This window comes from Pollicipes pollicipes, unplaced genomic scaffold (genome assembly GCF_011947565.3).
Source record: "Pollicipes pollicipes isolate AB1234 unplaced genomic scaffold, Ppol_2.1 Scaffold_7261;HRSCAF=8764_pilon_pilon_pilon, whole genome shotgun sequence".
Lineage (NCBI taxonomy): Eukaryota > Metazoa > Arthropoda > Thecostraca > Pollicipedomorpha > Pollicipedidae > Pollicipes > Pollicipes pollicipes.
In genome coordinates this window covers 42041577-42166091 of record NW_023597054.1, presented here as the reverse complement: position 1 = coordinate 42166091, position 124515 = coordinate 42041577, and the positions used below count along the sequence as shown (strand labels likewise).

The following is a 124515-nucleotide window of genomic DNA, read 5'->3' as shown; positions in this document are numbered from 1 at the left end:
AAGGCAGGTGGTATAAGCTTTGGTATATTGCAGTGCAGTTTCCAGTTGGTAATGTCTCACGTTGGAGAAGTGCTGGAAATCGACTGCAATTAAATGCCACCCCAAACATATTCAGAAGGTTAAAGCACCATGGTGCCTGTGGCACGCGTTACAGTGACAAGGACCGAACAGTTTTAGCCACTATTGCCGTTCATCCAGGCTAAGGCGACCAGCAATAGCCCTTTCATCGCACTTGTCACGCACTGTAACTGACATTATATTTGGTATCAATCCAACCGCGTGAGCTAGAAGACAACATCGGCTGCAAGGCGCGCCATGGAGGATACCTTTCATCATCGAAGCCAGATCGAAGCCACTGGCCTAAACATCAGCTGGCGGGAAGGCCTCAAAGCGCTCGCACGGATGTCGGACACGCTGCTTTCAGTCTCTTTATCATTCAAAGGTCTGGCGCTGGAATTTGCTTTTTGTCCCCTATCATCCAAGGGTCTGGAACTGGGATCTGCTCTCTGTCTCCCTGTCATTCGAGGGTCAGGCGCCGGGATGCTTTCTGTCCCCTATTATCCAAGGGTCTGGAACCAGGAAATGCTCTCTGTCTCCCTTTCATCCAAGGGTCTGGCGCTGGAATCTGCTTTCTGTCCCCGTATATCCAAGGGTCTGGCGCCGGGATCTGGTCTCTGTCTCCCTATCTTCCAAGGGTCTGGCGCCGGGATCTGCTCTCTGTCTCCTATCATCCAAGGGTCAGGCGCCGGGTTCTGCTCTCTGTCTCCCTATCATCCCAGGGTCTGGCGCCGGGATCCATTATCGCCGCTGGATCAGAGTGCCTGGCTCAAAGGGATTCAGTAACTGCAAGACTGCTTAGTGTCTGTCGGTGTTTGTACCCCTATTCATTCAGTAATGCAAGACTGCTCAGTCTGTCTGTCGGTGTTTGTACCCCTATTCATTCAGTAAATGCAAGACTGCTCAGTCTGTCTGTCGGTGTTTGTACTCCTATTCATTCAGTAAATGCAAGACTGCTCAGTCTGTCTGTCGGTGTCTGTGCCCCTATTCATTCATCCTGGCATCGGGCCGCATGCCTCCATATACCCATTGGTTTTCTTTCGTTTGTCCTTATCCGGCCGTCCGGCAGTGTCGACTCCTGCTGGTCCGCCCGTCAATCAGCCCAGCCGCACCCATCTATCGCTCTATTTACCCAAGAGTCATCTATTCACCACGTACCGCTCTATTCATCCACGTGTGCGCCAGCCTGGCCACGAGTCAGCGCAGCGCTGGTAGGCCCATCTCGCCTTCTTTGGAGGACGGGCAGTGCTCGTGGTGAGCTCCAACATGAAGGGGCCTGCTGAGGCGAAAGGGGCGTTCATTTCATTGCGGTCTCGCTTGCGCATACAACTGCTTTGTGGTGGCGTGCATAGTTACGCATATATATGCCTGGTAATGCCGACAATTCATGATTTGTTGTGCTGAGAGTCATCTGTCACTCGCCGCAAGCCAAGGTGACCCGACCATTGAAGATGGTTGTGGGAGCTAAAGAAAACACTCGTCATATCCCACAATATCAGAACAAGGCTTGCGCCCAATGCTTGCAGTCATCCATTACGTCCGCGGTACTGTCCTTGACTTACTGGGACTTCCTCTCGAGCGGTGTGGGCGCCCGCTCATCCGCGACAGAGGCTTCTAAATATGGAAGGTCTCCTACTCGTCTGAAAGGGACCTCCCACCATGACAATACCCGTCATGACCTAACTTAGGTCTTAGGTCTTAGGTCCTAACTTAGGTCTTAGGAGGTCGCCGGGCGTACCACATATCTCAATCATCCAGCATGTGCACAGCGCAGTCGGCGGGGGCCCTCTCTCGACCATGACAGAGTGTCCTGCCGCCCCTCGGGGCTCCGTCATTCGAGATGCTCACCTCACTGGGGTCTCCAGAGTCCAATAATGAAATAGACAATGCTTATGTAAATAGGCTTTGTTCATGACAGAGTCTCCCTGAAAATTAGAGGGCCTCCCGTTAGTCGGAGCGGGCCTCCTATCAAAGAGCGGTCCGAAACCACCAGTTCACCCATACGACTAACAGTCTGCTGCACGGGCCTCGAGCAGCTGTTAGTGATTCCATGGACCTCCTGCCGTACCCTGGCCGTCGATCATTTGAGGTCCTTTACATTATTGGGGCCTCTCCTCATTCATGATGCGGTTTACCTGCATCAGGTCCACTCCCGACCACACCGCTGCTTTCATAACCGGGCCTCCTCTCGATCGTTACTTCATCACGTGTTTGCATGGTACGTCTCCGCGCCAACAGCGTGGTATTTTTAATGTACAGTGACAGCCATATCATTTTTGTATGGCTTAAGTTACATTCGTAACCTAGTTCGCGTTTTAAGAAATTTCGTAATCCTTCAGTGTAGTCAAAACACGCAACACAATACTTGCTTATTGTTGTTTTACGGAATAAGACCAGTTATTAATGTTGCTGACGGGAAAATTGTCGGGGCCTTTTGGCCACGTCTGTTGTGACAATGTATGTATTACGTTTCGCAACCCCTACTTGGCTTTCTCACAGGCTGAAAGCTGGTCTGTAATCAGAAGACCCCCAGCTCAAACTCCAGCACTTCGAAGGAGACAAATCTTGGTTGTGACGCTTAATGGCTAAAATTCGACTGCTGTCGGCCCTTCTCAGCACTCAGCAGCACTTGAAGATACCAGAGAATTGACGAGCCAAAACGTTGTGAACATACTAACACACCAAACGAAAACGATAGCCTGGACAATTATGCCTATCGGTACTTGCTAACCGCCATGGAAACGACACATGCCCCAAACATTTTTCTTGTATTCCAGAGATTTGTTTTTAGGCTTCATTGCCAGGAAGATAAAGGACATGTTGTTACCAAACTGGTAATTGACATCAGATTGATGTCGGATCAGATCATAATGACATCAGATCGGTTGATTGATGAGTGCTGATTCAAGCCTCAAATTTATTTAACCGCCTTCGCCACTTTCATAGGCGGATCCTGGGCAAGTGGGGGGGGGGCACGGGGCCTGGCCGCCAAAAAAACTCAGAGTATGTTTTGGCCCCCTAAAACCATTACCAGAAACTTCATAAAAGTTTCTGTCTACTATACCGTATGTTTTAACTGTTTTGTTTGAAGTTCCGTTTAGGATTCAAAAGCATTTGGTGCTTGAATGGTGTCCCTACTAGGTGCCTCACGAGAGTGCACCATTCCGCCTGGACCTCGAGATCCCACACCAGCCAGCTGGACGACGAACGGTTTGCCCCCCCCCCCCCCAAAAAAAAACATACAAACCCCCAGGCTAGATCCTGCCCTGGTCCCATTTTCAACTACCTCTGCAAACATATCAAATATTCGCGTCACTCGATGTCACTTGGGTGGTCACGATTTGTAATTTGTGTGGTAGTCATCGCCTTTATTTTGAGCGATTTATTATAGATAAGCACTCATGTAACGTAGACACATTTATTGCGGTTTTTTGCCGCACAAAACTTTTCCGTTGCGTGCGGCAATTTTGTCCCGGAGTTTGGCGGTATTAGTTAGGGACTAATTTAACTTATTTCACCACATACCCCTAGCTGATAGACAAGATTGAGCGCGTTTCAGGTATCTACATGCCGTGAATAGCCGTCGAGTGCTGTACCCGCTAAGAACTTCACCGTATAAAATATTAGGGACCAAAAACGTAGAATACTATGACCTAAATCCAGAACTTTTTGGGGGGAGGACCAAATGCGAGGTTTATCTTACCACTTCTAATGCGTTCATCAAGTTGCCCAAAACACCCAGACTCATATTCAGATCGATATTGTACGGCAACGAACATTCAGTGTACCTGAAAACCTGTACACGATGTGACGTGGTTTCCTGACCGCATCGAGCACAAAAACTAGGACCGGTGCGCAATTTCCCTTCGGTCCTATGCTTCTATCACTGATGAACCGATCAGCGGAGTTGTACCTGCAGCTGTAAGGTCGTGGCATTCAGAAACGACCCTTTCGATTTTCGCAAAAAAACTCGTGTGAGAGATAGATATTGATCTTCTCAGTACGACTGAGCACAAAACACTGGCCCGCCAAGACCTGCTACGAGACCCGTAGCCTGTCAAAGGCGCCAATATCTGTATGGATATGAATCTGGATCTGCCGCCGGCTTGACGAACCCATGTCGAGTGGTCACCTACTTGACAAAATTCTGGATCAGCCCTTGTGTCAGTGGCAGTGCAGATACATGCACCTGTACTCGTCCCGCTAATGTGGTGGATTGTGCTGTGCATGACGATGAAGAATAATAAACAAATACGCGAAGTTTGTTCATCGACGGCAATGTGTCATTTTGACGGGTGCGCGCAAAGCAGCGAACTTCCACCAACTTGAAAATGTTCTTCTTCTCACCGAAAAGCGGTTCTTAGGTAAGCGAAGGGAACAAAAACTTCTGAAAGTTATCCTCAGTTTGATGAAACGGAACTCCAACCAGCCTCCATGTTCTGAACATTCTTGTCAGAAATTGATATCGATTTTTGAATGTGGAAAATGTTAGATGATTTACATCAAATTTGGGGTGAGTGGCGCCACCTTTCCGTCTAAAAGGGTGTGTGTGGGGGAGGGGGGGGGGAACAAGCACCCCTCCTGCTCCCTCCTCCAGTGTGCCATATTCCCGTGCGTATGGTTGTTACGAAACACTCCCCCGACCTCTTCCTGTACAGTGTGTAACGAAGGGAGGTAAGTCGTTCTGGCTGTAGATTGTTCATCAGCGCATGAAAAGAGGAAACTCAACATCTAGGAAGAATTAATTATTCCTGACCACACACCAGCACTAAAATGCAAATGAATTAAACCTTTGAATTATCTACATGAAACAATGTTGCAAATACCACACAGGCAATAATCATGACGCTGACAAAACCAAGCGATGGACGGGTCAGAGAAACTGACATGAGGTAGTGTGATTTACTTTTTTGAATGCATAGGTCTCGTTGTTTGATGTCCATGGTGTATTCTGAGTGGCTGCAGTACCATCTGTTTTCGCCAAGCCAAAGCGGTAGCGTACGCTTTCAAATGAAAAACACATATTGTTGTTTGCATGGCCGTGTTTTACGGTCTGATTTTAAGTGTGTCAGTTGCCGACATGATCTGAGGAACCATGCATTACTTTGAGAATGAGTAGACGAGAGCAGTGGTGGCTTTTACAAGGGACGGCAGAGCAAAGTGTCCCTCCCCCATCTTTTCACGGCGGAAGCAAACCTAGCTTTTGCCTCCTCCCTGTCCGACGATTTCTGGAAGTCCAGAAGGGCCCTCAAATATCGCATCACCCGAAACAAATGCAGAGGACCCGTCTCGGTTCCTCTGCATTTGGTTTGAAAATCTTGAGCTCAGAATTAAATCTTGTAGTGTTTGGAAGTGGCCTGTTGGCCTGTCTTGGGCTGGAAAAGGCCCATTTCAAAACAAGAAATCATCCATATTTGTTTCAGACACGGGAAAGGCCCATTTCCCTTTTTGCGGTCCGGAAAGGGCCGTCCCTGATCAGGAAAGGCCCATCATAAACTAAGAAAGAACCAGTCTCATGGCTGGAAAGGGCCCATGTCAAGCTCAGAGATGGCCCTCGTAGGTCTGGGAAGAGTCTATCACATGTTCAGAAACAACACGTATCATTTCAAGTCAGGTGGTGACCAATTTTAAACTGCTTAAGTTAGCATCTCAGGTGTGGAAAGGCCCATTTCACCTTCCAGGCCTGTGAAGGGTTTACCTCTAATCTGGAAAGAGACCATCGTAGGCCCAGAAAAAGACCGTCTCAGGCCCGGAAGGGGCCATGGAAGGCTCAGCAAGGCCCCTATGTTTGGGAAGTGTCCATTATAGACTAAGAGAGGGCTTCTCAATTCCGTTCAGGTCCCATACTAAACTGGGGCAGTAATCACCTTAGGCCCGGGAAGGCCTGTCTCAGGTTTGTTAAGTCCTGTCATGGCTTGAAAAGGGCCGTATCTGAATCTACGATGGGCCCTTTCTAGATCGAGGGCTCCTTCCTGAGCCTATGATGGCCTCTTCTCGCACATTAGAGTAAAGAAGGGCCGTCACAGCTCTAGAAAGGGACCATTGCACGACGGGAAACGACGACGCAAGTCTTGGCTTGAAAATGACCAATCCCTGATCAGTAGAGGCCCACCGTAGGCTCATGAAGAACCCTATTAAGGGGCCCTTTATAAGGCCATATGTTTGGAAAGGGCCCATCGTAGGTCCAGAAGACGCAATTAGCTCGGGGAAGATTTCTCGTCCTGGTCAAAGGCCCTGACCGCTTTTTATGCATGGCCATCTTCTGACCATGTATCAAATATACCAAAGTACTCGGTCAGGCCCAAAGGCCATCGGGATATGGACAGGGTAATCTGAAGAGGGTCAGGGACCCTTGATGTATCCATGGGCCATTTCAAAGCCAGAGGTCCCAACTGACCTTGAGGCAACCGAAGGGGCCCTGGCTTCTAATAAGCCTCCATGTACACTGGGCCCCCGGCAATGGCGCAACCAGGATTTCGTCCGGGAAGGATGAAATCGGTGAAGGGTTAGAGCGCAGGCGGGGGAGCACAGGGACTACACGCCCCCTAAGCTCCCGATATGCCCTCCGGAGCACTGAGGATCATCGGTCCGGGGCCCGATTGGAGGGTCCCAAATGCCGGCCGGGGATCTGACCGACTTCGGCACGTGAGGCCCCATACCCAAATGTCAGGCCTCCTGCGCCCATGTCATCGCCTGGGACGATGAGGATTTCTGCTTCGGTCAGGGACCACCGATATCATACAATCCGTTCTTTGTCGGTCTGGGCCCTGGGGGCACATTTCTCCAGGCAAGAGCACGGACGAGGATCATGACTGTCACTAAATGCCTGTTATGTTGGTAGGGGTGTCTGAAAAAATGTTGGCCACCCTGCGTCGGCCAGTCTTTAACTTGTAAGGGGCAAATCCATTCCATAAATGGCATGCAATCTTCTGCTTCCACCCTGTCTACCCGACACCGCCACCAATAGCCCGTCAGCTTGGGTAAAGGCCCCAGAGACAGCCCTGTTTACAGTACCCTGTCCCAGTCCCGGGGCCGGGCCAGGACCCTCCCGACACCTCGGACCAGTCCGCGGGCCGGGCCAGCACCCTCCCGACACCTCGGACCAGTCCGGGGGCCGGGCCAGCACCCTCCCGACACCTCGGACCAGTCCGGGGGCCGGGCCAGCACCCTCCCGACACTTCGGACCAGTCTGGGGGCCGGGCCAGCACCCTCCCGACACCTCGGACCAGTCCGGGGGCCGGGCCCAGCACCCTCCCGACACCTCGGACCAGTCCGGGGGCCGGGCCAGCACCCTCCCGACACCTCGGACAGTCCGGGGGCCGGGCCAGCACCCTCCCGACACCTCGGACCAGTCCGGGGGGCCGGGCCAGCACCCTCCCGACACCTCGGACCAGTCCGAGGGCCGGGCCAGTACCCTCCCGACACCTCGAACCAGTCCGGGGACCGGGCCGGTACCCTCTCGACACCCGGGACCAGTCCGGAGGCCGGGCCGGACCGGATCTCGGCACCCCCGGACCAGTCCGGGGGGCCCGGGCTGGTGCTCTCTCGGCACTGCCGCGTCCGGCACCACAACTGAAGCCGGAAGCTCTGCTCTAACAATGTATCACCACCGCAGATGGAGTTCTTTTAGCATGATAAGTGCGGAGAAATACTCCTATACCCGGTCAGATTCCGCGAGCTATTCCCCACAGTCACAGCTGCCGTAGCCGCGATACAGTCCCGTTAGGTTCCCATCATGATTCGCGGTCAGTTCGCTACATCTGTTTTATCGTTTTTCGTCCGAACGCAAAAATGCAAGTCGCCAATATCCGAGGCAAAATTTCGGTGTTTGAAGGTAGTTTATATGAAGCCATGTTTTTGATCCACCGTGTCGTTCAAATGCCCGTCAGTCACAATTCCTTAAAACGGCCCGTGCCTGTTGGGAAATACTGTCCTTTACCATTGGAACACGGTTGCCAGATGCTATTCTGTCCCACTGGGCCATGGGGGACGGCTGTCGTGCTATCTGCCACTGCTACTGATACCGCTATGCCATCGACTGACGGCGGGAGATGCCGCCCACCACCACAGGAACACAGTGGAATAGATCGTCCCAGATCGCCGAGCCACAGTGAGAGGCATAGCCTTTCCCTGGACCACGGCGGGCGCCACTGTCTCGTACGAATTGACGACGGTGGCAGGCACCACTCAAGCGCCGCGCCACTGGACCACGGTGGGAAATGCTTTTCTGTTTGGCTGCAATTGTCTCGCATCACTGGACCTAAGCGGGAAACACTGTCCTGTGTCGGTAACGCTGGACCACGGTGGGGAGGGCGGGGGGGGGGGGGGGGATATGTACTGGGCCGATGGACCTCAGCGGAAGCCTGCCTGACTTACCTTTTGCTGCTGAAGGGCAGCGTAGAAGGCTCATGATGAAGCTGCTTGAACAATATGTGTGCAACTTGTGGAAACGTTCGAAATTATCAGCTAAAAGCTGATTTACTGCTGAAATGTTTGACCCGAGTCGGAACTGACACATGTTTTCGTAACCAGCCATGAGAGACTCGCCCGGTTTGCAACCGGCTCGTTTTTTTATTATGACGCTTATTGCTCGTAGCACAGCGTAGCGGCTATTCGTCGCTACCTTACCGAGCTGTTAAACAGGAAAACCTAAATTGCAACGGTTGATTTGGCCGCTGGGCACGCGAGCGTGAGAATGCAGCTTTTCTTGGAAGTCGTCTGGCCCTGAGCATCGTGGGACCCTTTGGGGAGGTGCCGCCGTTGTCGGCAGATTCGCACTGGTCTGTCCGGCCGTTGTACAGACCAGCGGTTGCGGCTTTCGTTGGACTTAATTCCAGTCATTTTATTGATGATGATACCTTAATTTGCGCTCTGTAGTCACGGCACATCAAATGATTGTGATGGCGGCGTCAGGATCACAATGGGACCGGTGCAAGCGGAGCCCGCAGAATTGACTGCGTCAGCTGCGTTCCATTGGATGCTTTTCTTGCACGGCCGCCTGCCAATCGCCAGCTTATAGATCTGGAACGGCGATGGGTCGAGATCGATGAGATGTCGCTCCCCCTTGCTTTGTGGGTGCGCCGTTAATCACATTTGCCCATCTGTTACAATGCCACCCTGGATCCGGTCACTGCAGTCTAAATCAGCCACGGAATGTACCGACTGTTGTCGTCTGGGGACATCTGTGGCTTCTCTCAGTTCTTCATCACGGCCGGAATGCTTCACGTTACGTCATGATCACTGCGGAAGACATGTCCCGCCGCCTTCTGAGATAAACCCTCATGTTCTGACGTCATTGCACCAGGAAAAATGTACCAGGTGTGCCTGGCTCCGCTCCTGTGCTTTGTGCCACCTGCCTGCCTCATTACGCTACAAATGCCGGGGCGATATCCTCATGGTCTCTGCATCCGTCCGAGGACAATAGCATCCGTCTTTTGAGAATGCTGTACTGGAAGTCGAGGCGGTCGGTGGTGCGGATTGTGTTTACGTCGATGTGTTTGTGGCTTCCCTTGCGCTAAGTCATAGCGAATGCAACCGGTTGGCAATGATTCGGTCTGGTCATGATGGTGTCTGCCGGTGATGGTCGTGTCTGTTATGTTGGTTTATGTCTGTGTCGAGCGTGATCCCTTGCACCGGGTGTGGTGCGATGCTACAGCCCTGTAGTAAAGGTCCGTGATCTGCTTACGCAACAATGACGCATCACAAATAGCGAATGTGAGGAGGGGGAAGTGGCGACCACACCTGGGTGTTGGACGTGGACTGCAGTGAGGAGCGGGGCTGGAGTCGAATGACAAGTGCAGCCCGACTGAGACGACCTGGACTGGGATCACCAGGACACACACGACACACTAGACCAGAGTCACCAAGCTAAGCAGCTATCTCTGGTGTCGAGCGGCCGCCATGAACATGCCGGCAACGCGGTGGCGCCGACGGCTCTGACGGCCTGCCCGCTGGCGGCGGGCGCCGCTGCCGGCCGCCTGCCGCACCATGCCGAGGCCGCGGCGGGTGGTGGGAGGCAGCGGCGCCCGTGAGCGGCAGGCGCGCCCGCTAATCGGGTGGTTTATGAAGAATGTCCCAGCGCGAGGCGCGGCGGCCGGCCAGCCGCCGGACAGCAGTCAGACAGCATTGTGGCCGCGCCCGTGGACGGACCGGACCGGACCGACGCAGGGCGAGGCAGGCCGGCGTGGACGGAGTTGACCTGCGTCCGGTGTCAGGCGACGTCGGGCGCCCGACCCGCTACGGTCAAATCTGTAGGGGTGGCGCCTGGCAGGGCGGACCGCACCCGAGCGAACTGCATTAGTGCTGTTGGGGGATGATATAGCCCCTGTTCTTGTGTTCGATGTTAGTTATGCAGCTAAGCGGCCGTTCGTCACGTGCGCTCGCCGTTGCCAGGTACGTACTGACCTTCCGACCACGCCCCTAGTTAGGTCGGTTGCTAGGTGTCAGGTTAATCCCTGGGGGCGTGTTCAGGGGCGCAGACAGGGTTTTCTTACAAGAGGGTCCAAGAGCCCAGTGAGTACGCGTCGAGCCAATTTTCAACTATCTGTCGGAAGCCATCTATGACGAAAAACGAAAAATCCGGGCCTAGAGAGGGGCCCGGGCCTCCAGCCCCTCGCTTGGCTGCGTCACTGACCATATCTGGAGACTCTTCCCTCGATGAGCATGCGCCGGAAGTCGGGTGCCAGATGTGTCTACCGGAGGTCGGATGCCAGATGTGTCTACCGGAAGTCGGGTGCCAGATGCATCTACCGGAGGTCGGGTGCCAGATGTGTCTACCGGAGGTCGGGTGCCAGATGTGTCTACGGGAGGTCGGGTGCCAGATGTGCCTGCCGGAGGTCGGGTGCCAGATGCGTTTACCGGAGGTCGGGTGCCAGATGTGTCTACGGGAGGTCGGGTGCCAGATGTGTCTACCGGAGGTCGGATGCCAGATGTGTCTACGGGAGGTCGGGTGCCAGATGCGTCCGCCGGAGGGCGGTTTCCAGATGCGTCTACGGGAGATCGGATGCCAGATGTGTCTACGGGAGGTCGGGTGCCAGATGCGTCCGCCGGAGGGCGGTTTCCAGATGCGTCTACCGTAGGTCGGGTGCCAGACGCATCCCCTTTATGAACGTTTTCTACACAACACGTGTTAGAGTAGCCGGAGTAGACTTCTCGAGACCGCTCGAGATCTGTCTCGAGAGAAACTAGATTTGATGCTGATGATCCCTTCTAATCGCCACATTTTTTTGGCATAATGCCGATAAAAATTACCTGCTGGTAATTCCAATCATGACCTTGCAGGAGGGAGACGGAATTTCCTCACAGTTAAGGGCGAGGCAGAGCCCAATGAGAATATATGATGCCGATTTTTAACTTCCTGTCAGCAGCTTTTCATGATGAAAAGGGAGCAAATGTGGTTCAAAGCGAAACCCCTTGACCGCGCGTGTGTGCCTTTGGGCTCACCTGAAGTGTGGTTGGCAGAGCATACTATTACCTATGGTAATAGTGATTGGTATCCAGCATACCTATGACAATATTCAAGGGTAGAAATGACGTCAGAAGAAAAGAACATTGATGATTTGCACAGCAGGCGACGGAAGCCATTCAGCGAGAAGTCCTTTTTGGAAGCTTGAACACGTGCGTCGCTGCACGACGTACTATGTCGCTGGTAACATGCTCGCTTTATAACACGACCTTGCGGCGAACTGGACGTCCAAGTGGACAATGTTTCCAGAGCCAAAGTGCTCTTCGGAAAGTCACTGCTCTAAACACCACAAGGGAGGAATAAAAGCCATAGAATGACGCCAGGGCCTCGCCAACCGAAACCTTCTGTCAAAAAGGCTTTGCTAGAAGGCTTTGATTGTGGGATGGGGTCGTAAAGTATCTATATAAGCCATGTGATGATGTTTATTGTTGCATATGGTTCCCCTAATATGCGTATTTCAAGCTCTCATCTTTGCGCTCATGCCGTTTAATGCAAAAAGCATTTGAGAAAAGCAGTGTTTTGCAAACATTACATACAACTCACGTTGGTAAAAACAGATAAAACGGAAAGTGTTGCTTCCATAGTGATGAGCCGGGAGTTTATCAGCGGCTCATCAGGGCGGCTAATTCAGCTATAAATGCTGAGCTGTGCAGGGGGACTTCGAGAAAACCGGTACCGTGGGCAAAATCCGGACCGTTTCATGTGTCCATCAGTAAACGGTTCAACAGGTACAAGGCGCCTTTTACTTACGTTATCTCATTTGTCATTGATCTTGCCCACGGACGTTTTCCGTGCAACATTGCATGACGAACTTCACCCGCGCCGATGGGCTCAACATGACCTTGTGGTCTCAAAAATGACGAGGAAGCCGAATGAGGCCATTGAACGGAAATCTTTAAAACAACAACACTGAACTGCTGCTCAGACGCTGCGATTCATCTAATCTTGTTAAAACGCCATTGAAGATGTGGCGAGAAACTAATGATTGTATGGAAGTGATGTGCGTCTTACGTCGATGATATCAATGGAATTCCGGATCCGCCATTTCGCTAGGCGGATCGGCTTGTTAGGCGACTTTAGATTTCTTATCAAATCACCGCACTGGCAGTCACGAACACTTCTCTAACCCAGGGAATCTGTCAGACCACACCTGTGGCTGGCATCGGTTACTAACCCTATAACCATGTTTTGGCTCTAACATATTACCTCAATCGACGGTCATTGATTATATTAGAGACCTCCATGGAGCCGGCTGCTTGTCATGCTATCAAGCTGGTGGCGCTTAAGCCTCATAGCTTAAGACTTGACAGACTTGACCAGACTTGTAATTATTTGGTGTCGGCGTGACTAGACTCGTGACGAAATAATCGGGATCGATACGCTTGGATGCTCAATTGCGTATCGTAAGGCCTTTTTCCACAACGCCTACCTTCACGAGGCTTATGAGGGCCTACAGATGGCCTACGTTCCGAAGGCCTGTAATCAAGAGACCTACGTTCAGAAGGCTAACTTTCCTGAGATCGACGTTCAGAAGGCCTGTTTGCACAGCACTTGTGTTAAGAAGGCCCGCTCCCAGAAACCATGTGTCTAATAAGCTTGCTCACATGAGACTTGTGTTCAGAACGCCTCCTGTACAAGCCTATGCTCTGAAGGCTTCCTAGGGGCGCACCGCACTCGTCCACCTAAGGGATGGGGGGGGGGGGGGGTGGGAGGGGCGGGTGCGACGCACCCCATTTAATCCTCTCAGGCTTCTGAAACTACGCCCATGCCCTTACATGGTAGTACATGCCTTGAAAAACCTCGGCTTCTGCCATCTTCTGACCTCGTAGCCTTTGCGCAGATGGTCTCCTCTAATCAGAGGGGTCAAGAAAGCAGGCTTCTTGAGCACAAGCCCAGTGAAAGCATTTCCTCTGTGTGTAAACACAGTGTATCTGGACGTAGGCCTTTATACCACATGCCTGGCAGCAAGAGACTTGAACAATCTTCTGACCATACTTTTGGGTATAGTTTTTTGGGCTTTTTAGGTTTTCTGATTGTAGGCTTTCTGAATGAATACTTCGTGAAAATAGACCCTGTGGAGAAAGGCCTCATGAATGCATGTCTTTGACCCAAGGACCTTTCCAAAAATGGATCCCTCAATGTAAGCCTTCTGAAGAGGTCTTTTGAAGACGTTCCTGAAAAACAAGCCCTTTCAAACTGGACCTGTTGAAAAGGGTCTCTTAAGAATATAATTTAAGGAAGTTGGCGTTCTGTAAGTATACCTTCAAAACATAGGCTGTCTGGAGAAAAGCCTTCCGGAAATAGGTTTTCTGAACATCAACCTTCTATATAAGGGCCTTCTGAAAGTAGGGCTGCGCGCTCGCAGTGCCCGCGGCTGGGCTCAGTGGCAAGCCGTGAGACCGCGCCGCTACAACGGCCTGGCTGCAATAGCAATCACAATGGTGGGGAGGGCCGATGGCGCTGCTGCGGTCTTCATGGACGCGTGAAGCTGCTGAAGCCATTAGAGTCACCGTGCCAGATCGCTTCTGGCTGCTGGCCGAGCGGGTGGTGTGAGCAGACGGCGCCGACGGCGTGAGTGAGCGGCGCCAGCAGCGTGAGCGGGCGGCCGCCAGCGGCGTGAGCGGGCGGCGCCGGCGGTGTGAGCGGGCGGCGCCGGCGGTGTGAGCTGGCGGCGCCGGCGGTGTGAGCGGGCGGCGCCAGCGGCGTGAGCGGGCGGCGCCGGCGGTGTGAGCGGGCGGCGCCGGCGGTGTGAGCGGGCGGCGCCGGCAGCATGAGCGGGCGGCGCCGGCGGTGTGAGCGGGCGGCGCCGGCAGCATGAGCGGACAGCGCCGGTGGCCCGGCCCGCTCGCGGCCCGCTGCAGCGGCACCGCGCTCAGGCCGACAGACAGTTACGCCCGCAGCTGTGGGCACGCAGACCCCAGCCCTCCAATTTAATGGTCTGCTGACGGGGACAGTCTGTTTACGATAGGTGTACAGGGAGGGGTGGGCAGGGGCGCCGGCGGTTCCGGGTGCGGGCGTGTGGGGAAGGGCGCCGCCCGCAGCGAACGATCGAAGTTCACCGGGTCCAGAGTGGCCAGAGTGGCATGCGGAGGATCGCAATAGGATTTATTCGTGGTGGTTCGTATCTTTCCAAAACTCCTTTTTCAAATAGCGAGCTCTTTTGAAGCTGGGCATGACTGCATATCTAAGTCACTCGCGATGATATATATATATATATATATATATATATATATATATATATATATATATGTGTGTGTGTGTGTGTGTATGTGTGTGTGTGTGTGTGTGTGTGTGTGTGTGTGTGTATATGTATTTCACACTCATTTAGCCCCCACCTATACGTAAGCTTGCTGAATTATGATGCCTCCAGATGAAAACAATCATGCGTCTTCTCGAGGCGACCTATCAGGAGCATAGCACCATTAAGTGGCGAGGATTCGCCAAGTGTGTGGACGGCTGCCAGTGTCGCTGTCCAGTGTCCATTGTCACCTTGTGCTGAGGACAACGTAGCTGTCTGTGGACGCCTGTCAGTGTCGCTGTCCAGCGTCCAATGTCGCCATGTGCTGAGGACGACGTAGCTGTCTGTGGACGCCTGTCAGGGTCGCTGTCCAGTGTCCATCGTCACCATGTCGGCCCGCTGTCGGCAGCCGGTGAGGACTGCCTGTGTGAGCACCGACCCGCTATCGGCAGGCGGTGAGGACTGCCTGTGTGAGCACCGACCCGCTGTCGGCAGGCGGTGAGGACTGCCTGTGTGAGCACCGACCCGCTGTCGGCAGGCGGTGAGGACTGCCTGTGTGAGCACCGACCCGCTGTCGGCAGGCGGTGAGGACTGTCTGTGTGAGCACCGACGCGCTGTCGGCAGGCGGTGAGGACTGTCTGTGTGAGCACCGACCCGCTGTCGGCAGGCGGTGAGGACTGTCTGTGTGAGCACCGACCCGCTGTCGGCAGGCGGCGAGGATTGTCTGTATGAGCACCGACCCGCCGTCGGCAGGGGTGAGGACTGTCTGTGTGAGCACCGACCCGCTGTCGGCAGGCGGTGAGGATGCGCGGCTGCAGCTGGCTTGGGACGGGCGCCGCCCTCCTGCTGGCCAGCGTCGCGACCCCTGGTGCCGGCGCCGACCTGCTGCAGCAGTTGTCGCGCGCCCACTTCGACTTCACGCTCAGCCTCTATTCGGCGCTGGCCGACGACACCGCCAGCCGACAGCAGGACTTGCTCGTCTCGCCGTACTCAGTGTTCTCACTGCTGTCGATGCTGTTCCTGGGCGTCGGCGCCGAGTCGCCATCGGCGGCGCAGCTACGCGATGTGCTGCACTTCCAGAACATCAGCTACTCCCATGTGCAGCGCGCCTTCCAGCAGGCGGCGCAGGTGATGCGACACCCCTACTACAAGGATCGCTTCCTGGAGGAGATGGCGCTGCTGCTGGCGCACGACGTGAACGTGTCAGACTTCTACTCGCGCGCGCTGGACGAGTTCTACCGGCGGACAGTGGTCGCGGTGGACTTCGGCGAGCCAGAGGTCAGGCTCGGGCTGCGCCAGTGGCTACTGAACAGCACCGAAGACCATCCAACGCCCGCTGACGCCCGGCTGCCCGAGCGACCGGTGCTGCTGATGATGTCGAAGGTCCACTTCCATGGACAGTGGATGCAGCCGTTCAACGCCTCCATGACCTTTGACAAGGGTCTTTTCTTCCACGAAGGCTCTCAAAGGTGAGGTAAGCATCATGAGCATGAGGAACAGACGCACACACATGATGGATTTTTTAGCACATGCATTTTCAGCAATGCAATGGGGCTACCGTCATCCTTTGGCCTTACACTGTCAGTTTTCAGCAATGCAGAGCCGATAAATTTTGACGGCATGAACCATTCCCAGTTGAAACGTGAAATGTCTGCTTAATTGGCAGTGGAGCACGTTTGTTGCCAGTTATTACAAAAAGCAAGTGTAGAACAGAACGTAAGCACAATTAAATATTACAGGGTTGCCATAATCGGCATAAACTTTGCTCTTCATTGCGGGCCTCAGCTGCTTGCTAGTACCCGGACTAGGTTTGGCTGTAGAAGGCGGGCTATTTAGCAGGCATAAGTGTTTCAAGCGGATTTTTCAGTGACGTATTTTAGAGAATGCAATGCTGCAACACTACAGTGCTTTGCCTCCGTCCAATCCCAACTTTAACTGAAGCCATTGCTGCGTTTCTACTCCGGCGTGCTTGCAGGCTGCATGTTTGGCACAGTGTTCGAGTTCTTTGGGCGTGATGACGGGGTGCTGCTGGCTGTGATGGTGAGCGGTTGTACCATCGCCTGTTGGCCCCACCACGACCCCACTGTAGCCGCGCGTGCTCACTCAGGTGGCTGCCAGTCACCCCGGGGCCTGATGCGATAGAGCTTGTCCAAGAGCCGTACATCCAACGCTAGAGGGAATTGCGCATTTCACTTTCGTGATCATGTTCATCAGGCCTTGTCAAGCGTTCAAACGTGTCGCCTGCTGCGTAGCCGGACATTGCAGATGAACCAATGCACTAAATGAAGTCTCCATTTCACGGTGTCTGTAACAGGTGCACAGCCGCAGCCGCGAGGAGCTGCCAGCGTGGCGACCGAGGGGTGTGACCGGACTCGTCCGCGCCAGCAGGATGGAGGTGCCCGTGATGACGGGACGGTTCCGGCTGCCGATCGGCTACAGTCACGACCTGGAGGCGCGCGTGCTGGAACTGCCGCTCCAGGAGCGTCGTCTCTCCATCTTCATCCTCCTGCCAGACGCGCTGGAAGACGGTCTGCACCGGCTCGAGACCAACCTGACCACGGATAACCTACGCGCCATGCTCTCCACGCTGAAGGTACGGGCGGCTGCTGTGGGTGGCCGGCACCTCGCGCGCCATGCTCTCCACGCTGAGGATGCGGGCGGCTGCTGTGGGTGGCCGGCGCCTCGCGCGCCATGTCCTCCACGCTGAGGGTGGAGGACATGAGGGCTGAGGGCTGAGGGTGGCCGACGCCTCGCGTGCCATGCTCCCCACGCTGAGGACACGACGGCTGTACAATGTCAGCGCCTCGCGCTGAGAGCAGGACGGCAGCAAGGGCGCCGCCGCCTTCTTCCGCTGCATGGAGAGCCTTTACAAGGGAAAGCGGCCACCTTGTACGTTACAATCCGTCGGGCATAAAGTGCCGTAATGATTACGATTTTGAGGCGCGTTACACTGTGAGCCCCCGATAATGAGCTCGCCATACGAACTTTTTGGAAGGTGGGCACTGGCAGAGATGTGGGCATCGCCGATCAGCCTCCGACGCAATGGGAAGGTCCATGTTGAAGGTGGCCCTCAATGCATTACAGTTTTGGGTTTGCCTACAAATGCTTCCAAGAAACGTCGAAGATGATAAAGTTCGTTGTACTTGCTTGTATGAAAAGCCGTTTGTAACTTCTCCAAAATAAAGGTAAGTAAAATTTTTGCGAATGAATATGAAACGCAACCAAGGCGTCCTTAATGGTTTGTTCCGCATTTGCATGCGGTTTTGAACTGACAGCCATTTTCGAGATCATTCCCTGCAGTTCAGTTATGCTCTTTTTAAGGCTTTAAATTCTCTCTTTTCTGAGCTAGGCGCACGCGAATCTGTGCAGACTTTTTCGCGCCACCTATTTGGAGGACACCCAAAGGTTCATTGCGCCAAGGAGACATCGGACGTATTCCGCATCCTCAACGGCAAAACTGTATTCAAGGTCAAGAAAAATATCACCATTGGCTCATTCGTCAAGTCAGCACGAATCGCTGCATTTCTGAACGTAAGTCAGCGTTCAGCCAGTTAAGCGGGTGAAATTCAGGTCTCGATCACGAAGCGTAGCTTTATGATACATAGTACGAGCAATTGAGCAGTCTTACTATGTAGTTATGACGGACCTGAAATTGGGCATTAGATAACGTCAAGGATAGCGCCGTAACCAAGCATGCAAATGCAAGTAAAAAAAACAACACAAAATCACGAACAAAAATACAAGGACACCATGGGAAAGGGTCAGAACCTGGGCACAGATCGATTGTCGGGCTTGTCACGCGCGCACAAATTAACAAGCTACCTTGCAGTAAGTTGAATACCAGTGAGTCAGCCCCGACACGGCCAGTCTGGTTGCGACTCTGACGTCATAAAAGCGTTCTGTGCCGTTATCAAAGAATGACGTATTGAGGCGCGTACTGAAACAGTGAAATTGTATTATATAAAGCAATCTTAAGCACTTGAAACTATGTTTATAGTTTCAAGTGAGCCTTTTCCAACTGTCATATCTCTCCGTCATATTTCTCTATCATATCTGATACTTGCTTCAATCTTTTCTAACGTGGACCAATCTCTTAAGGCCTACAATTTGAGCGCAATACTAGCATCCATATAGTTTTATAAAGTCCTATCCATACGCTTGCATTATCGCATTGTATTGCGTTCTAAGTGGCCAACGCACTCTATAATACCAACCATCGCATTGCACTGTATTAATACATTGCATTATTACAGCGGTGCATTGTAGTAATACACTACTACATGACTTTGCATTGTTCTACGTGCCGGTGCGTCCGCTCTCACTGGTGGCTATTAACGGACGCATCTGCTCCCACTGGTGGCTATTAACGCCAAAATAAGACGACGATTGGGAGGGGAAAGACGAGGGAATGCATAATGAGGGCTGACGGCTGCAAATACTAGGTGCGAGTCTAGGTACTAGGTTTGATCTGCCGTGCAATATCCCTCAGATACTGATCCTCACGTCCCTGTCCCTCTCCCCCGATGAGGGCAGGGACAGGGCAGAGGAGCTCTGAAGGACAGGACAGGCCCCCTCTCTCGGACATGACACGATCTCCTACCCCTTCTTGGCTTTCCATCTGATGAGATCAGTACCTGGTTGATACTTTCTGTCGCTTATGACGTCCTTTTAGAAATCAATGGTGTCTTCTATCCATCCCAATGGGGATCTCCTGTAGCATAACGGTTTTAAACCGGCCAACTTTTCTGTATGACTAAGCTGATTACAGTCTAAGTCGTTACCTGTTCTCGGTTTTTGTGGACCTCCTGCACTATCTTAGCTTTTAATCACTTGAAATCCTAATATCATTAAGGCCTTCTCTTAATCATGATAAGAGTTTACCGCAATACGATTACTTCCGACTGCACCCAATCCTTCAATAACTGGATCCTATCCTCTGTCACTGTATGCCGTTGCCACCCATGACCACAGCTCATGGCCGTACCGCCGCGCGCCGACCACGTTCGTCATATCCATCACGTCTTTTGAGGGGTTTCCCAGTATTTCAGTACAGACAGAAGGCTGAAGGTTCTCTCATGCTGTCTGACAGCGGGGAGAGCGACTGTCCACCCAGTCCACCCGGCAGAGCAGCCCCTGGGCGACATGCGGTCTTCACTAGCCACACACGGCCAGGCTACCAACGAACTTTGACATTGACCTGGTGGCTGCCGGGCCGGCCATGACCTGCCCCATCACACGGGGCTCCAGCTGACGGAGCGGCCGTGCCGCAGGACGAGACGGTGCACGTGAAGCTGCCACGCTTCCGGCTGGCCTGCTCTGGTCACCTGCGGCGCGTGCTGATGGCGCAGGGCCTGACGCACGTGTTCGACCCGAGGACGGCCGCCATGACCGGCATCAACGCTGACGGCCGGGTGCACCTCAGCGACCTGCTCTTCTCGTGAGACCCGCCCCGCGGACTCACGCACGCACCTGCACGCCGACAAGGCCCCGTGTCCGACAGTCGCGATCTTTTTCTAGCTCAACTAGCTTGTATGATGTATATATATATATATATATATATATATATATATATATATATATGCGTCTTTATAGATATGCTCCTAGCCTTCTTTCGGACTACTGCGCACGTAAACGTTGTTCGCAAATAATGGCGCAACTATGAAAGCTTTTCTACACCCTATATTATGGTTTTTTTTGCTATGTCACGATAAAAATGCTCTTGTTTTCACTTGAAATTGTAAAAAGTCGGCTGATGGCAGTTTAACGCTTTATTACTGCGCAATGTTAGCTTCATTTTGTGATGTGCTAGCGAATGTCGTCACGTAACATTTAACCTTTTGGATACGTCATTCAGCCATTTCGAAATGCACTTCTACGGTTGTAGGAATACTTCCCTGCCAGCACTAAAAGACATCATGGGCTTGCGATAAGTGCATGCACTTCCTAAACCGTGCGTTCGAAAAGAGCTTGTTTGTGTGACTGAGTCGACTAAGCTCAACCAAGGAGGGGCTCAAATTTGCCTGGCACGTACTGTCCCACTTCGGAGTCATTTGGGTCACTCTGTTACTACACTGTTGTGGCAAATGAACACCGGGAGCCGAGCGTATTTGATGCATATGTGATGGCGTTACACAATAATTAACTGAGCCATGCTCCGCCTGGGTCGGCAGGGCCAGTGTGGTGGTGGACGAGTCCGGCGGGGCCCCGCCGGCGCCGGGGCCCGGCCGGCCGTCTCCCACGGACGGTCGCCGGCGCGCGCTCACCGACAAGTACTTCGAGGTGGACCACCCGTTCGTGTTCCTCGTCTGGGACTACTACTCGGCCATGGTGCTGCTGATGGGCCGCGTGGTGCACCCGGAGCCCATCCTCGACTGACCGCGCGGCCCGCAGTCGAGTGCGTCCCGGTGCGGTGGGGCGACCCGTGGTGGTCTGTTGGTGTGGCGTGCGGTCGTGCTTTGACGTAGTAATGTCACCCTACCGACCCAGACAAAACAGCTACCAGCCACCCTACCGACCCAGATAAACTGCAAACAGTTACCCTACCGACCCAGACAAAACAGGTAACAGCGACCCTACCGACCCAGACAAACAGCTAACAGCCACCCTACCGACCCAGACAAAACAGCTAACATTCACCCTACCGACCCAGACAAAACAGCTAACAGCCACCCCACTGACCCAGACAAAACAGCTAAAAGCCACCCTACCGACCCAGACAAAACGGATAACAGCCACCCTACAGACCCAGACAAAATAGCTAACAGCCATCCTACCGACCCAGACAAATAGCAAACAGTCACCCTACCGACCCAGACAAAATAGCTAACAGCCACCCTACCGACCCAGACAAACAACAAACAGTCACCCTACCGACCCAGACAAAATAGCTAACAGCCACCCTACCGACCCAGACAAACAACAAACAGTCACCCCACCGACCCAGACAAAACAGCTAACAGCCACCCTACCGACCCAGACAAAACAGCTGACAGTCACCCTACCGACCCAGAAAAAAGCAGCTTACCGTTATCCAACCGACCCAACAGAAACGGCTGCAACTCATTCTACTGACCCAACCGAGACGACCTACAGCATCCCGATGACCCAGCCGCGACATTTGAGTCGTTTCACCTACCCCGCGTGTTACCGATCTGGCACGCTGCTGGAGTAAAAAGTACCAAACTATTAAGCGCATCAGACATTTTGCTGTACTTTGGTGTGACAATGACACCCTGGCAGTGTGGTGCAGTGTCATCTGACCTGGTAGAGTTGTCTTGTGGTTCCGCCGGTGCTGAGGACCGAACGGCGTGATTATTCAGGCGTCACGCCCCGCTGTTCCTACTGAGGTTACACCGCCCGGCGGTCCAGGTGGCGCCAGATGACCGCCACTAGAGGACTCTGCTGGCGTGGTGCGCGCCGGTCCACGGCGACCCGCAGGAACGAGCCGAGCTTGGTGGCACCGTACGGTTTGGAACGCCGCGCAGTGCATCTAACACGGCGGGTTCGTTATACCTGTTAATTAGTATATTGATGGCGTGGCCCAGATTATACAGCAGCTCGAGGTATGACTTTGACGGGGCCTTATGGCAAGAGCGGGCTGCTGCCGGACTCGGGCGTCCTCGGAGAGTCCTGCCCCATGAGTTTGATGGCGCCCTGTGGCAAGAGTGGGCTGCAGGGCTGCTGCCGGACTCGAGCGTCCTCGGAGAGTCCTGCCCCATGAGTTTGATGGCGCCCTGTGGCAAGAGTGGGCTGCAGGGCTGCTGCCGGACTCGGGCGTCCTCGGAGAGTCCTGCCCCATGAGTTTGATGGCGCCCTGTGGCAAGAGTGGGCTGCAGGGCTGCTGCCGGACTCGAGCGTCCCCAGAGTCCTGCCCCGAGCAGCCGGATGAAGACAGCTTCTCCCACCTATGCCAATATGACAAGCCATGAGACGTGGTCGCTTCTCGGGCCTTAGATCCTATACAAGGATTGCATACGCCGTCAAGATAATGTGTATCTTAAGTGGTTCAAGCCATTTAATTTCGTGACGTCCCGTGACCTCTTTCAGACGCTGATCATCATACAACGGTTGTATTTGTAGAGCACACTACACACAGCAAAATTGCGTAGTTCTGACAACAAACGAATGACGAATAACCTTCGTAGAGAGACTGTACTGTAGCATAAGCATTGTATCTAACATAGCGCGATAACACACATTAAGGTAGCTTCACCACATGACTAGACAGTACACACCCGCCACTGGCACGCTTACATCGAACACACGCACAGACTGTCCCCGTCTGGAAACGGTGCGTGCCGTCGCACAGCTGCGCTTTCGGCGCCGGCACATTCTCAACGAACGTCACGTCTGCACTGCTGCTGCCGACAGCCCGATGTAGTGGTCTATGCCTGCATCTCTACACACAGGGGCATTACCCGACCAGTTGGGAACAGAACGGTGGCTCGAATGCTACACCTAAAGCTGCGACTCTGAACACAAGGCACGAGCCATTACAAAGCGCTGGATAGCTTACAGCGCAGCTCTTGAAGCATGTGATTTTGGTCTACCACAAAATTGATGCGGACTAGAACTGCTATTTACAATAAGCCTACAGAGGCATGATCAGATGCATACACAACAAGCACTTTATGCAAAAGCAATTACAAAATAAACCAAACTCGTTTCTGGCACGCAGGTGCAGTTCGCATCGAACACTAACCCGCGTTACCTGTATACGCCCGCGTCAAGGCGCCACATGTCACGTGCAGCCGGCAATAAACTTATCCACAAAACCGAGACGGCTCGGGCCAAAAATCTGCCCGCACACCCACTTAGATCGCTGGCCTTCTCGTCCAGCAATCCTATATACGCAAGCATAGGTGTGCGTACATGCTACAGTTATGTCGGGCTGGATATGACCGGCTTTTGCCCCCAGGACACCTACATTACCTACCGCTCTGCTGCCCCTCTTCTCAGACCTACTTCTACTGTTGAAGACCACGATTTCATGATAAAACCAGAAGTATACTAGATTATGTACAAAATACCTTATTTACAATTCGACTCGTGCTAAATAAAAACAGCTATCTGAAATATGTCGTTTTCTCTGAAACCACCCACCTTACCAGTGCGTAACTATCCCTTTTTACATGTCGGCAGGCACGCCTTAGTATATAGCCCATAGCCTCCAATAAATGCATCACAAAACCAACGTTTGTTAGGCATCAGTGAGGTAGGTTCAAAGTAAACTGCCAGCTAACGCCCGAGGCAAACTCTGCCGTCGGTGCGAGACGCATTCTGGAGCTGATGTAGTGACGTCATTCCCTCTCTTATCTCCTCAGTCGGCTTCCGTCCACAGGGCCGGCTGCCATTTTGCTCATTCGCTCCCCGCCTTGCGTCCCGTTTCGTGTTCGCGTCAGTCCGCGCGAGTTTGCAGCCGAGTCCGCACTGCCGGCCTTCAGTGCAGCGCCGACCGGCCGACAGCATCGATTTCGCAAACGTCGCCCGCCCGGGCGCGCCGCGCTGCCCGGAGCTCACGCACAGCCGCGCCCGCTTGCGCTGAATGCGCGCACGCACATCCGATTGATTGAACTCCCCACCCCGTCGCCATGGAAACTGTTATTATTCAAAATTTAGGGTAAACTGAGTCGTGTCACAAACGGCGCAGCGTTAATCAGCTGGCCTGGGGGAAGGGCCGACGACCCCGACGCAGACGACAGGGAGCGTCGGCGAGTGGCCCGCCGCCCCAGGGGTGGGGCCGAGCAAGGAGTGACGCGCTGCGAACTGCCGACCGAGCACACGCTGCCTCATGAACGGCTGGAAAGAGCGAGCCGACCGGCCGTCTGCGCCCGAACAAACGTGGACAGATGTCTACTCGAGTGCAGGTGCAAGAGATGCAAAGATGTTCATGTGTGAAACCAGGTATGAACTAACATCTCATATACCAGCCGAATTGAGTTATTGGTTATTCTGGAGTTCATTTACGCCACAAAACAGACGTCAGTATGCACCAAAAGTACCAACAGGGCATAAAGTAAACAAATGGGATGCAACCAAAAATTGCTTTGGTGAATCCGTGGTAACATTTAATAGGACCAAAAAGATGGAGCCTTTGAAGTCAGCGGGAGCGGGGGGATACCAGGCATATTAGATTCCACACGACTGCAACGCCCACAGTCCAAGTGCCAAAGATTGGTAACACGGGGTTGACCACTCGTTCGCACCGCTGAGGACACATGCGGATGGAAGTCCGACTGAGGCGGTACATCTGTAAAACAAACCTGAAGTACCTGCGGTGTCGTATATACTCAAACATACTGCAAGTTTGACCCACACTGAGGTACCCAAAACCGCACGCGGCCTTGGCAAGTGAATCGACGCACAAGCAACGCACGCATCCTTTTGAGAATTGCTGCAGAGCGTCACGGTTTGACAAGGAAGAAAAAACAATAAGGCCGCCGGAGACGGAGAAAAGCAGGTATCGAACAGCGTCACTGCGAGGCTTCGACTTCTGACTAAGGCGTTGTATTTCACCCAGCGTAGTGTGCACTTGCCACAGAAGGCCACGCCATGGTCTCGGATGTTATGATAAATTGAGTCAAAATTTCAACCTTGTTCAGATCACTTGGATGTCAGGGTCAGCCATAAGCAACAAGCTTTACGTACCTAGGACTCCTATCTCAAAACTACTCATTCAAACAATTTACGAAAGTTATTTGCAATGAAGATCACCAGTCGCCCTCCATCGTTATATTATAAATATTTCTGCCTGGCCAAGGTCAGCCAATGACTCCGCCAGAAGCCGAACAATTTAGGCCGTGTTTATCGCAAAGGCAGTTAATTTTTCATTACCGAGAACGGTCGCAGGGGGCGCGTGTGCGCCAGTCCTGCATACGGCACATGAAAAGGTGGGGTGCCTTTGACGCGTTCAAACGACACACGTGGCAGACGCGTCAGCAAAGGTTCTGTCGGCGTAATGAATGTTGTCGCGTCGAATTTAATGTGCTGTGTGCTCATTTCCATACGAAACCATTGGCGCATTTTTAGGGGAAAACTGGAATTTTGAAGGGGAGCACAAAGGTGCAGGCGAAATAAATCAAGCGGGGCGCATATGCAAATTACGCTAATTGTGTCGCTCCGTTCGCTCCGGTTTGTGCAGCTGCGCACTGCTAAAACTTCACAAACACATGGCTCAAATCATGGCGCCGAATGCGAGGGCGGAAATGACAAAGAGAGTAATGCGGCGGGGAAACCCAGGGAAAGAGGGTGGGGGAGTGAAACACGGAACGCGCGGAAAAATAGGATCCGCTCACTTTTGCTGCGCACGACAGCGCCCACGCCATGCAAAAGTCCCGAATTTGGAAAAAGTCATAGAACTAAGATAAAAAGTCCAGATGGGCGTGTTGACTCTTGCATGGTCCTTTGAAGATTCAGACAAACCTTTGGTGGTGCGTCAGCTATCACCGGCAAACTTAAAGCTCCAATGCATTAGCCTCGGCATTGATCACACACGCACACATAAACGCGTGCATGCATACATACGTTATATATATATATATATATATATATATATATATATATATATATATTCATGAGCCGCGCGGCAACTTCAAGACCAATAAGCACCAAAGTGAATCAACTCCACTACCCGCATATTAGAAGAGTGCAGCAGGTTTTCATCTAACGTGTCAGTTGAAAGCAGCAACTGCAGCTGGTTTGATAAAGGCCTTATTATTGCCTGCGACATCGCGATCACGTTTTAGTTACGAATCGGTCGAAGTGAAACCGAAATAAATCTCCTCCATACTGATTCTGTCTGGCATCCCTGCCATCAATGGCCCTTTCAAGTCACTCTGAAAACCGCCAGTCCGAACACCATGCCGGAAAATTGCCGCCTATGGAACACATATCGTTAACGAGACAGCTCTCGCGTGGCAGCTGGCGTGTGATGACAGCAGCCGCCTGTCACGCAGCCTTATCATGCACCGCGGGGCATGTGCTGCTGAACCAGTCCTGGCAAACGCAGCAGCGCCGCACATACGACGGCGGCGCGCCGGCCCCGATCTCTGCGTGATGGACTGGCTCGCGGTCACACTCTGTAAACAGCTCCGGCTCGCGGTCACACTCTGTTAACAGCTCCGGCTCGCGGTCACTCTGTTAACAGCTCCGACTCGCGGCCACACTCTGTAAACAGCTCCGGCTCGCGGTCACACACTGTAAACAGCTCTGGTTCGCGGTCACACTCTGTTAACAGCTCCGGCTCGCGGCCACACTCTGTTAACAGCTCCGACTCGCGGCCACACTCTGTTAACAGATCCGGCTCGCGGTCACACACTGTAAACAGCTCTGGTTCGCGGTCACACTCTGTAAACAGCTCCGGTTCGCGGTCACACTCTGTTAACAGCTCCGTTTCGCGGTCACACTCTGTTAACAGCTCCGGCTCGCGGCCACACTCCGTTAACAGCTCCGGCTCGCGATTACATTCTGTAAACAGCTCCGGTTTGCGGTCACACTCTGCAAACAGCTCCGGCTCACGGTCACACTCTAAACAGCTCCAGCTCGTGGTCACACGCAGGAAACAGCTCCGGATCGGAAAAACGCTGGAAACAGACACGGCTCCGAACCACGGCAGAAACCGCTCCTGCTGGTAAATACGATGGCACACTTCCGGCGCGATACCACACGTAGGGAGCCGCTCCTGCCGGGTCACATGCTGGAAACGGCTTCGGTTTGGCATCAGTATGGAAACAGCTGTAGGCTGGTCACAAACGCTACAAACAGCTCCAGCACGGTTAGGCACTGCCGCGACAGTGGTGCCACTTTGAGGAAACTGGACACTTCAGGCATGACGATGTTTGTCACTAAATAAATGACTATTTCACTTGCACCCCCAGTCCCAACTCCGCAGTTTCGGCATCCATGCTAAACTTAGCTAAAAAAAAGATATTGGTAATTGACGAAAAAATTACACCTGCTTCCTGACAGTGCTTAAAATAGCACTTACGATGGTAGTGCGTCATTCTGGTGTCATGCAGTAAAGCCATATTAGAAGACACAGTCACCTGTTTTGGTATCACTGCCCCTCAACACGGCCTGAGGATGACAGTGGGACGTGCCACCACGAACAGGTAACACTCTAGGCGACAGCAAAGCGAGATTACCCAGCCTTTTGGCCAAATTTAGCGCTGATGCTGATTCGTGGAGGGCTGTGACTCTAAGGTGCAGCGGATCGTGACGATATGTGGCGCGATCGCGACGATGTATGACGAGCGTTGCCTGTTTGAGCCCAGTCATGCAGTCGTCAAAACACGTCTAATAATAGTGGGCACTAACTTGTAACAATCACACTTTCATAATCGTGAAAAAAGATCCTGCCAAAGTGTTGTGCTTCATATATATATATATATATATATATATATATATATATATATATATATATACATCGATTTCAAATATCTACCAAAGATTTAAGGCCCGCAAGCCATTTCACTGTAACCACAGCAGTAAGCAAAATATAGCCGGTCCCACGAACTGCCTATTGATTAATCGATTGTGCGGCCATTTTGTTTACCTAGTTCTTGATTTGTAGATTGTGAATGTGATACGCGATGTACATAGCAGTCGTTAGTCAACATCACACACCTGCCACCCGGACGCTTGGCTGTTACGAACTTTCATTCAGGCCTTTCTGGCAATGCAGTCACAAGAGCGCATGCGGTATTCCATATCTAATGCATTTTGATCACTTTTCGAGGCGTGACTTTCTAGGTCGGGGTAGTGTCGTTCCTAACAGCGTCCGCTGCACTGTGCGCAGTAGGAGTCCATATGAACCGGACATGGTAAATCCCACCAGGCAGCGGCGCATCATGCCATGGTTGGCAGTTCAGCGAATTTATCCCGTAGGCAGAGCAGCCATCAAAACCGGACAGCAAGAAATAAAATGAGCTCGAGCTGTGGTACAGTGTGCGCTGGACTCGAGTTCTGGTGCTTCCCAGCAAAAAAACCCGCACTACGGGGCTCAGGTGACGATTACCTTCGGCGAAAACTCTGGTGGAGTGGTACGTCGACCATTGCCGCTGAATGCTTTTGGCATACACCTGATTCGCAGTCCTGCGCTTCGCTGCACTTGAATAGCCCCTGACAAGTACATGATTCTTAAGGCCTACAGTCCATATCCGACAGGGTTTACGAAAAAAAGAAGTTCGTGTGAAATGGGGTGAGCCAGTTTAAAGTGCGTGTGAATAATGCATGTTCATATCGTAGCCGGCGGTTCATGTTGCTTGGACTGGCTGTAAAATGTTTTCGTGAGCACAGCGTAGAAGGTATGAGTTCAAAAACTTTGACTTCCACATCATATTTGACAAGATGTGGCCGGTTTCCGTCCTTCGACGACATATACTGATATGAAGATATGAAGAGTTTCTTCATACTGATATGAAGAAACGCTCATCAAGGAGTAGTCTATGGCCTCCACCGTTTGACAGCACATGCGGCTCTTTTGAGGTAGTTTTCATCGCGATTTTGAGAGACATTCTTGATAAAATAGAAAATGTTAGAACAACAACTTATCAAGGGCTAAAAAGCTATTCACTTAGCGATATACCTGGCCTGAATTGCCTGAACGTGCTGTCGCTGACATATCACTTTGTCGCCCCCCCCCCCTCCCCAGATGGGAGCACACCTGCGGGTCCGGACAGCGTCGCTTTCCTTCATTATTCAGGCCCAGCCGTCGGGCGCGGCGCGGCGCGGCGCCAGTTTAACTACGGGCCAGTTCTCACCCCACCCCGCGGGTGGAGCTGGTCGATAGCCGCCCACCGGTTCCAAATTCGGCCAGCCGCGGCCCGACCGGCCGGGCGGCGGCGCCGACCGTCGCGCGCCGGCGCCACCTCCCGATCAATACGCGCTCAAATTCGCCATCTTTCGGGCGGCAGTTCACAGCGATCGCTCCTTCACCGGAGGCGGTGGGTGCCTGCGCGTCGTCGGCGGCGCGTCGCGGCCAGCGCCGGCGCGCGCCGCCCGCCGGCCGGCCCCAGGCGCCTGCCGCTCCCATGTTTTCAGCCATCGACCCGACGGCTTTGGTTATTGGCTTCAAGAGGAATGAAAACGCGCCGGCCGGCCGGCCGGCCGGGCGGCCGGCCGGGCGGCCCCACCACGTCATTGATCAGACCGGCGCGGCCCACCGACTCGGCCCAGCGCTCGCGCCGCTCACCCACACGCCGCTATTGATTTTTTAGCCGGCAAACGGTCTTCACTCGGCGCGGGAGCACGAAAAACCGGCCGGCCGGCGGCCGGCCGCCGACGGCCGAAACGAAGACCAAGGCGGCGCGGGCGCCGGCGCCGGCGTCGGCGTCGGCCGCCATTGCTCGGCGAATGGGACGGGCGAGATTGGCCGGCGCGACGGCGCGCCTCGTCGGCTCAAACCGGAGCCGGAGGCGCGGCCTGTGGAGCGCGACCGTGTGGCAGGCGCCGCTGCGGCCTGTGAAGCGAGACCGCGAGCGGCGCCGCTGCGGCCTGTGGAGCGAGACCGCGGACGGCGCCGCAGCGGCCTATGGAGCGCAACCGCGGCCGGCGCCGCTGCGGCCTGTGGAGCGAGACCGCGAGCGGCGCCGCTGCGGCCTGTGGAGCGCGACCGCGGCCGGCGCCGATGCGGCCATCACCCGCTAACAGTGGAAATCAAATGAGACGAGGGACTGGGCGCGAGCTTTCTTCTGGACAGGGGAGATGGCAGTTCAATTCATTTGGCTTGTCTGGAAGATGCTGACACTGCTGCTGCTTGGTGACACAACCCCACACGCGGTCAGACTTCAGCAATTCTGAATTACGCGCAAAGCGGTTCTGGAGTGCAAAATATACTGACGGCCGCACTCACTGCTTTCTGAAATAAAAACGCAAATGGCTTCCATTCAACCGTTGAAACCAATAAATCAAAATGTTTCCATTTCCGACAGGGGAAAGGGACTGCAATCTTGAATCGTAAGACTAGACGAACTGCAATACAACTTAATGCTCTTGCTAACTTATAATTCACATTGGGAATGACAATGATTGGACACGTGACCCAAAGTGCTCAGCTGTAACTTCTTCAGCCCCACGCGACAGCGTGCTATCGCCTCGCCCGAGTGTAGAATTCCAGCCAAGTGCGCTTTATTACCGCCGCGCTCAGGTGTACCTTTAGTCTGCAATGTAGAATTGTAACCATCATCAGCTCCAAATGCATCTCGCACCGACCGACTTCATATAGATCGCCACAGACCAGACGGCAGTTTTTGAGGTAGCCTGCGAAAGAATAAGCTCACGGATCTCAGTGAAGAGACCCAGCTTATATAGATTCTGTCCTACACTAAATATCATGCTAGAATGCCCCAAGATCACAGGTCATTCCCGTAAACATACCAACCCGTAGTTGTCTAGAAAGAAGGCAATTTTTACCCTTGTACCGAAATCCCGAGTCGTCCCACTCGCTGAAATTGAATTAGGAATGTATAGTGCTATGCGGGGCGCATCCTTCAAGAAACGGGAGCTAACAGGGCCACCGAGCCTGAAAGCAAAGGATCTCATTCGATCAGACTATCGCCCTTCAGACTTGGACGTGGGCCCGTGCGCCGCCCTCATGGGGCGCCCTACTTTACCGTGGGTCTACTACCGCTAGCCGAACGCGTGGCAGTTACACGCGCGTTGATTGGTCGTGGAGGTAGATTGTTGTACGTGGCCTCTGCAGTCGACTGAAGTGGCCCTTTGGCTCAAATTAAGCCCCCCCCCCCCCCCCCCGCTATGCAGTACTCTACGGATATATGTACAAGTCATCGTATGTACAGAAAAAACTACCTGCTTTATGCAGCCATCGATCGATGAACGCGCACTAAAATAGCTGAAATGAACCCCTGAGATCGTTGAATATACCTAAGGAGCATCATCACATCACTCACCCGTACTCTCGATTCCCTCGCATTGTCTCTCTGCCGCCACCATCGTCAGCTGGCGGTCGCCTACGCCGGCAGTAGCGTCAGGCGCAGTTCGGTCTTTTCCCGAAGCTCCCTGAAGACGGGCAGCACCACGAAGGCGGGCGCGATCGGCGGCTGCTGCCCCTCCGCCGGCGACGACTGCATCAGGAACGACTGCATCGTGTAGCGGTCGCTGCCGCCGTCGCCGACCGGCAGCGGCAGCGCGTACAGGTAGGGCAGCGCGGCGCCGTCCGGGCCGCGCCGGTGGTGACGGCGGACGTGCCGCCGTACCAGACTGCGCATGCGCGAGCTGAAGCCGCAACGCGTGCAACGATAGTTGCGGTTGAGGTAGCCGCGCAGCAGGCTAGCCGCGTACGGCAGGCGGCTGTGACCGTGCTTCTGGTGCCAGTGGCTCAGGTAGCGGTGACGCTGCGGGAAACTCAGGCGACATGGCTTGCAGCGGTACCGCCGGCCGCCGGCGGCAGCCGAGGCGTGTTTCGCGGCAAGCGCCGGCGGCTGGCTGGTGGCCGTGGCGGCGGCAGCGGCGGCAGCGGCAGCGGCAGCGGCGGCGGCAGCACCGGGTGGTGGAGGCGGCGGCTCAGCGGCGGCCCCTCCCGCCAGCGGACCCACCAGGCCAGCCAGCTGGCGCGACAGCAGACTGGGCGGCAGGTCGAGCGGCGGCGCCGCGAAGGGCGAGCGCGCCGGCTCCAGCAGCGGCCCGGCCAGCTGCGGCAGAAGGCTCATGACGCGCTCCGGCGGCAGGAACGGCGGGAACGGGCCGGCGAACGGGCCGAACGGGTGCCGCAGCAGCTTCTCGCCCAGCTGGGCCGGTTCCAGTGGCGTCTCTTCGCCCGCCGTGCCGTTGTTCTCGCCCTTCTGCTCCGGCAGCGGGTGGGCCTGCATCGCGTGCAGTCGCAGCGACAGCAGGTCAGGGAAGCAGCGGCCGCACAGGCTGCAGGTTACGCCGATGCCGGGTGCGCTCCGCGGCACCGAGCTGGACTTGGGCTTCTTCTCCTTCGGTGCGCCGTGTTCACTTGCCATGTGCGACTCCAGGAGCTTGGCCGTTTTGAACTTGCCGCTGCAGACAGTGCACACCTCCAGGCCTTCCTCGTCTTTGATGACGGCATCGCTTGCCTTCAGCGCCTTGTCGTCTTCCGGATCGTAGATACCATGTGTGTTTTGCTTATGGACCTTTAAAAAGTACTTACTGCAGAGCTCCTTCTGACAGACATCACACTTGACGCCACCTTGAATCTGGTGGTTCTCCATATTGATTCCATGCATCTTGATCATGTGGGTCTTCATAAAATACTTGTTGCAGAGTTCTTTGTTGCAGATCTCGCAGTAGCTACGGCTGGTGCTGGCTGGCTTTGGTCGCTCCAACTTCTTCTGGCCCTCCACCTCCAGTCGAATCCTCGCGAGAAATGCGGTCTCGTTCATTGGCGACGCTTGGATTCCGTGGGCCGCTTGCATGTGCTGCTGGAGGAAGAATTTAGCATAGAAGTCCTTCTTGCAAACGCTGCAAACCGTCTCTGAGCCTTGGGGTGGGGGGCTCGAGGCTTCTCTGGAGTCCTTGTTGCTCTGAGGTTTGGAAGATGATAATGAGGTCGGCGGCTTTGGAATGATCAACTCTTCTTGGTTGTGGAACACGCCATGCTCATTCATCAAATGGGTTTGCAGGGCCTGCCTGTCGACGTTCTTGCCACACACGTGACACGCAACCGCCGCGTGTCCGCCTTTCTTGTCGTTTAGGCCTTTGATCATGCCCTGCAGCTTCTGCAGATCGTCACTGAAGTGCGCCTTCTTTTTATGGTCGGCGGACGGGGAATTCTTAGCCGGCGCGTTCCCAGGGAGCGTAGGTGGCATCGAGCCGTGGCTGTTCGGGTGTCCCGAACCGTGAAAGTAGTACCGATGCATCTGCACTAGGTAGCTGCTCTGGAAGGTTCTCTGGCAGAGGTCGCACTCCTTCGGCTCGGAGTTCTCCTTCAGAGGCGCGTCCAGCAGCTTCTCCAGGGGCGGACAAGCCATGGAATCGTGCCCGCCGGACGCGCCGTTGTGCCTGTCCATCTCCGGAGGAGGCGACCCGATGGCGTGCTTCCTGTACTTGTGCACCTTCAGGAAATATTTGTTGCAAAACTCCTTCCAGCAAACGTTGCAGAACGCGTCAACATTGACGACACCAATCTCGCGGAGTTGTTCCTTGGTGAAATTCTTCGGCGACTCGCCGTTCGTCGCCAGCCTTTCCATGAGCTCATGGATCACCTTCTGGTGGTCGTGGGTTTCGCCTGTGTTCAGCTGCTGCAGCAGCGTCGGCGACACCACCGGCTCCAACAACTGCTGCGCGTCGTACGGGTCGGCGGCACCCTGGCCGGCGGCGCCTGCCTCTGGCGGAGCCCCGGGCGGCGGCCGCGGCGGTGGCGGTGGTGGCTCGCGCCCCTCCACGGAGTGCACGCGCTGCTTATGTCGACGCAGGTAGTAAGCGTCGCAGAACTCCTTCTGACAGAGCTCGCAGAAGGCGTCCGGGTGGGCTGCGCCGGCCGGCCGCACAGCCTCCGCCTCGCTCGAGGGCCTACCCGAGTCTCGAGAATCCGCGCTTGGTGAGTGGTGAGCGCCGGGGGGCGGCGGCAGCGGCGGCGGCGGCGGCGGCGGTCCGCCCACCCCCGCCGGTGCCGGGCCGCCTCCACCGGCGCCGCCGCTCGCCGGCTCCGAATACACACCGTGCTTGTTGGCCTTGTGCGTCTTCAGGAAGTACTTGTTGCAGAACTCCTTGTTGCACAGCTCGCAGTACGCCTCAGGGTTAAAGATCTTCAGCGGCGACTCGCCCGGAGTCGGAGTCGGCGGCGCGGCGCCCGCCTGCTGCGAGAGGAACGACAGCAGGAAAGGCGGCGGCCCGTACTGCAGGAACTCGGGAGCGGGGAACTTGTCCTGAAACGATGGAGGCAGTGGCATGGCCGGCGGCAGGCTGTGCTCTGACCTGTAATTCTCCGCCTGGTGCTTGCTCTCCTGACCCCGCAGCCCGTCATGTCTCGGACCGGAGGACAGGTTCAGAGGCAGCTCCCGACCGAAGATCACGCTCTCTGCGGGCGCGTCGTCCGCCAGCGCCCTCCTCACGTGCTCCACCTCGATGTGATACTTGAACTGGACCTGGTGCGGGAACGCCTGCGGGCAGTAGGGGCAGCGGAGGGGCGGCGGCAGCTCTGCCTCGCCCGGCGGCGGCACCTCCGGCTCTGCCTCGCCGCCCGGCCCGATCTTCACCGGGTGCGACTGCTTGCGGCGCTTCTTGGCGCCGCTCAAGAGCGTCTCGCAAGACAGACGCTTCTCGGAGCCGCTGCCGTCCAGATAGCCATCCTCTGAGCGGCTGGCCGAGCTGTCCGGGTAGCCGCGGCTCGCCTGGTCGCCCTCCTCGTCGTCATCGGGCGGCGGCGGCGAGCCAGGCCCGGCCGACATCAGCCCGCCCAGCACCGCCAGCGAAGCCATACTGGGGGCCGACTGGAACGCACGAGGCCGCGGATCAGCAGGGGCAGCTCGGTACTGTGGGCTCGGCCCGACGCCCAGGAACCAACGCAATGTTTCACCTTGCTGTGCGGTACGACAGTGCTCAAATAACTTATTGGGATTTCGGAGGACCGCAATAGTTAGTTTTATAAAAGAGATAAAGAAGATGCCAGAAAGTCGCAAGATCCTCAGCAGCGATGGTTTATGTCATGCGCACTACATGACCTATGTAGGGAATCATTTCCACTTTCTCGCTTTTCAATTATCAACTTGGTGTTGTTAAAGAATTCGCTTTCAGTGAAAGGGATTTACATCCTAAATGTCAGTTTTTAAGATTTCGCTCCTACGCTCCGAAGTCCGCGCGTAAAGCTTTGTTGACGTCACCATGGTTTCATTCACATGTCATTTTGAAGTATGGCATAAAATGTTTTTACGCGTCTAGGATAACCCGCATTGGTTCTTAGGTTATCGGAGCTGTATAATTGTTTAATGCCTCACTGTGTGTGACTGTTGGTCACTGTTGCACACTGGTCGAGACGAATTTTGAGACAAATGGCCATATTCGAGATGCAAATGTACAATATAACTTAGCCAAATTCCATGACAACACGCAGCGATAGTTTGCGGCAAATTGCGCACGGTTGAGCACCAAGTCAGTATTTGGCGATACCAGTTCAAAACCATAAGCAAAAGTGGAGCATTCCTCCAAGCAGAGTTCAAACAGCTACACTGGCCTGTGGAAACTTTTTGCGTTAGGTTCAACGCTGTGAGGCACATCAACTGCTGGAGGCCTTCTCACTTGAGGAGGCAAAATTGTCACACACACACAGCCTAACAGCCTGACCGGTGCACGAGCGGCAGCTGAACACCAGCTGAGAGCCTGCACCGTCAGGCCTGCACCTCCTGTCGGATGACACCCACCCCACACACTGAGCGCACATCCCACACTTTAGGCTAGTCGACAGTGGCCATATGTGCCGAGCGGTGACGAGTCACTTCAACTTCGCAAAGCCACTTGCACCTGTGGAACGGCGCTGGTGAAAAGAATTTCTTCACAACGACACATGTGCACAGTGGCCGCTTATCAAAAGTTGAATAGATTTCGGACTCATCACACCTGTGCGGGGATGGTTGACATGTCAAACGAACAGGAACCTCGATGCTCTATTGTTGCAGGTGTTTGGAGCGCGCGGTTGCAGTGATGCATTCTCAGCATTGTTACCAACGCACAACTGATGACATTTGGACACCAACGGATTTTCGTCCTCACTAACTTTATGGCGCGCATGCGTGGTAGCTCTCGGCTAGCCTCGATGACTTCACTACCTTCACCGTAAAAAGTTCCCTCTTGGCAATGAACAGGATGAAAGCCTCGAACATCTTTTAGAACTGTTATCTGGGCATTTCAGTTATCCCTGATCGTGAGCCCACCAGGCTGGGATATCTGAGGTCAAATCGTATTTTGCTCTCATCTCTACACAGTATTTCCTATGTCCGCACAGCGTAGGTGGTTCAGGTCAGGACAGCTACCACGTCGCACGCTCACTCCACTCCATAAGGTGAAGGTTTTGAGGAGCACCAGACAGGAAGATGTATCACGTAGAAGACTGTCCGGCACAGACGGCTTTTTCATATAAGCAATGCACTGAAGACACTCAAAGCCCCGGTCAATCATGGAAGATCGACGCTGGCAGCTATTGCGTTTATGCCACAGAATAGTTCGCGACTCGTTTCCCTGAACGTGATGAAGCGCGCTCGCTACAAGATTGCGAAGGTCAGGCATGCACGCAGGCTCTCCAAACGCGTTGGTTGGTCCGCTGCCGCTGCGCATATTGCATATGGAGTCTTTTCATTCAGCTGGTTCGGAGAAACAGCCCCAATGGGCTGACGACATCTGCAGCCAGTGGTAGAGTTGAGCGTTGGGCCGTTCTCCCCTAATAAGAGGAGCACTAAGCGACCATTGCACAATAAGCGGTTCAGTAGTTACAATAGTCCGAACAGCATAGCTCATCTGGTAATTCGCAAGATAGTTACTTGAGCTTAAAGGTAGATCAACGGCTATCGCCATCGATCACTGATCACTGTATGCAGTGAGTTCGCATCACGGTCAGATTTGTACTCGATTAAGCTCTACATGAAAGATGTGTTTCCTGACTCAACATATTTGCTGTACGAATCAAGATGGGAATCCCACCTACTTTTCAACTCATGACTTAAATCAATTGTTGTTTTAAGCAAACTGGCATGACGATTCTGACTCTGATCTTCATTTAAGCATGAATTCATGGCCAGGATCGTGAATCGATTCAAATTATTCGAATCAAAGCTGATATTTCTAACGCAAGAACGTATAACAACGACATCAGGATTTCAGATATTGGTGACATCCAATGTCTCAGCTGTCATCAATTTTAGAACATCTCAATACGGTGCATTTAGCAAACGCTCTTAAGTATCTGCCGAATGGCCAGAAGACCCGTTGAGCTGTCCAGAACAGTCTAACTAATTAGACGGAGTGCGCTGCAATGGTCGCCCAGTGCTCCGCGTCTTGTTGGGGTAGAACGGCGCGACGTTCGGCTGTTGGGGTAGAACGGCGCGACGTTCGGCTGTTGGGGTAGAACGGCGCGACGTTCGGCTCTACCACTGGCTATCACTGACTACCACTCTACCACTAACTGGCTGTAGTGGCCAGAGTAGCGCTCATCGGCCATGGCACGGCCGGGGTTTGAACCCGGACCCACCACGTGGGAACAGAAGGCGCTAACCGCTCGGTCGTTATGCTCGTTTCACCCGCCTCCGTGCGAGACGGGTTCTCGTCGTTGGAGTAAATAAGGCGGTCGCTGTAATTAGAATATGAATGTGCGGGTACACCGATATCTAGATGCATATGTTTCGCTGCCGATTTGCAATTCAACCGGAAAAACTATCGGCTTTCAGAAATATTGCCGATGGTTTTTTAAATAAATAAATAAATAAATATATATATATATATATACTAAAATATACTAATGCTCTGTCTCCAGCCATAATGCTATGTACCAAGCCCGGTTATATTAAATGTAGGCACGCAGGTGAGATTGGCAACGTGTGACGTATACCACTAAACCACTCAGGGTAGCTGTTTATAAAAGTTGCTTTCAGCTGTAATTAGAGAATACACTTAAAATCAAACGGTTCTTAATTCTGCAGCTTTTTTCTGCTTCCTACACCACGTCATCGATGTTCCATGCATTCGTCCGGGAGAAATGAGCTTGGCCCCCCCCCCCCCCCCCCCCCCTAGTGGGAAACGTTATGGAGATGCTTTAGATATTGGGTGATTTTTAGTGGTCTTCTTCTCCATTCATGGCATATCATGACAACCAATTTTTCATTTCACGTGATCATTTCACCACATATGCAAACATTTCAGTGTTTGATTACACAAATGCCGTCATTAATATCATGGAAAATGAGATGAAACGCTCTGGAAGTCTAGTTGGTTCCATGGCTATATGAGCAATAAGTTCCTTCCTCGCATAAGCCCGCTATATTGTTTTGAACTTGACACTCCGAAAGTGCCCAAAATCTCACCACCATGTGGAGCGCGTCCCTTGGTATCGCATCTTTCCTAACTTCACAACTTTGTCCGAACGAGTGCAATGTAAAGGGACAATTCCTTATAAATAAAAGCATGCTATTAATCAGGAAAGTGAGCTAATTTCTCGACAATAGCCAATAAACAACTTTTTGATCGGTCCCTTAAAATCTTCGGGCATAATCAACACACACCATCATAAGCTGCTGTGATCGGTCATTGCTGCGACAAGGAGGGAACTGTTCTGTCGCAGCGAAATGACCACTTCGGATACTTGTGACGCCCAACTTGGAAGCGAGGTCAGCTCAGACCATAAGCTCTCTGAGAGACCGGGTGCAATGACCTCGGAGTGGATTTGCCATCATAACGCCATCAAGAAGTGAATTTGCCATCATAACGCCCTCAAGAAGCGCCGTGTACGCAAATCCTCTGAGACGATCCCTCGCTGTTGCTGCCAACCTCTCCATACATTTGGTGTCTACCCGGTGTGAACAGCTGAACAGCGCAGCATGCACGGCCCGTCCCGTGCCAGCCCCTGGGGTTCGCTCCGTCCGACGGCAGCTGTGAAATTACCCATCTCTATTAATTCATCGGGGCGGTACGCCAGCTGGGCCATCTTCACCTACACGCTGTGTGCCGTCGAATAACGCCTGAGGGGGCAGCCGGAGCATACACAGGTACGGTGTCGTGCAGACCCGGACTGCGACGATGATGGCACTGATGGATACCTATTTTTAAGTTGCAGATAAATCGGGCAATTACTGTATCTATCTATATATATATATATATATATATATATATATATATATATATATATATGTATATATATAAACTGTGAGGAAGAACATCAACCAACGTTCAGAACACTGTCCCACTGATAAGAGAGCCAGGTCCGCCAGTTTCACCCCACTGGTCTGGTTTGACTCGCTGAAAGCCGCTGGTGCTGATCGTCAGTGACGTTCATTCCGGCGCAGTTTCAGGGCGAGCAATCCGACGTCACTTCTCTCTTGGCTCCAGCATGTCCAGCATGTTGAAAGCTGGCAGCCCTGTCCGGTGAAGGCGAGAAGAACGCCAGTCCGGAGAGCGCGAAAGGCTTGGTATGTATATGTGCATCATAGCTGTACAACAACGTTTAATAAGCCATCGAAATGAGCACCGTCCCAAATCTAGATCTCTGCCATATAGGCAAGGTGCAGAAATGCTACTCATAATGTAGCACATAATGGATAAGGATGTAGCACATAAATCGATAGGCTATATGCAATGGTTGCGCCAAAAACCGCGGGGAGGGCGTCGGGAAATCCCGGACCCAGTGGTCACTGAAGCCTTCTGTGCAGACCCGACGCGTGGCGCCGGGTCCCGCCGCTGAAGTCACCATCCCGCCGCAGCCATTCCAAGCGAGTAGCAGCCATACCCAGCCAGCAGAAAATAGCGCCCCGCCACACGGCGCTCCGGGTCCGCTCGTCTGAAATCCGCCGCTCCCCAGCGCGCGAGTTAAATATAAACCGTATGTTTGCCGGCGCCGGCCCGAAGGTTTAAAGGATGTTAAACTTGAATAGGCCCGGTAAACAGAGCAGGAAGAGGGGTGCGGGTGCGGGGAGCGACGTGACAAACAACACATGGCATCGAGGTGGCGCGCCGACTGCGGTGCGCAGAAGCCCTGCAGCAGCGCGCCGCCGCGCCGTGCCACCCGTCCCGCGTGGGGTCGCCAGCTGCCCTGCGCGCCGGTGACACTGGTTGGATCGCAGTGACATGATCGCTCCAGACTCTGGCTGCTCGTCACGTTTTTACAAGAGCGGTTGGTGTTGTCCAGGTGTGGCCTCCGTGTAGGCGTGGGCACTTGCGAAAAACTCTGCACGGTTTTTCCACTGATGTATTCTGGATGGATGCTATGCTTTTCAGTTCATGAATAGAGCCATGATGTTCATGTCGTAAGGGAAGAAGCCACTTAAACTCGGTTGTGAAATGGGCTGCAAGGACAAGCGATGCAACAAAGTAAGTTGAACGTTAAGATGGAGCGAAAGGCCAACTAAAGTAACTTAAAAGAGGTTCAGATCACTCTAGCGTTTTTCGTCCCCTTTGAGAACGGGATATACACCATGCGCCTAAAAGGTTCCTTTTCAAATCCAGCCAATGCAGAACATAGATATATTCGAACATTTCCATTGTTTTCCTCGGCAACCTTAGCATGTCTGCAGTCTGCATGTCTGACACACTCTGGACAGTCCGCAGGTCAGTCTGACGCACTCTGGACAGTCTGCCTGCCAGTCTGACGCCCTCTAGGCGGTCTGTAGGTCGGTCTGTACAGCTGCCAAGATGTAGTGAGTCGGATGTAGGCGTCTGCGAGTGTGTACTGGGGACAACAGTCATCAGAACATAACATGAAACAGTGAGAGTGATAGTTATTTTTGCGAAATTATCATCGCCAACTTTTGTCCACCGCTGAGTATAAGGATGACCGTATCGATCAAGGAAACTGTAGAATGCAGTTGGATTTAGAAATGCTTTGTGCGTGCATTAACATGCTTAAGTACGTTTTGGCGTCCCATGGCAATTGGCTGCCTTGCTGGCATCGTGTCTGTGACCGGTTGATGTGGCGATGAAACTTGCTGAGAATTCTGATTTGTTTTCAGTTTAATACGCAGTTTTATACATGAAACTGCTATCCACTGCATACATCTCTTCTCATTGCTGTGGAAATATCTGTATACACTCTATAATGTGGTGTACTGAGCTGCGTACATTGTCCTGGTAAATCTAGTCGTCCCAAAACTACAATTATTACCTTTCCCATGGTCATGCCACTTGTCTGATCTATGCGATGTTTTAGGCTGTGCTCCCAAATTTATCTCATGCCTGCACAGTGCTCCTTCCAACACATACAACGTAGGTTTGTAAAAAAAAACTGGCCCACAAGAGCTTAGCGTGCCGGGGCCATGACCTGGCAAAAAGCTTGCATGTCTCCGCTGGTCAAAAGGTGCGAAGCCGATAAGCTGTTGATATCCGGATTTCCACTTCAAGATTTTGCCATGGGGGCCTTTTGAACTTTGTACTATTTCTGATGATGGTTCAGTATCGCATTCCTTTTTGTAACGACCCTCTGCTATCCGAGCTTTTTTCCTGTGGCGACCACATGCTTGCTTCCTAACGCTTCACATCATGTGCACCTCATGAGGATCGCGTTTCTCTGTGTTGCAGCTTACTTTAACAGGCCAGGCTGTAGATCTGAGGTGTCATCTGACCTGTGTCACCTTCATCTGGAGCGGTGCGGTCCGGCTTGGGCTGACCATCCTAGTGCCACGCTTTTGTCGCCAGCTATCTGCACCAAAAATTCGAATTCCCGTGCAATTTCGGCAAGTCACAACATTCCTTTAAATTTGTGCCGCTGTTGGTTAAAAAACCTATGCAAGTAAGTTGTTTCGTCGAAAGTGAGTTTTCCATAGTATTTCCATATGGCCACACTCATACCAGGGCCAAGAAGTCGTGAACTAATACTAAACCGGAAACATAACGGTATTCAGTGACGTCAGATCATAAGTGAAGCAGCACAGGGCTGACTGGCAAAGATCGCCACAAAACCAGGCTAGGCTCTGACGTTAAGGGGGTGAACCACGCCGCATTCAGTGCCAGAAGATAAAGCATAACGTTGGTGACGACGACGCTAGAGTACGAACCAAAACGAAGATCCTACACCAAACAATACACGCCACGAGGTGGGCAAAAACGGTGTCTTTATCGTCAGTTGTCGGAATACAATGGATCAAGCACCAGAACGTGGCATCAAAGCGGAGCTACGGCTGAAGTCTGGCCGGCACCGCGACAGGGACCCAACCAACCCCTGAACGGCGACTCCTCCAGAGCTGACCCGCCGCCGCGGGGGCGACCCCGCCCCGGCCTCCCTGGGACGGCGACTCTTCCAGAGCTGACCCGACGCCGCGGGGGCGACCCCACCCCGGCCTCCCTGGGACGGCGACTCCTCCAGAGCTGACCAGCCCGCCGCGGGGGCGACCCCACCCCGGCCTCCCTGGGACGGCGACTCCTCCAGAGCTGACCCGACGCCGCAGGGGCGACCCCACCCCGGCCTCCCTGGGACGGCGACTCTTCCAGAGCTGACCCGCCGCCGCAGGGGCGACCCCACCCCGGCCTCCCTGGGACGGCGGCTCTTCCAGAGCTGACCCGCCGCCGCAGGGGCGACCCCGCCCCGGCCTCCCTGGGACGGCGACTCCTCCAGAGCTGACCAGCCCGCCGCGGGGGCGACCCCACCCCGGCCTCCCTGGGACGGCGACTCCTCCAGAGCTGACCCGACGCCGCGGGGGCGACCCCGTCCCGGCCTCCCTAGGACGGCGACTCCTCCAGAGCTGACCCGACGCCGCGGGGGCGACCCCGTCCCGGCCTCCCTGGGACGGCGACTCTTCCAGAGCTGACCCGACGCCGCGGGGGCGACCCCGTCCCGGCCTCCCTGGGACGGCGACTCTTCCAGAGCTGACCCGACGCCGCGGGGGCGACCCCACCCCGGCCTCCCTGGGACGGCGGCTCTTCCAGAGCTGACCCGACGCCGCGGGGGCGACCCCGTCCCGGCCTCCCTGGGACGGCGACTCTTCCAGAGCTGACCCGACGCCGCGGGGGCGACCCCGTCCCGGCCTCCCTAGGACGGCGACTCTTCCAGAGCTGACCCGACGCCGCGGGGGCGACCCCACCCCGGTCGCTCTGGGACGGCGGCTCTTCCAGAGCTGGCCCGACGCCGCGGGGGCGACCCCACCCCGGTCGCTCTGGGACGGCGACTCGGTCACCTGTCGAGAGCTGAGTCTGCAGCAGCTGAGTCTCCAGAGCTGAGTCTGCAGCAGCTGAGCCTGCGGAGCTGAGCCTGCAGCAGCCCCGCAGCACCGACCACACGCCAGCCGCAACTGATGCCGCCGTCTAGCCGGCGCTGTCGCTCTTCTGGCAGCTCGCGGCTCCCAGACGTCATTAAAGTTGAAGCCCACGAGGCTTTTTACCGCAAGGTCCAGGCCTCCTACCCGCCGCAACCATCAGCAAATGAAGCCAATACGCCCGGCGAATGATTTCCAGCCGCCTTCTCGCTCTCTCTCAATGTCGCGGCCTGAGGGAATCTGTCGTGGTCGCCGCCTGCTGCGTCACCAATGACGCAGCTGCGCAGCACGCAAGCCATTTCTGTAATGAGCCAGCTGAGACGAGCGCTGCTTGGAGCTGACAGCAATACCCACCAGTTGTTAACCACTCTTCCGCGAAGACCTGGCGGGTGTCACGCACTCTATCGCTGGCGTTAAACATCAGTACGTGAACGACTGCTCTGAAAACCAGCGGGACATGCTGACTGAAACTGACCCGGTAGACCTTTTCCATATACAGGACAGATTGTCCACACCCGAACAGAACGGCTGTTCAGCGGAAATGGCGCTGCTCGGAAGCCCGTCCGGGCTGTTTCTGCCCGGTTCGAACGTATTCGGTCCAGCTGTACTGATCAGAGCTGCCTGCGCAACGTGCAGCGGGCGCTCGGACGCGTTCAGCTCGTGCCAGGAGAGCTCGCGCACCCCAAACGCGCTCTTCCCGCCAGCCGCCCACCTTGGATTGTTTGGTTGGTCGCTTAGCGATGCCTCGTTGAGATTAAGCTATTAGCGTCGGTTTTACGACCAGCTGCAAAAATACGCGTGGATAATTGTAGGCCGCGGAACATGCCCATCGCGCCGAGAGCGGATGAGGACCGCCTGGCGCGCCCCCGACCTAAGGTCATGAAGCGACCGGGTGGCCTGCCGATGCAGGAGCTGCACCCCGACAACACCCGCTCGGCGTCTCCAACGGCAGCAAGTGCCGCACAGTCAACGCCGGTTTCAGCAACTATTTGACCCACGTCAGCCTCGGTGATTGCGCAATTTTCGACGGCATTCGGTGACACACCTCAGTGACCCCGACGGCGCGCTATCACAACAAAGCGCTGCCGCTCTGTTGGAGACCACTCCGACACTACTGACACCCATTCAGCGTTATCAATTTGCTGATGGCATTGCAAGCACTGAGCCGGGCAGCAATGCGCTGAACGGCTTCCGTCCCACGCGTCTGGTACCGAGAAGCCACAATGTGGTAATGCTGCTGCTACAAGTTATGTACTTTTTCGGAACGAACTGATTCATCTTTCCGAACAGTTCGCATGGCCAGCATAGCAATCACTTTTGACCATCGGCCCGACCAGCATTAAGAGCATGTGTCTCACGATGCTGAACATGTAATGTTTCGTTATTAACTGTATTGGCACTGATCAAGGATCACATGGTTTAGTGCATAGGCGATTTGAACGTGGGCCATGTAAGACTTTGTGCAGTCATCAGTGCGTGAGCGGAAGCCCATGAAATGTAATTAAAATTGTTGTCGAACGACGTTCAGTGTTTTAGTGAGACCATCATTTGCCGCCCACCCTTTCCAAGAAAAACCACGGATGGAGAAACAACACGATAAACGCGTGGTCTAGACTCAACCTTATCGCGTGTGCGATGTTGTGTAGTAAGGTAGCGCACAGGGAATGGACAGACCCCCCCCCCCCCCAAATCTCGAGTCGCTGCTTCGATTTCCCCTAAAAAAGAGATGATTGATTCATCATATTGTAGGCTACATATCTAAATAAGTCATTACGAGGACCGTAAGTACAAATTTGCTCTTATTATTTATTTTATGGCTATTTATTATATATAATTTATGTCTGCCTTTATATAACTGTCATACAAATGCTGCGGTTCAATGGTTCGTGTGCTCCTGCTGTACAAGTTGTACGGAGTTTTTTTAAAGAAATTCTGAGTGGGGAGGAGCCCCAACCATACGTCGACCCCAAACATGGATTCACCTGGCAACGATATCTGACGGTGCAAGAACTGGGTTATATCGTGGTTAGAACACCTGAAAGGGTGTGCGTGTGTGCGGGGGGGGGGGGTCATATCTGGTCAGTGGAAGGCATTTTTGAAGAGTTTGGGACCATAGACTCCAGACGAGTTTAGGTCTTAAGAAGAACATGGCTGTGAACTGCACCGAATGATCTTCAAAGTGTCTATTTCAGCTCAAATTGTCATATCAATGTGAAACACCCCCCTTTAAATTATTCGAATCCCTTTCTCGTTGCCCTCATAACTACTACAACTGCCCCAATTTCTTTAATATGTAGCACAAACGTATTTCGTGTTAGAGACTTGGGCTCAACGCATTATATTAGTTGTTAGCTAACTGTTGTCCGTTTTAGCCACGCATCCTGCTGACGTGCGCCAGACGCAGATAATTAGATGGTCATATTTTTCTGGACTTTGCACGCCTCATGGCCATTGGGATGGGACTATTCACATAACGTTTCTATACCGTCATGCATGCATCAGTGGCCTTGAAAAGGTCTGCGCGAAATAGTCCGCGCAAGCTCGCGTTCGTCAAGCTCAGAAACAAGAGGGGTTGGAGTCTGAAAAGGCATGGCTGTGAATTACGTGCCGCTACACAACACATATTCCAGACCTCGATGTGTGCGGACGTGCTCCGTTGCGGCGAGTGCGACGCATCTCACCTGGATTGAACAAAACGCAGTGATCTCGGTAAGGTTTGTATTAAGGGTCTAATCACAAATATTTTCGGGTAAACAACTCGCCAAATCTAACGTAACTTAACCAAACCAGTCCACTGGGGGTTCAGAGAGGAGGTGGAGCAAGTCAAGGATCTCGTAGCTGATGCATCTGGAAAAGGAAAGGACCTATTTAAACGCGGTTCAGCTTCACTGAAAGGTGAAACTCTGAAACTGAAACGGTAAAACTCTGAGCCTCGTGAAATGGTAAAGGATCTGGAGGCTGCTAGCCATGAGACGGAGCAATACTCCCGTAAGTCTTGTCTCATTCTGAGTGGAGGTGGCATCCCTGAGCCAAAGGCAGATGAGGCCGCTGAGGAGACCAGAACTGTTGCCCTCAAGGTCATAAAATAAAAAATCAGGGTAGACGTGGGGGTGGTGTCGTGGCGTGCCACCGGTAGAAAAATCACATTGCATGATCTTCGAAATGACAATCTCAGTTCAAACCCCCACACAGATGTGGAACACGTCCTTAGAACTTTCATGGAACAGCTTGACAGATACAGGAATTCTGGGGTCAGAAAAACATCAGTTGTTCATGGGGACTGGGTGGTCCAAAATCATTGGAAACTTTCCCATTACATCCCGCAGATGGTCAGAGGTACTGACGAGGAGTTTCGCGAAAGATGGCGCGAGAGGTGTGTCGGCGCATGCGCGTGGCTGCGCCAGTTGGGTGTAGCATCACATCCACCAATATGGACGTCATCCCAGTGAAGGTCTGCTTAACTGCATAATCTTCAGAAACGTATTTAAAAGAACGGAATGATTGCACTTGTTTGTAAAATGTTTGTAAAATTTCACGATAATCACCAGTCAACTTTTACATCTCTGCTTATGCCGCTTTTGGTATGATGCCACATTGAAGCCTCAAGATAGCACCCTCAACATCTCCCACAGCGTTACAGAACTCTCAGTAATTCCCATCCCGGAAAGGTCTTTGTCAAATGTTTCAGTCTGATAGATCTTAGTTCACACCTTATACAAACAAGTTCTATTAAGCCATAAACGGGCAAAATGGCAGTTATGATCACGTTAACACGCACATCGACGGGCAGACGGTAAATTTCAGCAATTTTCCCTATATACATCAAAACCTAGATCTGCCCAGACCAAAGTTCGTCTTCCAGAGTCCGCCGATGTAGGGGCGTCATATAGTTTCAAGAACCTGTGATAAGTCGTTCAGAAATGGCGAAGGAAAAAAAACATGGGGGGGGGGGGGCAGAATCTCTCCCTCTTGCGCGCATCAGCATTAAACCACACATGTGTGTTATGAACAGTTTTGACATGGTTAGGCGGCTTATGTACCATGACTGGTGATCTTTGCTGCATGCACTGCAGTTGCAGTCATCAACAAAAATTTGTTGGTTTGTAACGTTTGGTTTCAGCAGTAGCATCAAGCTTTACCTCCTGCGAACATTGCAGCGAATAGTTTAAAATGATCCATATCGTTCCTATTTTGATTGGAAAGTCATAATTGTGTGGCATATTGGCCACGTCAGTACGCTACACTGGTTCACATGTACTAGTTCGCATTCACGTAACTAGTTCACATGTCAGGAGATATATTTTCTTTCCTTTTACTTTTGCCCGCATGCCATTAATGCATTTCTAGCGACAAGAGAAGCACTTTTGAGGAGCAAGGGACAAGACCTCGTGAGCTAGCTAGCTAGAGGCAGGATGAGCAGGAAGCGCTTGCCACAAGAGGAGCACATTCAGACATATTAGTCGATTACGGATTCACCACCGATCGGGTAGCATCACGTTAAAAAGTCCCACCAAAGCACGGATTAAGACAGGGCCGGATTTGAAAATTGCCCAGCCAACAAGGGTTGATTAGACTGAAAACCAAGGCAGTTTAACTTCTTAACAATGGTTACTTGCCATGATGAATGAAGGCACTAGTTCAGAAAAATTTAAATCAACGAAATACATTAGGTTCAATGCTAAGTCACGCCAGGATTAGAGTTCACATAATTCATCCACACATTTCCCGCGGAGAGTTTCCAATGAACAGGGAGCACTGTCAGACTCGTACCAACATAAGAACGTTGAATACAAAAAGCAGCTGAAAGCCTTCATTGCTCGTCCCAACATATATTTCTCTATATGGTCTGGTTTTCACTCCTCTCGCCTCTTGCGACTAGCAAAGTCGACTTCGATTAGCGCGCGGCAGTCGACACTCTTCGCTGCTCTGCACAATTTAAAATGACAGGGCGACTCGTGTCGGCCCGAACGATTATTCCACAGGAAAATACACTCAAAATATTTGCCACAATTTTTTATAGCTGGCGCGGGATAATCTGATTCCTGCCCTATTCAGCGGTACGAATGGCGGACCAGTACTGCAGAGGGGCTCGGAAAAAGGAAGACGTAATGTCATTAACTCGCTTGCGGCAGATCTCGGCAGATGATGCAAAACTTGTGGGACAGGGTTGCTCGTACCGCACCACGCGCATTGGCCTGAGCCGGGCCGGCGTCTCTTCCTCCCGTCACTCGCCGATTCAGATAATATACCGTTTGGGTGTTTACCACCAACGGTTTTCCTGTCATAAACAGCGAAGAGGCAAGATTTTTTTAAATTGAGTCACGGTAAAAACCAGCAAAAAGACATTACTTCCGGTACCGCACTTATGGCCGCCTTTGATTAAAGCGACTGTTCCACATTTCTATCGGATTTTGAACTGAAACAGCCATCTTGAAGATCGCTCGGTGCATTTTACAACCAGCCCTTCTTAAGACCTAAGCCTCCCTAGTTTCTAAGCTACATGCCCGCAAAGATGTTCAGGCCATTTCGTGTGGACTATTTCAAGGCCACCCCGACTTTCATGACGCCATATCATTCAAATCCTGCCAGTCCATTGGCCATGCGGTGATCAAGATCAAGAACAATATTGTTGTCGAACCGTTCATATCTGGCGTTCCTGAGCAGGATTTCCAAATACACTGGCTGCTAGTTGGCTCTAACTCAAATTGGTGCAAGATACAACGGGGCATTCAAACATTGACGCATTGAGAAGCATATTTTCTGAACACAAAAATTGTGTTGACTAGAGCAGCTTTTCCCACTTGAAAGCATACCAGTAGTTATAATTCAGATCATCTCATGATATCTGATGTTTGTTTCAACATCTTAAAATATAGAACGTTCGCTCTACATATGTACTCGTGTCCGTGCCAGTACCAGCAGTATAGCCAGAGGGCGCGTGAGTCGCATTCCGGGAGCCCGTAAAAACGTTACAGGGCAACGATATAACTTTTGGCCTCTTTGCTTAAGTTTAACATTGTCATCACATGTTGATTACTTATCGTTCTGTTCAGAACCGTCCTACGCAATGATCTATTCAGGACCGTCCTAACTTTGATCCTCAATCTCGCCAGTTACCGAAGAAGGTGGCTGTCATCTTGCATGATGTCAACTAGCATCACTTTTGCGACCCATTATTCTATAGCTCCATACATCACCGCTCAAAAAATTCGCGATGGTATGGTATATGGTACGAAGTTATACCAGAATGACGAATTACGGTGTAACATTATGGTATGGTGTTGATGGCTTAAATCCACCATTAAGTGTTAAGAACTGTGGTCAGACGAGATGGTACATTTATTGTTTCATTGGACAACGTTTTAGAATCGATTACACATGTCAGTGCTGAAACGCAATGCACAAAAGAAATGGATCACGATGAAACCAAGGCTACTAGAGAGATGAAAGCAGATTTATGGCACACAGTAACAAGCATACCAGTCTTATAAAAGTCGTTTGGGGTGAGTAATTATTAACATTGGTTAGTTTCGTCTTAAGTAGCTTTCTTTCCAGTCATAAATTAAGACACACAATGGTGCAGCATACAAGTTTAATTTTCCGTAAAAACGTGTGGGAAAACACCGTGCGAGCGAGCAAAAGCTAAGTGTATGTGGACCGTGGATTTTGGTATCGGTGAAATTCAAGGTTGCAGCAACTGTTTGTGTTCCAGACGAGATAAGTACCCGACATCATTTAGAAAATAAAGCAAGCCAAGTACCAAAAATAGACATGAATAATGATATTCTGGAGGCAAGAACATGATTGTTTGCTGTCACTAGCAGCGGGCGGAGGTTTTCTTCTCAATGGTGACAAATTCGCAGTGGGCTGGGCTCTGCCGCCATTAGGTAAACCCACACAAGTTGGTCCACAGCACATTGCTGAGATCTGTGCAAGCTATGAACCTCGCTAACGGGTTTAGTCTGAGCATATTATTGTGGTATAAGAGCACGAGCAGCAGCAGGAGCAGGCGCGCAACGCCAGCTGCGCGACTGCTCATGGATCTTATTCTCCCTCCCCCCCCCCCCCCGACTGTCAAAAAAGGTCTGCTGGTAAGTGGCCGGGCAGGGTCAACTTGGCACGTGCAGTAGTTTAGGAGCTCTGGCCGACTGAAGAATAACGGACAGCTAGCAACTGGTCAGACCCGTGCAGCCATGCGGAAGTGATTTACATACAGCACGAACAACTAGCGGGTGTCCTGTCCCGCAAATAAATTTCAGATGAAAATTTACCACATAAACTGGATCGAGTTGCTTCGGTTGGATCGGCAAAATTTGTCCGCAAACTCTTGGGAGAACGACTTATTGTTCCTCTTCGGTAAACATTTTACAACATTTTCAGGATTCTTCCTCAATAACAAGAAATAGGAAATCATGTTATGATTTCTAATTCCATAAATCATTTCTACATCACTAAAATATCTGTGACATCATAAATGTAAAACAATGCTACAAAATGTGAGTACCATAACATTATTTGTACTCCTAGTAATAACCAAAATTCAAAACAAGCAACATGGAGCGAGCGAACCTGGTGAAAAAGCAAACACGCGAACCAATCCAATCAAACAGGTTCAGATGACTGATAGTCGATGGGTCAATGGGTGCTTTGGGTTTTCTCACATCAAAAAGGTTGTTTTACGTATTAAACCACTACATCTTCAGGGTGGCATAACCGGAAGGTAAATCGTCTTATACCATACAGCCTTGTCAGTAAATAACATGAGAAATATAGGTCAACCATTCTCACCCAGCTCAGTAAGCAGCGAGCATACACCCACGTACGAATTTTTAAGCAAATCCTCTCCTTGAGGAAAGTGTGAATTTGCTAGAAATTAAAACGCACTTAGCGGGAGATATCTTTTTGACCACTGGTGAACCACACGTTCAGACGTTTCCATTTACAAACGGCACACACATGCACAGCCAACACTTCCCAGAACCCAGCCTAGGGCGGCGCTGAAATGCCAGCCGCTGCGACCAGACAAATAACCGTTTACCCACTCACAAAAATACACGCTATATGACGCGTCCGTCAGGCACAGCGCGAGCTGCTCGGTAAAGACATGCTGTTCAAAAGCAAACGATAAAGACATGTTGTTCAAAAGCAAACGGTAAAGACATGCTGTTCAAAAGCAAACGGTAAAGACATGCTGCTCAAAAGCAAACTACGTGCCAGAATGTGAATTGCGAAGCGTCTTTACCATGTACATCGAAATAAATTGGGTGCATTTTACTATGGCCATTATTATACTGCCTCTCGATAGCTCTGTTTACCTCACACTGAACTTGACACAGATCTCAATGCACTCAGTTTGAAACGACACTTGGCAAAAAACACTCAATTATTTCGAAGCGATAACCAAAAGGAATACCGGCCACAATCCTTGGTTCTTAACACCACGAAAATAAGAAGACCTCAGAAGATGCCAGAGGTTTTCCAAAATAAACCTTAGATTCACATCACACGCGATGGTTGAAGTGCCTTTAGCTTGGTTTGAACATTTTTTTGCGTGACATCTTGGGTCTTGAGAACCATATTTGACGCAGCTTGCCACGGGGGGGGGGGGGGGGGAACTTGTCGACGTCGTGGATAAGGTTGGCGACAAAAATGTTCACTTTCACGTGACGCTTGGTGCCAGAAATGCTTTTGACCGGTGGTGTTGGTGACGGGCACGCCAAAATATTACAGCGCGCATTCCGCAACCTTACATGAGCAATTGTAACACATTTTATCCCACAACACCAGTAAGCCTCGACGTAAATACCCTTTACCGTACCCTGCAGTCCCTTGGTGTCTTTCTTAAGATCCATCCCATCCCGCGACAAAAAATATCCCATCGTTTTCAATTGGTTGCTCACCTTGGTGACCGGCCGACGACAAATCAGTGTATTTGCTATAGTCCGGCCGGTCGGCCGATGCGCTGTTTTTACCAGCCTACTCCCAGTGTCCCAAACTAGACAGCGACAAATACCGTGAAAGATCTAGATAGTGGCAGGTAGCAATTAAATGGCAGGTGGCAATTTAGTGTCAGGTTGGGCTGAAAAAGACGAGACGGTTGACTCAAGAAGAGACACAATACTACGATGAGCGTTGTCCCAAAGCTTTTAAATTCGTAGGTGAAAATTAGCTTCGATTGAGCTAAATCACAATATGATTTCATGCAACGGACATATGTTTCGCAAACCGCGCGAAAAAGCTCCTTTCATTTTTGCACTCTTAAGAACCGCATCAGTTTCAGTAGGAGTGAAACTGACCCTACAACCCTTCTACTAAACGGACAAGAGATCCACATCAGTTTCAAGGCGGCTTAAACGGACCCTGCAGCTCCGCTTCCTCCCTCGACCATCGGCCTCAATCATAAAGTTAATAAAAAATTAAGCACCGCAAAATCAAAAGCACAGCTGTGCGTATGCTGCCCCTCTGTGGACTGCGATTCAAGTCAAGTTGCCACCTGTCGAGGGTTAACGAAACATCTTCGGCTAATCTACAAGAAGGCATTGTGTACCTTACAGTATACTAGCTCTGTCTTGCATCTTCTTTGTTGTACAGCAACATTTAGATCGAATATTCTATAGTGTCATCTTTCCAAACCCATGTACATGACCGAAATGCTTCGGCTCGCTTTAAAAACGAAGTTGTCACTGTGCAGAAACATAACTTGTAATTCTCCAAGCTAATATAGATTTCATCGCTAAAAAATCAGCAAAAATTGGATAGTTGCATTGTTGCACTCAGACAACTAAGTTGTGGCCTTATTGTGAGCCATCTCTCATGTGGATATCGGGAAGTTGTAAAACGGTGCTAAACATGTCTCTAATCACTCCTTTGAAATCGACATTTAGCAAAATCAAATGCAACTTATCTTCACTCCACAAAAGAGCAAACAACACAAGTCCGCATCCGCCAACACCGGATATGACTTCCGCAAACATTGCACTGTGAACTCACCATGCGTTGTCAGCGCCGCTGCCTTTCACCGCCCGGCGTCATGGGCACGACTGTGACGGTGCTGATCGAAATCCAACACCCGCGGAAAAAATGGTACTCCGCGCCGCGCCGCAGGCCCCGCCCCTGAACTCCTGCCGGCGTCGGCGGCGGCGCGCGAGCGTCGGCGGCGCGCGACCGCCCCACACTCCCGGGCCCGGCCGCCCCACCCCACGGCCGCCACGGCGCGCCCCGAGCCCGCCTATTGATTGGTCGCTGCCGGCCGGAGCTGCAAACACGGATAAAAATTCAATTTTACAGCGCCACCGTACGGTGAATAATTGAGGAATGCGCATGCGCGGCGCGCCGGCCCGACCCCACGAGTATTGGAAATGTCGATTTCTCGGCGGCCCGACGGCAGCGGCGGCGCAGGCGACGTCTCGTCAGCCGACGAACCCTTTACAAAAACAACGCCAATATTGAACGCTTGGACCGGGCCGGCCGCGCGGAGGGAAATAAATTGGTGCGGCCAGAGCCCCGCGGAAAATGGTCGGAGATGGGACAGAGCTGCGGCGCTGGAGATGGGAAGGACTGCTGCGCTAGAGATTGGAGATGGAGGCAGAGCTGTGGCAATGGAAGCGGGAACATTGCTGCAGTATTGGGGATGGAGTGAGAGCTGCGGCGTTGGAGGGTAAGCGAGGACTGCGATGTTGAAGGTGGAGCGAGGGCTTTGGCGTTGGGAATGGAGACACAGCTATGACGGGGAGATGGGAGCATATCGACGATGGAGATGGGATGGAGTGGCGGCGTTGGAGATAGGAAACGGAACTATGGTGCTGAATATAGGGACAGAGCCGTGACGTTGGGGACGGGGACAAGGCTGCGACGTTGGGAATGGAAACAAAGCCTTGGCGATGAGGATGGGACAGACCTCTTACACTGAAAGCGGGAACAGAGTGGTGACGTTGCAGACGGTGACAGGGCCGAAGCAGTGAAGATGGCAACTGAGCTCTTGCCATGAAGACACGGATAAAGCTGTGGTAGTGAAGAGCCGCCCGTCCTGTTAGCTCAGTTGGTTAGAACGGCTGTCGTACAATTTGGCTGCCCGTGGCGGGACGGGTTCGAGTTACTTCAGGCGCTCGCTATTTGCCCTTGTCTGGTGTAACCTGCGACCGGTGGCAGAAACCGCGCTAAAGGTCAGGTGACGTCAGAGGGCAGGACGGACCGTGTCGCACATTGCGGAATGTAAACGGAAAGTTTTCGCCGCAAAATTCCGTCACGAAGGCAGAATTTCACGATCGGATGGTAGGACGAGCGCTCACATGACACGCACCGCTTAGCGTAGGGGCTGATCCCAAAAATCTACTCGATGAAACGGCTTGGACGAAGTCTTAAAGAAGATGGCGGATACAGTTGTGACGATCAGGATGCCATCAGTGCTGTGACGATGATGACAGTGATGGACGCCATGGAGACACATGTCATGGTGATGAGCATTGAGACAGCTTACTGAGTTGTTGAAGACAGGACAGAGCTATGACGACGAAGACGGTTATGAAGACAGCCATGCTGACGGCCATGACGCTGAAGATGACCGCGGAGACGGGCTCAGAGTTGTGACGATGGAAACCGTGGCGGAGAAGTGGCGACGGAAGTGGTCACGGAAGTGGTGACGGAAATGGTGACGTAAGTGGTGACGGAAGTGTGACGTAAGTGGTGACGGAGGTAGTGACGGAAGTGATGACGGAAGTGATGACAGAAGTGGGACAAAGCTGCCCCGACGGAAGCCGAGAACGGAACGGGAGCATTTGCTATACGGTAATTCCCGTAGCAATCCAGGCGTTTTTGGCGCGTTACGAGCATTACCCGGCTTGGAAGAATGCTTTCAAAGGGCTCAGAATATAATCAAAAACGGTTTCACATGTGCCATTATTTGTTGATGTTCAAAACCCGCAACTTTATAAGATGTGTCAGAAAGAACAAAATATGAGACATGAAGCAGGCATATTTGACTGATGATTGTTTGGATCCATTGCGCATCCCATTCGCAACTTGTTCCTTTTCCAAGCCACGTGTACTTCCAACCAGGCATACTAAATGCGGAAAGTAGGGCCAGCTCCCGGCCACAGGCCAGTGCTAGACAGTGTCATACGGCTGTCGTGGCCTGAATAAGACATTGGCCGAGCTTCTGGGCGTTCCGAAGACATCAGACTGACTGTGTACACACGAGCGTGAGAAAAGACAGTCCTGCTCTCTCCCTACAATTATCGATAAGACTCGGATTGAGACGCCTCTGTCACACATGCATGCCGTTGATTTCAAACAAGGTTTTTTCTTCCCTAACCTTTGCAATGTTTCCTCACGATGTATCGCAACGCGGTGTTGCCCGAGGCCCTCTGATTGTAACATTTGGCTTGGCGTTGTGTTTTGTTACTTCGACAGATGATAGGCACCATAGTGGCCTCAGAGCGCTGGTGACGTCACAGTGCTCGGCGTTTATAACCTTGTCACGCGCTGCACAAGATGGACAATACTGGTTTTAGAAACTTAACGCAGATTCCCCATACAAGGAGCACAGATGCCGCTTTGCATTATACGAACGGGACCCTTTGACCTGCCCTAATTCCTAGCGCCGCATTCGTAAACGGCCCAATTTTTGTGCAGCTTGCGGGGATACAAAGGCCTTAGAATCGTAAAAAGGGCAGTGAAGTCGAGCATGGGAAATTGATTAAACCCCTCGTTTAATAACATCACACGTTCTCCGAATATGTGGAAAAAGCAGAATGGAACAATGGTTTGAACACGCGTCCGGCAACACTCTCACGCGCCACTAAATCAGGCTTTATTGTGCGGAGAGAAGCATTAAATTGTCGACTGATGTGCCCCTTTGAAGGCATTATTTGAACTCGGGACAGCATTGTGCCCGGGTTTTCATCTTTGGCAGCAGTGAGGGCAGCATGCGTTGTGTCTCAGATGTCACCGAGTGCCTCATAAATTTTAATGTTTCCCGATTTATAGAAGCGGCGCGTGCCATGCCGGGCCGGGGCGTGAAGCGGATAATTGGTGGCATTCATTGGTCTAGGAACCCAACGGAACTGCAGATTGTTAAGCCAGCTTCCTGCTTTCCAATGTCAAATTAGCAGTATGGCGGTGAGCAGCGGGAATAAAGTGGACCGAAAACTATTCAAAGAATGGTATCTGCCATCATCAAATGTTCTTGGTAGAGCAGAAATAGTTCGTGCACTGAAGTAAACTAACACTTGCATTTGACCATGTTGATAGTTCCAGAAGGCTGAATACTACGGAAACCGCGGGCGCTGCGTGGATCTGGGTTGAGGTGCAAACTGGACCTGGGTTAATGTATAAACTGGATTTAACAGCGCAGTGGCCATCGGCGCCGTCATATGGCATTCGATTCCGCTCATCAGATTTCACTTGTTGACGAACAGTTCGCTTCAAATCCAAAGAAAACTTATGTGTCGTAAATCTCGAAAACTCCTATTATGCTGGTCCAAGTTTGACTGGATAGGTCTCAAGCAGAACTGTGTGGCCTGAACCGATCTTTGCCATCCCGAAAGATCGTAAATCGTCGGCGACACACACGGAGCAAACGACAGTGGTAACAGACATACTGTGTATCATTTGCGCAAAGCAAAGCAAAGCAGAATTCCTGCTTGGATTTAAATGATGTTACCATGGTAAACTTAGGGATATGCATGTAATTTACCACGAATCGATGGCGATGCCAAATATTGAAATGCGACGGGGTGATGCTGACGTTTAATTTGACGTTGAAATTGACGGATGCAGGAGGGGCGTTTGATGTTAGGGAAAGTGTTGCATTGCAGTTGGCAGTGCCCCTTTGGGTCACTTTATTATAGTCGTATCCACCTATAGCAAAATTCTAAAGCAGAAGCTATGTAGAAACACTGCATCACAAAATGTTTGATGCAGTGTTAAAATGAGTATAAACCGTAACAACTGCTGCATTTTCCTCCGTGTTCATGCGCCTGGCTTGACGCGTCTGTCTCTGTGACAAATGAACTGCTGCAGCCTGATTTTCATGGTTGTAATCAATGCACCGCATTTGGGGAGGAGCGGCTTTGGTGCTCGTGATGACCAGCTGAGTGAAAAATTAAAGCAAAATAGCGCTCATTCCCTCCTGCTTGAGGAAATGGTCTTCTCACCTAAGGCCGAAGACCTCGAGTGGGAAGATTCGTTCTGAAGGCAAAAAATGAAAAATAAAGTCGGCACATGATGCATTACACTTCTTACACACTGCGTTCATTTACTTTTCAGCCAGCTTGTGGTCGCGTTCTTGCACTTTCCACTTGTGGGAAGGAGCACCTCTCTTTTTTTGCTCTTAAGAATTGCGACGTGTCGCGTGAACAATCGCATTTCTTTACATTTCTCTTGCATGCACATTGAACGCGTCACATAAGACGACAAAATAAGCAATCTCCGAAGCTCGTTCATCCTGACACCCTACGTATTGCAGTATGCTAAAGGTTGCCAAAAAACGGACGGCTGAGCCGCGGGGCCTCCGCTTTTTGCCCGTAATTCGTAGAGTGCAATCAAATGTAATAGCTTAAGCTACGAGCACCAGTGCTTACCCAAGGAGCAATAAACCAGAATGCCTGCCAAGGAACACAATACCACAACCTCAACCTCATTACCTCATTACAAGTAGCCCATGACAAAAATTCACTTACTAGGAACATTATTGTGGTTATCCAAGCTCCCACAAACCTGATTCTATCTCCGTGCGGTGGGCTGCCCGGGACACAAAGGGCAAAGCCGAAAGTTTTATAGCCCGTACCGAGTACAAGGTCAGAAGGTCAACTACTTGAGGATGCTGGTGTTAAGAGCAACGACCAGTGAACTCCTTCTAAACGTGCCTGAAGAGTCATTCATCATCTGTTTGCAAGGGCAGGTTCGAAAATATGGTTTGTGACGTCATCGCATATGCTTATCTGCTTCTAATTTCGTACCGATGCGCCGCACGGCTTATAACTTGTAGAATCGTGTTTTGGTCGTGTGACTAATCCCCACACGTGTTTCCGTCAAATTTGAAGGCGATGCCGTTGATTTCACAAGTTGACTGGAAGACAATGCGGCACCCCCTTCAAATTTTACGAAAATTAGTGTATGTGTTAATCACACTGCCAGAGCACGATTCTGCAAGTTTCAGAGCTATACGGCGCACCGATAAGGTACCAGGAACATACAAATTTACGCGGGTGACATCACTAACCTTATTTTTTAATTACTCTGGCAAAAATAACGTGCGGAGTATGATGTATAAGAGAGTACATCCAAAAGTTAAATGACTATCTTTCTATCAAACTTGGGCCAATGAAACATTCAAAGTGAACTAGGCACATATTGTGACCTATTTTCATATTTAACCTAATGTCATGAAGAACCGAGTCTTCGTTTTCTTATAGCTGATATGCATTTGAAGACCATTTATGGCGGCTTCGACAAAAAGACTCCTAGATCGGTCGCAGATCGAAACTGAACATTGAAGGATCACATACGACGGCACGCCATGAGCCAACGAGCCGGCATCGGGTGGCTGGGCGCGATCGGTTCACAGTGCGGGGAACTGTGACCACGAAACCACTCGTTCCCATCTTAAAACCAGTCACTGCCTTTCTTCAGGAACTCTAAAGCGATGTCTGGATGAGCGCGTGTTAATCGACTTCACGCACCTGTCTTTCCTCACGAGTCCGTAGATTACAATGTCATGCGCTATGAGCCCCCATAGTACACCGCTAATCCTTGCGTAAAGTCGAGCTGGAGCTCAACCTGAGAAGGACGAACAACTGGCCTAAAGTTACATGATTCCTTTGTGATCCAGCCTGGAGCCGGAGTCAAGTGCTAGCCCAGCACGCATGGAACCGCATACATGAAGTTCGATACAGCACACATCTAATTCGACGCCGCCTCCGAGCAATCCACTGCGGTTCCGAAGGGGGGGGGGGGGGGGGGCATTGAGTGCGGAGTCCCATTGCCGGGAGATCGTGGAAATGAAGACCTGCAGACTTGCTGCTTTCAGTAAGTGCCTCCATTGATTGCTCTTAAAAGGAATCAGTGGAAATGAGTCGAAGAAGATCGCAAAAATTGTTCGGGCGGCGCAGCGACATTACGGCAAGTGCGGTGCAAACCACTTAGCCTCGTCACGAACAAGATTTGTTAACTTGTTAAGCGGTTTCAAATATCCGAAATTTCCGTACCAAATTTAAGACAACTGTAGAGGCCTTTCGCTGGAAGCACAAAGCAACCAGCAGTACACGCAAAATCCCGACGGCTTTCAGTTAAACCTTTCTCTAAAGGAGGTGGTAAAATTGGTGATAAATCGCGTACAGCTTGCTGGAAAAAGTAGTCATTTACAGTTTCAAAGATTGATGCAATCCTGTCAACGAGTGGGCAAGTCGGAGCTACAGAATCTAAAGACACAAGCCCCAAATCAAAGGCAAGATCGAGTTCAGACACGGAAGTGTGAGCTCGGATCGCGAGATCGTGATCCCGCGATTCATGATTGGTTCATGACCTTGGTTCTTGCAATGATGATTATACGGTGCACCTTGAAGCAATTGCATACAATAGTTTCTAGGGCTCGAAAAATTGTCATCCGTTCATGTGAGAACAGCATTATTTTTTTGTCCATGCAAATGCCCAAGAGGCGGGATGAGCCCCGCCACACGTCTGCGCGTGCTAATCGGTTTCAGCTATGATAATGCTGCCATTTGTGTACAACACTTTCTACACAAGAATTTAGAACAATTGCTTAACATATGTCCGGTTTATTTGGCAGGTTGGTAACGACACCGCGCTCGTGAATGAATTGTTTGCCGTTACAGGAGACTGTTGAACACACTACGGCTCAAGAAGGGACGAAAGAAGTTAGATGCTTCTCCGAAATGCATGGCGGAATGTTCGTCAATTTGACGCTGGGTTATCCAAAAAAGCTGTTTTATATAGAAAGGATGTTTTTATAAAAAGCTTAAAAACGCAAGACGTTCATGTATTACTCACAAAAAGCCGTTTTATTTAAAAAGCTTTAAGACGCAAGACCTACAGGTATACCAATGATAAAAAACCTCTTGAGCGGGTAGCAACTTAACCATAGACATCCATTCGTGGAATGCTTTGAAGCGACTTAATATGATCTCGTCAGCAAAATTATCTGCATCATTATTGAAAGTTATATTTATTCCGCAGCCGTAGTATACACGCGGCAGAAAAAGATACTACTCATGCTGAAAAGTTTCCGCCTAGAACAAACCAAATTCATTGCTTTGCCTTTTGCTGCCTAGCCCAGTATGAAACAAATATAACTTTCTCAACATGTGCTACCATACTGGGGATGTGGTCCTAAAATGCGTTTTGCACGTCCTCGCGACCTTTCATGGGAAATGTCCACGCATCGAAGTGTGTGGGGAGGGGGGAATGGACCATTCAACGCCTGACAGGATATACAGGATTCAACGCCTCTAATGCCCAGAACAAGATCAAATACTGACGCTACATCTGTTTCACAGCTGCACCAACCACACTGATCGTTTGTGAACAGACAGATTATGAACGTATTTCGTTAATTGCCCTACGAGGCACAACGCGGAGAGGTAAAAATTTGTGCATTTAAATCATGAATTATTTATCAGGCATACACGCACACAGTATCTTTCTACGAGCCATTTTGTATTTTGTTTTGAAATTCTTGTAGTTAAGCTTAACTGTTTCGTGTTCACTCTTAGGCCTACTTCTCAACTATGTGAATGCTGATCCACAAACACAGCGACTCTTAGAACATAGGTTAAAAGCGCACGCTTATTGAAAGAAACCCACAGCTACAGTCGTCATCAACCCTGGGAAACACGTCTGAATTGCAGTGACATCAAGAACATAACAGCTCGAACATCCAACGTAATTATGTGAAGGATAAATGCAGCGCCAAGCACTAAGTGCAACGACATAGCTTTGACAAAACCTACGGTGCAGACAAAAAATATTCAGGGATTTCAGCCTTCCTGTTCTACTTTGTTGTGTTCACATCAGCTGATATGAACATATGGTCAGTAGCATAGCTTGCTACCATCCACTATAAACGGCTTTTGAAGTGATGACATATGGCTGCAAACCATGTTGTTGAAAAATGATTTGGTTCTCCATCTACGTGACTCATAATGGGTGACAGGAATGCAAGGTCGACGAAAATGTGTTATTCATTTATACAGCTGCCACAGCTCCCGACGGAGCGAGCCGATCGCGTCCGGTGACCCGATACAGGCCCTCCGGCTCATGGCGTGCCGCCGTGCATGATCCGCTGGTGTCCTAATTGGATTTGTGGCCAATCTAAAGGTCATATCATAAATTCATTATCTTTCTGAACAGCAATAAGGTGGTCTTCAATTACATATGGGTGTAAAGAAAATTGATATGCCGTGTGTTTCGGAAAATGTGGTCAAATATTAAGCTAGACCACTTTATGCAAGTCGTTGACCTTTAACACTGTATTCACCCATGTTAAGTGGAATACAGGTATCTAGCTTTCTGATCTAGTTTTCCAAAACACTATACCCGCAAACTGCTTTCGCCGGAATACGTTAGGACTCACTCCCTTTAAAGGGAGATTATGCAGGCAAATTGGGACTTTTTGTGCACATAGCATTGAAATATATTTTTATTTACATCGATTGGTATCCTTTGTTCCTAATAATTCACTTCTATTGACCACATGTTTCAAGTGCCCCAGATTTTTGCTGGCAGCACAAAGTTATCCGGTGACCTCAAAACGTTTCACTTCTAATTCACCGCTCATGTCGCGAAAGTCTAGTTGGCGTCAGTAAATGGTCTTCCAAAAACGGAGCTCGTCAGCACTGACAGCAAATTTCAAACACTCCGACCGCGGCCATTGTGCAAACGCGTATTTGTATACAGTTTTAAGGAAGGATTGAGAAGAGGTGTTAGAGCCACGGATGGAGTAATTGTTCCGACGGTCGTGCTCGTTTGATGTGTTAATTTGTTTAATCGAATGGGCCAGACGGGGATGATGATCAGAACAATTATTCCATCCAGAACGCATCTGCTTACACCCAGTCTGAAGTGCGCACTGCGCTCCTTCGGTAGCTGATCTTGGGGAATTGTCCCAAAATGCATCATGTTTTTCGGAATAGCATTTGACGCTGGGAACACGGAAAACTGTAGCAAAAAATTTTCCTGGCCGAGCGTAAATATCGGATAATTTTCAGAGCTTGGTGAAGATTTGGAACCTTTTCTTCACCATTCCTAGGACCATTTACTCTGCATGACGACCCGCGAGAAAAGTAGTGGATAACTTCAGGACCTGCCGAACGTGATTAGATAAATATCGGTTGATTACTATTGGAGGGATAATTACTCGTTACGTAGTTTTATCGCAGTCAGCTGTAGCCCTAACCAGATTCGTTATGGCTTTGGGGGTCGTACTAGTGGGCTGAATTTACTTCTTTCCTTTTCAAGTGATGTACTTTTTGCTAAAAACGTATACACAGTTTTCGAAGATTTTGCTGCAGATGACTGTACTTTAAAAAATGTTTTACTTATCATGTATGTGAAACAATTTTTACATTGTCTACGTGTGACTCCTGTAGCAATGTCTGCCTTATTTGCAAGTTACGTTTAAGGTAGGCAGCCATTACTGGTCATGAGTAAGGAACTTAATGCAGGCATTAGTTTGGCCCATTTGGTCCATGATAGCATGGCTGGTATAGATGATTACTATTACTTGTAGAAAGAATGGTAAGGCAACCTGATATATTTCCTATTGCCTTCGCTTACCTGCCTGGGCACTATCGCCGTAATATATACACAATTGTCGATGCTCAGGGCACCCTCGATTGATCTCAAGCGGCATCTGTATCAGCAGACTTTGTCATGCTAATGGATTGCATTTTTGAGAATGTGAGTGCGACAAACTTGAAAGCCATATGAAAACTTCGAGCTCAATGAAATTAAATTCATAGCGCAGCCCTTTTCCATATTATTTCCATGTCTTTCAGACAAGATGAATCATGCAAGAATGCTAAGTGGAATATACGCATACTAAGACAGTTAAGGCAAAACGCTTTGACGCCGGTGATCGCATGGGCACTTACTATTGCAGTTGATGCTGGGCTACTTACCTATTACTCAACGTTTCCACAGCATTTTCTTGCCTTCATTTTTAAACCGTTTCTGTAATAGTGTTCGCATAGGGTCGTCATGTGCAGTATATTACAAGACATTACATCATCCGTAGTTATCAATGCTGGAGCCTCCAGTTTCCTAAAGAATTGCGTTCATTTGCACTAAGGTGAAATGTTTGTTCGCACGTGTCAATGTGGTGGTGGCCACACCCCATCTGATATGTTTTCCAGTGTCATGCCTGATGTTCTTATCTATTTTTGCTGAAATATAATGATCATGTGTTGAATGTTGATGTTTCAAGCCTGTAGTATTACTTATGCTGCATTTTATGATAAGTTTTGCACTCGTAGCTCTTCACCTATAGCGTTAATGAAAGGTAGCAAGAAACTGATCATAAGATTAGTCATTATTTCAAACGTGTGCGTCCAGAAAGCATTATAATTCTTGCTGACCTCTGCACCATGCCTACAACTTCAATGAATATTGTTTGATGCCGGTTGTGGCCAATGGCTGGACAAGTTGCAAGGTGCATGGGCTGGTGGTCCTACATCCAATAATGGTTGAATAAGACAACGTTCTGTTTATGTCAAACAAGGCCTAATTTTTGTATTGAATGAAAATAAGGATGCACCTTAGCCACTTTAAAAGTTTTGCAGTTATGTAACATGTATGCATTTTTCCGTATGTTTTGAGGACCAATCCTCAACTCTTTAATCTAATTTACAAAACATAAGGCAAGTCACATAAGTCAGACATATGGGAGCATGGCCTTAGAACGTTCGCAAGGTGACATGCATTTAAATTCACTGCTTGTCATTCACTGCCAGTCTTAGTCATTATTCCATAATGTAGAGGGTTCACAAACTGGATATGAGTTACGTGCAAGGAAAGACGGTTTTATTAGTGTATGCGAATTCAAGTTGAAACCAAGGCACATCTAAGTATAATGCACAGCACTCATTTGAAACAATAACATTTCAAACCCATACAAAACCCCTGCCATACTACAGACTCGTGAAAGCAGTCTGCTAACTTCAAAGGATGAAAACATTTGACAAATGGAATGATGATCGAAGGCAGATTGAGTTAAAGACGGTGCATTTTACATATGACAGCAATTAAGCAGTTTGCAAGAAATGATTTGCATATCGAAGGCATGCTGTAAGTTTTTTGATCAATATTCATTGTCGGTGGAAGCAAATCTTTGATGTTGTAGATACTCATAAAATCAGTATTACATGTTCATAAAGTGTCATATAGCAGTGGTATAGGCATTCAGCTTAAAGTGGCGGCACATATATGCGTGTAGTGGTTTGGAAACGATGCCACCTTGTCATGCTTTGAAGCTTAACACCCTAAGTGTAACTTTTAAATAATTTCATTGTCTCTGCTGCGCATTCTTAACTTATTTACCTGCAGACATGTATAAAAACGTACATAAATAAGCATTGGTATTTCTTTATCCAACACGTCTGATTATTAAACAAGTGCCATATCCCTTTACGATTTTAATGCCATCAGCCTCTCTCTGGTGCACCTCATATTCTCACGAAGGTTTATCCCACAATTGTCCATTGACGGATGACACTCTTTCAAGATTTCTGTACTGATCGAATTCCAGCGTACTTCCGAGTTTTCAATCACGGAGCTCAAGGCATTTCTCGCTCATAATGAGAGCACATTTTACGAAGTCACATCTCTTCTCAAATAAGGGTAGCGCGTGTCGTTATTTTACCCATCACTGTGATGTAATGTAATTTTATTTGCCGGCGGTTAGGTAAAAAAAGCTTACACCAAAGCAACGGCCTTTGGTTAGCAGGCTATTGAAGCATGATTTTCGCGTGGGTTCAGTTTGTGCCGGACGCATCATTAATTGTTACACTTACTTGCCGTTTCCATCCCGTTCATTGGTGCGATTCTTTGCCTGAAAGAGCTGTGTTCGCACTCGTAAAGCGTACACAGCCATCGACACCTCGGGTGAGAGAAATAATTTTATAGAATGATCACTGTTAAAAGCCTGAAATGGCCTTTTCATCGCTGCCGATATCAATGGCTCGGTTCAGATAGCTGCAGGGGCGTCTTTTTGACGAAAATCCTAAGACTAGACACATTCCCTTGGAGTAAAATGACTGACGGCACACGTGCGTCTGTGGTAGGTCGCCAGCGCCAAATCGTTTCACAGCCGGCGGGCCACGGCGGCCACCAAACACATCACCTGGCTATTTCGCTTGTTATCCCGGACCGATATCCAGGCAACCACGGGTAAAACGGCTTGGGAGTAGCACGCTCCGATAGGGAATCGCATGTCATTAAATCTTAAGCCGCACGTGCCACGTGTCACACGCCCGCGAGATGGCAAGATCCCTTTGGCTGTGTTTGTTTTTGCCCGTGTCGCGCTACATCTTGGCACCAAGAGCAGATAGAATCCAACTTGAGAGCGTCCGCTAATGTACGATCAGCGACTTCAGCTCACATCACCACTTTGTACGACGCAGGCTCCGCTGGAAATCGCCGCGAAAGTAAGGAATATCGGCATTTCGGAAAACGCCGGCGCCCATAACACGGGCGAATAAAATTTTCGACAGATCGGCGCCCAGCCGACTGGGTGCGCCATCCTGGAAATATAAGTCGTCAACGACGGGCCACAGGAACTCGGAAGTAGCTCAGTTCGATAGATAATTCAACTGGCAATCGCGTGATGTAACGTGTTGCATCCCACGTGCCACGGATGAGCACTCGCGAGCTAGGAATATAAATTTTACCTTTTTCGGCTGTTTTCACGTTTTCCGCCATACCTCGACACCCAGGGCACAGAGCGACTCGAGATTGTGATGCTTCGGTTAGGGAACCCAACAGCGAACCACATGATGTCTTGTGCATGGTCTCAAGGGTCACGTGACACGCTGACAAGATCTGGAACGATGGATTTTGATATTTCCAACGGTGTGTGTGGGGAAAAGAAAGCAGTTTGTAAAAAGTGTTTTATTAGCAAAACGTTTTGACTTACAAATCGTATAACAAAACGGACGTTTAGCTTCCATCAGATCCACGAACAGAAACAAATGGCACCGCTGCGTTCTGTTCCATACGTCATATGAACAAGAGTACCACAGCACACACGCTCATTTTGTGCGAGTTACACGCGGCCGTTAGTGTGACGACAGGCGTTGGTCCAGCGACGGACGGAAGTGACAGATAGAAGTCGCCTGCGGCCCAAGCCTGCAGTAAATGCCTGCTGATTGGCTTCGTAGGCTCACGCTCGCTTGCTGACTAGTTCCCGCTCGATGGTCAGCTCCTGCCAAATGCAACAGCTCAAGAATGCTGCCACTTACAAGAACAACACTGATCGGTGCTGGGCATCTGTAAGACATCTATTGCTCTGGTGCTGAGGTCATAAATAGCCGGTGGTGCCCGTCAAAAGCCAACTGTGATAAGGCAAGCCATATGTAATTTGATATTACAGAGCCCCAGGCTAAACAGGTCGATCCAGGCTGCACCAGCTGGTGCTCACGCCGCTGTGGTGAGCGTGACCCCACATCGGACCCTGGCTCCGGCCTCACGGTCGCTGCCGCTGCTGGGCGCCGCCAGCTGGTCAGCGGAACCGGCACCCGGCCGGCACTCGCCTTGATCAGGCTGGCGACGGAGGGCGTGTGTTTGCTCTCGGAGCGGATCTGCGAGACGCGCACGCTCAGCTGGCCCAGCTCCTGGACGCTCCAGCCGCGCGTCAGCTGCACCAGCTGGTCAATGCTGCGCTCCGACAGACCCCGACCTGCGGCAGGCACCGCCCGGCCCCGTCAACGACGACAGACCCCGACCTGCGGCAGGCACCGGCCTACCCCGTCAGCGACGACAGACCCCGACCTGCAGCAGGCCCCCGGCCAACCCCGTCAGCGGCCACTCCCAGCAACAGACCCCGACCTGCGGCAGGCACCGCCCGGCCCCGTCAGCGGCCGCTCCCAGCAACAGACCCCGACCCGCGGCAGGCACCGGCCTTCCCCGTCAGCGGCGACAGACCCCGACCTGCGGCAGGCACCGTCCGGCCCCGTCACGACCTGCTGCAGGCACCAGCATCGAACAAAACCGCATGTTATTGCGCTTCAAACTCCATTATGATGCCAACAAAAATAAGGTTCAAGGTCAGGTCAGGTCAGGGTGATGTCGTATCCGTGGAACTCATTACCATACTCCTCCATTTCACACGTGTAAGCCATCGGTCTGGAAATCTGCAAAGTCCTCTTTATTATAAACGGTCATAACTAATCACTGGGTGAACACCTGCGAGGTGACTTCGCTAACTACTGCCGGTGCCATGAATGACCTCAAGTGATTTAATCACCCTGACTGGCGTACAGTCAGGTCGGTCGATGAATTACGTGAGATCAACTGAAATAAGACAAAAGATCAAAAGAAATAATCAAATCATAAAAATAAAGATCAAATAAAATAAAGATCAAAAGAAATAATATATATATATATATATATATATATATATATCAAGAACTCATCTTTTGAGCATGAGTACAGCACAGCAGGTGGGCTTAAGTATCTCAGAGATGTTTCTTCAATAGACGTCTCACAGATTTCGAACATGTGATATAGTGATTTCTGATCTTGTTTTCGTTCAATGACGGATTAGTTGCTGGATACAAACCAACCACTAAGTGGTCACGGCACCTCCCTGTCAAAATCAATAACGCACGTGCACAAAAATGGTGGTGCTTGAAGGCTGCACCAGGAGGCTACAGGAAGGCAACAATCTTGAGTAGCTGTTGTGTTCTTCCCGGAATTAACAGCCATTGGGGCTAAAAACGATATTTCAATGAATGATACGATGACAATACTCCTGGACTGTTGAAATTTGATTATCTCGATCTTCTATCCGTAATCGAACAATACTGTGCAGACAGGGTTGGATCCAGAGAGGATAAGGGGCGTGGGGCATGCTATTCATCACCTTGGGCCATTTGTAAGATTTTAGCGCCCCTTGATAGCACAAAAACCCCACGGTAAAGGGATATCAAAGTCTTCGTTTTGGTACATACGATATTTATTTTCTAGAGGCGCGAGTTTCAAGCACGCCACTCAAAGTGTTCCAAAGCAGTAATTTTTAAGGGATGCCACGTTTTTCAGCTTTACGCCCCGACCAAATCCTGTACCGGCTCTTCGGCGAACAGGCATAAAAAGCTTTATTGCTGAGCACCACAACACTTATTTTAAGTTTCACCAGGGTGCGCCACAAAAGGCCCCAAATCGTTCAATTTCAACCGGCAACAAATTGCGGGCGGCACCGTTGTGCTCGCACCTGCCCACTGACACATTTCGGGATCGGTCCATTCGGCGATGGCTCACCAAACCATTCATCTTAGGGCACCTTATTCTTTGTTTTCAATATGCACTTAATCCAAACGGGCCATTCAAACCAACCCCATTTTTATTTCCAACCGACACCAAAATCAGGAGCAGTACAATGTCTGTGCCTTCCCCTTTGGCGATTTCCTGGGACGGCTCCTTCGGAGGCGCTATATATATATATATATATATATATATATATATATATATATATATATATATATACATATATGCATACTTATATACATCGGGCATCATATCGGGGAGAGATGCCCTAAGCCTTCGTTTTGGGTATCATGGCCTGTGTTTTCAGGAGACTGGCAATTCTACAGAGGCAGCACAAAGGGCTGTAAAACTCTCAATTTCAAATAGCGTCAAATTCCAGGATATCAAAAATTGCCCAAAAATCTTTAATTTTGCAAGGAACCAAGCGGGTCACTATTTGTAAAACAGAGGCGCATGCCTGACCCTAGGTCCTTAGGTCCTGCGGGGGCGGCGGTCAAGAGTCCGAGCGGAGGGTCCGAAGGACAGGCCGGGAGGTATATGAAGGGATCCCAGTCAGAGGCCGGACTGTCAAAAATCAGTCGGAGGGCCTCTTTCACCAATCGAAGGCCCTGGGACAGTGAGGGCCTTACGCTGCTCTGCTGACCGAGACCACCAAAACTGAACAGTCGTCTTCGCGCCAGTCTGGGCCCTGGGGCCTCTTAGCCAAGTATGTGTTTTCTGGTGCTCATTTAGAATTTATTCATAACAGGAATCGTATTACACATCTTCCATGGACTTCTTAGAGGTCAGAATAGGTCATTCACCTGAAATGACCCAGGTCGCCATTTTTTTAGGGACATACTGTCTGGCGTAATCCTTGTCGCTTATTCAAATGCAAAACCCAGAGCAATCTTGCATAATTTTTGTCACCATGACCTTCAAGAGGTCAAAAAAGGTCACTGGCCTTAACTGAGCATGTGATATTTTGCTTAGAAACAGTTATCTAGGTTATGCGGGCACTTTGGAGGCCAGCCTGGGATTTGACTTTGTTTGACCTTATTTGACCTGAAGATCATGACCTAGGGACCTGAAACTTTGACCTAAGTGGGCTCACGTACAGGTTCAAACACCCTGTAAATTTGGTGTTTCTAGCTTTCTTAGTGTGTAAGGTCTCAGGGCATCAAATTAACCCCCCAACCCGGGCGAAGGGTACCTGGCCGGCCACCCGGGCGCGCGTTAATGGTGCTGTTCAGTACAGTTCGATACAGTTTATAGATGGTACAACGGGCTATCCTCTGAGGCCAGTTATGCGTCGTTATGTTGCCGCCTGCTTAGTTGGAAAACTGCAATCATGCACGGCGCTGACGACAAAGGAAGCCGGCTTTAGCCGAGTGTGCTGCAACGATGGCCTCAGCGACTGGCCCTTAATGATGCACATGACACTGAAACAAGTCATGTATCTAGACATTTATCATACTTAGTGTTGGCTTTTAACATTAAGGTAATAACCTTTTGTCATGCACTCCATATTTATTCTCATTACAAGAAGTACGTGTTTTACATTCTGCAAGCTTACGTAAGCTGTTCAGTGCATTAACGAGGAGCATTGCTCACATAGATAAGACAGTAGTATTAGCCTTATTCCTCGGAGAAAAGCCACGAGAATCCATATCTCCATTTTCCTGATTTTTATCTGAAGAATACGGCTAATACTCCTGTCTTATCTATTCTGAAAGTTCATTTGGCGTGTTTGTGTGCGAATCCTTTGATGGATTGAATGGATGCAATAATTGTTCGGACTGACGTCCGCGTCTGGTGAGTTGGCATGTACACAACGTTTTATACAATGGGCCTTCTCTTGTGTGAAACTTTTCTCGTCTTGAAATTGTCTTGTCTAAAGGCAGGACATGTCCTTCCCGGGCAGCTCGAGCACGATAGTCCGAACAACTATTCCATCCGTGATACTAATCACTCCTTTTCATCCTTCCGTGAAACTGTGCAAATCCTTCCATGGGAGCTCCGTGTCGCTACGGCTCAAGCTTTTCGCAACAGATGTGTTCCATGGCATTTGAATATATCATAGTGCTTCAGGAAAATTGCCCCCAATCGAACATCTAATATGCATATGTACTTAAGCGTATACGAGATGTGCCCATGCGCAAATACATATACATATATATATATATATATATATATATAAATATATATATGTGTGTGTGTGTGTGTGTGTGTGTGTGTGTGTGTGTGTGTGTGTGTGTGTGTGTTTTCCTGTTGCCAAATAGTTATGGAATCGTGTCGAAGACTGCAGAGTAATAAGTTTGGAAAAGCTTGAACTTGGCGACACCACGGCCAGCTGGACCACTCAGGTTTGAGTCTTCCCCAAAGTTCAAGTAGCACTCGTTCGGAGTTGTCACGCGTGTATACGTAGTGGTAGTGGTGGTGGTGATATATCTAGTGTTTTCACGTGGTGCGTGCATACGTGCCAGTGAATACGGCTAGCGCATTATTGAAGAAACCATCGCAAGCCAGTGCCAATGTTTACCTGATTCCGGCGCGTGCGTCTGTCTGTCTGCCTGCCTGTCCGTATTACGTGACACAGAGCGCAGGCGACTGCGCGGGTTGCCGAGATATTCGCGAGTGCGACGGGGTTAACCCTCGTGACGATTTGCCACATCAATTACCGCTGTCCGATACCAGTTCCGCTCAGAGCGTGTGTGAGAGCGTTGGCAGGCTTTGACGTTTAGCAGAGGGGATTTTTCCTGAATGCAGGAGGAACAAGCTGCGCAAAGATTGAGCCGTCGAAAACATACCGCAAAGCTCGAGCAACAATGAGCATAGCGTTCACACACGCAAGGGACTGCCCAGTGACGCAGGCACTGCGATCTTAAAAACGAATTAAAAAACGAAGACATGCTGTACGTCACTGAGATGTAAGCCACCGCTATGTGGCCGGAGACTGCACTACACCGAGGTCAAACACACCGGCTCTTCGCGCAGCAAAGCAAGCATAAAGCACAACTATATGATATTTATTGGATTGGATATTTAACGGAATACACGGCTCAGACCGCATGTCAACATCCTGTCACTGGTATACCGCAGACTCATGCCACTGGGATACCGCAGACTTATGCCACTGGAATACCGCAGACTCATGTCACTGGGATACCGCAGACTCATACCACTGGGATACCGCAGACTCATGTCACTGGGATACCGCAGACTCATGCCACTGGGATACCGCAGACTCATGTCACTGGGATACCGCAGACTCATGTCACTGGGATGCCGCAGACTCATGTCACTGGGATACCGCAGACTCATGCCACTGGGATACCGCAGACTCATGCCACTGGGATACCGCAGACTCATGTCACTGGGATGCCGCAGACTCATGTCACTGGGATACCGCAGACTCATGCCACTGGGATACCGCAGACTCATGCCACTGGGATACCGCAGACTCATGCCACTGGGATACCGCAGACTCATGCCACTGGGATACCGTAGACTCATGCCACTGGGATACCGCAGACTCATGCCACTGGGATACCGCACTCATGCCACTGGGATACCGCACTCATGCCACTGGGATACCGCAGACTCATGCCACTGGGATACCGCAGACTCATGCCACTGGGATACCGCACTCAAGCCACTGGGATACCGCAGACTCATGCCACTGGGATACCGCAGACTCATGCCACTGGGATACCGCAGACTCATGCCACTGCTTATGCCAGAATCCGGCGCTGACCGGTGTGTCCGGGAAGCTATCGCACACGCTGCACGCGCTGCGCGCAGGCGTGCCCGGCTGCCCGGCGGTGAGCTTTCCAACCTGACTGAGAAATGTGAACGGTCCAGCGACCTTTGTCGATGTCACCACGCCGAGAGCTCCCTCGGCCTTTCGGTTCCGCACGCGTGATGGTCAGCTCTGAATCGCATGTGTTTTCCGACCCGAAACGAAAGAGCATGACCGAGGTGATGCATACACTGCCAGGTATCAGCAGCGTTCAGCACCGGACGGTGTGATGGATGTCCCAGACATGCCGATCGATGTGGAACAAGACCCGAGCCGTGTTAATTACCAGGCTGTTGTTGCTGGGCGCTGAGGTCTACACCGCCGGTAACACGGACGGCGCGCCAGCCAAGGTGCATAGGTACATGACGCACTGGTGAGTCGCTCAAAGACGTGCCCTTGGCCATTGTTTACCTGGTTTGGGCTCGTAATGAAATCATCCCGTCGATTAACGACGCGTTTGACGTCTATGGTACCTAGCGTCATGATGTTACTTACCTACTGCCGTCGGAGATGCCAACCGCTCCCAGGCGGCGCGCTGTGCGCTCCAGTGTGGTATATGAATCCATTTTGAGTTGTGCTCCCCCATTGCCATACGGCCCTGCTAGCCAGTGTAAGTCATTGGAAATGGAGATTTTCCCAAAAGGAGGAGTTCTTTTCATTTATGGCTAATCGGGCACCTGCAGCGGATCGCCCTCTTGTCCAGGGAGAGACGGCCCGGCATCTCGTGGCCAAAAGCGTCGACGGCTGAGTAGGCGATCAACGTCACAGTATGCGCTTGTCGACGGCACGGCGGGCCGAAAACTGAACGGTCGCTCGCGCACAAGCCAGACACAACGGAACTCCGCACTGGGGGTTCCGACCTAAGTGCGCTCCGGTCTGGCAGTTCCGACCTAGGTGCGCTCTGTCTGGCAGTTCCGACCTAGGTACGCTCCGGTCTGGCAGTTCCGACCCAGGTGCGCTCCGGTCTGGCAGTTCCAACCTAGGTGCGCTCCGGTGGGGCAGTTCTAACCTAGGCGCGTTCCGGCCTTGTGTGTGGGGGGGGGGGGGGCTCCGACCTAGGTGTGTTCCAGCGTTCAACCCGATTTGATCCCACCATGAATTCGAATTCTGAAGTGACAGGACTTGTTTTCATGTTACATTTTCATGGTGTATCCCAGTTTATGTGTAACTGGAGCCTTACGACACGCTCAGCTGCTGAGGCTATATGGCGTCGCCTGCCGTTCACCCTGGCAAAACGGACGGGCACGGATATCAGGTCAGCAAGGAGTACAACAGATTATTATTTTTTATAGGGACCTAACGCGCAGTAACGCATAGTTCTTTCCGTGTGCAACGGACCGCAGCAGAAGCATTCCTGGCCGTCCATAGATGGACGGCGGATAATTAGTAGCCAGGACAAACACCAGGAAGCAAACAACACAAGGCAAAAAACGAAAGTAACGTGTCTGTGATGGTGCGCTAACAGAAACACAGTGCGTACCGACAACATGCCTGCTTACACCTCGCTTAGCGTATGTCTCAGTGGGCAAAACGCCCGGGGCGCTCTGGTCCGCGTTTAGGAGGCGCACTATCCCACATTGTCCATTTAAACAATGTTCATTGAACAAACATTGTCGCTTTTTTGCTTGTTTTTGTTACGAGACGGTGAACATGTGGTTTTTTTAACACGCGTTAGGTGGTGGGGTCAATTTGACCAGCTCCCAAGGCTTTTCAGAAATAACTTCCGGGCGGTGCGGTGTAGCCGAGTCGATGTTTCTTAAGTTACAGTCAATTAAAGATGAAATCTTATGAGCGAAAAAAATTGACGCGCCTTGTGAGGTAGCTAGCCAATGTCAGGTCAAGGTCAGATCACGGCTGTCAGGGGAGGCAATTCCTGAAGAGCCGCTTAATCTGACGCACCAATAAAGTGTCAGACGAAGCCATGCATCTTTGAGATGGATTCGTAGACAATTAAGCATCTGAATTTAGGATAACGACTGCTTCCACTGACTTTGGATCAGGTGTGAAGGTCAGACTCAAGTTATCAACGAACACCTTTTTTACTAAAGCTCTTCATTCCTTGGGTAGTTTTGGATGCTCAGTTTGAATTTGTTGTAAACCGGGACGTCCATACACATCTTTTTTGGACTTCATGAAAGTTAGAATAGAACGCTGACCTGCAATGAGCCCAACCAATATTTTGTGTTATGGAACATGCGGCCTAGCGTAGACCGTGATGTGACGCGACGATTTCAATTCAAATATCAAAACGATCTCGAAGGTTTTTGGTCACCTGGACTGCGTGAAGGCCAAATAAGGTCTGCTTGATATTAACGCCAGTGAACTTTTGCTTATAAGAGGTAAATAGGATGCAGTTGGTTGTATGGTAACTCTGAGGGCGCTTTGGACACCAGTCTGGGTTTTGACTTTATTTGACCTTATTTCACCTAACGGTCAAAATGTGCAAATCTCCAAGTTTGAACTAAGCCAGTTCACACATAGGTCTACCCACTCTGCGAATTATGTTCATCTAGACCTCTTGAATTTTGATATCCTAGGGTGTCAACTTGACCCCCGCCCAACCGAGCGCGTCACATACAGCCCTCCACCCCGACGCTCGCGAACTGATCTGGTGTGTTCTGTTAATAACGCTGCAACGCACAGTGCACGCCACACCTTAGCTTAAGGAAACATCACTTAGTGCAGATCTAAATTCAGTTTGTCCTGGAACAGCAACAAAGTGCTGTGTTGCTATCTTCCGCTCTTCCACTCCGCCTTGCTAGATGACGTCGCCGCAACGCAGTGGTCCAACAGGCTAACACGTTTCGTAGCACGCCGATGACTCGTCTTTCACAGACCATGGCAGAAATGTACTGTATTAACCTGGAGGAAACACCGGAGTATCTGCATATTTAACTAGATGGCCCTGGGTGGACCCAGTCCTTGTCTTGTGATGCCCCTTTTTAAATGTATAGCGTCCCTAATTTAGGAGCCAGTTCCCCCACATCGCTGTTGTGCCCCGTGCGCCATCGTGTACCTTGGCGCGATTCCGTTGGACTCCGGTGGGACGGCTCAGATTCAGACGCAACTGTGGAACGTCGTGTGTGTGATCCGGAACTGGGAATGCGCGAACGAACAGATAACAAGGCAATCATAGGCAAAGTTACCCTCCAACTAACACTGACTCAGACACTGAGTACATCGTCAAAGAGGACTGTCCAAATATCTCGGATCACTAACGGCTCTCAAAACCTCGAATACGAAGAACACGGGAGAGCCCAAAGAAAACACTAAGGGCAAATGATGAGCAGTGACCTGCACACTCGTTGTCATCCAAGGACGGCATTGGTCACCTTTATAACTCCACTGTGCTACCTTGTTGAGGACAAGCAGCCGGTAATTTTCCTCATGACAAATGTTGCCATGCTTTTTTATGACGGGCCTGATTGTCGATATTGGCTTTTAGGTTAATAGCATCCTCACAAATGCAGGCACAGGGGACCCCAGAAAACAAAGATTTTATTTTGAGAAAGCAAAACCTTGTGGTAGTACCTGCTAAATTTCCCGTGGTAGTATGGGAATACGCGACGTGCGACAGCGATGTGAATTTGAAATGAATCGGCTTTAAAAATTATTAGTCCGTCCCCTCTTAGAACGTTTCATTGACGCTGCGGTTCCGCACGGCATTGCAGAAGGTTTTGGGTAGATGTGTATGGCGGCTAGTGGTCCCTGGTTTGCCAGTTACTACGTCTCGCGGCGTTACAACGGCACGGGCCGCAGGGTCTTCCTTCACTAGACATCTAGCGGGTAATACATAAACTATAACCTTGATATTTCACCACGCCGCATACTGCTTAGAGTCTATCGCGTTTACTACCAAGGTCGATCACCCCTACCCGAAGCGGTGGTGAAGGGAGGGGGTCACAAGGGGCCCGTGCCTATCCCTTAAGTCCCGAGAGGCCTGAAGGTTCCGTGAAGGTAGACTATTAGGTGCCCGCTTTGAGGGCCTCGAAGGAACAGCACGGCTGTACGGAGGTCGTACTAGGGACCCAGCCTGCGGGGCCGGGCCCTCAAGTACCTGTCAGAAAACACTTAATGCCGATTGAGGGTCCCCTGGGTCTATGGAGGCCTTAATATTGGTCAGGTATCACCAGTTCCAAACAGCCGGGTCCGTGATGGTCTCGGTCTCAGAGCTCATTCCAAGCAGAGACAATGCCTGGGATCACGATTTACATTGGTCGGGCCCCTAAGTCACTGTCGGCCCATTGTGTGGTCAGGGTCCACAATACCTAACGGGGGTCCTGTGCCGACAAGGGGCCCTGGGTGGGCCTCCGGCAGTGTTCGAAGGGCCGAAGAGGGGTTCGAAAGGTCCCTGGTAACTGACAATCAAGGGCCTATCTCAGCCCCGAAGGGCCCGAAAGGCTGGCTGTAGGTCACATTAAGTGCCTGGCCGTAGGGCCGGGAAATGTCATACAGAGTGCCTCCTGCGTCAGTTGGGGACCCCTTGGAACAATGTGGGCCTCTATTTCAGCCAGAGACCACCAACAACGACCACCAACAACAACGACCACCAACAGTCGGTTCCATGTCGGCCTGAGCCCCTAAGAGCCCTTTTCGACCAGAAGAAACGGACCAAGACCTGAGCCTGCAATTCCATTGATCGCCCCCCCCCCCCCCAAACAAGGGTTCGGCTGCGTCGGTCAGCGGCCCTCATTGCCTGGCAGGGGCCTTGTGTCGGCAAGAGCACCGTGTCGGCAGGGAAACATTTGGTGAGCAGGGACAGGGACGGCGAAGAAGAAAAGGGACGGGACCCCAAATGCCAGAGGCCATCTTGTACTGGTTCGCACCATGTCGGTCTGAGCCTGGGGGGCCATTTCCGCTCCGTGACACTCTCTGACAATGAAAACCTATGACGCCGACAGTGTGAAAACTTATGATGAGAGTTAACAATGCGTCAATGTAAGGCCCTGTGTCAGTCAGGGTTTCCAGTATCGAAAAAAGGACCCTCCACCCCAGGTCAGCCGAGGGCCCATCAAGCCAAAGTGGAGTCTCTATGCCAATTATTGGATCACCCACGGCGATAATGGATCTTTTTTTGTGTCAATGAGAACCCCTGCGTTGATCCGTAGTCTACTGCCCAGGTCAGAGGCTCTCCCTCATGAGGGAGGGGGCCAATATAGGATACCATTCCTCTAAGGGCTTCCGGATGGACCAGGGGACCCCACTTCCGTGTCGCAGAATAGCAGTCGGTAGGCACCCCGCACTGGGACAGAATGGCCTCTCAGTCCCTGGCCGGGAACGGTTACATGCTCCTCGTGTTCTTTCCACCGAGCCCTTGCCTGAAAGAAATGCAAGGGGTCTCAGCCGTGTCAATAGAGTTGATCCAAATGAGGTCAAAAACGAAAAATGGCTAACTCATGCTTGTCTGAAGAGGTCCATCCTTTTGCAGAATCGACTAACGAAATAAAGACCATAAAAAGTCTTGAGCCTGCGCACTCACAAGCCAAGACACAAGAACACCGATGGCCGGGTTGCAGTTTCCGTCAAACTGAACAGCGCTGGCTGCTAAAGACAGCGCCAAGCGGCGGGGGCCGCGCACGCGAGAACGACTGTCGTGAAATAATGCTTTCAAAAGCCCTACAAAATCGGTTGGTACCGTTCAAAGGTTAGACTGAGGCGTATAATTTACTTGCATAGTTTTGAGACTGTCTTCTGAGCAGATGAACAGCTACAGCAACACAAAAAACGAAGATTAGTCCTTCGTTCTTCCAGCTTCACCACCAGATTCCAGTACCAGTTATGATGCTCTACATGCCAATCCGTTCATTTTGTCGAGCTATTAATAAAACAAAACAAAATCTTATCTTACGGTAGTTTCCGGCTTTTGTTCCAGTTAAAAAACGTAAAATGAAAGTAAAACGAAGAGAATCATACCCCCAAATTAGCTGGGCCATGTCCGGTGATTTCTTTTGCAGCGGGGAGGGGGGGGGGGCGGTCTTTCACCATAAGCGGACACTTTGTCAACCCTGTGACTCCTCCCCTTGCCAATATTTTACCTGTGTCCCCGATCGACAGCCCCCGAGGTCGGCCTCGCCGGAGGACGGCTCACCGTGGTCCAGCAGGGTGGAGAAGAAGGCGTACCGCTGCGGCTGGTCCGGCCGCACCGCCTTGTGGAGGTGCGCCGTGGCCAACGCCGTCTGGTGGTGCTCGGCCAGCCCGGCGTACGGCTGTACGCTGGTCAGCACGACCAGCAGCGGCGCCCAGCGCGGCAGCATGCCCAGCAGACGGTCCAGGCCGGTGCCGACGCGCAGCTGGAGTGCCTCCTCCAGCTCCTCGAGCCGTGGCATGTAAAGCACGGTTGGCGACCGGTGTCGGCCTACGTCATGGATGCGCTCCGAGAGCAGCTGCCGACACAGACTGACGGTCATAGAGCAGCTGCCGACACAGACCGACGGCGACAGAGCAGCTGCCGACACAGGCCGACGGTCATAGAGCAGCAACCGACACAGACCGACGGCGACAGAGCGGCTGCCGACACAGGCCGACGACGATAGAGCAGCTGCTGACACAGACTGACGGTCATAGAGCAGCTGTCGACACAGACCGACGGCGATAGAGCAGCTGCCGACACAGACCGACGGTCATAGAGCAGCTGCCGACACAGACCGACGGCGACAGAGCAGCTGCCGACACAGGCCGACGACGATAGAGCAGCTGCTGACACAGACCGACGGTCATAGAGCAGCTGCCGACACAGGCCGACGGCGATAGAGCAGCTGATGACACAGACCGACGGTCATAGAGCAGCTGCCGACACAGGCTGACGGCGATAGAGCAGCTGCCGACACAGACCGAAAGCAATAGAGCGGCTGCCGACACAAGCACACGGTCATAGAGCAGCTGCCGACACAGACCGACGGCGACAGAGCAGCTGCCGACACAGACCGACGGTCAAGGCGCAGCTGCCGACACAGACCGAAAGCAATAGAGCAGCTGCCGACACAAGCACACGGTCATAGAGCAGCTGCCGACACAGGCCGACGGCAATAGAGCAGCACACAGATCGACAGCGATAGAGCAACTGCCGACATATGCCTACGGCGATAGAACAGCTGCCGGCCACGACCGGTGTCCGCTCATATCACAGACCGGTGCCGGGAGCAGCCTTCGCCACGACCGGCGGCCGTAGAGTGGAGACGAGACAGGGCGCTTACCCGGCCAGGAAATAGATTTGATCCGGCACCTCAGCTGTCCGCGCGGGAAAACATGACTGCCAAAGACGCAGTACGCTATCCGCCACAGGCGTGTTCTATGTTAAACATTCAGTCGACATTGGAACTGGATAAACCGTCAGCCGGCTTCGCAATTAGTAGGGCTTTATCATTTCCCTCAGCGTGATACAAGCTGACATCGCCGAGGTGGCAGGGAGCCCGAGCCACCTCGCAGCTGGGACGCGCGAGCCGTCGGGTGTCGTACCTGCATAACGTCCACGCACGTCAGCGACATGACGTACGCGTCGTCCATGGTCCAGATGTTGCAGTCGGCGAAGGCGGCCAGCACGGACTTGCTCACGTACTCGGCGTCCTCCGGGTACCGCTCGTCCGGGCAGATGAGGACTCGCATTTGTGAGCAGATCTCCCTGCGGCGCAGAGTCCTCCATGTTTGTCCGGCGTCGCATGTTTAGTATCATGCCCGTCATGCGGGGGTTAGAAATATAAAGAAAGCTGACATTGTACCATATGATGCCACGACATTTTCTGGTAATCCTACGGTGTTCCTTTGATGAAGGCTGAGCTATGGAGGAGGCGCATCTAGCCGACTGATCTGACCTGACACCATGTGGTATCTGGATCTGACGGGCGCCGTGCAAACTGGCAAGAACACATATCAAGTAAAAAAACCTACAAATGAACATATGTTGGAATAAGCCGACAGATCCGCCTTCAACAAAGCCCCAGCCCTCCACACGCGAGAGGCACTGCGTCCCGCAGCAATCAGCGAGCTCATCAACCGACATGTGACAGAGCACGTATACTGCCCCTCACCCGCCCCTCCCCCCTCTGCCGCAGCGCGTCTGCAGTCGGCGGTCCAGACGCACCCTCCCCTCCTTCCTCTGCCGCAGCGCGTCTACAGTCGGCGGTCCAGACGCACCCTCCCCTCCTTCCTCTGCTGCAGCGCGTCTGCAGTCGGCGGTCCAGACGCACCCTCCCCTCCTTCCTCTGCCGCAGCGCGTCTACAGTCGGCGGTCCAGACGCACCCGCCCCTTCCTCCTCTGCCGCAGCGTGTCTACAGTCGGCGGTCCAGGCGCACCCGCCCCTTCCTCCTCTGCCGCAGCGCGTCTGCAGTCGGCGGTCCAGGGGCACCCGCCCCTGCCTCCTCTGCCGGAGCGCGTCTACAGTCGGCGGACCGGACGCACCCGCGCTTCACTTTGTTGGGCAGCAGCCAGGGGCAGCGTCTGGAGATGACCTCCACCAGCCGGCAGCGGTCCTGGTCGATGAGCGGCTTCAGGATGTCGGGCACCACCTCGCGCCACTCCTGCATGCTGCGCCCGCCCGACGGACGAAAGCTGGCCAGTGCCGTCTCGTAATGTCGCTTCAGTACCTGCGAGCCGCGAGCGGTCGGCGGAGCTGGCGGCGCTGGACGCGTCCCCCCCCCCCCCTCTCCCCCAGCCGGCACAGGGTGGTGGCTGGCAGTCGTGTGTGCTTTAGGTCAGTTTCAACCTCGGGTCGACATCGTCACCGCTTACTGAACTGGAGCACCAAACACGGGAACTAAGCTGAACGGTCACGTGGTGTCCAGTGACCTGAAATGAACAGCTGGGTATATGCGTATGTATCCTATTGATGATCAGCCTCGGACAGGACTGGGGATAAGGACCACGCATGAATCTTTAAAACAAATACTTCTATACCTTGGATGTCAATATTAGCGGTAAATCGCATTGGTTCTAACGCATCCTGCTCGGCGTTTAGGCGCCGGGAATTGACACGATGGATCCTTCAGCTGAACATGACGCAGCCGCCACCACCCACCTTAACCGTCGGGTCGATGTCGACCCTGACAGCCGTGTTGTAGATGGCCGGGTAGGCCTCCTTGACTGCCGACAGGAACGCCTCGCGGATGAGGAGCGCGATGTCGGCGCCGCAGAAGCCGGACGTGCGCTCTGCCAGCCACGTCACCAGCTCGGAGCAGCCGTCCACGGCGCTGATACGCAGGATCTCCCGCCGGGCCTGCCGGCCGCCGGCGCCCACCGTCACACCCCGCCCCGCCGCCGGCCCGGTCTGCTCGGAGCAGCCGTCCACGGCGCTGATACGCAGGATTTCACGCCGGGCCTGCCGGCCGCCGGCGCTCACCGTCAGACCCGCCCCGCCGCCGGCCGGTCTGCTGGAGCTGGTGCAGACAGCAGGCATGCCGAGGCCACAAATATTGGCTCGTCTTCCGTTGTCATGTCTATCGATTTTATGGCGATTTCGTACCAGAAATGTCAATAGAAACAGAAAGTGATCGAGGTACAACGGAGCGAATACCGTCAGAAGTGAGACAATGGACGCACGTCTTAAAGGCGATAAGCCCGATTTACGCTCTCGTTCCCTGCTAAATTTTACAGCACAGCGACCAAAGCAAGGCTAACGCACTAGTTATGCACTGAACTGACATTATGCCAATTTTTTCAACAAGAATATATTTGAGCTTTGTGACAAACCGAGCCAAAACAGATTTGGCCAGACCTACCCCAGTAAAACAGGACAGCTCCCACACTGACAGGAGACAATCTAGTCTCCGTTCGGGGACATCCAGACACCAGAATGACCCCCTTTGCGCCATGCACCCCGGCATGTGCTCAGCTCAATATTAGAGTGAAGCCGCCGCAGCTTACACCCGTGGAGTTCGGCTTAAGCCGTCACTGGCCTACGCTCCAGCAGCCATGGCCAGCAGGCCTTCTCACCTCCAGGTTGGGAGGCGGGAAGAAGAGCTCGCGGTCGAACCTGCCGGGCCGGCGCAGCGCGCTGTCCAGGGCATCGGGCCGATTCGTCGCCCCAATCACCACCACCTGCCGGCCGAGGGGCACCGCCGCTGACACTGACAGCGGCCGCGCTCGACGCCGCACCGCCCGGCCACCAGGGTCGGCCAGCTCCACCAGTGTCACGGCCGCACTGCGAGCCAACGGCCGAGCCTCCGACTACCACAGCGTCAATATCGGGACATGGCCGCTCAGTGAAAAAAACAGCAGCTCCCGCCGCTTAGATCACGGCCATTGCATGGTTACACGTAGGCCCGCCACTTTCGTGACCCAAGATACATGAAGATGTAAACAGTCCATGTCAGTATTCAGGCCGTGCGGTGAACACTCGTTGCCCTATTTATTCACTCATTCGTGGCACTCACTAATTCGGACACGCCTCAAAGGTACGTACATTATCTATGTACTGCCACGCCAAAGGCACAAATAGATTATCTGTCTCATGTTATCACAGCAGAGCAATTAGTGGTCAAAATATCACGTTGGTACAGAGCGTTTTGCCTGTAAATGCACGCAATGCCAAAACTTGGCTTCATTGTTGATAAAAACCGGAGATGCTGCCAGCGGCGCTCGGAACTGTCCGATAGCCCAGACCAGCGGGCGATCTGAGGAGATGATGCCAGCGGCGCTCGGAACTGTCGATAGCCCAGACCAGCAGGCGGTCTGAAGAGATGCTGCCAGCAGCGCTCGGAACTGCCAACAGCCCAGACCAGCGGGCGATCTGAGGAAATGCTGCCAGCGGCGCTCGGAGCTGTCGATAGCCCAGACCAGCGAGCGATCTGAGGAGATGATGCCAGCGGCACTCGGAATTGTCAATAGCCCAGACCAGCGGGCGATCTGAGGAGATGCTGCCAGTAGCGCTCGGAACTGTCGATAGCCCAGACCAGCGGGCGATCTGAGCAAGCATGTGACATTGCTGACCTGTTGCCGGTCTTCCAGTCCGTCGAGCAGGGTCAGCAAGGCACCCACGATGGTCGTATATACGTGGTCCTGTTGAGAGTTCCGTGCCGGGGCCAGAGCGTCCAGCTCGTCGAAGAAGATCACCGACGGCTGGTTCGCCTTCGCCTGACCGGGTCGGGTTTAGAGGTTGGTGACACGGGAACACAGACTGCACGCGAGGCGGTGATGAGGTGACTAGCAGGAGCGAGACAGGCGTGGTGGGTGGCCCGAGTGGAAACATGGAATCGATGCGCACTTTGGGCGAGACGTTAGCGCATCCATGCAACCTGTATTTGCACGCTGTGTGTTGCACGCATCCACGTCCCGGTGGATGGGGCTGTTAGTAGCCATCTTATGCAGAAACCAGCCACCTCATTAACATGGTGCCAGTCGCGTGATAGCTTCTAGCTAAGAGTCGGATAACATGTCACTTGGAACACGATTTCCAGATTTGTCCTAATAACCCAATGTTGCAGCATCAATTTTAAATTGAATTCATAAATTTAAAGAGTTCTCAAACTGCAGGCACGCAACTGGGCCTCTTATATGAGCGTGTCTGATTATCAAATCTAGAAAGCCTTCAGTTCCAGTTTCCGCAGCCTCTGTTTGTCCAGTTTCAGGTAAAAAGATTCCCATCCATTGTTTTCTCTGATTTTCTCAAACCTGCATATTAGCATATTTGACTGTCCTAAGAGGTGAGATCACAGAGGTCAAGCAGCGTACGCTGCCAATGACCACAGCCAGCCGTAGCGTTCTGCAGCTTTGCTTGCTAGCATGTTAGCGACATACAGCGGGGTGGGCTGAATTGACCTCTCACTGCGACATAGCTAGCAATCAATTTTACGTCAGCTGGTTTGTTGTCGTTAGTTGTTCCATCATTTTCAAATAAACGAAGCTTGCGGCTCGTCGGTAATGACGACTTACCGCCTCAAAAAGGTCCCGAAGATTGGACTCGCTCTCGCCAAACCACTTGGAAAGAATATCTGAACCGCTTCGGGAGTAAAATGTGACCTTCTGCGCACCCTTGCTCAACTCGTGCACCAGCGCCCGAGCCACCAGCGTTTTCCCGGTGCCTGCAAACGACGCGTGTGATAACAGGGTGCAGACAAGTGGCCTCGTGCGCCTCTCTGCCTGCAGAGGCATCCTGCTGAGTCATTGTCATTTCCTCTGCTCTGCTCTAAAAGTTGCATTATATAGGCCAGTTATGCACTAGCATATTGGTGATGGGTCGATCGAGCTTAGGCGCCATGGCATTTAACAGCATTTCATTCTGGCTCATTACCCTGCAAGCACGATAGCCTCGACGCAGGAAATTTACATTTTCGTGACCATCAGTGTGTTGCACAAGATACGATTAACAGATCAGCTGTCCTCAATGAAAAGTCTCTGATTAAAATCTCACATACGAAACATTTCTCCAGCTGATAAACAGCGGCCCGTGCGTGGTGCGAGTGGAGATCAAAGAACATCAAGCTTTCCCTGGTCTCTGTTCTTCCGCGGTAAGCCAAATGGTTGTGGTTGTCTATATTTCACTTTGCGTGCGAAGGACCATAACGATGAGCGCGGGCCGTGGTTCTCACACACCAGACAGGAACGACGATGGAAGCGGTACAGATGTCTCACCGAACCGTTACCTGGGGGCCCGTAAAACAGAACTCCTCGAGGACAGCCGAACTTTTTGAATACTTCCGGATATCGAAATGGAAAGACGATCATCTCTTTCAGTTTCTCAACGTTTTCATGCAGTCCACCAACATCCTTGAAGTCCACGCCAGTGCTGAAATACAGTGGTTCATTGGTTATGATCACATGGATTGACAGCACACTTCTTGAAGCATTCTGCAAGCTGCCTGCCACCCTTGAGCTTCAAAGGTCGTTCATGTTTCAACATGACCATTAAAGTACGTGCTGTACCGCACAGTAACTTGATAGAAACAAAAACACATTCGCCGCTGAGATCAGTTTTCTTTAACGTTGGTGCAATCCCGGCTCGGCACACTGCAGCGTTGTTATGACCATCGTTTCTAAATGAGAATGTCATTTACAAAATGCCATGCAGCACTTAACCACCTACTGTTCACCACCGTCTCAGGTCAGGAAACTGCCTAACATGAAATCAGGCCTCATCAGCAGTTAGCAGCTCCAGGCACTGTCAGGCCATGCAGCTCCGAGCCCCTGCCCCGCGCCTGTGCCGGCGCCTCGCCGCCCTTCTGACGGTCTGCCGGGGAGCGGCACACTCACTCGGTCGTGACAGGCTGCACGGTTCTCGGCGGCTGCTCGTCGCTGTCGTCGCGCTGGCTCGGGCCGGCCACCGAGCCCTGCTGACGAGCCTCCGACCGGCTGCGGCTGCGCTTCTTGCTGGACCAGCCGTGGCTCCTCCGTCGCCGGCGGCTCTTCTTGGCGCCGGGCAGTGAGTTGAGCGGCGCCACGGACGGGTACGAGGATGGGTGAGGACTGCAGGAGGCGATCCGCGTGCTGCTCCGACACCGAGCCCGGCCCCGGCTCAAGTCTGTGGCGCTCTTACTGACCGCAGGATGCTCCGGTGGTTTCTTAGATATTGTCGGCTTCTTTTTCTTTTTTGAACTTGATTGGTGTTTGGTGTGGCAGCGCGTTTTTTGGTGCTTCTTTTGATTTTGGGGCGCATTTTTGCCGCCGTCCAACTTCAGCTGCTTGGAGGCACTCTTCAGATCTGCTCGTCTGAAACATGAGTGACATTTTCCCATTTAGGGCATTGCACGCCTCACCACCTGGTTACCAATGGTAGCAACATATCACACACATGAAACGTTATGGCTTATATAATTTATCAGTTGTAGCCGTTTAACCCAGACTTGAAAACTTAGAATACTTGAGCCATTGATGTAAAGCATGAAGGCCAAATAAAAGTCATGGCAGACTCAAGAAGCTTCCTGATTATCGTCGTTAGTGCTCGTACAATGTGACTGAAGACGACACAACAAAGCTCACGATCGACACAAGTACAGCTCGGAATTAATCACAGCAACAAAATGCCATTATTAGCAAATCGATATAGCCCTGGATATACATATACGTTACATTTACACATGTTTACGCTTTCAGAACTGCGTTATTAGGGCTGATAGATGGTTTGAGTGAATAACGGTCCTCAGTTTTAGATAGCTAGGAAAAAACTAAGAGCCATAACATGCAACAGAAAAAACGAGCGCAATATTTTCCAAGGATGCATCGTAATTTTGCTAAGAAAAAAGCTTAACACTGGTTTAGTTAGAAATTACTCATGAAACAGGCTACATAACGAGTTAAGAGCATTACCTCCCGCGCCGAGATCTGGTCGAACCAAGGATATTTGCTTCGTTTACATTTGGATCTATGTCCTTGTAATGTGAGGGCATTTTGTTGCACAAAAATCAGATCATTCCACCGCAAGACAACTTAAATGAAACTTGAATTTTCCATAAGCTTCCGAAACCATCACATGGTGCCAACCTTGGTAAGTCACACAGCTGTTAAAATGTTCATCTGAAAAATCGACCTCGAGCGCGAAGGCATGCGTTTTCAATTTCGTGAATCCCTCCCCAAAAACAAAACAATTGTAGGAGATAATGCACTGAAAATATTTGTTCGCAGCGGTTTCGGGAAACATCGTCAGGAGAGTCATTATATCACCTCCAATTGTTGTCTCTTACCTTATTTTAGAATGCTGCACTGACAGCGTTTACAAAGCCTGTATTTTCGTAGCTGCCGCAAAACTTCATGAGGCCGCTGTCAGACAGAAACATCTTTGTTCGGCACTGTGTGGTGTCAGCACGCAATGTGCTGCATGTTGTTAGCAGTTGCCCCGGCGAGGTCAAAATGGCATGCCTGGGGTGACAAAATCTGCCCCGTTCCCCCTCTAATTGCATCAAGTAACTCTAGGGACACAAAGTTTTCAGATAATGATACCTAGGTGCTGGCCTCTTATGTGGCGGATCCCATTAGCCATATATCAGGTATGCAGGGGTCAAACAAGGTCAGAATTCAAAAGTCCAATCCGGTCGACGATCACAAACGAAGGTGTTAAATGTCAGACACCAAAACTTGTACGCGGACCAGTGATCAGCTCTTAGGAAGGTAACGCTTGAAGTGCGCATAGTACTGCATAATTTTAATGTAACATATCGTCATTATTACTTCACATTGGCCATTTGTGCTAACAAATAAAGTGAATAATTGATGTAATGATTGGCATAATACAGCTTCGAACTGAATTCTTAACGATGATGGATTTTAAATACAAGGGAGATTTAATATAAGAGAGACGCTTGAATCGCGACGGTTTCCTAATACATTTCCTTCTGATGGAGTTAAGTGTTTCAGATAGCTACGTCTGAAGTCAGGCGCATAGACTGCCACGATTTTCCCATTTGTTTCCGTCCCCGCATGCTGTCGTGGATATCAGGGCCCCTGGAATACGGCGGTGGAGCGAATCTTGGCGGATGAATAACGATTACGGGCCTTTGGAGGGGGTCCAGTCTCCAAATTAGCGGAGAGTCAGTTCACTGACAAACCATTTCCTAAGAATAGGACCAGAAATAGACGTTGCTTCGCGATCGCGTGTCTCCATTCGACAGCAACTGTGCCACACCGCGAGCATCCGCTCGTCGGTGCGGCCGGCCGGCGGTCCCCACGAGCAGATCTGACTTTGCCTGGCTGTAACTCAAAAGGCCGCTGTGCTGGCTTTATATCAACCCGACTTCCCGCTATCTCGACAGGTAGTGCGCTGAAAAGGCTTAAGAGCTGGTTCTGATGTTACTGAGATGCTATTTGATGTTATATTTTGATGTGTATGGAACTGGGATGGCTTTGACCTCCACTATCTTCCAGTTCGCATCCGACGTACAAGGAATTATGCAGGATAAATTTGTCCTGCTAAACGCAAAATGTATCTGGGTTCCAAACATCTATGAAGGATATTTGTTTCGCGCATGTGTAGACAAGTTTACCCCGCGCAGGACAGTCGCACACGAGACGTAAACTGAATAAGATCTATGAAGTGGTAAGCGCTGGTGATGCTTGTGTCCTGATGTTCGGTGCGGAGCCGCCTGTGGTCCTCACATCCACTTGGCGCTGATTTAAAGATCTTCCACCAAAGCGGGTGACGCCAGACCAGTGGAAGTTTACCAGGGACATGGTAATGGTAGCCTTCGCTACGACGTACAGACGGCCGAGTTCCTATCAAGCGCATGCGTTTCCCTCCACACATTTTCCGATCACAAGCGTTGCTAACGGATACCAGGCCTCCCTTCCGGTGCATGGCTTAGCTCGGCCCGACAGCCCCGGCGTGGCGACGAGAGGATGGGCGAGACTGCCTGCTCCTCTGTCGCTGAGCTGAGGCAGTTGGAGCGGAGAGAGCGTGGGAGCACGCGGCAGGGCTCGGCTTTATCGATGACGCGGCCGGACAGCAGGCGGGGCAGGCGGCAGATCTGGCGGCCGGCATGCAGTTTGATATAGGTATGTATCATGACGAGCACCAATACGGGAGCGGCGTCCGCTGTCCACTGCCGAGGACGTGCCGTGCGACATGACACCCTGTCGTCTCGGCGTCCATGTATAGATTGTTTATAACGGCGTGTTTCACTATCGGTGCATGTGTACTTCCGCCTGAGCGGAAAGCGTTACATGGCGTGCTGCATGCCGAGGTGGATGGGATCTTTGTTATACACGCTTTGCGTGCTTGATCTGTTCCCATGGGGCATTAGGAACATCGTGTGCTTAGAATGTGTGAAGGTAGTTTTCACATCAAAGGTCCCAGAAGGTCCCAGGAGGTCCTGGGAGCTAAAGTGGTGATGTAGACATTTCATTACAAAACTTAAGGTGATGGCCGTGCAGGTATTTTCCAAAAGAGTTTTGGAACGAATGGCTACGATGAATAGTTAAGTGTGCCGTTTGTCCAATCATCTGTTGAGTTCGTCAGTCCTGAGAAACTTGTCAGATGATATAAAATTATATCAGACTACCTTGCTTTGAACACGACACTAAAAATGGCAGGTGTTTAAGATGAAATACGGACTTGTTTGCCTTGCAACAAAGGTACAAAACAGCCTTTCCCGAAGGGTGACCTGTTGCTTAGATATGCATGTCATATAATGGTCATGCAGACAGTATTTACAGCCAATTGATTTCGATACGCCCTGTTATGCCCAGCGCAGTATATTCATAAAATCGCATATCGTAGTAAATTTTTGTAAGTTTGGCTTAAATTATACGCATTTGCACTATCACATCATGAAGTGCAATATGTAGAGTGAGAACGTTCAGCGACAAATACGTGTGCGAAGTTCGTATTTAGTGACGCTGGTGTGGAATATTTTCAGGGCATCAGCGTAAGCCGCTTTCGTTGCGCGCATTTGTAAAAAAAGATAGATGCACAAAACATTGTGTGCTAGGGCTGCCAACTAACAACAGTCTGATTCTTGTGAAAATAAGTCTAGTTGGGTTTTATAACCGTACCTTAATCTAACAAAAACCACGCTTTCTGTGAGTACCGTCCGCAAGCATCCTCGCTTTCATTGCGCAGCTATATCACACGCGGTCTAGCCACATGTGCAGGGCTCATATAAGAAAATGCAAACTGTCCCCAGGTGATCTTACATGTCGTCTGCAGCCGATGTTGCTAGTCAGCATTCGGGGCCTAAAATGCGAGGCCTATCGGTAGCTTGAAAATAACTTATTCTTGTCTGGTTCGCCTTTCCAAAAAAGCTTGAAAATGATGCATCCAGTTTCTTTTACCAGCTTAACATTAGGCAGAAAGCTATCAAATGATATGACAATTGGGAGCAGGTTTCGGACATGACCAGGTGAATCCATCCCAAGGACATGAGGGATATTCGCAGTCTGTGATTCAATTTAATCTTGGGATTGCCGATCATTTGACGATTCAATTACAATCAGCAAGACAATTTGTGCTGTGTAGGATGCGCAAAGCGAGAGATGTCAATGCAGTGATGTGGATGATATGACAACCGAAGCAATTGCACCCAGACACCTTTGGAGATATATACAACTGAGTTGGAGTTAAAGACCCATACTTCAGGCGACCGTAAGATGACTTCCATAGCCATTCACGTACTTGAAGACTGTGGCCGAAGTGTCGAGAAAAACGAAAACGTTTTTGTGGATGGGTCCTGGTGATGCTGAACGCTGACGGAAAACGGTCGCAGCAGCCGGCGCGCCATAAACATCACTGATAACCGTCGGTCTCATTCGCCTGGACCATACACCCGTGCAGTTCGCCTCACCCAGCCTCCCTCGGTCTAGGGCACAGCGCGCTGCACGCGATACCGGTGTCGAAAGGGCGGGAGGGACGCTTGTTGGTCAGCTACAGGAGCACAGGCGCTGTTGCAGTTGTCTGAGACGGCGCTGGGACAATGGCCTGTAGCCGTGCACTCGCGCACGCCGCGCCACGTTTCACATCTTTTCCGGTTTCAGTGGCGTATGTGTGTCGTTATTCTTAAAAAAAAACGGTCGATTCGGGGACTGCGTTCGAGCGCGCGTGGCTGGTCGCGCACATCGACCCAGGCATATGTCAGCACGATTATCCGTTCTGTCCTCGGTCAAGCGGTGCTGGTGCCCTGCTGATGCGAAGCCGGCTCGTCAAGACCTGGGGCCTGTTCGAACCCGTGTCGTGCCGCTTCTCGCAATCACCTAATGTTCACGACGACGTGCATCATGACCAACTAAACACTGCAATATGTGTACTGTGCCCATTGAATGGGGAGTGCACATTTCACTCACATGGCAATGCTGCATGCAGTTCACGTCCCATCGAACAGTTTGTGCTCCATTGCGTTTGAACGTCTACAGCCAGCTTCTAGGGGACTGCATCTGCGATCGCTGGTAGCCACATCCCGAAATACGCTGTGGCCAGCGGTTGGAACAATATTGGATGGCAGGAAGCATGACAGCCGGCCGGGCTGCATGACATGACAGACGGGCCGGGCCGGGCCGGTTCGTATGACATGACAGACGGGCCGGGCCGGGCCGGTCCGTATGACATGATGGACGTCCGGGTCGGTACACATGACATGACAGACGGTCGGGCCGGACCCGTCCGCATGACATGACAGACGGCGGGTCGGCCCCGGTCCCGGTCCGCATGACATGACAGACGCATAACTGAAACACTCGTTATGTTTCTGTGTTGTTTGTTAACACTTTCAGATATTGGCAGCTACGATTGCGTGGCACCAATGTTCTTGCGTGACGGGTGTTCGGGTATTATCACAAAATATTACTACAATTTATATGTGGGAATAGCTGCATTGAGCACATTGACTTCGTAGTCGCATCGACACCCATCTACATTGATGTTCAAGTTTCGAGTTTGCTATAGCTACGTCGTCAATGGCGTCCGTGCTTTGTATCACTCTTCACGACACAAGCCAACTGAGGATTATAAAGCATTTACGTGCTTGGGCTGAACTTCTTCACTTCAGGGGATCACGTCTCTTTATTTCACTACGCTGGTGCAGCAGGAACGCTAACTGCTCCAAATGAAGCAAGTTTGAAAATTTGCCCCGGTTATGTGTTTGCCGGCTTTCATTAAAACGCCGCCATGACACAGTTATGGACGATTGATATGGGGTATTGGTGCGGCGAACGACACCCAAACTTCGTGAGCACCCATTGTTCGAAAGAGTTGGATTTGAAAGCCTGCCATCAGGAAGAATAACAATCGGTTAGAATAAAATGGTCGGACATCGGCCTCAGCCGCTGAATTACCGCCAGCATGGCCTGGTGATTGGCACCAATTCTAGAAGCAGTTTCTATTTTTGGCTGTATAGACATTGGGACGTACAGTCTCTAAAACACACGCGGGACCGGCCAACTTATGACCGTCATCGATCACGGCAGCGTATAGAGTGTTGACTGGACATGTTTCCAAGTACAAAGACGACCAGTGAGTAACGGTTCGCGTGACCAGTTATTCAAGGCGCTGTTGCACGAGGTGTAACGCGGCTCTGTTGCTCACGCCGGTGGAGACTGTACGGCTAAGTGGTCTGATCGAAACCGGCAGTTTGGGTCTTCAGTATTTGCATTGAGCTGAAATGACCGAATGCCATTAAGTTGGGAACGGCGGCGCGGTCTGGCGATGGCCAGAGCCGTCGCGAAGGCGAGCAGTTCTGCGGTGGCGGCGGTGCCCGTTAGGTGATCCCGTTCCCCGCCTGCACCCCACCGCGACCGCCACCATGGCCTGCGACGCGTACGACCCCCTGGAGCATACCAACATGTTCAGCCGCCGCGAGGGTGAGCGAGGCGCAGGGGCGGACCGAAGGTGACAGCTCTGCGGCCGGATAGCGACGGCGGGGTGAGGGGGGGGGGGGGGGGTTGAGGTGGAAGCATAGCTTATTGTCGGTACTTGTACGGTTGCCGGCACAGTAATGAATCCGACCCTGACCGAGATTTTTCTTGTCACGATTAAACTGTTAAAGGCTTGAATTTATGGCAATGTCTTCATTGGGCTTCAACTGTCATTGTGGCACCTTTCCTCTCGAGCACAATTGGCTACTTTAAGCTGTTCTGTTTGTCGTTTGCTCTGGACCAATGGAAAACAGATGGAAATGTCGCTTATTGTAACTGAGTCGCAGTCAAATTTGTTTAACATGTCCTCAACTACTTTCTCATCCCTTCGGTGCAATGCCATGCATGCCCCATTCCTACTCTCGGCAACGAACAGCAATTTTATCCGTTGCCAATTACCTCTAATCCTTCCGCATGCATGTTTGTTTGCTTCGCAATCCGTAGCCAGCGCGGAAAGCACACCTCCACCAGGGAATTAGTACACAAAAAAGACCGCTGATGTATATGCCGAGGATGCTCCTCTAACATACCCAAAATGTGCATTTTTAAAAAGGAAAGGCAGCAGGCGTAAGTATCTAGGCAATCGAGTTCTCATTTCATACAATGCAAGCACCCACACAACAACACAGCGAAAATATTGCAGAAAAGGCGGGCACACGTGCACACCAAACTTCAGTAATATGCACGGCATGTTTAGCGGGCTCTCTTGGCCACAGGTTAGCAGAAAAAACAGACGAACACAGTTTAGCGGGAAGCCCGATCACACTGTAGCACTACGTGACAACTGTAAGATGTTGGGCTCTGAGTCCTCAGCTCCTCATCGAGTGCAGGCTCGCCCAACAATATTACATGAAATACACACGATCATTTATTGCATGTAGTCGAGACAGCTTATATTGCCCGCATAAATAGAATGGTACCGATTCGGTGACATAGCGAAAACACTTTACAATAAGGACAGCATCATTTGCACTGCCCAATGTATCTACATTGCAGTAAACTGTATGTGTTTTGGTATCCCACAGGCGTAAAATTGGCCACATACATATCAACCTTACAGGTCCCTCGGAAATTCACCTTAAAGGGAATGCTTCACATTTGAAGGTATTGAAGGAAGCATCGGATATGATTAAACAATTTCACTTGTAACTATTGGTGCACTTTAAAGTGGACAAGGCTGCTCACCACAACATAATTTCTCTGTTAAGTAAATATGCTCTTCAATACGTCATTGTTTGACGGCGTCATCGTACCTTGCACAACATTGATTGACGGGCATTACATCCGGAAATCGAGCTCACGAACGCCAAATATGGACGACTCGACGTTTATATTTTTATTGGCCTTGGTCGCTATATGGCTAATCGAATTGCAGAATCTGAACGATGTATCATGACGTCATGTATGCCTGCTTGATCTTGAAATAGTACTGTTTTGGTATCCCACATGCGTAAAATTGGCCCCATACAGATCAACCTTACAAGTCCCTCGGATCCCAAGTCCCAAGTTCATGATCATCCCCGTAACAGTCCGCACATCTTGGCAGATGTGTGGCTAAAAGACTAGAGGGGCCTGGGTCTCAAGAAAGGCAGGACTGTCAAGTGCGCCAAATGATCTTCAAGATGGCCATTTCCGTTCAAAACCATATACAAGAGGTCTATCTTGGCTCAAAACTTTAAGGAAATGTGGAACACTACTTTTGAGTAACTCTTGGAATGGAGCAAAAACAAGAATACAAGAAACATATTACGTAATGCCGTTTCTTCATCTACAACATTTACATCACACTTTGAGGAAATATTTCAAGAATATATCACTCAATATCAGATTGCATACAACATGAATGCATTATTCGTTAACTCACTTTGGAACAAATTACGTGACGTTAGTACCATTGCTGAACGAATTTTGAACAAGCAGGAAGTATGCCATCGGCAATATGTAGGCAATATGACGTCTGTTCAGCAAGAAATGCCCACAAACGAGCATCCATACTTGCCAGTATGAACAGACACAATTCCTGTTAGAATTTCTACAATCCATACCGGTGCACATCTTTTTTAATCTGCGCGATCACTCATGCACAGGTGACCACGAGTGCCGCGGCGATGCACGTCCGTCCGCGGCAAAAATGCGTCTGACCTTGATCCCCAGTACAAACCATATATCAGTGCACTCTCGATCCGTGTGTTCTTGTTTCAATGGGGAAGGGGGTCAGGCTGGAGCTTTGGTTTGCATGGATCATTTCGGAGCAGCAAAATCGCCGGGAGAGAGGTAAAAAGTTGCGCACCAGTGTTACCAACCAGCCCGCTTCAATCAAGAGAGGTAGGAAGTGGCGCGGCAGCATTACCAACCAGCCTGCTTCAATTAAGAGAGGCAGGAAGTGGCGCGGCAGTATTACCAACCAGCTCGCTTCAATTAAGAGAGGTAGGAAGTGGCGCGCCAGTATTACCAATCAGCCTGCTTCAATTGCAAGCTCTGCAGGATCTACGCCACGCACAAACCCGCCAGAGACCACGTGGTGCCTTACAGGCGACGAGTGGAGCTTGCAGCGGGCGTCCAGTCCGACACTATCATTATCTCCGGGGATGGCTGTCATGCACCGCGCCGTGTCAAGCGTGCTGTGCAGGCTCTGAAACAGAGGCCGCTCGGAGCACGCTTACATGAGGCTTGTGTCCGACACTGGTCGGGCCGCTGCACGGTATCTGGCTTGTGTGTGGTCCGATCAACCCGTGTTACCGTCAGCCATCGGGAGCGGACCGGTGCGATGCTCGGGCCGAGGCCGGGATCTCATCGATCCACCATAGGGGTTAGCTCTCACCAACAGGATTTTTCATGAAATGTCTAGGAGCTACGGCACTTGCAGGTTCATGCGATTATCTTTTTGCTAGCTGTCCGTTCGTGAAGCTGCACTTCTGAAGACAACTCTAAACTTGTGAAATCGAGGGAGATAGCAAGGCTGGATGTTAGACCTGCTTAAGAACAGACGTCAGAGAATCGGTGTTAAGGGTAGGATCTTCGTATGGGTGCGCGTGGATGGTGGTATCACCCACGGGTCAAACATGCCCCCCCCCCCTATTCTTGTTTTTTATTGAGGGGATGGTGGACGACGGCATCCCCAGCGGTCATTTCTGGCCCCGTGCTGTTTTGTGTCTTTGAGCGGCATCTTCCCCATAGCTACCGGACCAATCAGATGTCTGCAGACAACGCGAGAGCTGAGAGCTGGCGAGGCGAGCACCGCAAAAAAACGAGGTGGAACTGTGAAAGGCTAGCAACCATTGCCGAATGAATTTCTTTCTGGCAGATACCGCTAACGTGCCAAAATGCCGAAATGCCAAAAATGTCACCTAGTTTACTGCAACATCAAGCGAATGTTTCACATGTTGTAGAATACTGTCAACAAAATACAAACTTTAGGAACATTATAGGAAACCTTTTTCCCATATACGCACTGCCAACGGCAAGATGGAAGGTACATAGTATGCAAGCCCTTTTTATGAGCGGTCATCGAATGTTGAAACACGGAATTTTAGCCCAGGGGCAAAGTGGAAGGATGTCAGGAACAGTAACATCATTTTTACGCCTTACATTGTTTCATATCTTTGGACGATTATGCGCGCTATCATTTTTTCTCATCACAAACGATTTAAAGCGTATGGTTAAGAATCTGCTCTATGCAACCGCAGTTTTCCTCTGTCTAAACCTGAGCAACTAGAGACCATTTCAGCCCAGCCAAGTTATCGAATTGTTCGCGTTCTAAGCATCAAGCCCATGTTTGGATTTGACGAAACTGGATTTGATTTCGTGCTGTCGTTGCGATGTGCGAATATTCTACATGCACATTTTACCTGCTCATGAGTGTAAGTGGGCAAATGCTACTAAGTGCCTCTTATGAACCCAGGTGTACCTTAATACATCTGTAGCCTGTAATCTGAAGCTAGTAAGCTCGGAGCTTTGACTGCCACGCAGTCCACGAGCGGGCCGTTTCCACCAAAACGACTGAAAAGCGGGCTTGCAGATGACACCAGCACGGATCAGTTTGTAATGCTCCCAATATGCGGCTGCATGCGTGACGGATCCGCGCCGAGCATGCGGAAAAGGGGGAAGAATCCGTGATATTCAAGCACAAAAGCGTGGCACTGATGACGGAAATCGAGCATAGCAAAAATGAATGAAGAGTGTTCTGAAATTGTCTCAAGTTACAGAACGGCGTTATTTCACCAACATTAGTCGGTTTGCAGCAAAGATCTGACCGGACCGATAGCTCAGTTGGCTAGGCGACCTGCCTTTCGATCCCCTCACCCGGTGGGGTGGATTCGAGTCACTTCAGGCGTTCCTTATTTGTCCTTGACAGTTATGACCTGTGGCCGGTGACAGCTATCGCGCTAAAATTCGAGGGAGATTAGAGGATAGAACAGACCGTACCGCGCCGGGCATTGCAGCACGGTAAACTTTCGCTACCAGATGATGCCTACCTGGAATTGGACGATTGGGTGAGTCAGGGCTCACGCCGCAAGCACGGTTAATCGCGAGCTCTAATCCCATAAATTAATCCGTACAAAAGGTTCATATTCCATCTTCGGATGGAAAAAAAACACGGAGCAAAACAGCGAAATGTTTCTGGTCGAATGTCGCTAGTGTTGTGACGGCTGTCATTTCAGTGCCGCGGCGAAGAGCCACGACCAGCTGTGGGTACATTAGTTGGTCGATCAATCAGGTCTCACAATATACTGTGTGTTTCAACGGCCAGGACTGGCTGGTCGAGTCCGTCAGGACGCGGCGCGGGCGGGTCAGCAGCCGACATGTTTGGTGGGTAGTCACCATGTGACGTGGATAAACTTGATATGTCGTCCGGGAGAAGTCGGAGTTGACCGAGAAATCACCGAAACGTGTTGAGTCAAGGGTGATCGATTTCGCAGGGACATTTGGCTAAGTCTTAACTAAAGTTGGGTAAATTTTATCCGCTGATTGACTAGACTCAATCTCAAGTACCATCGGAACTAAACAACGGTTCGAACATGGATATTAAGAACAAAGATCTTCATTCTCAGAATTTATATGAGCGACCACTGAGACAATAACCCATGTATTGCGTTTCAGTATTGAAATATATAAGACAGATAGGCTCATCGTGCAAGACATAGTGTGTATTATACTCTCAAACGCTCTGAACAGAGTCTGAACTCCTGCGGAGTTAATTCCGGCATTGATCTGCATGAGCTTCAACTGGAATCGGACGAAAATGTCACCCATGCACTCACGTAAAGTACCTCAACTCGCCGAGAGATGGCAGTGTCGGTGCTGGAAGTGTTCGCTGAGCCAAATATCGTTGTGTTCTCGTGCTTTGGCTCTTTCTCATGGTGTTCTTGCATAGCTATTGCTGAGTCTAAGATGCTTACTTGTATGGACATGCTCGGTTGGCGTTCTATTTGTTCTTATTCTATTGGCTGTTGTCAAGTTATTTAATTACAGGTCATATTTTTGCAAAGAATAGCAATCAGGTAAAACTTCTTTTAACAAGTAGCGCAAAACGTGATTCGTGATTGAAGATCAGATCCTCTTATCCTCTTTCTTGCTTCATTCTGCATCCTCGCGACGCCCATGCTTATCTGGGGCAGACTATGTGCGTCAGCCACTAATGGGAGGGGGACCCCGACCGGCCGCCCAGCGCACACTCCCGAGGATCTCTGCGCGGGTTCAAGCTCGGCGACTGGTCCCCCGAACGCATGTATTCCTACCCCACCGTTATCAGTCTCCTTCATCCCATAGCCCTGAAATGATCAGTTCCGGTCGAAAGGACTCTAATCCAAACATCCAAACAGCCAATTGTGGTTAAAACTTGCACAGCATGTTTAACATTGACTGAAAGCCATTTGGCGTCCACTTTATTTGGAAATTGTGCAGATCTGGACGGCTCGACGAAAAAATTATTCTTGACCTTAAACGCCGCATAGCCTATAGGGTGGCGGGTTTTGAATGCCACTCCTAAGGCGTCGTACTTGCCCTAATTGCCTTGACATAGTCTGCACGAAAAAGTCTGCACCTCTTTGGGGGCGTGCAGCAAGAAACTAGTGAGCTTTAGGCCTTAAGAAGGACAAGGCTGTGAACTGCACCGAATGGTCTTCAAAAAACTATTTCAATTCAAAACCCCAAACAAATGTAGAATACTTCCTTTAAAGGCGGGGACTTTTACCTACCTCAATTAGTTTTGAGAATAGGAAACGCTCCTTATTTGTGAAGATACATGCTTCATGCCAACTTTTATTATGTAAATAAGCAGCCATGACGTTTAGTCAAAGTACTTGAAACAAAGTGGTTGGAGCTAGTTTCAGAATAAAGCTCAAAACAAAACAAAAAAGTCAGGCATCTAAAAAAAGCAAACAAAAAAACAATGCAGCATTGACACTTTAGAGGCGACATGCCTTGTCACTTTTGTATCATCCCGGCATCAACGACATTACCAACACATTCGCTCCGTCAGGTGGTGTTAATTACAATGGAAATCATACAGAAAAACTGAAACGTTTTGTAGAAAAAATCAGGACAAAGGGAAAATAAAAGACAGACAAGAGATCAAAATAAACAAAAATTGCATTTAAATGGCAGACGATTTGGATGCCCCCCCCCCCCTCCTCCCCTACCAAATCCTGCCGAGCGGCGTCGCAATCAAAACATCTGACATATGTGCGTAACTAATGGACTTACGTTATCTCCACGTTCCTTTGGCGGGTTGAGGGAAGTGTTGAGTTGTAGTCGAACTGTCACGACATACGTTTTTGACAATGGCAGCCGGGGTTGGTTCGTCGAGCTCGTTGCGACGCGCTGCAGCCGGTAGCCGACTGGCTCGGCGACCAGTCGCGATGTGCATTGGACCTCGACGGTCGACCAGTTTGCCGCTGGAATCAGTGTGTGCTGTAGGCCTCAGCAGCTACACTGCGCTGTCGAGCCGGTGCAGCGCGGGGGGGGGGCGTCGGCAGCCGGCCGGGTGGCGAGTCGTCGCCACCAGCACGTGCCGCGCCGATTATGCCGATCGACCAGCGCCCCGGGCAATGGGCGATTAGAAGGATGGCGCCGTCGCGTTCGACCCCGCGAGAACCGATGCCTCGCCTGCGGCACGCGCCGCTCCCCCCCCCCCCCCCCCGTTCCCCGCCTGACATGGCCTGCCGCCGCGCCGCCGCTGTGGGGAGGGCGGAGGCGGGATGGGGTTGGTACCGGGCCGCACCAGCCACTCCAGTGGGTACCTACTGGCGACGGCGTGCGCGCCAGCTGCAGCCACAGCGCTGCCCCCGAGTCTGCCGCCTCTCTCGCCGCACGCTTTGGCTCCAGCCGGCGAGTGCGGGCCCGTGGTCAGTCGACGGGTATACCACCCAGTGGCCGTCATGGTGGTGAAGCTCCTGTATTTGAGCGAAGTTTGTTGCAGCTGGGATCTCGGAAGCTTAGAACCTTTTGGCGTGTGATTTAAGCCAGCTGCCGCTGTAGCCCAGCCGTCATGCCAGGTATTTACAGACATTACAGCTGAAAGGGTCTCGTGTTCGTAAACAATACGGCAATTAAGTCACACGCCCATCGCAGTGCATACTCGATGATTGGCACAGGCGACGGAGAGGTTCCCTTTGATTGGAAATAATGTTTGTTTTCTAAAAAAAAGCCCACCGCACACAACGTCTGTGCTGTATTGATCATGGATACGAACGTCATGATGATGTGAATATGCTCATGCATGCCTTATTGACCCTAATAGACCTTAATTACCAAGCACGTCGAGGCCCCTTCGAATGTGACTATTACCAGGGCGAACGCGTGACACACTGCACACGATAATAATACACGGCCTGTTTCATTAGCCTCTCAAGTTCGCTCGGCACCTCATAAATGTATAACTTGCTAAGTATACAGATGAATTATACCTGGGCCTTATTTCATTGCAATTAATGTGTACGCACCAAAGACCGACGTTTTTTGTCACCAAACATTTTCAGAATTTCGTGCGCAACATTTTCATTCCGGTGAGGTTGGATACTAGAAATAACTGCATTTGGTTTAACTGCCAGAGTGCTATTCCATCGTGACGTATTATATTTTAACTCATTTTTTGCGTTTTGATGCTTTTACGCTCTTCCCCGAATATGCCTTCACTCATTTTAAGATTCTTGAACGTCTTGCATATATTAAAACCTCTATGGGGTCGTTTGTCGAATAAGCTCTGGCCATGTATGATTCAAATTCAAAAGTGATCCTCGTATCAAGCCCGCTCCCAACTGAGATTGCAATGGGACTTGATGTTGGTATCTGCGTGGTTAAGACGTTTTGCGTAAAATAAAGATGCTTTAATTCGACCTTGGAAGCCAAGACGAATCTTTACCTAGCCCCAGTTTCACGTTAAGTTACCTTTCGGTTCAATACACATCATATAGTCCAATCATTACTTCCTTGGCACAATTAGCATAGCTCAAAATCAAGTTACACAGTGTTTCTTACGAGTTATCATGCCGAAAATAACCGACCTTCAATGTTCCGAGAGGTACTGGTAATAGACCATACCAAGCAGTCATTAGTGCATATTACGAGACCATTCGAGGAATCACTGCAGTCAGGTGCCACCATGGACACCTCGGTAATGCCATCGTCGTTAAGCCAGGCGAAATTCTGCACACAATGATAAACCACAACATATATGCACTGTGGATTTCGAACAAGGAACCAGTTTGATGCCAACAGCTACGAAGACTATCCCTCGAGAAAGCTCCACACAGGCGGGTGTTTACGATGCCGGGATGAGGGAAGACACGCAAAATCAGCTGATTTACAGTAGGTTAGATTAAGCTCCCTATGAAGCTGTCGGATACGTCAGCCACCGTTCGGGATTGTTATCTACGTACGAGGGACGCTGCCAGCCTTCTGGCCGTGCGCTTTGATGTCTTTTACTCCTTGACGTGACTCAGTGGTAGGCTGTGTTCCATGCGTTGTCTTTGCTACAGACTCGGACGACAGCGACAATGAGGGCGGCCTGGGGAATGTCAACAGGGCAGTCATGAGACCACCCGGCCACTCCGGCAAGGCCAAGCGCGGTCACCTCTGCTTCGACGCCTCGTTTGAAACAGGTCAGCGCAGTCGGCATACACGTGACGCGCGACACTTCCTCGCGGACAGACGCTTGACGCAGACACGTGACGCGCGACACTTTCTCGCGGGCAGACGCTTGACCCAGACACGCGACGCGTGACACTTCCTCGCGGACAGACGCTTGACCCAGACACGTGACGCGCGACACTGTCGCACAGGCCGGCGCTTGGCGCAGACACGTGACGCGCGACACTGTCGCACAGGCCGACGCTTGGCGCAGACACGTGACGCGCGACACTGTCGCACAGACCGACGCTTGCCACCGGTTTAGTTTCCGCTCGGCGCTGGCAGGTGGGGTGTGGGAACAGCGGGCGGTGCTCTGCGCAGCTGAGAAACACGCCCCACCGTCAGACATGGAACGGATGGCGGTGAGACTGCAACTGCAGCCGTCAGTGGTACGAAGGGCATCTTGTAGCCGTCAGGGCAAAATAGGGCCTGCCACGTGCATAAGGAGTAAATGGGTACGCGTGGGGTGAATCGACCAGTGTTGAGTGTGTCGAGTCTTGTTCTCACTTTTGTTTGTTTATGCATGCACAGGTCAGACAGATGGCTGTCATTACTCGTATGTGAGAACCGAGCGGCATGCCATGCGGTATTCCCAGTAATCACCTGAGCCTGAGCAGCCCGCCGTCTTTCCTCGATGTTCTTTTCCTGGGATATATATGTAAGCAGGCTGGCACATTTACCCGCTCCACCAGGGAACTTGGGTCGCGTGGACTACATCAGTGAGTACGAATACGACCTCTTCATACGGCCAGATGTGTGCAATCCTCGCTACCGCATCTGGTTCAACTTCGTGGTGGACAATGTGCGGCAGGATCAGGTAGGTAACGTAAGGATGGAGGACTGTCAAGAAAACGGCGGACGAAGCGACACACGTTGAAAACGCCGTATTACTCGCATTTTTCATGGGTGATTACGGAACTGTCGGTTTTGAATTGTAGTAGAAGTATTGTATTGTTGTGGGCATTCAAACAAACCCACGAAGCATTGGTTGGTACCATTATCAGTAGTAAAGACAGGCTAAATGTTGCTTTATTTGACTGGTCAAAAATATGGTGAGTCAGCTGCTGTGACAATTTGCGATAGTCACATAATTGATAGACGGGAGGCATGCCTGTCCCTGAAGACCTGATTCTCAAAAACCAGCTGTCAAAAGTGCGATCTTTGCCGAAGATACCCGCATACTTTCAGAGAGTTATCTTCAACATCGTGAACTTCAGCAAGACGAAGAATCTGTTCCGTGATGGAATGACACCTTTAGTTAAATCGACTTCCAGAAACAAATGGTAAGACAACGAATCATAAGCAATGGGACGTTGATCGTGGTAGCTGGATTAGTAGCCTGAATATTAATCTATGGAAAGGAGCATAATCACTGGGCAAACTTCTAACGATCATCAGTATTTTATCATTTTGTCATAATGTAGATTCTCTAGTCAGTTGAGGCCACAGTACATTACGCCGACTGTTGCACGGGACGGTAAGAATGGGCGTGCAGGGGGTGATTTATCCAGCTGAAAGGGCGTTGTCCCCCCCCCCCTCTCCAATCCGGGCACATCTCATCTAATTCAGCTGCTGAGGCACAGCACATGAAGGAAAAGTCAACTTTGTGTCACCGTTGACGCCGTCTCGTGCCCAACATTTTTTTGCAATAGTAGCCACAATAATAGCATAGATAAGCTCTGAAGGTACTTCACATCGTCGTCAGCAAAGTCCGTCAAGCGTGGTGCAGATTGGTATGCATGCTGCCCACCGAACACTAAATTCACAGTATCCTCCGAAAAATAGTGCACCTGTATGGAATCCTTGCCAATGATTAAAGACCCTCAACGATCCAAGGTCTTTGCGTGAAACCAGTTAGGCTGTGATGAATAGCAGACGCATTTCAGTGCAGTGGTGTGAACGACCCTCCCCCCCCCTAGCTTAACGAGTGCGCTTAACACCAAGACACACGTGTATGCGATCGGAGCTGCGCATGTGACAAACCGGGTTCGTCGCACGCCATGCGATTAACGAGTGCGCTTAACACCAAGACACACGTGTATGCGATCGGAGCTGCTCGTGCGACGCACCGGGCCCGTCGCACGTCATGCGAAGCGTTCTGCCGGTTTCTAGCGTCATTTGGAAAGCCTGGTAATCACTGTCGTCAGTCGTCATTAACCCTCCTGCATCCAGGGGCCTTTTAGAAAGTTCTGTATTCATGTCAACACCCAGCCCCGTAGCTCAGTACCAGGCTGCTGATGAATGGAGCCGCGTCACAGCACGCGCCGATTCCTCATGATAACAACCTCGATAACTCCACGACCTGTCACGTTGTTTGCCATGATGCCATGGGGCTTGGCGGTGCTCTGTCCGTCACGCTCTGCGACGCCGACAACCCCGTGCTTGCGAATTTTGTAGGTTTGTAGCTTGAGAGCTCTGTAGCTCTGCTACACGTCACATGGTCGCCACATGTGACAGTGTTGCCTGTCCGGCAGGCAGCGGATGTCTAAGAAGCACGTCTACTACCACCGCTCCCCGGAGCACAGGAGCAACTTCATCCTGTCGTTCGCCTTCGCGTTCGACCGGGAGGAGGACGTGTACCAGTTCAGCATCTGCTTCCCCTACTCGTATTCGCGCCTGCAGATGTACCTGGCCGAGGTGGAGGGGCTTAAGTTGTCGCACGTCCGCAGGGAGCTCCTGGCAAACACTGTGGTGAGAAGCAGCCGTCAGACGGCTATTGCGAACGTGCTCCCACAGCTTTGTGCTCCGAGGCGTCATTCAGTAAATACATATGGGCGGGGCTGGTGGAGAGGCCGAGGGTAACCACGCATTGTGTAGCTTTAGCGACCCAGCCCTGCGCACCAGCCACACCGTTGACGGGTTTGTGCCATTACAACCACCAGTCATGCTGCTGTGCATTCCCCCAAACAAATAGTACAGTGTTTTATAAATTGTGCCGTAATATTTCCAGGGTTTATTTCTACACGTGCAATGCACGTGCACCAGACGAATGATCAGATGTGTAGAACTATAAAAAGGCAAAAGCGTTTAGAAGCAAACTTGTGCATTCCGTCATCAGTCACGGTCCGGGGCGTGTTTTGTTCCTCTTTCGGTTGTCATATGCTCCTTCATTCCTCGGCCACGTCACCGTTCGTCGATTCGTAATGTTGACTACTCCTCAAGCCTGTTTATCGCCTGCCCTGCTTTCAGCTTAAAATATCCGCTGTGCATTCCCTGAACATCCTCAGATTTTAGATGACCGACTAACTATAAAAATGTATTGTGAGTGGTTATGACCACACTAACACTGATGCAGCCGCTTAATACTATGCATAAGTACTCCGTAAATATATATATATATATATATATATATATATATATATATTTATATATCGATTGACATTCCAATCACGGTGCATGCTCGCTGTTGTTAATCTGATATGAGAACGCTCATGGTAGTCAAGCAACCTTTCGTTGCGCACTAGCGTGACATAAATTTCCTTTACAGCAAGAGCGTCTCTGCGACATCCTGACACTGGGGCATACCACACCACCGGGAGCTTCGAAACCTACCAAGACGGTGGTGGTGATGGCTAGGTGTCACCCGGGAGAGACGCCGTCCTCCTTCATAGTACAGGGTAATGTTGTGGCGGTAATGAGCAGATGCCAACCGGGAGAGACACCGTCCTCTTTCATAGTACAGGGTAATATTGTGGCGGTAACGACCAAATGCCAACCGGGAGAGACGCCGTCCTCCTTCATAGTGCAGGGTAATATTGTGACAGTAACGACCAGATGCCAACCGGGAGAGACACCGTCCTCCTTCATAGTACAGGGTAATATTGTGACAGTAACGACCAAATGCCAACCGGGAGAGACACCGTCCTCCTTCATAGTACAGGGTAATGTTGTGACAGTAACGACCAGATGCCAACCGGGAGAGACACCGTCCTCCTTCATAGTACAGGGTAATATTGTGACAGTAACGACCAGATGCCAACCAGGAGAGACACCGTCCTCTTTCATAGTGCAGGGTAATATTGTGACAGTAACGACCAGATGCCAACCGGGAGAGACACCGTCCTCCTTCATAGTACAGGGTAATATTGTGACAGTAACGACCAGATGCCAACCAGGAGAGACACCGTCCTCTTTCATAGTGCAGGGTAATATTGTGACAGTAACGACCAGATGCCAACCGGGAGAGACACCGTCCTCCTTCATAGTACAGGGTAATATTGTGACAGTAACGACCAGATGCCAACCGGGAGAGACACCGTCCTCTTTCATAGTACAGGGTAATGTTGTGACAGTAACGACCAAATGCCAACCGGGAGAGACACCGTCCTCCTTCATAGTACAGGGTAATGTTGTGACAGTAACGACCAAATGCCAACCGGGAGAGACACCGTCCTCTTTCATAGTACAGGGTAATATTGTGACAGTAACGACCAGATGCCAACCGGGAGAGACACCGTCCTCCTTCATAGTACAGGGTAATATTGTGACAGTAACGACCAGATGCCAACCAGGAGAGACACCGTCCTCCTTCATAGTACAGGGTAATGTTGTGACAGTAACGACCAAATGCCAACCGGGAGAGACACCGTCCTCTTTCATAGTACAGGGTAATATTGTGACAGTAACGACCAGATGCCAACCGGGAGAGACACCGTCCTCCTTCATAGTACAGGGTAATATTGTGACAGTAACGACCAGATGCCAACCAGGAGAGACACCGTCCTCCTTCATAGTGCAGGGTAATATTGTGACAGTAACGACCAAATGCCAACCGGGAGAGACACCGTCCTCTTTCATAGTGCAGGGTAATGTTGTGTCAGTAATGGCTAGGTATCAACCCAGAAAAACATCGTCTTCCTTCATAGTGTAGAGTAATGTTGTTTCGGTAATGACCAGATGCCAACCGAGAGACGCCGTCCCCTTTCATAGTACACGGTAATGTTGTGGCGGTAATAACTGAGTATCATCCCGGAAAAGCATCGTCCTCCTTCATAGTGCAGGGCAATGTTGTAATGGTGATGGCTAGGTGTCAACAGGGAAAAGCATCGTCCTCCTTCATAGTGCAGGGTAATGTTGCAATGGTGATGGCTAGGTGTCAAACAGGAAAAGCATTGTCCTCCTTTATAGTACACAGTACTGCTTTGGTGGTGATGGCTAGGTGCCTTCCACAAGAGACACCATCCTCCTTAATAGTGCAGGTTAGTGTTCTGGTGGTAGTTACCAGACGCCACCTGCGAAAAATGTTGCCCTTCATGATGCAATGTTAGATCTGGTAACGATGACCCTCCTCCCACCGATAGGCCGTCAATGGCTGGCGGTGAAGCAGGGATGCTACTGATCAACCAGCAATAACTGAGCATATTTGCCTTGCAGGACTAATTGATTTGCTGGTTGGCGACCATCCTGTTGCCACTGAGCTGAGAAAGTATGTAGTCATCAAAATAATTCCAATGCTGAATCCTGATGGAGTATTTCTAGGAAACCACAGGTAAGATTTGTTGAACGCTTTTCCAGTGCCCAAACCGCAGGCTACGACGTGGAAACGGAACAGTTATCATATTTCTGTAGCTATCAATTTCCAACCCTGATGTGAAAATCAATCACATTTTAATTTCTGTAATTTGGAATCAAATGTAATAACTTCAGCCACATCCAAATGACTTACTCTAGTAAACAGTGATGTCATACACGAGACTAACAGCACGCAGCCTGTGCTGGACGTAGTTGCCGTGTGTATAATGCAGCGAAGAAAATCGTGGGTACAGCCAGCGCTAAGTAAGGGTATATATTTACCCAGGCGATGGCCAATTCAAGAAGTACTCTGGTGCGATGGTGTAAATCTTTTTGGCTGCTGCTGGTCAGAGCTGACCTGAGTTCCACTGACTGCAGGTGCTCGGCGCTGATCTGAGTTCCGCTGACTGCAGGTGCTCTGTGCTCGGTGCTGATCTGAATCGCACCTGGCAAGAGCCCTCGCAGTGGGGACATCCAACCATCGACGCTGCCAAGAAGCTGCTGCTCTCGCTCGATGCAGACAAGGTCGGTAGATCTTCGGCGTTTGTTTGCTCGTTCTCCGGTCGCTTCCCCGGCTCTCGTCTGTGTCAGCACCAGCGCCCTGTGGACTGGGCCTTGATTCAGACGAGGTCTGACTGCGCTGCGCCTGCGCCGGCAGAGCAACGGGCTGGAGATCGTGCTCGACCTGCACGCCCATGCCAGTCTGTTCGGATGCTTCGTGTACGGCACCACCTATGAGGATGTATACCGGTGAGCGAGCCTGGTGCGTCGACACCATAGAGACGTGCACTGGTGTCGCACTGACGAAGAGGCGTCGCTGTCCAACGAGTTCCATGGAAAGGCATGACCGATAACTGAATTATCCTTGGTAATAGACATACTGGGTGGTCAGGTAAACGACCATGCCGTCTTTTGAACATAAAATCATCAGGTCGGATGTTTTTCATTGTGATACTTTACTTTTTTCTGGAGAACCGCTGATGTCACCTATGTTAAGGACTAGATATTTTGTTAATGTCTCGACGGTCATCCCAACAGGTACGAAAGACACATTGTGTTCCCAAAGCTGCTGAGCCAGAACGCTGAGGATTTCAGTCCCATCAATACCATCTACAACCGAGATCCACTGAAGCTGGGCACTGCTCGTAGGTCTGTAACCGCCAGCCAAGCAGGAACACCGGGTGAATCAACGGATGCCAGTCGTACTCTATATGTTGATGACGGGCGGGAACAAAAGCTTCCGCTCTCAGTTTTGGGTTTAGCCGTGATCAAGTCAGACGGACTGATCGGATAAGACCTGCCTATAATGAGGCCTTGTTTTACATGACAATAATCAGGCCCGATTATGATTAGGTCAATTAGACAAAAAAGGAACAAAACATAATAAGCAGACCTGCTAATAATACGGCGTGCATAACTGAGGTCTCCCAGCATTGCAACCCGTCTATGTTGTCCGGTGCATGCAGAATAAAAGCTGCTGGCCTTATACTGCAGCTCCCCAAACGGCACAGCTGCATCATTGATTAATCTCAGCATTATGACTTTGTCTTTTCAATGACTGCAAGGCCATCCCCGTGTTGCTGATTAGCCCACTGACGTCGGACCCGGCCGCAGGCTCCTCTGCTCGCAGCTCAGCGACTCGGTCAACACGTACTCGCTGCAGGTCTCCATGCACGGCTACATTGACCGCCACGGCGAGGGGCTGATCTCCTACACGGAGGAGGCCTGTATCCTTCAGAGGTGCACAGACTACCGGTCCGGTGGCTGGCTGGAGTGGTCTCACCAGTGCAGTGGCGTGCCGTCGAACAGGTCTACGCCGGCGTCGGCTGACATTCTGCCCGGAGGGTCACGGCAAAGTGGGCATAGTGAGCATCGGAGCATGCCCGTGAAGTTAGCGATTTACGTAGCGACGAGTTCTGATTATGCTGGAAATGTGTTATATTGCCAATTTTGGCCCAAGGACACTTAATCCGAACATTTGGTCATTGGTCCCATGGGTTATTTTAGGTCAGTGTCCCTACTCTGATCTTTAAGAAGTCCATGAATCATGTCTGCTGTAGTTCTTGTTATTAATCAATTTCAAATAAGCAGCAGAAACTGCCATTTAAAGTAAGCTTCCGAGTAAAAAAGCAGGTTAGTTTTGACCTCGGTCTGAGGTTCATACTTGATCCCACCCGAGCGCAAGGCATAAGCAAGTCACAAGTTAGAGGTTACTCTTTGTCTAAAAGTCTATAGCTACTACACAGGGTCATCTGTAAGAGAAAGGTCCCACTAATTTAGTTTGCTTGTGCGGGTGACCGTATCATAATTTGCAATTCCTAAAGAGAGATTTTGTAAATACACTACATTTTACAGACTGTGAATTAATCCAAACCACAGGCCATGCGACGCCGAGAAAGAGCGAGGAGCTCGGCTGTATTACTAAGCGTTTGATGAGCATGACGCAAACACACGTACACAGACACATGGCTGCTGAGTGAGAGCAGTGTAGTCCCGACGTCAGTCGTGCGCAGTCGTCCTTGACCAGCGGGCAGACATGCGGCTGGGCAGGGACCTCGGCCGGGCCCTGTTCGACTACTTCAAGGCGATGCAGGTAATACCGTCGACCGGCCGAGGGCCTCAGGCCCCGTCCACCACGACAGAGAGGCCCCCGCGCAACCAGAGGTGAGTAACGTGGGTAACCAGAGCCAGAGGCGGGTAACCATAGCCTTGCGTTACAGCAACACCGCTCAGCAGCACCTAATTGCGAAGTTCAACATACTTTCTTTGAAACCCACTTACAATCCGGGAGATTTCTCGCAGTACATGAGAGCGGGGGGAAGAATACACATGTATTCTTCGATCATTTCCGACATGGCATGTTCTTACTCCGCCGGCGGCCTTGCTCACCGCACACCTGTCTCAATTACAGACTTATCGAAAATAAAGGTTACATCCTGTTCAGTGCGTAGTACTCATGATCCTGTGTCGTAAATAGAACCAACTGGGTTTGAAACAGGGAACGGGGCAATTATTTGGCCGCATCACCGGTAACCTAAGCGTCTGATAGCTCTCCACCTGTGCCTTCCCCGTGCGGCGCGCTGGACAAGCCGTCCGCTGCCTACAGATCAGCGGACCAGCCGACCCGGGCGCGGTCGGCGGTGGCAGCGGTGGCGGCGGCGGCGGCGGCGGCGGCCCCGGCGCCAGCGCCGGCAACCAGCACCGACGCCGAGCTCGAGCGGTACCGACTGACCGACTCGGCCACCTCGTCGTCGCGCACCGAGTCGCCGCGGACGCCGGCGCTCAGTGTGCGGGTGCGTGGCCGCGGCCGGCCGCCGCCCGTCGTCGGCTTCACCGCCGCCGGACCCGTCCGCTCCTACATGAGCGGGCCCGAGTCGGCCGAGAGCGGCAGCGAGCCGGGCGTGGTGCCCTCGCTGGAGGAGGCCAGCGCCGCGGGGCGGCAGCCCGTGCGTCGGCTGGCCTTCAAGAGCGTCGACTTCCGGCGGCTGGAGCGCCTGCGGCGGCGGCAGCGGCGCGCCGCCACCGCCGCGCTGCCGGGCCGCGGCCGTGGTGCCGGCCCCGGTCCGGCCCCGCCAGGCCTCCGCCGGCCACGCGGCGCCGGCTTCTTTGGCAGCCGGCCGCGCTCACTGGTCGCGCTCGGCGACCTCGGGGAGCCATCTGCGGTGGCGCCACCGTCGCCAGGCGGCGCGCCGCGCGTCAGCGTGCTGAACATGAGCCAGCTGGCGCGCGGCGGCCACCAGCTGACGTACAACCGCCTGAGGGCGCGCCGCTGCCGGAGTAGCCACCAGGACACTCCTGGGAAGATGCCGCCGCCGTTCAGCTCATAACGGACGGCGCACTCTCAGCTCAGCTAAGCTGTCAATGTAATGAAGAAGCTGTCAGGGAGCTGTGCGGAAGCACTGAGTCGTGCTCAGAGCCTGGGCATTATGCGCATGCGCTATGATGCATCGATGTGCGCCCGCCCCGCCGCCCCTTTGCGTGCGATCTTGCATTGTAGCGCACTGCACCTCAAGGATATTTTGCAGAAGCCCAGAAGCCCTACCCAGTTCCCGGTTTAACCCTGGTGTAGTCTGGTCTGGTCTTGTACTTGCAGTATCCTGCCTTCATTAAATCATACACTCTTGACTGCATTCGCATCCTCAAACTCCAAGGAATGCAATAAAGAAACCGCAAAGTTCACGGCATTTCGTAGCGCGTTTACATATACACGCTTGCGTGCGTATATTTCCTTGCTATATCCCGTGCCAGTGTAGTGACTGTCGGGGCTTTTCTTTGAAGTATTTCTTGGAGTTTGGGACTGCATTCATGAGTGTACGGAACAACACTTATAAATACGAACAGTTTCAAAGAGGGTCTGTTACCCATAAGCACCTTGTCTACATCATGGCTGCGTAATACGCGAACATTTGTAGCCTGCGCCGTGGCAGTCAGTCTGTAGATTTACCCACTTATTGCCTCTCCTTCCTGTACCTTGATCATATGATTGTCCGATATTTATTGTCACGACTTGCCTATCAAATATCGCCATTGTCAAAGTGTTTTACAATTCGATTATTAATCGATTATAAAACAAACTCATATCAATGTTACCCAGGCCGTAGCCGTATGTTGGTTTGTACTTGTCATTTTTACGATCAATACAGATTATGCCTCCATTTTTGGCATATGTGGCAGTGTAATTGTGCCGGATTCTGTGGTTTCAAAACATTAACTGGGCAGAAATACTCACAGAAGGAGGTCGTCATTTTCCAGCCACAAAATGTGACGTCGAAATATAAAGATTTAAAGTAATCGGCGGAGCCGAGACAATACCATGGCGATCGTTTGACCGAGGATCGCGAAGAGAAACATGAGCAACAGAAGTTTGTGCGCGTGTGCTGACAACCCCGGTATTATTTGGCAGCTGCCAACTTTTCTGCTTGAATCTGCGTAGCTCAACGTAGGTGTAATTCAGGCCAAGACAGATGGCCTGTACCAGACATTGGCAGAATGTTCGGCGTGCTGCTCGTGATGCCCGCGCTCGCTCCACCTCGTGGTGTCGGGAGGAACAGGAGCAAACAGGGAACGGCTGCCTTCTGATATCGATGTATTGATATTTGATCTTCACCTGGCGCTGCCTGATACCATCATCCACACCTCGCTCCTGTCACAAGCTGTTCATGTTACGGCTCACTGGCGCGTTCAGCCCGTCTTCGTCACAGCTCTCCGCACGGCCGCAAGCAAAGCAACTTATCACAAACAGGTGCTGTATTCGCCAATGCGTAACCAAGCGTCCACGCGCGGCACCGTAACAATCCCCGCGGTCACATGCGGCGCCGACCGCCATCGGCCGACCTCCGCTACAACCCGTAGTCCGCCATCATCTGGTTGACGAGGCTGAACATGCCGGTGCCGCCGCCGAACGGCTGACCCAGCACCAGCCGCGCCGAGGGCGACTTCAGCTCGTCCACCTGACCTGCGGACGCCGCCGGGCGGTGTGAACTGGGTGTGGAGCGGCTTCGAATACAGGCCGGTATGCGCGGCACGCCACGGAGCGCAGACTGGTGTAATGGTGCAACGTGGATGTCAACACGTGTGACGCGGGAGTGATGGGGATGGCGCATCCTGGGTGACGAGACACAACACAGCATACTGGGGCACATGTGAGGAACGCAGCACACGAACATGAGAGGAACACAACATAAGGACATGTAAGGAACACAACATACATACATACATATATACAGACATACAGACAGAGGACCACAGCATACGGGCTCGTGTAAGGAATGCAACATTTGGACATGCCACGTTGACGTCCTAATCCATATGACGTCCGGCCCACACCAGCAGCACGCCGGGGCCTTGGGCCCGGACTCAGACCCCCTCCCGGGACTCTGAGAGCTTCACCACCACCGGCGGGCACCACCAGGCACCAGGCGAGGCGCGGCGCTGGCGCGGCGCCTCGCCACCCGTCGGCGCGCCGACCGTCCCCCGTCGCCGGCGGCCGGGCGCCCACCTGCGAGCACGGCCGTGCGCAGGAAGCGAACGGTGGTCTCGAAGCTCATCTGCTGCAGCGGCGACACGACCGAGTCCATGGCCGACCGGTTGAAGCCGCAGACGGCGCCACTGAACGTCATGTAGTCGGCGATGAGGCTGAGGTGGCGCGGACTCACGTGGATGCCGTACACCTCGAACACGGACGTGATCTCCTGCGGCGGACAGCAGCGGCGTGAGAGACCGACACAAACACGACCGAGCTGCGGCAGACAGCAGCGGCGTGACGGAGCGGCACAAACACAGACGAGCTGCCGCAGACAGCAGCGGCGTGAGAGACCCACACAAACACGACTGAGCTGCGGCAGACAGCAGCGGTGTGACGAAGCGGTACACCGCGAACACGGACGTGATCTCCTGCGGCGGACAGCAGCGGCGTGAGAGACACAAATACGGCCGAGCTGCGGCAGACAGCATCGGCGTGACGGAGCGAAACAAACACGACCGAGCTGCAGCAGACAGCAGCGGCGTGAAAGAGCGAAATAAACACGGCCGAGCTGCGGCAGACAGCAGCGGCGTGACGGAGCGGCACAAACACGGCCGAGCTGCAGCAGACAGCAGCGGCGTGAAAGAGCGAAATAAACACGGCCGAGCTGCGGCAGACAGCAGCGGCGTGACGAAGCGGCATAAACACGGCCGAGCTGCGGCAGACAGTAGCGGCGTGACGGAGCGGCACAAACACGGCCGAGCTGCGGCAGACAGCAGCGGCGTGAAAGAGCGAAACAAACACGGCCGAGCTGCGGCAGACAGCAGCGGCGTGACGGAGCGGCACAAACACGACCGAGCTGCGGCAGACAGCAGCGGCGTGAAAGAGCGAAACAAACACGGCCGAGCTGCGGCAGACAGCAGCGGCGTGACGGAGCGGCACAAACACGACCGAGCTGCGGCAGACAGCAGCGGCGTGACAGAGCGAAACAAACACGGCCGAGCTGCGGCAGACAGCAGCGGCGTGAGAGAGACACAAATACGGCCGAGCTTCGGCGGACAGCAGCGGCGTGAGAGACCGACACAAACACGGCCGAGCTGCGGCAGACAGCAGCGGCGTGACGGAGCGGCATAAACACGGCCGAGCTGCGGCAGACGGGAGAAGGCGCCGTACACACCACGGCACAGGTCTAAAATGAGCGGCTACAGCCTGCCGCCGGGACGAGCGGACGGCGACAGTCAGATCACGCCCCAGCAGTGTTAACGGAGTGGCCAAATCAGGGGCCATTCTACGGCTCTGCAGTAGGCGTCTTACAGCGCGGAGGCGCATCACAACTTGATTAATCCGCGATACACCGCAGCATTTCCACCGCAGTCGTTCTAAAACAGCGGACAAAAATCACCAGGCAACTACCAGTGTCATGCACCAGCAATGAGCTCACTCGCAGATCCACTGGCGGAAAAACTTACGGAGCTTTATTGCAGCGTCACACACCGTGAACAAAAATAACTAAAACTATGTAACATCCCTCTGCCCAGGTCCAGCTCCCTTGTCGTCCGCCTCAGTGGGCAGCGACTCCTGCTCGAACCGCGCACCTTGACGATGGCTCTGGCGGCCGCCTCGATGCCGTACGCGTTGGCCATGCTGTGCACGTCGTTGCAGCACATCTTGTTGAGGTCGAGCAGGTCGGAGAAGCGAGCCATGTACTGTCGGCGGCAGCGGGTGCGCGTCAGCGTCGCAGGGCGGCCGACCGGGGCCGGGGCCGCGCCACAGACTACAACGTGTCAACGCGACCGCAATGACAGCAGCCGGGGATGATATCTCCTGCTGACGACAGTTCCTAGCTCTGTCGCTGGGGGGAGCGTCGGAGAACAAACGCATGGGGCGAGCTGGGTCACAGACAGTTCAGTCACGTCCGCAGTATCATGCCTTAGTGCGCGCCGACACACCAGGTCGTCCATCGCGCAGCGGTTCCCAGCCAGTCTCATCTGGGCAGAGAGCTCCACTGAGAGGCGAGCGAGTGGCCGCGGGCCGGAGACACCAGCCCACTCACGGGCATGTTGATGCCCTCCGTGTGGAGGCGCAGGCCGTCCTTGTCGTCGAGGAGGAAGACGCGCGAGATCTTGGGCACCTCACGGATGACAGCCGAGTCGGCCGCCTGCCTCACCAGCGTCTGGATGTCGCACTGGCGGCTGGTGGACACCTGGCCACCAGGAGACGCGCGAGGTCAGCACACAGACTGAGGCCGGGTCGGGGTCCCGTCACGCCCACGCAGACGGGGTAGGACACTGTGACAGACACTGACACCCCGAGACATGACGGACGCGTTGCTGTCAGGCTTAGACACAGGGTCGGGACGTTGCTAGAGCGCCGGGGTCAGCGCCATATGTCAGGGGGCGGTCACACGAGGACAGACAGGGCGGGTACACAGACGAAGGCCATCCGCTAGAGTGGATGCATCACCACCATCACCAGAGCAGGTTCACATTGTATGACACGCAGGGCGACCAGCCGCCCTTCAACTGAAGCCCCTGGCGCGCCCCGGTGAGCTCGCCAGCCGGCCGCCGTCACACTCACCGCCACGGTGAGCTGGCACCAGCGCTCGCGCTTCTGGTCGAATTCGTACTTCTTGACGCCGCAGCTCTCCCAGCACATGGTGAGCACGGCCGCCCGGCGCGTCGCCGCCTCCCGCCCACCGGACGTCTGCGAACGAGCCCGGCTGCGGTGACACCGACGCTCCGCTGCTCAGCCCGCCACAGCTCACAACAGACGGAAGGGCAACGACTGTGGCTGGAGTCGGGGACGGACCGAGTCTGGGTCACGGCAGATGCGCAGGTCATTTGAACGTCGGCCGGGTGAGCGTGCAGTTGCACAAGCCGAGCCAGCCGCGTCGCTGGCGCGCGCGGCTCCGCCACAGGCTGGCTCTGCGGCCGCCGCCGCGGCACCCCGCACGCCGTTGACACCGACCAGCCCGTGTATATCTCTCCATCGGCGACGGCGCCTCTACAGGGCCCCGTTTCGGCCCCGGGGCAGGGAGGCCCACCTTGGCGGGCCCCGCCTCCTCGACGTCCCCGTCCGTGTCGTCCGAGTCGGGCCGGTCCTCCTGCTGCTCCTCCTCCTCGTCGTCCTCCTCGTAGTCGGCCTCGTCGTTGCGGCGCGCTTTGGAGCGGGCCGCTGTGGCGTCGTCGTCGGCCTCCTGAGCCAGGGGGTGAGCGCGGGTCGGGTCAGCGGGCACCCGCGCCGCCAAATTGGCCGCCACAGCCGGCACTTAACAAACAGTCATTACGGCAATAGTTGAATCACAAGACAATAGCTGAAACTACTCGAATGATTGTCACTGGTATATAGTCTCTCGAATCAAGCAAGTCCAAAATGATCACGCAACTACTGCCAGAACGAAGCGCTGCCTCAAACGCTGCTTCGCATCCGACCGGCACTTGCCGGGATCACACCACCACCGGCCAGGGGGAGGGGATGGGGAGGGGTGCCACAAAATCCACCCAGCACGTCCACCGCTCATCCACAGTGGACACTGACCGCCTCTCCGTCCGAGTTTTGGTCGTCCTCGTCCTCGGCCGGCCGCTCGGCCTGCGGAGCCGGGCTCGGGTCGTCCTCGGTTGCCTCCACATCCTCCTCGTCCGCCTCCGGCGACGCCTGGGCCTCCTTGCCCTCCAGCACGCTGAGGACGAGACAGTCCTCTCAGCACGGGCTGCTGAGGGGCTCCGCCCGCGTTCGGCCGGTATCGAGAGATGCACACCCCAGTGAAGGGCCCACGAGGACGGACGCGCGGCAGCCCGGTCAGAGCCGCACACCACGCACCACGCCCGTCCGCCCGGGCGATGCGGCGGTGTCCTCCGTTCGTTAGGCAGGGCAGACTGTGCCATGCGGGGATCTGCAGTAGATGTTCGCAGCGCGCTGCTGCTGTGAGCCGTGCGAGGGCCCGACAGGACCGCTTTGAATGGACAGCTCCTGGCATACTGCCACGGAGTCAATGTCGCAGGAACGCACAACATTCTGCGCGCGCACAACCTGCGTTGAGAAGAGTGAACATCCGCGTTAATCACTCCTAGAAGCCCTAATTACAGTACATCAAATACCAAGAACGCCTGCAAGCGCCACACGCGAGCAGAATCAGCTGAAGCCGACACTCACCCGCCAATGTCCTTGAGCTTGAAGGTTTTGGCGAGCAGCTTGAGGAAGCGCAGCACCCAGACGTCCTCCACATACCGCAGCACCGAGCTCGGTGTGACGGCCAACTCGCCCTTGTAGGAGGAGCGCGGCAGGAACTCCATCCGCAGGTCGTACGTCCTCGTGTGCCTGCCGACCCGCGCAGGCCACGGAAAACACGGCCATATTGCCATTAGTGACTGAGCAAACGCGAAAGCGGTCGTGCAGCGTTACACAGGACTTGCTAACGGGCGCCTCACAGAAGGCGTACAGGCCAATGTCTCACAGCGCCCGCCGACACAGCCAGCCGGGTCAGGCGACGGCATCCAGTGTGCCAGGCAGACCGCGAGCGCGGCGGCGGACCGGCAGGGGCCACGCGGAGGCCCGACTCGACCACACAAGCACAGGTGACGCGGAACGGCACACTCACCCGGCTCGACACGTCTCGGTGACGGTGACGTCACGCAGGACCTGGGCCAGCGTGACGCGCGTCATCTGCAGCTTGAGGCGGCGCGCGCGCTGTTCCAGCCCGGCCACGTCCTGCCGGAACGGTATCTCCATGCTCGGCGTCTTCATCGAGTGGGAGGCGGCCAGGATCTCACGTAGCCGCGGGATGCCTACGGAGAGTAGGGCAGTGTTCACACCACATAAACTCATAACTGCTACGATCCTCAACGTCAGCAGAAGCACACCAGGGTGGGAGCATCAGAGTAAAAATTTCCTGTGGTGAGAATCGAACCCGACCTCACGATATAGTCCAAAGGCATAGCTACACGGCTAATCCCACTCACACGCCACTCCACTTACGGTACTTTACACGCTTCAATGATATAACTTGCAAATGAGCTTAGAGTAACGTTTACAACTTTGCTTGACAAAGACCACGGACCCTGAACCGAGAAAGACATGCCTCTGGGGAGTCAGTGCGGGGAGTGATCTGACACGCCATCTGGGGAATCGATTTGGAAAATGATCTGACATGCCATCTAGGAGTAATCTGACGTGTTATCTGGGGAGTCAATCTGTGGTCCGACATGTCACCTGGGGAGTCAATCCACCCACTTCGTGAACCATCCTCCCTGAAAATGGTCATTAACAGCTGGCACGGTCGACATTGTTCTCGTCGGAGTTCACAGCGAGCAAAGCAAGCGGCGCAGAGCACAACAAGCGCGTAGCCCGCGGGTGGAAACGCGATGACCTGGTGTCGAGGGGGACCAGCTCAGCCCACTCACCGAGCGTGACGTTCATGTCACCCAGGCCGGCGAAGTGGAACGTGTTGAGGGTCATCTGTGTGGACGGCTCTCCGACCGACTGGAACGGCGGACACGCGAGTCAAACCGGATTCGAATCGCTGGATATCTCGGCGGGCGGGGTGGGCCGGAGCAGCATCGAGACAGCGACAAGCTAGCGTGGTGATCTCCAAGGGCACACCCAGCCAGTAGGCCGAACCGGAGCGCCCAAGGCGCCTATATATATCACGACGCCTACACTCACGAGAAACTGAAGCCTAAACAGCAGCTCGCGGACGCTGGGCCCGTCCGACCTGCATCGCTGCGACTTTCACCCCGGAGAACTACAACCCCTCCGGGCCTCGGGTCGCAGCCACGCCTGCCCCCGGGCAGCGTCCGGGCCGACCGCGGCGCCACCCCGGCACTGGCAGCGCCCAGCCGCGCGCCGCCAGCGGGGCGCCGCCGACACGCACCTGGCCGGCGATCAGACCGACCGCCTCGCCGGGCTGGATCATGGCGCGGGCGACTTTGAAGTAGAGCAGGTCACGCAGCTGGTCCGAGTCGCCCGGCCGCGACTCCAGGTACTCGGTCAGCAGCCGGTCGAGACGCTCACACACCGACGAGAAGTGCGCGTCCGGCGCGTACGCCGAGTCCACCGGGTCCGGACAGCGGCGGGCGGCCGTGCGGAACCTGGCGGGACGCCAGCGAGACAGAGAAGCTCTGTGAGTGGGAGCAGCGGCCGGTCGCGTGCAATTCGACGAGAGGCGGGACACGGACGTCGCCTGCCACGGCAGCTCCGGTTCTGCTGCCGCGGCCGCTGACGCACAATGCAGACGCAGAAGAATCAGCGCGCGCCGAGTCCAGTTCAGCCACACCACGTCGCTCACATTCAAACCGTATACGTCAGGTACATGAAGACAACTCGCACAAGACATGGTCAAGCTCGCTCTCTCACACAAGATCCAGTGCCCAAGCGAATGTCCAACGTCGCCGTTCGACTTGAACGGCGCGCAAACATCTCAAACCTCGCTACAGTCGCGCCCGGACGTACAGTTTGTCGTTGTCCAGCTGGTTCCACAGCTTGAGGCAGTTGTGGTAGCTGCGCGGCCGGCCTGTCTTGGGGTCGAGCTCCCCCTGGCCGTCCACGGTCGTCATGCGGCTGAACTCGAGGAACGGACTGGAGCGGCGGTGTTCCCGCGGATCGCCGAACTCCCGGGTCCACTTCCGGATCTGAGGCGGGCGCGCCGACATCACAGACACTGGAGCACGCGCGTGAAGATGACCGGCCCTCTCGAACGCACCATAGTGCGGTACTCATATGGCATATAACATCCGCTGGATAGACGATTCTGCTGATCTCACAACTGGAACAGTCTCATCAGTCACCTGCAAGGCCGTTCAGGCGGTTACAATCCCCTATAAAGATGTGATGGCGTAAACGCAACAGCACTAATGAGCAAAAGCAAGCGCGTGAAGCAACGAGCCTTTGTCTGAGTCATTCATTAAAAACACATTTTGCCTTCTGAACATGTCAATTTTCAAAAGCTGTAACTGAAATGGCATACTGCACACCACACAGAAAAAAAAACATGACGGCACCTTTTTCTTGTGCTTGCGGATGGCGTCGATGCTCGAGACCCGTTTGAAGTCGTTCACCAGCTGTGGATCCAGCAGGCCTCGATGGTTGTCATCGAAGAAGGGCAGCTGCTTGGCCGCCAAGTACGGCACCTTCTGCGTCTCGCAGCCGTCCTCGCCGTACCGAAACTGAGGCGGCAGCAAAGCAGGTTTGCCACGACTCCTAGTAGGGACACGCCAATCCACACCAGCAGCACATCTACTCTCATTCCACAAAAAACGGCGACTAGAAGCTCACAACACCGCTGGGCGGTACAGCTGGCTGGAGGGAGCGCGGCACTGCCGTCGGGAGGGCTGGGAGTTGGACCGGGCCCGGACCCTCGGCTGGGAGCCGGACCGGGCATGTACCGCCACCTGGGGGCCTAACTGGGCCTGGCCCGCCGGCCGGGAGCCGGACCGGGCCTGGCCCGCCGGCTGTGCGCTGACCGCCGCCGACTGAGCACGAGCGCGGAGGGTCGCCGGCCGCTAGCTGCGTACCTGGATGACGCTACCGTCGCTGTCGCGCACCGTCGAGTCGTAGTTGACCACCAGGCCCTCCAGGTGTTTGATGAGGCATCGCTGCAGGTAGCCGGAGCGGCTGGTCTTGACGGCCGTGTCGATCAGACCCTGTCGGACGGCAGGACCAACGGAGCTTGATGCAGTGTAGCTGTGCCCCGCAGACTGGACCTGACTTATTTGAACACTGACCATCGTCTCTACACAGACTGACACCATTGTGCTATGAAAAAGCGCCCGGTATGACAACAGTGGGGGAAAAGGGCAGTCGCAAAAGAGCGGTCCGACCCAGACTGCGCCCTCCATCCCGCCAACAGATCCCCAGCACGCCGCTACCTCCCCGCCTGGCACCGCCTCCCTGTCTGGCGCCGCCGTCTCCCCGCCTGGCGCCGTCATCTCCCCGCCTGGCACCGCCACCTCCCCGCCTCACGCCGCCGCCTCCCCGCCTGACGCCGCCGCCTCCCCGCCTGACGCCGCCGCCTCCCCACCTGGCGCCGCCGTCTCCCTGCCTGGCGCCGCCACCTCCCCGCCCGGCGCCGCCGCCGCCGGCGCTCACCTCCCTGCCGGCCATGCAGTGGAAGAAGTACTCCTGCGGCCGGATGCCGGTCATGAACCTGCTGGCGATGAAGCCGCCGGCGCGCGGCGTCAGGTCGTACGGCGCGAAGCTGGGCAGCGTCTTGCCGGACAGCATCCGCGGCGGCCGCTTGCCCTCCAGCTCGATCTGTCGAGCGGCGGGGCGAGACGGATGCCGCGGTGAGGCGCGCGCGCTCGGACCGACATTGATGAGCGCACCGACGGACGGGAGGCGCCTGGTCAGCGCACAGGCGGTCCCCGCGGGGCGCTCCATGTTACTGAGACTGATGCGCCGGCCAACACAGGCGCTTAGCTCGCGGAAAGCCAAGCAAGCGGGACTCTGACATTTCCTAGCCGTGCGAATGCTCATGTGGAAGGAAAGCCAGCCACACCGGACAACACAGGCTGAACTGCGGCACCGATGAGCGACGGAAATCACTCTGCACGTGTTGCTGACACCTGGCAATCGCGCGCAAACGCTGGTGGGTGCTCTTTCGTAACCGAACAATCGCACAATGATCACAGGATACCTCATGATACCCAAGAGCAGCAGACCGGCATGCCAGAACCTTTCACGCCAGAGGCGCATATGTTGTCCTCAAAACCAGCAGCTGGCCACCATACACAGCTGCGGACAGTACTGACCTGACCCAGCAGACAGCTGATCTGCATGGTGTTGACCTTAGAGCCCTTCGCTCCGGACTCCACCATCAGCTGCAGGTTATTGTCCGGGAACGACTGCACCAGTCCCAGCGGCAGGCACACCCTGCGGACGAGCGGACACTCAGCGCAGGTCTCCCACATTGAGGGAGTCACGGTCTGATCCCAGCTTCATTCCACATCGTCACAACGGCCACCTCCTCGTCCACACACGCCGACTCCGCTCCCCCGACCGCAACTACAGGCACACATCCAGACTCCCACCGGCCCGACGACCCCTCCCGACCGCTTCACAGGCATTCATCCAGACTCCCGTCAGCCGGACGCCCCCCCCCCCTCCCGACCGCTTCGCAGGCAGACATCCAGACTCCCGCCGGCCCGACGATCCCTCCCGACCACTTCACAGGCAGTCATCCAGACTCCCGTCAGCCGGACGCCCCCCCCCCCCCCCTCCCGACCGCTTCGCAGGCAGACATCCAGACTGTCGCCGACCGGACGTCCCCGCCCGGCTGCCTCACCTGTTGATGGCGTTATTGACAGTGTCCAGGCGCTTCTTGTAGGCACGGTCAAGGTCACGCTGGGCGCGCACGTTGCCGGAGAGGTGCGCCTGCTCGAGACGACGCTGCACGGCCCGCTCGTCCGCCCGCTCTTCCTTGGAGACCAGGCCGAGTGCGTCGGCTGTCGCCTCGGGCCCCACCTGCCGGCCAGAGCGGCGGCGCGCGGTCAGAAGCCGTGTCGTGCTGACACGCGGACGGCTAAAGCCGCTGAACTTCGGCGGCCGTAGCCGTCGAATTCGAAGACTTATGCTTGAATATATTTGAAGACTTATACACATAAAACACTGGGTCCGAACGATGGCTCATAACTCCTGTGGCCATTAATGTACACACCTAAGCAACATTCTACTAAACAGCAAAATGATAGACAAGTGAAACTCATCAATCTGCAATTGTTTCGTCACTTAGTGTGCGATAAATTCACAATTCGTAGTGCCGTTTATTTGGACTTCGATCAGAGCAGGGAAAATAGTACGAATTATTAAATCTCTTGAGTGCTCACATCTCTGTCTACGAGGCAGACTCCCTGCACCTTTTCCCTCCTGCACGGCCCATTTTATATAGAACACAACTTCAGCAGGCCACCTTGAAAGACAACAAACCTATGGGCACTGAAGCACAGTGCCGACTTAGCCACCCCGGCCTCTGACCTCCGCAGACCCGTATGACCCGGCGGGATGGCCTCCACTCCGTCCGCAGACCGAGCACCGCCCACCTACACTAACCCCTCTGACCGACCTGTGCTGACCTCGCCGACCCTTGACCGACCTGAGCTGACCTCGCTGACCCCTCTTACTAACCTATGCTGACCTCGCTGACCGACCTATGCTGACCTCGCTGACCCTCTGACTAACCCCTGCTGATCTCGCTGACCGACCTGTGACGCCGACCTTGATCGTGCTGACGCGCTGACTGACCTCAGCCGTCTGCTGGATGATGCGGCGTCGTTCCTGGTCGGCCTCTGACGTCACCATGATGTCATGCACGCCGAGGGTAAAGCCGAACACGTGCAGGCAGCAGGTGAAGAGGCGCGAGAACGAGCTGAGCAGCCGGCTGCCGGCGCCGCCGCCGTACAGCTGCCGGCCGGGGCGCCACACACCGTCACACACGCACTCCAGCCGACCACGCGTAACAGACGGCAGTGGCGGTACGCTGCGAACTCCTATCAAATTGCCTGGTTATTAGTTGATCGCATTGTCCGGTCCTCCGTCGACAGTTTGCAGCAAGGTCGTGAGCGTCAGCACCTTGCTAGACGTTGGTAGACGCCCTGCCCGGGTGGAAGAAGGTCCCAACGGCGGGAGCTGAGCACCGACCTTCCCATCTCCAACCCAATGCCAAGGCACTGCACCGCTTCTGGGGTCGTTGAGTGAGCTCTGCGTCAGAGAGTGGGATAGAGAGAGGAAGGGAGGGAGAGGGGAGAGGGAGAGGGAGAGGGATAGATTGA

General features: G+C 52.4%; 6 protein-coding genes across 6 annotated transcripts in view; 2 read left to right on the top strand and 4 right to left on the bottom strand.

The window, feature by feature from the left end:
* Positions 1-15576: 15576 nt before the first annotated feature.
* Positions 15577-21134, top strand: LOC119111464 (leukocyte elastase inhibitor). Its single transcript, XM_037235282.1, has 5 exons — positions 15577-16228; positions 17148-17352; positions 20030-20196; positions 20930-20960; positions 21030-21134. Exons 1-5 carry the CDS (start codon positions 15771-15773, stop codon positions 21132-21134), a joined length of 966 nt encoding a protein of 321 aa, XP_037091177.1. The 5' UTR covers positions 15577-15770.
* Positions 21135-26889: 5755 nt separating this feature from the next.
* LOC119111463 (uncharacterized) lies at positions 26890-53723 on the bottom strand. Its single transcript, XM_037235281.1, has 5 exons — positions 53609-53723; positions 32409-35170; positions 31973-32201; positions 31667-31775; positions 26890-27254 (listed from the first exon to the last, which is right to left on the bottom strand). Exons 2-5 carry the CDS (start codon positions 35156-35158, stop codon positions 26890-26892), a joined length of 3453 nt encoding a protein of 1150 aa, XP_037091176.1. The 5' UTR covers positions 35159-35170; positions 53609-53723.
* A 13029-nt stretch (positions 53724-66752) lies between these two features.
* Positions 66753-87305, bottom strand: LOC119112390 (ATPase family AAA domain-containing protein 2-like). Its single transcript, XM_037236570.1, has 12 exons — positions 87127-87305; positions 86074-86529; positions 85467-85609; positions 84757-84905; positions 83815-83958; positions 82819-82923; positions 81905-82102; positions 81289-81473; positions 80349-80511; positions 78982-79276; positions 67381-67526; positions 66753-67052 (listed from the first exon to the last, which is right to left on the bottom strand). The coding sequence occupies exons 1-12, from the start codon at positions 87204-87206 to the stop codon at positions 67011-67013; spliced, it is 2106 nt and encodes a 701-aa protein (XP_037092465.1). The 5' UTR covers positions 87207-87305; the 3' UTR covers positions 66753-67010.
* A 13139-nt stretch (positions 87306-100444) lies between these two features.
* LOC119111462 (cytosolic carboxypeptidase 6) lies at positions 100445-111620 on the top strand. The gene is made up of 14 exons (XM_037235280.1): positions 100445-100649; positions 102132-102254; positions 102975-103099; positions 103471-103565; positions 104757-104973; positions 105770-105899; positions 107656-107770; positions 108207-108318; positions 108452-108543; positions 108832-108942; positions 109408-109520; positions 110328-110457; positions 110993-111078; positions 111475-111620. Exons 1-14 carry the CDS (start codon positions 100643-100645, stop codon positions 111618-111620), a joined length of 1602 nt encoding a protein of 533 aa, XP_037091175.1. The 5' UTR covers positions 100445-100642.
* Positions 111621-113022: 1402 nt separating this feature from the next.
* Polr1A (RNA polymerase I subunit RpI1) lies at positions 113023-124147 on the bottom strand (the record flags this gene model as incomplete). Its single annotated transcript, XM_037237358.1, is given in 18 exon segments — positions 113023-113248; positions 113792-113984; positions 115351-115461; positions 115809-115958; positions 116333-116458; positions 116799-116951; positions 117293-117434; positions 117908-118072; positions 118353-118539; positions 119155-119233; positions 119625-119841; positions 120203-120381; positions 120751-120915; positions 121264-121392; positions 121838-122002; positions 122500-122620; positions 123033-123211; positions 123989-124147. Coding segments are annotated over 18 exon segments (2736 nt in total), but the record flags the coding sequence as incomplete, so codon positions are not given.
* A 172-nt stretch (positions 124148-124319) lies between these two features.
* The window catches only part of LOC119111461 (cytosolic carboxypeptidase 6-like), a 10732-nt gene continuing 10536 nt past the window's right edge, over positions 124320-124515 (bottom strand). The window contains exon 11 of the mRNA XM_037235278.1: positions 124320-124338. Coding sequence (XP_037091173.1) covers positions 124320-124338 — 19 coding nt within the window. The remainder of the gene's footprint in view (positions 124339-124515) is intronic.

What these genes read in the sequence shown, in the direction of transcription:
- LOC119112390 (XM_037236570.1), bottom strand. Translation starts at nt 87,206, where the DNA reads ATGCCCTCACATTACAAGGACATAGATCCAAATGTAAACGAAGCAAAT. An exon ending in TTCGGGACCTTTTTGAGGCG is followed by an intron (nt 83,959 to 84,756) that starts GTAAGTCGTCAT and finishes CGACCCGGTCAG; the next exon opens with GCGAAGGCGAACCAGCCGTC. An exon ending in CCGTCGCCAGCCTGATCAAG is followed by an intron (nt 67,053 to 67,380) that starts GCGAGTGCCGGC and finishes TGCATTTGGCAG; the next exon opens with GAGCTGACCATCGAGCGGGA.
- LOC119111462 (XM_037235280.1), top strand. An exon ending in ACCTATGAGGATGTATACCG is followed by an intron (nt 108,544 to 108,831) that starts GTGAGCGAGCCT and finishes TCATCCCAACAG; the next exon opens with GTACGAAAGACACATTGTGT. An exon ending in AAGCTGGGCACTGCTCGTAG is followed by an intron (nt 108,943 to 109,407) that starts GTCTGTAACCGC and finishes ACCCGGCCGCAG; the next exon opens with GCTCCTCTGCTCGCAGCTCA.
- LOC119111464 (XM_037235282.1), top strand. Translation starts at nt 15,771, where the DNA reads ATGCTGTTCCTGGGCGTCGGCGCCGAGTCGCCATCGGCGGCGCAGCTA. An exon ending in TTCCACGAAGGCTCTCAAAG is followed by an intron (nt 16,229 to 17,147) that starts GTGAGGTAAGCA and finishes CCGCGCCAGCAG; the next exon opens with GATGGAGGTGCCCGTGATGA. An exon ending in CCATGCTCTCCACGCTGAAG is followed by an intron (nt 17,353 to 20,029) that starts GTACGGGCGGCT and finishes GCCGTGCCGCAG; the next exon opens with GACGAGACGGTGCACGTGAA.
- LOC119111463 (XM_037235281.1), bottom strand. Translation starts at nt 35,158, where the DNA reads ATGGCTTCGCTGGCGGTGCTGGGCGGGCTGATGTCGGCCGGGCCTGGC. An exon ending in GCTCGCGCATGCGCAGTCTG is followed by an intron (nt 31,776 to 31,972) that starts GTACGGCGGCAC and finishes GCCCGTCTTCAG; the next exon opens with GGAGCTTCGGGAAAAGACCG. An exon ending in CGAGGGAATCGAGAGTACGG is followed by an intron (nt 27,255 to 31,666) that starts GTGAGTGATGTG and finishes AGCTGTTTGCAG; the next exon opens with AGTGTGACCGCAAACCGGAG.